Below are 144,179 nucleotides of genomic sequence, written 5' to 3'. Positions count from 1 at the left end.
GCTGAACTTAATTTGCATTTTCAGTATCTTAAGGACACACACAAAAAAAAAAAAGATAGTTGGAATGTCAAAATGCTAAATCAAGCTGGGTAGGACCTCTGTGGTTCATCCTCACTAGCCTGTGCTTTGGGTTTAATGGGGCATCTCATCTCTGAGCGCTGCCTATACCAGTTGGCAGCACCAGATGCTTGGCGGCCTTTTCCACAGTGCTTTCTCAGGGTGCTTGGTACTCAGGCTGTCAGGACAAAAGCTGATTCAGACCAGCTTGATGCTCAGGTATACTGAGAACTAAACCACGAGCAGATACCATCAGAACACATTTCACTTGTGACCTTTCACAGCCAATGAATTGAAGGGATTTTCCTTTGCTGTGGATCAAATTTAAAACTACTTCCCAGGAGTGAAAGGTCATCGCATGGAGTCATGATATCCAGTTAAATACAGCTAAATAGAACTCGTTAGCATCACAATGAATGGAGTTAGATATTACCTGGTCTAGAGCATGACTGAGTGGAGCAGAAGAGGGGGGAGAGCAAAGGAATAGATCCCCCATCACCCTTAATGAAGCACTATAATAGCAAAGGAAAAGCAAAGAGCAGAATTTGACTAACTCTGCCCTTTAAATCTGTTTCTTTTGGTCAGCAATATGACTGGTCTGAAAAGCATAGGAAGTGTTGAGTAAAGGATGTATTCTCCTCTCGCTGTGTTTGCATTTGTGGTAGTTACAGATCGATCAAAGTGGGAATATACTATTTACCACCTCCCGGTGGGTCTTTGATCTCCAGATACCGTCTGCACCGAGGAAAAAGGAAATCCAGCGATCACTTGTGTGAAATCAGATTCCCCCAGTGGGGCAAATTGCACCCCTAGGCACTATCTGATTGGCAGGAGGACCTCATATATTAGTGGATCCATGACATCTTTTGTCCTTCCAGGCCCTCTCCCTTCTGGGGAGTGCTTTTTGCTCTCCAGACCTTTTCTGGTGGCGGCTGTTTCGGTCTTCCTGTTTCTGGTTGACTTGAGGAAGGTTATTTTCTTCAGACTGACAGTGAAAATGCATGGCTGCAGGTTGAGGGGATGTGAAATAAGTAAATGAGTGCAGGGGAATTTGGGAAGTGCTTTGGGTTCTTTGGTGAAGAAGCTGTTCTGCAAATGCGGAGGATCTACACACAAAACAGCATCACCGTGCTGTGAAGTGAATAGCTCGTAGTCAATGATTTACCTTGGTGATCTGGCTTTTCTTCTTCTTCTTTTCCCTCCTTCATTTTCTTCCTGTTTGGCATGGTTGGGTCTTTGTATTCTGTTTCTCTATTTTCTGGGGGAGGGAAGGGTGGATGAGATCAAAGAGAAGGACCAGTTCCTTTGTTTGTTTTAAATGAAGCACTATTTGAATTCTCTCAATCCTTTTTGCAAGTGGTTTCTTTTGCTATATATATATATACATGCACTACGTTGACTTTTCTGTGCTTATTCAATAGTTAGTGTTCATAATGGCTAAGCAAGTTACCGTAATTAGTAGTGAAACTGAGGTGGTTATTTAGGGAGGTTTTTTGCTGTTTAATCCAGGAGGGCACATTAGGATTTCAGCTCAGTTTCCCATTGCAAGTTGGACTCTGGGACTGCCACATTCAACAAACCTTCCTCTTCTAGGTGCACGGTCTTGAGGACAGGCCTCTGTTCTTGATGTATGTATTTCAAGCCATAGACAAGCTGCCATTGTGCTCCCACAGATTGTGTCAGATTTGTTCTCTGGCTGGTTGAGCTGGACCCAAGCTGGGGAAAATATTAAAAGAAAAAGGGATTTTGAGTATGTTGTGTTTGCAGTGCCCTGCTAATAAAGGCTGTCCCAATCTTCCCTTCTCCCCCCTTAAGCTCCTGCTTTAAGCCAAGCTCTCCTGCTCCTTCTTAACACCACATCCATAAATCTGCTGCATTTTGGGAACTAAGACAGACACTTCCCTGAACAAAAACAATATATATTTTTTTTCAGGGCAGTTGAGTGTGTCAGTTAGTAACAGCCTTGCTCCCTGCCAAAACTACTGGACAGGTCATAGGCATGACACAGCATTGCCACCATCACCTTTTTAGGCACAATGGCTGCATTTGAGCCCTGGACCAAAATCACGCAGTTCCCAAGCTATAAAGCTGAGAAAAGCTGGGGACCTCCCCTCACCTCCAAGGGAAACTTTTTAATTTCTTGCCCCAAGGACTATGCCAATCGTCCCTGCAAGCTGCATGTTCTGACAGCCAAAAGCAAGCACACAGGACAAATGGGAAGAAACAGTATGGGAAAGGGGTCATTAATGAAAACTCATACATGCTGAATGAGGGATGAGCCACGGTGGGTCTAAATTAGTTTGTTAATGTACCCAAATAAACCAAAACTTGTTGCTAGCAATCCCTACAAAAGAATTCATAGTGATTCGGTGAAGAAATCTTAATGGAGGATGGTCCTGAGAGAGGCTGGAATACTTACTTTTTAAGAAGAAAAGTTGTGTTTTAATGACTTCCAATAAAACTGCCATCTGTATACTGGAAATACTTCAAAATTTCCACCCCTGCCTGAGGCAAGCTCCACTGGAGTTAGGTAGTACTGATTTACACCAGCTGAGGTCCCTGATTTTTTTTCGCTTAATTTTCTGTTTTTATTGGTGTTTTTTTTTTTTTTTTTTTTTTCCCCTTGGTTATAAAACTTTTACTAGCTAGAGGAGATCACATTCCATTCGGGAGCTCACTTTATGTTCTTCAGAGGAAATCATCACCTTGGTGCAGACAAGTTTCAGCATTTCTGTGCTGAGAAAGGGGGGGGGGAGGGGCGAGGGAAGGGAGCAGATTTATACTTTCTAAATGAAGCACTTCACGTGTATGGGGAAATGCCTCCAGCAGAAGCAAGGCTTCTGTAAGGAACATCTGGAAATAGAAATGTACATATTGCTTTCCTTTATCCTTCCAGAGCTGTAGGGAAATTCAGGCCCAGAAGACCACTGCCTGCTCCGTCTTGGAGCTCTCCCCATCATCTATGTGCTTTCCCACAGGTTTAATCTGCCAAACGTGGGCATTTCCCAGGCTAAGGTGACCTGAACACGTAACATGATACAGCGATCTGTCATCTTCAATAGGATAATCAGCCACCTCTCTCTACCCCCACTTTTAAATGAGGAAATGAGCTTCCTCCATCCCTACCGCCCCACCTCCCCCTTTTTAATGCGATACATCTTTTTGGATTTATAGAAATGCTGTGTACCTCTGAGCACTGCTGATGAGTGATTCTATCGGTTGGGTTTATCTTAGAATTATTCTGCACTTTTGTGGTTTCTAAGGCAACCACACTTTTTGAATGAACTGCAGAATAAATGAAGGTATCCCAAATATGTGACAGCTGAACCTACATGATATGCCTTTGCAATACTAAGTACATGCATGTACCACTTAAAACATCTAAGGCTAAGAGGTATCCTGAGCTCTTACAGAACCTGATTTACATCAGCCATGAGTCTGATTCTTGCTGACTTGAAGACAGTGCTTGGTATGGCAGGGTGGGTGAAGGCTGTGAAAGACAAAGCAGAACCTCAAGGATAACAGCCCAGTCCTTACCGATTTCAGCAGGTGCAGGCAGTTTCCAGGTGAAGAGAAGTAAAAGGAGAAATACTGAGAATTTTATCATGAGCTTTGCTCTCTGATTAAAGGGAGAAGGGTGTTTATTTCTGTGTGTTTTGTTTGTTTGTTTGTTTGTTTTTTAATATTTAAACTCATCAGCAGTCAAGGTACTGGAATTATGAACTTCTCAATCTTTTCCTCTGTTCCCTAGGGGTTTTCTCTCTGCAGAAACAAGACTTTCCGTGTAGGTTAAAGGTAGATTTTTTTATTCCAGTGCAGGTTAGTTCTGAACTACAGAAATCATGGGTCTTTTGTATTTAGTTGAGGAGAATATCACTATTAACAATACTGGAAGTGTCGTGGGAGCAAGAGGACTTCCCCTCCAACTGTCCATATCTGAACACTAAATAGCAGCCTCTGATCTCGGAGGAGGAGGGATGGATCGTGCTGCTGAATCAACTGAATGACTGGGAGGCTGGATGGTCTCAGGGACTTCTGGAACTACTGCTCTGAAAGCCCTACCCACGGCACGTTTCAGCCAGATGTGGCTGGAGGAATCGACTGCTCCTTCCAGGGAGAGGGCAGCTGGGAGTGAGCGGCAGCTTCCTGGGTGACTGACAGGAAAGAGACTTAGTGAAATGTGCCTTTCAGTTTTCTGCAGTTTTTTCCACCATCCTCTAATCAGCTTTGGTTTGGGGGGGGGGGGGGGGGTATTTTGACATTTCGATATTAACACTTACCTAATCCATCTGCATCTTCTTTCAGACCAAATAATTAAGGAGACCTTTCATAATGCTAGATATACAGTACAACAATGCAGCATAATATGTCCCCTCAACTATTGTGCACACCTCTTTGGAAGGAAAGCTTCTGATGCAGGCTTTCATCTATTTCGTTTTTATGTAGTTCAGCCCTGGCACCTCTACATACCCGCCCCTCCCCCAGAAAAAAAAAATATATATTTAATAGATTTTGCATTGCTCTTGCATTTCCATTTTTAGCAGATGCAGATGTGCTCGCTCTGATGGAACCTTTCATTTTGCTTAATGGGGAGAAGGATTTTTTGCACACACCAACTGAGCTGCAATTAAAATTATTACAAGAAATGGATCCAAGGAAGGTTCTTGTAAGTCTAGGCCCAAGATTCCCTGGCAACAGACATAAGTCAAAAAAAAATTGAGGACATTTCCTTCATAATACTCTCTTTCCCTAATACGTAATCTTTTGTTGGGCCTTTTTTCTCCACTCCCCCCAAACCCCCAGTACTCTCCCCAAGAGAGCAGGTAGATGTAACTGTAGGTATCCCTCAGAGCTTTCTGTTAGTGCCCTAAAAGCAGAACGGGACTGTTGAAAGATGTGCTTGAAACTTGCAATCACCAGTTCTCCTCTGAGTGGTCAAGCACTATTCTGCATTGATTTTTGTTTAGCCAAAATCAAGAGCAGAACCCAACAAAAGTCAGGGGTATAAGCTGTCTTCCTTCTGCCTTCACCACTGAGAGTTAAAATGTAGAAAATCATTCTGGTTTCCAAACCCAGCCATGTGAAATGCTCACTTTCCTTAATCTGAAGAGGTGAGCAATTTCTGAACATATTCTGTGACATACTTGTAGTGTTTTCATGAAAATCTGGGTAACCCTTGCTGAATGAGCCCGCCTGTAAAATTACTGCAATTTCCCAAGGCACCGGTATGGCACACAGTCCCCGGGCTGAACGCGGCTCAGTGCATTTTTAGCAACAATTGACATAATTTTCAGGTATCCAAAATGCCACAATATTGGAAATAGAAGTGCAGAGAGCGATCTGCTGAATTCTGCCAGGCAGTCATGAGAGTGGGTTTGGACCTCAAGTACAGACCAGAAAAACCTGCGTGCTGGGGAGCCTGGGAGGACTTGCCATTAGGGGATTTGCTCCCAGCCATCAGTGCTGCACTTCGTGCAGGCTAGGAAAATAATCCTTAATGGGTGGGCAGGAAGGGATCCATTTAACTCCTAGAACTCAGGGAAAGATGTTTTTAGGTGGGAGGTATATTTTAAAGGCCTCTGACCTGTTTTTCTAAGGGAGTAGTCACCAGCTTTCCTGAAATGTTTGGACAGCCGAAGGACTGAAAGCTCTGAAGAGCTTCCCTGTGCTGAGCAAATTCAGAGACGGCATTTCTTTGCACAAGTTTAACAGTGGGTGGTAAACACGGAAAAAGTATCTTCCCTCATTATTTCCTGACAAGCCGTACATGACACGTCATGTTGCGATGTCTGGTTCATGATTGCTGCTAGGTATTACTGCAAGAGGAACACCTGACCTGGGAATTTTTTTTTCCAGGTAATTAGCGGGTGGGGTTATCCACACCAGTGCAAGTATTTGGGGATTAGCTGCGAATCATTCAGCAAAATGGGAGCATTGCTTAGCAGGAACTCCAAATAGTTACTGCTGTGTGCAGTACATGATTCTGTGGCTTCTTCATTGCAACTACCCCAAGCTTCCTCTAAATCACCCTGACTTCCCTGGAAATGAAAGCCAACCCTTGCATAGGGACGTAGGATAAGCTCAGCATCTTGTTATAAAACATGGTGATATATGAATTTAAAGCTTAGAATTTCTCTTCATTTAGATAGTTGGAAGGGGAATGAAACTGATACCAGCATGATTATCAGAGCCTGTTTTCATGTCAAAACATCAATGGTATTTTTTTCTCCTATTATATGCGGGTCTAGGACTATTATATAGGGAGTTGTACCATTAAAACTAAATTCCCAGACGGAATTCCCTTCATATATGTTAATGTATTTGTGTGTGTGTATATAACTAAGGACAGATTTCAACCCAAAGTTGTGATTGCCTGGGATAAATTGTGGGTGATGTCAAAGGGCCTCTCCTGGAAAGTGTTGAGCAACTACTAAAAATAAAATGAATAACAATACTAAAAAGCCTTCATTCCTGTACAGCTGAGAACACTCAGCATTTTTCATGCCTGGCCTCTGTAGCAGTCGATACAAGGCTAGATGATAAAAGTTTGAGTGTAGCAGTGTGGTAATCTCTTTTAGAAATTTTTCTCATCGGTGAGATAAAATAGTTCTGCTGTTGCAGGGAGTGCAGCTAAAACCGATAGTATGTGCCAGTGTCAACTTCTATTAGGGGAAATGTCTTCCCAGGAGGTGCTGCTGGTGCTGTCTTTCCTGGAAACCCAGCAGGTTCTGATGTGCTCACCCTACAGCAGATGTTGCTAGAACAAATCCTGGGAGCAGAAACTTCCTATTCTCTCCAAGATTCTCTTCATTCAACTTTTGTAATGACCACGTCTCCTCTCAAACTCCTCCTCAAAGACCTAAACATGCTAAGCTTCTTAGATCTTTCCCATAGGTCTAGTTTTCAAACTCCTGTGCTATTTGCGTGGTTCCTTTCTGAACTCTTTGAGCTGTTGCCAGATACACAAGCAAACAAGTAGACATGGTATTGCTGTTGTGATCTTGGTGTGGCTCCTGGCAGAGCAGGATCACTTCCCCACCTCTAACTTGATACCTCCCTTCTCATGCACTCAGAAGACACGCTTGCCCTTTTAGCTACAGCTTTGCATTGAGAGCTCATGTTGAAGCTGTTATCTCCACTGAGTTTTTTTAGTCTTGCTCAGGGTCACTTTTTTCCAAGACAGAATCTTCCACCTTATAGCTGTAATCTGCCCTCTGGGTTCCCAGATGTATCACTTTGCATTCAGCTGTATTAAATGCAGCCAAATTGAATCACAATCATTTGACCAGGAGATTCGGCTCGCTCTGTAATAGTAACCAATCTTGGTGATGTCTGCTGAAACTTTATCAGCAAGAATTGTATATCATCACCCAGGCCGTTGGTAAAAATCTTTAAATGCCAAACCACTGGGGAATACTCTGTCATATTTTCCATGCATCTCTAAAAGTATCCTGCTGATTGGCATTTCCCCCTTAAAAAAATGTACCTGTCAGCTGGTTTCAAGATATATAGGATATATGTATTATGTGATTCCTTTTAACAGAAGTTTTTGAACTCAGAATTTCACCTGTAGTAGAGAAGATCAAGAATCCTGTGTTAAACTATCTTCGTCACCCTGCCCCATAATCCATCTACTGTTCCCTTTCTTCCTCCCCCAAAAATGTCTCCCAAACAAGTTTGCTCATTCCTAACCTGTGTCAAAAATATACTAATACATACACTGGTATGAGTTATGTTCTCAGCACTTCTTTGTCTTATTATTTTATCTATTATTTATTATTTTTATATCTATCTATCACTTATCTATTATTAAAATACTAAACAAAAAGTTTCATCATATTTGTGGGATCACTCTTGACCTAGCTTCTGTAGAATGCCTCATGTATCTGAAGTCTGACTTCTTGAGGAAATTTTCTTTAGCCAGATCTGGACACGCTCATTCCTCTCTGGTAACATTTGAAGTGATTAGCCTATTTGAACTAAATGTCCTGTTGAGACTAATGTTCCAGAGATGCTAATTATTAGTGAGTTTTGTAAACAAGTTCCAAACAAACAAACAAAACAAAAAAAAAAAAAGAGGAGAAGAAGGAGGCTTGCAGTAATGCCCCTTACTCAGCCAGGTCTACTAGATCCTAGAGACTTCATCTGAAAGAGGGTCTTGGGAAAGCTGGCTCTGTAAGTTCAGTGTCATGGCATTAATGGAAAAATATATCAGCTGGTTGCCTGTCTCTTAGAGTACTTCCATTTACCAATTTTAGACCAAGTTTAACTTTGGGGTTTATACCACTTCTCAATTAGTCACTGCAGTATTGTTAAGTGTATTGCATGTAGTTCATTACAAAAATGTCAGATTTTGGTAGATACCGTGTCCTGCCCTTATTTTCAGTGCAATGGTACTGGACTGTTAAGAAGGTGGCATCCTTCTCCTGTGCTTCACACACAGAAAAGACATAGCTGCAGACTGTTCCCACCTTTTTCAATAAATCTATTTATCTTTTCTTCCTTTTTTTTTTTCCTTTTTCTGACTGGGACTTGTGAAAGTCCTACGTGTGATGTAAAGTTTCTGTGTACCTAATAAGCTTTTCTTAAAAGGCTTATTTTCAACTCTTTAGACCACAGATATTTCAGGAATTCTGTTGGCTTCACTAAGTAGTTGACCACATATTTTAGCTTACAGGTATTATTTTACCTTATCCTGTTCCCATCCTTTGTATACAAGCTTTTTATCACTGATTATACATATACTTGCAACATATACCTTATACATACATATATTGACATTAATGAGGGCTTCAAGATCGCATATTTATTATAATAAATTATTACTATGACCCCAAAATGCTGCTCGCTGTTGTTTTCTTTAGTATCATGCAGCTGAAGGTGTCAACTATCATTCTGAATATGTTAATATTAAAAAAAAAAAAAAAAAAAAGGAAGAAATATGTATTTTCCTCAGTGATTTGGATGGAGATTGAGAATATGAATTTTGCCCGGAATATAAATAGCCAAGAGGTTTTCCATGTTTCCACCATGGCATTCTACTCATCAAATTTTGCTTTGTTATAGTATTCCTGAAGATCTCAGTGTCTTTTCTAAAAGTCCCTAAAACTGCAATAGTGCTCTGAAGGATATCACAGGAAAGTATTACTCCCAGTTTGCAAGAAGAGATTAAAGAAATTAAGCAGTAGTAGCTAGGCATCTTGATTTCTAGGACCTTATTTTAATTACTAGGCAACTTGGAGTCTCCAGATCATGCTCTTGGAGCATCCTGCTACAGGTGATATTTCTATGCTTGAAGGACGTTCACTACTTATGTGTATTGTGTTATTAAAACGCTAACATGATCTTAAGTTGGTATGTCATAAAAAGCACAGAAATTGCAGGTTATGTTTGATGTTTGTTGTGTTTGCTGTTTTCTATACGACATGGTGGCAGTGAGAGACTATCAATGGTGTACCTCGTTCAGCAACAGATTTGGAGTCCACACATGAGAGTAGTATATGTTCCAAAAAAGCCAATTTTTGAGAGAGACCCATCTTCCCACCTCAGTCTAACAACCATTGTCCACATGGTGACAGCTGAGAAGAAAAATGAATGTAAGAAATCAGAGCAAGAGAAACAGAAAGGGGTAATGCTGAAGATGATTCAGGAGGGAAAAGCAACCCCTCCATAGCTTGCATTTGCCCTCGCTAGCCTTGTGAATGGTGACTAAGTCAAGGTTACACGGAGATGTTAAAAAGATGAGACGCAACACAAGAGGAAGCAGTGGCAGGATGAAAGGTTTACTGAGATCAAATGAGAGAAATGAGGACTCTAAGGGTCAGTCCTCCCTCTTATGCTTGCAAGTTCGGGCATTGGCTGTGTGAGGAGCCACAGTTGACAAAGCAGGATCTGTTGAATGACATAGGGATGAAGGGCCTGATCCTTCACTCTTTTACACCAGCTTTGCATGCATATTACCCCAGTGACTTCAGTGCATAAAGCTGGGAGCAAAGGAGCAGCGAGTCCTCTGAACAAACTATGTAGGAGTACTTAACCCCTACTGGGTGGGTCACAAACCTGTGATTACATTATTGCTCCCCAAGGCCTAGGAATACTTTGGGAAGATTTTAAGAGCTCAGCATTTAACCATTTATTTAGCTTCAAAGAAAAGAAATAAAAGGTCCTATTTTTGCAAACATTTCCCAATAAAATGGGAATGCTAATGAGTTAGTGTTCACTGCAATCCCTGTAGATTTCCAAATGTTTTTTGCTGTCTGAAGAAACTGGGGAAAAATCAGCAAAGCTGTAATAGCAGAAAACATCCCAGGGAATATTTGGAAGCTGTGCAAAACTCCCACAGGGATAAGGGATGTAACCAATCCCGCAAAGCTGCATAATGATTACGTACAGCCAATGTGAGATTAAATCAATGCCCTCCAGTAAATTCTTTTTCCCTCTACAGACCCTGCACTAAAGTGATTATGGGTACCAAATGATGCCTCTCAAAACTGTATCCACAGCTTGGACAGGGGAGATTTAGAGGTGAAACGGCACGTTGAATTTAACATGACTGTTCTGCCTAGCTCTGCTCTCCATGTACATACTAAACAAGCAGCCAGTCCATTAGCAATATTCCAACCATTACAGCAGCCAAAGAAGATGAAAGGGTACATATAAGCAATATTATCACTAAGCAACTTCACTATTAGCTGTTTGGTTAATCATTATTTGGTTACACTGTGTAATGCAAGATGGTACCAAAACTTTTGAGGCGATGCTAATCAAAGCCAGAAGCATGAGCCAGCGTAATGATGCAACTGCACTGATTAGTCTTACCAAGAGCCTGGGCTTAGTCATAAAACGTAATGCTGTGCTGACATGGTCATGTTGTTTCTGGGCTCTGAACTGGTGTCCCTGCATGCTGAGAGGAAATGGCTGTTGATGGTGCTCTGAGCAAACTGGAAGATGTCTAAGAAAGCACAGGTTTGCACTGTGTGAGCAGACCCTTTGTAGCAGATTCTGTAGGGTCTTGCTCCCATCAGTCACAGCACATAAAGACTTCAGTGGTCATGAAAACTTGTCTTTAATGGGAAGGGAAGAGTAGGAATCTTACAAGACAATGATTGCCTTTAAGCATATTTCTGTTTTTGTAAACAATTGAAAACAATTTCATTTCATGAAGGTGCTCAGGCTATTCGCTGTGACTTGAAAAAGATCTAGCAAAGGTTATCTGCTCTGCTAAAGAGGGTTTTTTTTATCAAGTTTATTTTAACTAGAAATAAAATGTTCTTAAGAATAAAATTTGAAATTAAATACTGAACCTGTTATCCCCTGAGCAGAAAGTGTGCACAAACACAAGCTCTAACACAGAGTAATATACTGGAATAGAAGAAATTGTTTTAATTTATTTTCAAATGGTTTTGAGTTGAAACCACACCCTTGTGGTCCAAAAAATCTGTCTGAGAGCACCTCCAAAACAACAATGTGTGTGTGTGCGTGTGCATTAATGAATTTCTGTTCTGTGTGAAAGAAGACTGCACGTCTCAGCACTCTGAATAAGAACAGAGCATTCAACCCCTCTCCATAGCAAATTCAGCCTTCAACAAGTTAGTTCTTCCAGGGATGGCAGTGATGCAAAACTGCTTTGCAAATGTTTTTCTGGGTTTTGTTGCTAGGTGATGACTTGGAAAACTTTGCTATTCCTGCTGAGAGGTTTAAAAAAACAGCCCTCACATTAAGGAGTATAAAAAATAGGCCATCTTGCTCCGTAACTCCCATTTCCTAACTCCTGGAGTCTGCACCCTGTGTGCCTTCTCCACTCTCATGCCCCTCTCCCCCCTGCCTCCGATCTGCTTGCCAGAAATTGGAGGCCTGAAGAAACACTTCTATTACAGTGCAAGGAAGGAAGACAACATTAATCTTTCGATCCCTGACCAAACTAAGCAATTCTGCAAGTGTGCATTGATTTATACTTGCCATTTCTTTCTATTTCAATTTTACTGGGTTTTAATTTTATTAATCCAAACCTGAATCAACAGTTTCATCATTGATTAAATAGTTGTGGGCAGATTTTCCTATGGCAAGGAAAAAGAAACATTTGGGGACAACCTCAATGCAGTTTTTTGTATCCTGTACCTAGGTTGAATGCAAAATCCCTTGACAGCACCTCTGTCACCTGCAGGGCAGCAAGGAAGCCCCTTGGGCTGGTCTGATGCCTGGTAGTGTGTTGGTGACTGGGGAAAAGATCTAGAGGTGAAACTGTGAAATTAGGTAGGAGCTCAAACAGTGAATCCTTGGGGCATTTTCAAAGTAGTCCTGTTGGATGGGGGGGGGGGGGGAGGGCGTGTATTTATTTGATTCATTGTTGATTTTTTTTATTTTATTTGTATTTTTGTGTGTATCTATTGGGGCATTTTTGATATCGTATTGTCCAAGTTTCCAGAGATGCAATCTTGGATTAGCATGTGGCTAAATGTTTAGAAGCAATTAACCACTGCCGTTGTCCTAGAAAGGTATTTCTAAAATCAGGGATGAAAGCCTTGTAGTATAAACTGCATAGAGGAACAAACCTTTTTTTTAACGTATTGGGTCTGAACCAAAATATATATAGTGGCTAAAACTTACCATGGTCAGAAGCTTAAGGCAGAGGAGCAAACACCTGTTTCCAGCATCTAGAAAATAAGGATAACTTACATTTGTAACCTCAGTTTACAGTCTGGCTTATTTGGAGCTTAATTCTGTTTTGTCAGGTTGGCCAAGAAAGAAGACCCCAAATCTCATCTCCAGAGAAGTTCTTGGTATTTGACAGCATTGGATCTACTGAAACAGTAGCATTGCTTGAGCGTAACTGGCACTGTACAGCTCCATTGAAAGATATAAAGCCAAGAACCTCAGGCCCTAATCTTGCAAATCCTCATGTATTCTTTTAAAATTTATTCACATGAGAAGTTCCCTCGGCTTCAGAGACACCGTTTGTATTCATGACATTACACGTGTGAGAGTTTTTGAATGCTGAGGGTCCAAATCCAGGGGAACCAACAAGCCTCAATGTCTGACTTGCGTTTCCACTACTCAGTCCTAGAAGGTTTTTGGCGATTGTGGGTTTGGCTTTGCCACATGACTTGTTCTGTCTCCCTGTGCAGCCTCCACAGCAGATGCATGAGTGCTAGCAGTCATTTTAGCACCTCATTAGTTATGACGTGATGGCAGAAGTTATGTTCTATCACGTCCAGTAAGCAGTAAGTTGGACAAGGGGTGGGAAAGAGTAGCTTGCTTGCAGGTCCCAGGATGAGAGCAAATGACATGAACACTGGCTGAAGAAGTTGATGGATTTGTGGATGTTATTTTTTTTTTCTTTTTTTTCTTTTTTTTTTTTTTTTTTTTAACAAACTTAAATAAGCAAGAATGTGTGAATTAGCTCCTCTCCAACCTTCATTACACAGAGTGGATGGCAACTCTACTTTCAAAGATTGAGATGTATTTATTCTCTAATTATGCATTCATCACTATGAGAAAAATTATTAATTGCAGCATTGTTGTTCTGTGCAGAGTACTCCAAGAGAAGGGAGATGGATACCATGTACAGTGAAGGCTTTTTCTGGTTGCTGTTGTTTAATACCTACTCATTAGAGAGCTTTACACAAGATTTGTAGACCTCTTCAGCTGAGGCTACTGTTCTTCAAAGGCACCGGTCCAAAGTTAATTGTTTATTGTCAGAACAACTTAGAGTGGGTTTATTCCATCTTGTACATCTTCCGTTCCTTGGCTTTACTGATGTCAAGGCAGCTTCTCACCAGTGTCTGAACTTTGATTTCCTTTCATCACCTGTTTGCAAGCAAATGTTGTGGATCAGTCACAGGTTTATGTGATAACACTGAATTATTCTTTTAAGGTTGCTCTAGTCTGCTTGTTAGGTACTAATGTATTTTTAGTGTGTATTTAAAATATGTGTCTGCTTAATGGTCTGGAACAGTTTGGGAAGGGTAGTGCTTACCTCTGGGTTGGAAAAATTTTTCAGTAGCTTAAAAGAGAGGCAGTATCAACAAACACCTTCCTCCTCAACATCATTCAATCTCCGGTATTATAGGAAGAAACCATTCTGGGAGATGACTACCAAGAACCTGGAAAGTGAGTCTGTGTCAGCTGTGTGAGAAGGGAAAGGGGATTCTAGTCTGCTTTTAGGTGTTGTTTTTTAAAAATGAGAAAAACATGTTAGCTTAGTAAAATGAAGGCAATTGGTAACAGTGCAAATACCTAGAGGAAGTAGTTCATTCACACACCAGCACTGTGAAAGATGCCATACAAAGGACTGTTAGAGGAGGGTCGAGGAGGACTGTCGTGGGTGTCTACAAACACCCATTTCCCAGCCTGGTAGGTTTCTGCTGGGGTGAGGCAGCACAGCAGGAGTTGCAGTGCTCAGCACAAACATCTCTGCTAGCCTGTTTTTTCACGTGAGACTAAAGACTTATTCACGTGTGCAGTCTGCATCTGTGTGTCCCCTGCTAATGACTTTTGAACTCATTTCCTGATTTCATCTGAACTTGACAAGAACAGAAAGATCTCAAGGATCAGTAAGTTCCCACAGGTTTCAAAAGGTGTCCAATTAATCCTGAGGCAAGGATCCAAACTCTAGAAAATCAATATAGAAGGGGGTAACACATATAAATGCCCAATTATCTCAAATACTTCTGCTGGAATTTCATACTCAGACACCAAAGGCAATGATAAGAGGTAAATGCTTAGGAAACCAGGCTTCATCATCTTCATTAGACTGCAGAAATAATCGGAAAAGCTTGTTCAATTTTGGGTGGTTAAACAGCCATGGGAGAAATTTAGTTACTGAAAGAGCAGTAAGATGTGGGAAATGCATGGGGACAGTGGACGCTGGCTCAAGCAGAGCTATTGCTAGACCTGACATATTAAGAAGTCTACGCAATGAGATGTCCAAAACCAAATGACTTCATTGCCCTCAAATGGAGACGGTTACAAAGGAAGGTGCAACTGTCCAAATAGTTGAAAATTTGGACCCTTAGAACAAAAGCAAGTCTGGATAGCTGAGATAGCAGATGAGCTAATGATTGGTTTGGCTTTCATTATGACTGGTAACTTTGTCTTAAATGCCAGGAACAATCTATGGAAACTCCCTTTCAAGATGTATCTTGGATCAAACAAGTGATCTGTAGGCACTTAGTTGCTGTGATCAAATTGTCCAGGGACAGATAGCATAACAGCTATACGCTGTAGGAGTTTTCCAGCAAAGAAAATATAGGAATGACTGAAACCTGTTCAGAGATCGAGCACTTTGCCATGGATTTTAGCTGTGTGTACTCACGTTGGTCTGCAACAGAAACAGAACCTGACCATTTTCCAAATCCATGTTTCTGACAACTAGCCTGTAGCAGAGAGGAGCTCCACAGCAGCACAGTTGATCCAGAGAATCAAGGAAACACCAATACAAGCAGCGAGATAGAGATTTTTCCAGGGTTTCCATCAGAATGATCTGGTGCAGAGCTGTGCTCATAGCTGGGGAATGGCAAAACCATCTCAGGAAGCCTGCACTTTGGCTGAGGCAGTGATTCACCCAGTCCCTGCGTCAGCCAGCGCCAGGCAAGAAGTTTCATTAGTGCAGCAGAAGTAGCAAGCCATGGGGAGCAAGGTGAATTAGTTCAAGCCATGATAGTTTGGGTAAGAGGCTGCTGGATCTGCTCTGGGCAGCTTGGAGCAGGAGCAGAGCAGGGCCCAAAATAAAATAACATCATAAAAAACATCACCTCAGTAAGACACCTCTCAGTGCTGCTAGGGATGGCAATAGCACAAATATTATACAATGTCTTGAAAACGAGATGAGGTACTGCAGACAAAGCCTCCATTTCCTTTACAGGAATTAGATCATTGCTCAGGAGGTGCCACTGAAAGGGAACTTTGAGCACTGCCACTGCGACTCGAATGGAGTGTTGTCAATAGTGCTTGTATTTATGGTCAGGATTCACTCTGGACCTATTTTCTTTTAGTAAATAGTTTCCTCGTTCCAAAAATGAGGTTTCCATCACACCAAAGGTAATCACAGATAGGAAACAAATTTGTCAAGTCATTTTTTCAAATAGTTTCAGCAAAGGAAAGAATTGGAGTAAAATCGCTGATGCCGTTGGTGCAGGCTTTGTCACTGAGCTGGTTATTGAAGGAAGAGACCATGGATGAGATATTTCAAGGCTTATCCTTCAGCCTTTTTTTCTTACAATTACTCAAATTACCCCTTATTTTTTTACTGTGTCAAGAAGAGAGGACTATGTTGTCTTTGTTCGGCTCTTTTCCAAGCAGGTTTTGGTTCAGCAGCTAAACTGGGTAATAAGCTGCTTGCCCAGCCCTAGCAGGAGAGAACATGTCTCCATGCAGTGGTTCTCCAGACCTGCATATATGGAGAGGGAGCTCACTGGGGAGCTGGAGCAAGCATGGTGCTCCTGTCCCACAGTGCCAGGCAGGCCCAAGCTTGTGTGTGCCAATGGTATGGCCCTGTGCAGACTGGTTTGTTGGGAGACTAAGTGCAAACCTGCCCTACCTGAGCAAGCAAAGAAGTAGGTGCTCAGGGGAATGTGCCCAAAGGAGATGGGGGTTCATATTGCCATGAGTTGTCCGATGTGCAAGAATACCTCATTTTGCTGCTGATGGAGTGGGTATACTGTCACCAAAATGGCTCCAGAGACCCCAGGGGACTCCCTAAAGGGAGCCCCTCTTACTTTCGTGATGTGTGGTTGGAATTGGCTTGATCACAGTGGGAAAAACTGATGTTTAAAGGTGATCTGTGTTTAGGTGATGGGGATGAATCAAAGGATTCTGGGGGCAGTTATCAACAGGTAGAGAAAGATAGTGCTTAAAGAAAGAAGAAAATAAGTTCTAGTGTGGACATAGTGAATGGGATCCCTGCCATGTGACTGAGAGGAAATGGGGAAAAAAAAATCTGAGAGGTTTATATGGCACTAAAATAGCTTTGCTTTTTACCGTGACTGGTTAGGATGAGCTATGGATCATGGCACTGCCTTAGGCTCCATGGAGGTGGTGAATAAAGCTGGGGTGGAAGTGTTACCAGAGGTTGATCTGCCCACAGCTTCAAGCTGGTTCTCTCACAATGTTGTGAACTCAAAGAGTTCCCACCCACTGGCTCATACTGGCTGCACCCTCCTGTCCCATTCTGGTACTGGGGAAACAGCTGTCTGCAGGTCCATGTTGTGAGTTGGCTGGAGCATCTGATCTTCCTGGAAAATAACATGGTACAAAAGAATTTTTTTTTCAGCTGCTTCAGCTGTGTGATCCACTTCACAATGTTGTGGCAACACATCCGAAGGGGGATGGAGGCCAGAACAAGCAGCAGGGCGTGGGAATATTTGAGTTTGATATTGCCGTCAGGGGTAGGAGCCTGCCCTTAAATGTCACTACAATTTAGAGGAGGTAAGCACCAGTTTTCTTGAAGGGTCACTGTACAGAGTGGTGCAGACTTTGAGATCAAGCTGAAACAACAGTGGCTTCCAGCACAAACATGCCAGCACCAAAAATGTAGTGTCTGCAAGGAAAGGGGTGCAGTGGGGGCGTGGTGGCAGTCTGGGATGCTGCAGGCAGCACTCAACCAAAAGGTTTCAAAGAGGTTCAGAAAATAAGTTGGTGGCCTGTTTTTGTCCTGTGCTCTGACTCCTTAGGGATAACATTGTCTACCTAAACAAGAACATTTTTTGAAATGTAATCAAAATGACTCCAGAAGTTAGGGCTTTAAACAAAATGGGAATGTATTGAGGCTGACACTACAACCGTGGGAGTTGGTAACTCCAACGCGTTTACCTGTAACTACTGCCAGGATTTCGAAATTCGGTTGAGTCGAGAGGTGTTCATGAGGCAGGTAGTTTAGAAACACCTGAAGTTGGGTAGTTGTGCCTCAACACTGAATGCAAGCAGAAAGAAAAGCAAGTTTAAAACAACAACCTCCATTTTTTTCTTGGGGTCCCAGTGAGCAAAAAGGGAGGCGTTATGAAGACTTTGTTGCAGACCCTCCGCTCCTGGCACTGAAGGATTATAGCCCCACTTTTTTTTTTTTTTTTTTTTTACTTCACTATGAGAGAAAGGCAAGTTCACTGTAAGTTGAAAAGCAAACAACCAGGCAAGGAATTTCTATGTACAAAGCAGATGAGTGCTTCTGGCCCTTTTTGAGATACTGGGTTAGGTCTCCTTAACCACAGCTTGTTTTGTACCACGTATCACTCCACACGGGCCATTGTTGCCATGCACCTGTCTGTAATTTTGGAGGTTCATCTACCTCAGGCAAACTATATTTAAAAATTCAATGCTGATTAGAGGAAAAAAAGTTCAGGGGAAGGGATTTCCTAGTTCACAAATAAGAATGTGCAGTGGAGCACTCACTAAGTAAACAGAAAACATGGGCAGCTGAGAGAAATCAATTTAGCTGAACAAACAATGTTCCATGTAATGAACTACTAATTATCCTTTTATGCCATGTCAGTCTGAGTGATTACAGAGCTGTGCAGTTTAATTTGACGTTTGAGCATTGCCTTGCTCCATTAGCCTCATATAAAGCTACGACATGTTGAGAGGAATTAAAAAAAATAAAAAATAAGAAATAAAAGATGGTGGTGGGTTGTGGGGTAAGGGGGCTGTTTTTATCCAGAATGAAGTAAGCACCTGTAGCAGTCATAAGGAAAAAAAGCTTCTTCGTTTTTCCTTCTTGTGACTTCTTAAATTCCTGGTTGTGATGAAGGGGAAAGCACTTGGGAGCCACGAAGGACCATGTCTGGTGCTCACAGAAAACTTTCAGTGCGCTGATAATATCCCAGGTCTCTAGACCCTACATTAAACGATCACCATGGGCTAGAATAAATAAATTGCACAGATCAGACACACATACAGATCAAGGGGAAAGCAGATGGTAAACAATACAGCGTGGGAGCAAATATATTTTCCTGAATACTCTCTTTTTACTGGCGATTTGCACACAGTAGGTAAATCAAATCCCTAGGTGCTTGGGAAATCTCGTAGTTAATCTAGGACTGAAGGGACATGTATTATAAATGCTGCTTTATTATCATACTGTTTGTCTAACTGCCTATACTGATAACAGGATTAGAGGGTATTAACATATGGAGAAAGCTAAAGACAATTCGTTGGGATATACATTATGGCTATTAACTCTAGAGTACCAGTGCAATACCTGCAGTCTGATAGAGCTTCGTATTTTGGGCTAGATTCTTGTTTCACAGAAGATAAGTCAAGCCCAACGTCACTGAAGTTCTGGGGGAAATTTCCATGGGAAAGGTGTAGATGCAAAAAGGCCCATGCCTTTTCTCTAGGTAATGCACCAACACATGAAACAGCGTCACAAGGGACAAATATGACACAAATGTCTAATAATAATGTTTATGGCCTGGCATTCAATACTGACAGAGCCTCATTTAAGCACAAATTGAAAAGCAAATGTTTAAAAACTCTTTGCTGTAACTACCTGACATTTCTGATACGCACACCATTGAAATATGTGACATGACATACTCCAGGCTCACAGGGTACTTTTCTCACAGTATGAACACAGGTGATACATATTTAAAGAATATAATATTAATGGAATAATATTTCACTGATGTTTTGAAAAATGTATTTCTTTAAAATTTGATATTTAATCTCAAGGGTAATGAGTAACATCTTGAAAGAGAGAAGAAAAAAAAAGGAAAAGAAAAAGGAAGGTTTTCTTTTCTTTAAAAAAAAAAGAAAACTTCCCCAAACTGATAACTCAAAGATCCAGTCCACTATTTGGGCCCAGATGTAACTTGTATGAAGCCAGCTTGTCAGCAGGGGTGGGCTGATTTTGGTGACGAATTGCCCTTTTGTCAGCTAAGGGCGGGGCCTTGTGTCCCCTCTCTCACACTCGCTGTTGACACATGCCCTGTTCCTTTTGGCCATTTCCTAGGCTGTCCTTGTGGCCTCTGTGCTGTCCCCCTTTTCTTTTTAAGGACCTGTGGAAGACTTTCCTGCTGGATACCCTGAGGACTGCTTTTTTTGTCCACCACAGAAGTGGACACTTCCCTTGCCTAAAGGCTGTGGCCCCAGCACCCATCAGCATGGGATGCCCGCAGCAGGGGCAAGCTGCTGTTTGGGCACCTGTCTGCTGCAAACATAACCATCCTCGGCCTGTTCGTTAGTTGTTTTTTCACATAGGACTCAGCCATCACACCGGTTTTTTTTGTTTGTTTGTTCATTTTTGGTGATGATCCCCTTGGGCCAGGTTGAAGCTGAGCTGAATTTCGGCGCTGCTGCAAGGCACGATGAGCTGCAGGCTCTTACCCTGGGGCTGAACTGGCCCCTCTGTTCCTTCCTAATGCGCGTTGGACACATTGGGGCCTTTCTCTGCCGTGCATTTGTAACTCCCGTTGATGCTAATGGGGGTGACATGTGTCTATCCGGCGGAGAATAGACCCCATTGACTACAGCAGTTCCCCAGCCTTGAGCGATGCTCGTCACTTGATTAAGCCAAACTAATGAGGCACGACCGGGGCCAATGGGAATGTGTGGGACTCAGGCCTTGCAAAATCTGGTGAAAACCTGCAGCATTCACTGGGGGCTGGGTTTTGTTTTGCCAGGCAGAGCCTCAGGATGCCACGGGGCAGATGTGCGGTAACAGGTGCTGTCGTACAAATGAACCTTGTGGAGAGGGTTTGCCATCACCAGCAGCAGCACCCCCCAAATTGCCTTCTTCCAGCAGTAATTACATGTAAGAACGTTCTGTGTGCTCAGTCGTGTTTAAAGTAGTTTGATGTTGGCTTCTGCTCTGTGTCTTTCTACACTGAATCTTGAATTTAGCCCCATGGTTTCTCCTCAGGAGCACACATATGGGTGCACCTTTGGCTCTTTAGCAGACAGCCTGCAGGTGGAAAAATCAGGCAGCATCATTTTCTCTGACACTGGTTTGGGAAATGGGGAAGGTGGGAAGGAACAAAGTCCCTGAATGGAGTGCTTCTTGTTGCCTTGCCCCCTCTGCCAGAAGAGCCACATGAGGCACAGCGCCTTGGCTGCGCGCCTGTCCTTGCCACCAGCCACCAAGTGCCCGCTGTGCTCGTCAGTGCTGGAGAAGTGGGCAGGGCTGCGTGTCTCTGCAGTGTCCAGAGCCACTGCGTTAGTGGCAGGGCACAAGCCTGAAGTCCAGGGCAAGGCTACAAAGGCAGATCTAGATCTTCAGAGAAAACAGCTTTAAAAAAAACCTATGTTCTATTTTAGGACTTGCTGTTTTGGAGAGCCTGATGGAGAAGTTGCCTGTACTTTCCCCTGTACTTTACCTGCTCGTACGTTCCAGGTCAGGTTTGCATTTTTGTCATATTGCAATACTTGCCTTTATGTAAGTGCTGCTAAGAATAAAATTAGCAGTGGGAGAAAAACATCAGCTTGATGTCTAAATTTGGAAAACTTGATGAATAAATCTATTAACTTCATTGTGAGGAGAGGAAAGAATAGCAACCCTTTGTTTAAAGCAAAAATAAATATAAAATAAGAGCTGATGGCCCCTTCTGGTTTTCTGAGATGTTTTTTTTAAAGTTCTCTTGTCCCCCTTAAGAGTAGAGATATTACTTTGCTCTGATCTGTGGGACTCTGGTGTAAGAAGACATGGTCAGTTGGACCTGAGAGGCACTGTCAAGATTAACAAATGCCTTCAGATTTGCAAAGGACAGGAGCAAAGGGAGTAGGAGGGTTTGTCCTCTTGTGTAGGTGTCCTTGCAGAAAGCAAGGCTCCTGGCAGGTGTTCAACACCACCACTGTCTGCACTGGCATTGTCACGGTGAGCAGCACCCTGTCCCAGGACACTGATAATTGCAGATGTGGGAATCTTCAAGCTTTGCCCAGAGCTGCTATAGAGGACACAGCCATCTATCTGCACTTTGCAAGGCAGGTGCCTCCTTCTGCCTGCCCCAAGGTTTAGCACAAAGCAGCAACAGCCCCTGTCATAGCCCACAGTGTTTCAAGGCAAGCACAATTTTCCTTTGCCCAGCACCTGTGGCAGCTGCACCCATCACTTTTCTTATGAAGTATATCCAGAAAAAGTTACTTTACCTTTATAGGTAAATTAAAGATTATTTATTGAGCAATTGAGGTTAAAAGCAAAAGGTTAGAAATGAAAGATTTATTGCTGAAGTATTAAAGCATAGTCCTGGTCTAGCTTAAAACATGGATGACTTCAGATGAGTCATCTCGGCTGTTTTTATCTTGGGGTCCCTTATTTTTGTTCCAGCTGTCAGAGCTGCAAGTTCAGCTCTCAAGTTATGTGGAAGTGCTGCCTTCAATCTATCTCCTTCTTTCCTCTCATCTCTACTCCACTCTTTAAATCTTTCTGGACTAAGAAGCTGGCATATGATTGTGAATGTCCTGTTTAGATCTCCTTACCAAGTGGCAGTCTTGGGTACTTAATGACTATTTTACTTTCCTGTTTAATACTAAATTGGCTGGGCATGGGGGAGAGGCAGTGCATAAACCAGGCAAATACTGTTTATGTTCCTTCTGTAGCTGCTCTTTGGACACCTACGGGTCATTAATTCCTTTGTTCCCAGCCAACCTGCCAGCTGGTGGCTCTCCTGCCCAGTTTGAGCTGATCTCTTTATGTGGGCTGCTGACCTGTTCCCAATGAGCCCCACTACAGGATGTGCTCAGGAGAGATCAGGACCTTGGGACATTGCTAGCTTTCTGCTGAGACTGTGATTGATGGAAGTGATACAGTCACGATACAGAGGGCCAGGAGTTCCATCTTTCCTCCCACCTTACCTTCCACGTATTGTTGGTATTAAATGAAAGAGTAATATTGTCTGTTTGGTGGCACTCCTTGTGTATCTAAGGTGAAGCACGTGCTTAAGTACTTAGCTGGAGGTTATCACAGGGTCTTGCTGCCCAAAGTGCTATTTCCCCTGGGAGAGGCGATGCATTGGGCCAAGACAGCAGGTGGATGCCACTGCTGAAGAGCGGCTAAGAGCTAAGCTATGACTATAGATCCATCACGCAGAAGCCCAAAGTGTTACTGCAGCCTCCAAGAAACAGCCTCTAATGACAGAAAGCAAATCAGCATCATCTCATGACGCTGTTGTTCCTGTAGGTTATAAATTTAAAAGAAGGCAGGCCGAGGAACGGAGCATGGAAATCCCTGCTGATCAGGAGCAAGACTATTTTTCTCCTTTAAGAACATTTGCTCAGCTTTTTGGTTTCCAGTGTTTTCAGTTGCCATATCAACCTGAGAAATTTGCCTGGCAATTGACAGTGTATTTTTCAACAGAAGATTTAAAAATTTAGTTGCATCAGCTCCAGCATCTGATTTCTGGGATTTCACTTTATCTTATTTTGTTTTATTCTTGGTATTTGTTTTTCAAGACGCATCAGCGGGTGGCCAAGGATCCCCACACTACCTTTGACCAGACGCATCTCAGGTTCAGAAATCTGCGTGTAGAAGTTACGTGACAGGTCAAAATGTGGCAAAAGCAGGGTTAAAGCCTGTGGGTCACATCCTTCTCACGGGCCAGGCTGGGAAAGGCCACAAGAGTTGGCAGAAACACTCTGGCTTAAGCTAAGTGGCAATTTCAGGTTTTATGTTGCTCTGAGGAGGAGGCACAGTGGAGGGGAGGGAGGTTCCTCTTGGCTTTGCCATTAAACAGTGAGTTGTTTTTCTGGAGTCCATGTCTCCCCTCGTCTCCCTCCCAGCACCATCAGGGTGGGGAGCCTGCACCTGTGCCAATGGTAGTCCGTGACCTCTGTGTCCTGCTGTCCATCCATCCATGTCCTTTCTCCATCCCATCCCTGGCTGTTCATGGGTCACCGGTGTAAATGAGGAGTGAATCTGTGCAGCGCAGATGAACCTGCGGGGACTTTTCAATGGTGAATATACTGTTTGGTTTGTTGTGGGATTTTTTTTCTTTAAAAGGAATGAGAATGGAAAACAAGAAAGTCAAAAAGCCCTGAATCTTTATCTTTTCTAAGTGGAGACACCGCCACAGCAGGACATAATGGCTTGCTGTGGTGGTGGTTTGCCTGAGAGCCTGGAGATTTATGTAATGAGAAACACAATTCCTGCAAAGAACATTGTTAAACCTTTTCAAAATTTCAGCTATAAGCCATTTTATTGCTAATAATATGGCTAGATTCTCCTTTTGAAGAATCTGGGAATGTTTGACAAGAGGGGAAAATGGAGAGGACTTGAGGCACCATAATCTGTATTTTCCATTTACCTTGCTTGAAGCTTGAACAACACATGTGCCACAAATGATTTGTTTATTCCTAAGTGCCCCCAAGGAGCCCAGTCTCTATTCTCAGGCATATAATGGCTATTCAAATGAAAGCTTTAATAGATTGTTGCAGATCTGATATCAATGCAGTGAGAGAAAGAGATATGCAAATATTCAAAATTAAACAAACTAGCTCCTGCCCTTTGCCTTTTGAGGTGCAGTCTCAAATCTGGATCATGTCACCAATGCAATGAGTGTGTTAGACTCAGCTCTCTGGGGAGCTAGATCTTTTTTCTCTTTTTTCCAGCTTGTCTCACAAAACTGTCACATTGTTTGAAATATTTGCTGTCTGTAATACTCAAGACTGAGGAAAGCCCCAACCAGGGCTGAAACACATGATGTATTCTGAGTTGGGACTGTTGGTAGGAGAAGCTCCTGCTGTGCTGGTTTACTCTATGTCTTCTTAGACGAGGGCCTCTAACTTCAATGCCTTCCCTGGGCATTTCCCCACACTTGACAAACAATTCAGGAAGAGTGACAGTTGCTTTCCATGAATAGAGGTGTAGTTATTTGGGGGATACAGCCTAAACACAATTTGGTTTTGTCCACACTGGAAAACAAAACAGGGGCTCCACTGTTCTTGACATAGCCCCCATTCATCTTCCTCTTCTCACGATCTGTGCAAGAGCTGGGCCCAAAAACCACTTCAGAAATGTAAAAACGTCATCCACCTAGCCATTGAACCCATGCCAGCAGCTACTGTGTGCATTGAATAGCAGGTAAAACTAATAATTTTACATTAAAAATACCGTAAAAGTTTCCAGCGTCTTCTAGGCTCTTGTAAAACTGCTATTATCTTGTCCAACCCTCAGGGCTTTTCATACAATTATCAATTATGCTGTGTGGATTTTAAAAAAGGCAGTGTCTCAAACACAGGCCAGGCTGGGGATTGCCCAAGCAGCAGCAGTACTTTGGTGTGCTTGGCTGGCAGGAGGGCCTCGCTCACCCTGGCACAAACGTGGGCTCCTGGCTCAGGGACAGCAATCCTCAGAGCATCCCTGAGCCTCTCTTGTCCTCCTGTTTTCTGTGCTCTGATCACAGGAGCTTTGAAGCATGGCTTGCCCCTTGCTCCATCATTGCTGCAGGTGAACTGAATGGTCCCAGTAATAATGAGTGGGACTCAACCTTTTGGGATTTGTAGATTCCTAGAGATTCCCCATTTGGAGTAGGGCCATCCTTCTTAATACCACAAACCTATGGGCAATGGCTTGCTGTTCTCCACTTGTACACCATTAGAATTAATCCATGAATCTCCAGGCATCTAGAAAACCCAAGCTACAGTATGAGCAATTAGAAAAAAGAGCCCCATTCCTTCTCAGGAGGAAACAGGAAGAACCTTGCTTTGGTTGAAGTCTGTGGACAGTCTGCTGGTTGTAAAGGGACCAGAGTACGTCAGAGGTGACGTGGGAAGCTGGGTTTGTACTCCTGATGTATTGCTTCATTAATGTGAGCCAAGGCTGGGCACCTTGGGTTTTGGGGATGGAAGATCTGATGACGGCAGCTGAGGAAGAGGCCTTCAGGAAATAAAGTCTCAGCTTTAATTTAGCTAGCCATTTATTTCAGAACCAAGGAGGGAAAAGACCGATAGCCCAAATGATAGGGAAAAGATCTTTGCATGTAGATGTGAACAGTATCATACAGAAATGTTCCTCAAAACTATTTCCTGACAGTCATTGGAGCCATAACCAAATATCTGAATGTGGCTAGACAGTTGGTTTCTACTTGGAACTAAAGGTGATCTCTGAAAACCTTGGCTGTGTTTAAACACGAACTGGGCTGTAAGCTTCTTATGGGCTGTGGCTACAAAAAAAATAATAAATAAATAAAGGCTGACTCACAGTAGGAGAGGATTGGGTTGGCACATCCCAGTGGAACCCTCCCTGGTCTCTGACGGTGCCCAGCATCTTGCTTGAGATCCCAAGTACCAAGCGCTCCCTTAGAGTTCTCCTCGCAGCGTGGGTGGTAAATATTTCTGAAAGACTGGCTTAAGGGCTTTAGATGAGAGGTGTTTCTTTTGGCCTGTCAGTAGCAGAGAAGAAAGAAAATGGACTTCTCCGGAGTTTTTCCAAAATACATGCCTGATTCAGGCGCACCCAGTTTCCTCAGAAGTGTGAGTTCCTGATCCCAACAGATACTAATTCAGATTTCTGTAATACCATTGCCAACCCCATCATTTCTGCATAGAGCCCTCCCTGAGCAGCACATGGAAGCAGATTTGTATAAGAATTTTCCAATTAAACATTTTTCTAATTTGAAAATATTAATTAAAAACTGATACATCTTGAGGGAAACTCTTGGTTTTGGCATATCTCATTTTCAGTTTAAACCATCTTGACTTAGTCAGCATTTTATAATGAAAGATATTCTTTTTCAAATAAAAGCACATGATTCTATAGGAAAAATATATTAAGAAAAAAATAATATTTAAGCATGAAATAATTCAAAAATGCTTCATTAAGGTCCAAGCAGGCTCTAATCAATTTTTGTTTCTTTCAGATCGCTGGTTTCAGAAATTGAGATTACCATTTCTGGTCCTATTTAAGACTGAGGGAGAAATGTGAAATTCTGAAATCTTTTCAAGACTGGAAAACAGCTTTCTACTAAGTTCCCCTCAAATGAGATTGCAGAAATTCTTCTTTCTCCTTTTCTGGCTCTGTTACCATGCAATTCTCTTCATGCTTGTCTCCAAGACCAAATCTGAGCCAGCCTGAGATTTGTGCTGACGGTGAGTGCCTGCTTTTTTTTTTTCTTTAAATAAAACAATTTCCTAAGGCATTGAAGTAGGCCTGATAAAAAGCAGCTTTTAAAATTCATTTTAGTAAATAGTTTGAAACCAGACCATAAAGCCTCATAACTGTAGGTTTGCCCTTAATTGTACCTCACTGACAGCCCATTTTCCTTCTCCTTTGCAACCACTCTCCTTTATCTTTAATAGCAAAACATATTGTATGCTACTTTTGAAAGATTTGTGGGTTTTCGCACAAATTGAGCAAGATCTGTAGGTAAACAGTGTCACCTAGTGGATGGATGGCATCAACTTTTCCAAACTGTGGAAGAAGTTTGTGTGTTTTTTCCATTTTTTCCCAGAATTTCAAACTATATATAAAATTTCAAATTGGAAAAGGCCCTGTACTGAGAATTGGGATTGTTCCCAAAACGCTGCAAAACTAAACACGTGTAATGTGGTGGGCAGCTGTGGGCTGGTGTATATAAGTAATGTGCGTGGGCATGGATCCAGTCACATCAGTGGATACAAAAGGGAAGAACAGATTTTCCAGCTCAGTGCCTGAATAGTGAAAGGTTAAGGCAGCACAACGTGAATTTCTTATTTCCTGGATGTGTGAAGGTGTACCGAGTTTCACGGTGGTCTCCTGCACCCTTAGCTGCCTGTCTCCAAGCACAGAAAACAAGAGAATATCAGTAAGCGGCTTTATTGTATAATCAGACAAGGCTCCTCAGCAGTGAAAATAAAAACTCACAAAGTACTTGGGATGAGAGATTTAGAAGGGAGCATCTCAATGCTGGGGGGAAAGTATATGCACCATGGAAAAATTTCATCCTGAGAAGGAAGGATGATGACTACAGGGATGCGATGGTAGATATCTATGAGAAATGCTACCTAAAAGGAGCAGGAAATATGATAAGGCTAGAAGAGCCTTCTGAGTAGGAGGTAACATGACGGAAATTCAGGGCATGATAGTCTCAATCAAGGGTAAAATACCCTAGAAGGAAGGATACGCTCCTAAAAACTGGAGGAGACTGGATATACTGAAGCCCACTTATAGTACTTAGGTTTATGCTTTCCAACTAGTTTGCTGTCAGGATCCCTCATCTGGAGTCAAGGTGAATGCAGAGTGGGTGGAAAGAGAAAGGTTTGTGATGCCCTTTCACTACCTTCACCTTCTGCTGTCTGTAAGGCCGTCACTGCAGTTTGTGAGCAGGGAGCAAGGTTGGCTGTCTTAGCTGTATAGTCACAACCGCATGTGGCTTTTCTGAAAATCCCTTGAATGCTCTGCTTCTTTCCTCACTCCTTAATGTAGCTGCTGTCCTTACAGCTCCTCTCGCTGGGGCAGTGAGGGCACAGCGGTGAGGGACCGGGGAGGCAGCGAGGACCCTGTCAGTGGGAGCAGGGAGCTCATATGCTCTGGGCTGTTTGGACAGGATATTTTCTGAGAGAGGCTCTCTGCTGCCGTCACCCAGAGCAGGTAGCTGTAGACCCAGGTCTTACATTGATATGGATGTGGTTAAAGCAATTAGCCAGAGCTCTGTGAAGAATGTATAAGGCATGTTAGAATTGCAGTCAAAATGATCACTATCTAATTTTCATAGTTGGGGAAATCTGAACTCTAGCACTTAATTACCTTCCAAATAAAAAGAAAAAATATTGATTGATTTTTATGGCAGATTGTTCTGCTAAGTTTGTGTTTGGCCTCTGTTTTCTTCATTTTTGTCATGTATGAAATGAATATTCTGTCATTCTTCTCCAAAAGGGTGAAAGCGATTACCGTGAAAAGCCCAGGGAGCTCTGTATGCAGGCAAGCTCAAATATGCTGCAAGTTGGGACACTTTCTCACCTGAGTATACATTCTGTTTCCAAAACAAACACTGGTATAACTGTATTTACTCTGTTAGATGCAGTCTCCCTTCAAACTATTTCAGTTTTCCTTTTTGTACTAGTCTTCTTGGACCAGTTCCCACTGACTGAATCAGTGGAAGGCACTGTCTTCTGATGGTCCTCGCTGTGGACATCGGCTGGCATGGACATATCCCTTTGACTATTCTGTGCCTCAGTTTACTTCTCCATCAACATAAGCTCTACACTCGCTTTCCAGTGTGCTTTTATGCTGGGGATGTCAGAGCTCTTTTCTTAGCTGTCCTCCCTCAGATAGTCAAATAATTACTAAATCAGGTGTTTTTCATTTTCCCCTCTCATAGAGAAAGCAATACTAATTCTTTTGCTCATTAAAGTGTAAATGGAGAGGAAGCCTGTTGAGTTCAGTAATACTATGAAACGTAAAAGCAGCATGTGAGGTCAGTCTTCCAACATGAATTACGAGTGCAAACAAAAGTGACCAAAAAAGCCTGAATGGATCAAGAATCCCACTCTTGGGAATAGGTGAAGAATGGAAGAAATAGAAATAGCACCTGGAAAATGTTGCTCTTATCAAAACAGACCTCCTCCCCTGTAAATATCCCCTAACTCTAATATTAATCAAATAGAAAATCACGTATTCTATGGAATCCTCTTTTACCTTGTGAAAATGCTCATAGTAAAACCTGGACTTTATTTTTTTTTTTTTGATTATTGTTAAAAATAAAGAAAAATAAACTCTTGTTCCACCAGGAAATCATAGTTTCTTCGGCCAAGAACATCTAGTTTGAAGTCTGAGAAGAGCTGGCATATCTCCGTAACAGTGTGTAAGGACAGCCCAAACATCTTCACGTTCCCAGCCCAGATCCCTGCCGCCAGCAAGCCCATTGGATGCTCCTGCTTGGCCTCTGGCTGTGCTCGCTGCCGGATCTGTGTGTGATGATGGCACCACGCCGAGCCCAGGGTGGCCTGCCAGTTCCCGAGGGGATGCAGGTACTGTGTAAAGAGGGGGTTTCGTGGGCAGCCTGCCTAATGCTGTGAGGGGAACTGCTGCCTACCAAGTACCCTTCCCTCTGCAACAGTGACACACACGAGTGCTCCTGAGCCCCCTTTGGCATATGCGTATGTAAACAGGTCCAAATCGCAGAGAAGACTACTGTGCGGGCAAACACCGCTGCCAAAAAGGAAAATTGCATCGCTCAGGTAACTGAGGAACCTCTGGCAGCAAGGAAAGGTTGTAAGAGTATGATCATGTTAACATCCATCCCTCTGGCTGTCTGGGTGAACGATAAAGGTTGTAAACTTACATCCTCTGCCTGAATATTGAAAATGTGGCAGCTAATGCTGTAGTAAAAGAAGTAATATTTTATTCGTTTAAAAGATCAGCACACAGGAAAAGTGAAACACAAGACTTATAAGCTGTCTGCATCCCATCCTTCATGGTGGCTTCAGCCCCCAAGTAGTCACATTTCTGAGCACTGGGGAAATGTGAGGAGCTAATCATTTCCTCTGACTCAAAAGCATAACAGCAGACCAGAAAGCAAAGCAAAAAACATGCAGCATGTTTCTGAGTTTCCCTGTTTCAATCTGCTTCTCCGCATGTGTGAGGTTTTTTTCACCAGAATCATCATTCCTCGTGATTCAGCTTAGGGCTTTGAGTTGCCTGATTCTTGAGGACTTCAACAAATCTGAAGTCCTGGAAGTAGTCTGGAAGGAACTATGAAAGATTCCATGTTTCTTGGGCTCTCTTTGCTGCCCGTTCAGATTTTCCAGGAGTGCTATGAGATAAACTTTTTATTTCTACATCACCATTTCACATCCAGCCCCAGAGCAGCTCATACCTTTCAACGGGAAAATGTCTGGGAAAGAGCTGAAGGAAAGCTTTCACTTCAGATTTACTCCCTGCCCTCTGACTCTCCCCCTTCTGAAGAGGCAGCCCAGAGTTTCTGTACCAGCTTACCAGGGAGATGAAGGTCTCCATCAGGACTGGTCATTTCACTGTGTCCAGCCATCCCACTCTCTTTTCCAAGATGCTCCAGTCCAAGTTGATCAGAACCCAGCTACCAGAATTGATTCTTTCTCACCCTTCCCCAGGAGATGTTTCAGCCTCCACAACACAACTTCCAGCTGGGTTTCACCATGTTTGTGTCTCACCCTGGCAAAAGCTCCACACTTGCCATGCTCCTTTCACAGGGGCTGCAGAGAAGACCATGGGTGTGTGCTTGTATCATTTATGCTCTTTCATTATTACAACATAGGAGAGGGGAAGGGCCAGAAGGTCATTCAGTGGCATCTCCGAAATGTAGATCTCAGGATGTTCCCAGATGAAACAGCCGTGTGAGAACCCACCACTGCTGCTGGCTTTACTGGTTTAAGGCTGTCTGGGTGTAGACACTAATCTGCCCTCCTGTTTCCAGAGGCAGGCTACCAGTGTAGCACATCAGTAAGGCAACCAGGAGGAGGTGACACCTCTTCTGTACGTGTGGGACTTCAGTCTCCAATGGTTTCATTCCAGCACCTTTCCGCACTGTAAACGTGGTGGAGATTCTTGTTCGTGTTCTAAAGTCAGCATTAAATTGGATGTTTTAAGCTGAGGATATTTTCCCAGTTCTTGGAAAGGGTTAGACACAGCTCTGAGCTGGGCAAAGTGTGTGTTTGCCATCAAACTAAGCAGCTGTGTTCATCTTGTCTTGGATTTCTTTATATGAGACGGGCTGATTCACAAAAGGAAATGCTGAGGCCACACAGGTTGTCAAGTCTCTAGTCTAACCAGGTGTAATGACTGAGGTTTTGCAGGAAAGCTGCAGTTAAAGGAAAAAATAACAGATCGTGGGTCAAATCCATCCCTGATGCAACTCTACTGTCTTCCGTGAGAGTTACCCCTGGGTGAATCTGGGCCCACGTTCCTCACTCATGAAATAAAACAAGATCCCTTCTGCAGCATAATCAATTGGAAAAGGTAGAAGGAGGGAAAAAAAGAAAAAAAAAAAGCTTCCTTCTAACCCACATTAAAAATAATCACTTTTTGTTGCACAATGGGTCAGAGAAAACCAGTCCTCCTAGACACCAGAGCACAATTTCCTCAGCATGTCGTGGGGGGGGAAGGCATAACTGTGAGGGGTCTCTTTCATTTCTGCTCAGTTCTAAACAATATAAGGAAGAGGGGAAAGCATAAATATATGTATCTATATAGACAGATATTTGTGCTTCTTGGATTGATTATATCACCAGTGTGGGATCTGGAGGTCCATAGGAGGAATTTTACACAAAGAGTGATTTAGAAATGAGAATTATATTCCTTCTGTTGATTAGACCTGTTGTTTAAAAATAGTAAAATATATCTGTTATAAATGCCCGCTAGAGTTTTCACTGCTGTGTGGTGTTTTCTGTTTCAGCTTTTTCTTCCCTTTTGGCAGGTCTGTTGTGTACGTGAGCTCTACGGGAATGCAGAAAAGCCACCTGAGGGAGAAAATTGCTAATCACTAAAAATTACTAATCATTCTTTCACACTAAACAAATCCCACTGAGAGGTTTTTAGTTACACAAAGGTGGATTTTTTTTTCTTTCCTCTTTTCCCTTTTTCCTCCAGCTAATGATACAGAGGTGCAAAACGGAGGATATCACATCCTACTATGCATTAGCTGCGGCATTTTCACATGATAAGATCTAGGTCTGAGTCCAAAATAAAAGCACAATAGCCTGAAAATCTTCTAATGCACGGCACTAGCACTTTGCAACCAAAACGACAAGAAAAGGAATTCAGACAGTCACAGAATCATCTTTCCAAGGTTATTTGTATTCTAGTAGTGGTGAGGTCCCCTTGCTGAGACTGTGACCCTTGTGCAATTGCCCCCCTAAAAGAGTTTACAGCCTAAACAAATAAGGTAGAAGGTTGGAAGAAAAAGGCATAATTTGATCTGCAATTCTTACAGGACACTCGGGGAGTAAATGCCTGTCTCACGGTCACATTTGGACATCTGTAGTGGAACTAGATGCTAAACCTACTTCTTCTGAGTCCCCGTGTCCTAACCAGAGCAGTCATCTCCTTCCCAGTTCCACTCCTTTGGTCTTAGAAAGACTTTTGCTATAACATCCTCAGAAATATGAAGCTGTTCTTGAGTTAATCCCAGCATGGTTCAGGTTGACAGGGACGTGAGGTTGGAGGTCATCTTGTCCAAGCAAGACCACCCTTGCCCTGCACAAGCAAGGCCGCCTAGAGCCAGTTGCCCACAACCATGTCCAGATAGCATTAATCTTCCCAGTATACTTCAACAAATCCATTCCACCTAAAAGTGCTCATTTGCATTTGCTAATGATGCTCAGAACATTTCACAGGCTGAAGTTTCTCTTGTATTGGCATGAGACACTGGGTAGCAGCAGGTGCATGCCAGGTGAAAAGTTCGGATGCCAGTTTATGGCCCATTCTCTACACGGGCATCCTGCTCCGACAGCCCTCATGCGATGTGTCCAGCCAAGTGAACTACGTAGAAATTGTTGACAGCTGACAGCAGTGCTTCCTGGGGAGTTTCAAGAGATATATGCATTCCTGGATACCTGTCTGAAATTGTGGGGCAGAGAATTCACCATAAGGGAAAAAAATCAGTGGCATCCCTGTCCAAATTTAATTAAGGCATTAATATATATTAAACTTACATATCTATATGTACTTTTGTTTGTTTACCTCTACTTCAGACCTCACAGCACAATTAAGCACCTTCTGCTGATGAGAAAATGGCATGTTTTGTTTTCATTCCTTCAGCCTCTTTGGAAAATGCTGCAAGCTTTGGATTTTCCAGCAGGCGTGGGGTGGCCAGGATTTCCCCGGGCTCAGCCGCTACACCACGGCCCCGCAGGTGTGATCCCCCGGTGATGCAGCATTCCTGTTTCTCACTTGGGCAGAAAGAAAACCAAGGCAACAAAATCGCCTTGTTTTCAGTCCATCATCAACGAGTTCATTCTGCCATGCTCCACCACTTCAGAGGACCTGTTTAATTAATTTTGACACATTTCTTGCAGTTTGATTCTTTGGACCAAATTTAGGGCTTCTGTAAGTCAGCTGATCCCAGGTTCACAATACTTGAAAGAGATTTTTTTTTTCCACCCCTGTTCCCATTGTGTTTTTTTGTTGATGTTTCCTTTTTTCCCGTATCTTTGAACACAGTAGACATCATCTAAACTAAACCAAACAGAGGTGCAATATGTTTTCTGTCATTGCTGTAAACTGGTCTGAAGCTCATCTTTTTGTGTCAGCTCTGACTATTCAGGTTGCAAAACATGAGACCCTCTCCAGAGCATTTTTTATTGCACTCATAAAGAAATAATGCAAAACTAGGAACTGTTCCTAAAGAAAGGATATCACGAAGCATGAGCGATGTCTGGCTATGGGTCTGCTCCTAATCTCTTCCCTGGACAGAACAAAGTAGGACAGTGCTCTTAAAATACATCTATTTTATAACCAGATCCAGACTAGTTGCTGCTTTGCTACAGTGATGAGCAGTTATATTTAAATGCTGTCACTGACTTTAGGATTAACACCTCATGGGAAGCACCTGTGAGGAGCCAGCGCTGCTCAGTGCCATGGCCATCCTAGGAGTGCAGCCCCCGTGGGGGCCATGGGAGTGGGCACTGCCACTCGCTGTTCCTGCAGATTGCCTTGGTTTATGGCTTCTAAATCACTAACTAAATTGCCTTGAAATATTTTTCTCTAGAGAAAGCATGTTGGTATTTTCTGAAGCAGACCATGGCATTACTTAAATTTCATGTTTTGACGTAATATTTTTAAGCTCACATAATTCACTGAATTCCACCCAAATTAATAGTTTCAGTACTTCAGAAACATCATTTGTTGGTCAGTTTTAGCCTTCCTCGGAAAGACTTATTTTTTCTTTTTTCCTTTCCCCAGGGGTCAAGATGGGTTCCAATGGAGCCTCCATGAAGCATCCTTGGCATGAGAGGCCAGTGATGACAACAAGCTTTCTCCATCACAAAATGGAAGAGAGGGGGTCAAGGTGATCCTCTTCCCTGTGCTGAAGGATGATACACCTTGGGTAAAAGCCAAAAAAGGGAGATCTCCGTCAGTGTCTTCTGCCACGTGTTGACCTCTGCATCCCTCAGTGCTACTGAGATCTCCTGTGCACCCCACAGGCCTGAGGGAGATTGGTGGTGTGGCCGGAGAGATAAATCCCCTTCAGAGGAGCAGCATCTTTTGTTACAACATGGGTGATAAAATGAATTGTACAGCTGTTAAAGTACTTTTATACCATGATAACTGCAGCCACCCAAGGGTTTGTAAGCCAGAGCTACACAACATAACAAGAAAACCCAGCTATATTTAAGCTGGCATTGGACCACCACATGCACTAATCTCGCACAGTTGCAAGGGTGAAGAGTCAACAGCCATTTGCCATGAAGCTTTATAAACGCTGCTGACATCCTTGAGCTAAGAGTACATTGGGTCAATATACAAATTTATGTATCTCTCAATAAAACATACATTTGTGTGGCTTTTGGGTCAAACTTAAAGGGCAATTACCTCCGATAGGCACCAGCTGTTATTCTCCTGCAGACTTCTGGGACTCCAAAAGCACAGAGAGCCAGGAAGTCTGAATTTAAGAGAAGGAGGATTAAAGAAGATCCACAACAGTAAATAAGTGCTGCAAAGATACCATTTTGTGGTCAAGTCATGCCACTACCATTATCAACCAGCCATAGCTACTGGTATCAGTAGGAGACCACAGCATTGCCATCAGGTGAGTTAGTAGCAATTATAAGGTACTTATTTAATCTAAGGAAAATACAGTGCAGATTACTCACTGGCACCTGAAATGGCATAATTAATTGGAGCAATTTATTAAGACAAATAGAGGGTCATAGCTAAGCAGGGTGCTTACAGTTAATTTATAGTTAACTAGGGCACTCCTTTACTCTGCTCACATCCACCTAGCAGCTTTGTGAGAGGATTTCATCATGCTTTTGAGAAGTGCAGATGCTGGGTCTTCTCTCATGCTATGTGACCTTGCCACTGTTAATGTGTTAATTGCAGTAGGAAAAAGACTGTTTTCCCTTGCCCAGGTATGGTTTAAATGGTCTTTCTCAACTCAGTATTTCTTCAGCTAACTGTCTAACAATTAAAGCACAGTAAAAATATACCCTATTTCCTCATGTCTTGTTTTTGCTGAATCTTTCTTGTGTCCATAAGCAGGGCTGATCCTCAACTAGTTTATAAGAGATTTATCATGAAATCATACATTGTTTTCATAAAACTCGTACACAAGTCTATATGGGCTCTTTTATCATTGATAAAACCTAGAATGATTAGCAAACAGTCCCAGCTCAATTCAAAAGAGTTATTATAAACCAAGACAAAATATTTTCTTAGGGAATTTTGACAATTGAAGTTTAAGTGTATACGCAGATTCTGGCTCCTCATTGCACCACGCTACCTGCAAATTGGGTGTACCTTGAGCTGAGTCTTTTAATTGCTCTGTTAGAAATGACATGGGGGCTGCTACTGGTCTCTTTTCACAGAGGTCACCCTACAGTCCCCACTACCAAACCCTTATCATGTAAACCTAATGCAACTGTCTTAATTGTTACACTGGTTTTGCGAAGGGGGGGGAGCTGGGGGAATCCTGAAACCTTGTACATATCCGATTTGTATTTCTGCTCAATTTTGTTTATTGCCTCATCTTTGTAAGCTCATTTTATTGACTGTTTTTTTCTTATTAGATGTTCATACTAACTGGAATTGCAATGCACTGAAATCTCATAATGTTCTGGTTTTTTATACCACTGGTCACTCTGCCCTAACCCTAGATGTATGCGCTGAATAGCCACATTGTTCGTTTATAATGTCCTTGGCTTTTCTATAGCCTTGTCCCTGTGATATTTCTTGTGGACACAGTGGGCTGGATTGAAGACAGTGAAGTTAAAAGTGGTGATGTATGCAGCTATGTAACTGTGAGAAGAAATGTATTGATTCCACATACTTCCTTTTCTAACCTGCTGTAAGGTGTTTCATCATGCAGGACATCATGGAGATCTTATATTTATTACTTAACATACGTTGAAAGGTTTGACTTCTCTTTCTTGCTGGCTTTCTGAATGGAAAAAGCTGTTGTTAACATGTCTTGCGTGTCAGAGATCAGGCTGTTCATGACAGCTTATGAAGCTTTGAAAGTATATAGTAATAGAGAGGAATGGCAAACTGTTATATTAATGTAGCTGAAGCACAAAAAGTGAAACTATTGACCTTGCCAGCTTTGCATTTGGGGCAAATGTTACTGCAGTGAATAGAGTAACTTTAACTAGCCTTAAACAGAAGTTGTTTTTATTTTTTTTTCACATGTTTTGCTCTGGTCTAGATAAATGTGAATGCCTAAGAAGGGCTGGGCAAAAGACTAAAGGTAGATGCAATTTTGCAAATATCAGGATTATTGTGTGTGTGTGTGTGAAAACTTGTCTTTTGGACAAAGAGGCCAATAATGAAATAGAAGCAAAAATGATTTCTGTTGATTGGTAAATCACTTTAAAGCTTCTGTTACTCTAATTTCCTTTTCTAGAAAAATAACCTCTCAAAGCAGGCAAACAAAAAGCCTTTACCATCTCTCTTGTATGGCATGGCATCAGTTCACTGAATGGAACCAGTCGGTGTGGAATAGGTGCACATCCAGCACACCTTTAATACAAGGCAGCTCTTGACATCTTTGAGACAAAAGGTCCTGCAAGTTGCAGTGCCTGGTTCCTGGAATATGCAAAAGATACTGCAAAAACATATGGCAAGAGATATTAATGTGTTGTGAGGTACAGATGGGCTACAGGGAGAAGCAGATTGCTCAGCTGCTTTCCATTCTTTTCCCCTAAATCCAATATAAAAATCATCCTGGCAGGACAACGTATGGGAAGACAAGGCTTATCAAGGGATGCTGTCCAGGCTCAGGCATACTATCTGCCTGTCCAAGGCCCTGTTCCATGGAGGTGATTCCTGCCCCACAGCTCACTTGCACGGCCATTTCTCTGCATGCAGCATCACGTTTGCTTGTGCAGCTGCTGCCCCGGCAGTGGGTAAATACACCGGGAGCAGAGGTGCCAAGGCACTGTGCTCCAGCGTGGGTTTGTGTGGCTCGCATCACTCAGTGCCACCAAGAAAAACTGCCCTCTGCCCTTCCCACAAAGGAAAGCCCTCACATGGGAGCACAGCGCTGTCCCCCAGTCCCACACCGAGCCTGTTGAAGCAGCCTCCTTTCACCCTGCCGGTGCGCGGCTTCCTCGGGCACCGTGGAGCAGGGAGCGTGCTGGGGAAGCCCGTGCCGTGGCCATTAGTGCTGCACTGGCAGCAGCCTCTGCAGATAACGAGAAGCCCTTCTGCCTCGCTGCTATTAAACCGCTGCCTTTTCACGAGAGGAATCCTGAATTCTTCCTCAAACCTAAACAAAAAAGTGAGCCTTTTATTCGTTTCATCATTATCTAGGGCTGCCACATTCAAATGATTCTCCAGCAGTCCCTTCATTTCCGAGTGCACACGTTGAGAAGGGATTGGAAGCCTTTTGATTAAGAATAAGAGGTGATGACACTACAACCAGTGCAGGGTTGTCATCATTACCATGTACCTGCACTTCCACAGAGCTCTCGCTCTGGGTTGCCTCTGATATAAAGCTGCTGTACTCTGTGCCCTAATTGAATGGAACTATTTCATAAACACGCGTTCCCCGAATCCCAGAAAAGATCCTTTTAGAGGGGAAGATATGGGGAGGGTGGTGGGGAGGTGGGGAGCTAGATGGGCTCAGTTCCTGGCAGACCAATTTTGTCTGTGAGAGAGATTTCTTTGTTCCCTGCAAAACTGCTTGTCGTCTACAAGTGGATTTTTTTTCCCCTCTCCTCTTCTCTCCTCTCCCCCTCTTCTACAAGTCAAATGAATGATCTGACCACCCACTTTTAATCTTGTGATTTTCTGCTTTTGGCCTGGATTACAAGTCACCTATGGCCACCTCCAGTGCATAGCTGGCTGCAAGTTTACACAAGACACCTTAGGGAAAACATCCATTCCTCCCTGCCCTGTTTGTTGGCTGTTAGTGCCTGATACTTTACCGCTCTGACTTGGTCACAGTTACGACCTTTAGGTAAGAGGACAGGGAAGAGACCTGCCATCTACTCACCTGGATGCTCTCATCTCTCTCATGAGGTTGTATTCATGTGTATGTCCTAAACAGTGGGAGCAACACTCTGCAGATGGCTTGTTAAGCAGTGTCCCTGTTGTCAAGCACGCTCTGCTTGTGCTCTGGAATCTTCACTGAAGATTTACTGTTTTCCAGATTAACATTTAAATCCTGATTTTGACCCATATTCCTCTCCTGGCTATTTTCCTCTTCCCATGCAATATAACTGCAGCTGTAGTGGACAGTGGTGCTGTGACTGGGTCCCAGAGGTTGCAGGAGCTGTGCTGAGCTGGTTCTTCCTTGGAAACTGGTCCCCCAGTTGCAGTTCAATAGCTAGAATAATCCTCTGCTACCTGTGTATTTAAACGTGAAGGGCTTTTATTGTTAATCAGTCTTTTGCCAGAGCCCACATTTTAGTGAGAATACACTAAAACTGCTATATGAAGTTGTATTAATAGACAACAAAATTACAGCCAATTCCTGGCACTATTTCAATAGCTATGTATGAAATTTACTGCATAAGGGATGTTGAGTTAAAAGTGGTCAGAGGAGTTACTTTTATCTTGGCTTACATATAGCATTACATTTACACCTGAACACAGGGTGAATTATCATCCAGAGGAGTTGAGAAGGAATCTCTTTTCTCCAGGAATGGCAATTATATTTGATTAGGTACATGGGAGCTTTTTCCTCTCCTGGCCAAGGAGCCGAGGGCAGTGCTTTGAAGACACCCAGCCTCATGATCAAGGTGTAAAGCATAATGACAAATGTGAAGTTCCTGCAGGGTCAGAGTCAGCTACAATAGTTCAGGGGAGAGGGCATCGGACTGGGACTTAAGAGGCTTGACTCGACTGCCCTGTTCTTCCACTGGGCTGCAGGACAAATCACTTCCTTTCTGTGCCACAGTTTCCTTATCTGTGAAATGGCGGTAATGAGCCTTTCTTCTTCATTTCTCTTTGTAATCGCTCCAAGAGCTGCAGGTAAAACACGCCATACAAGCACTTGGTATTACTGTGTTTGATTTCTGGGATTTTTGTGTGTGATATCCTAATGCAAGGAGCTTCTTCAGATTTGCACACGTAAGCTCAAGGGCTGTGGTGTTTGTCATCCTGCTGTTAACAGCTCTTCCCTGAAATCATTTGGATGTGCAGGCAGTACTCTGCTTTTGTTTTTGTTAGGATATCTGCAGCCTGTAATCTTAGTGTAACAGGATTTGCTAGTCAAGCATAGCCCTCGAACAAAAGCACACAGAGGATGTGCCTTTTTAGATGCTCTCCTTTGCACAACGAACCCCCTGTCCCTTTGCCTCTGGTCTCTGCTGGTCCCCTGTCAAGAGGCCTCTATGCCTGTGGTCATCAAGAGTTTGCCAACATGATGAGGAGGGGGAGGAGGAAAAAAAAAATCCCCTTGACGTGTGTAGTAATCTAAGCTTCATTCCAAAGGTGTTTGCTTAAGCATTGCTAAGGGTTCCTCCTTCCCATCTCCGTCACTTTGCCCCTCAACGTGCTTTTGTTTCAAGATCGGAGGCTGCTGGAGAGGTGGGGGCATTCTGTGGCTGTGCCTGGTGTGATCTGGGGGCTCTTTGTTTGACAACACGTGCAGGGTCCTGCTCACCATCTCCCCTTGCTAATGAAACACATTGGGATGAAGAGTCCTGATCGTGAGGTGATAGCCCCCTGAGTGTCAGAGGAGGCGGGGTGAGCGTGATGCTCTTTAGTAGGGGTCATTTGAAGTGATAGATGCAGGAGGATGGTACGTTGGTTCCTGCTGAAATCTGAGAAGCTGCCTGTGTTGGGGAATGTCACCCAGCGCTCAGCAAATGCATTCAGATGAAAGCGCTGAAATCTTGGGTTTCAGGCCTAAGTGACCACTACAGGCACTAGTAGTTCCTGCCTGTGGAATAAACATTTACTGAACGCACTTCAGCATAATAACACTTTGTGCAGCAAGCAATCGCTCACCACCCTCTGCCTCTTCTCGCTGTTGTGACAATCCAAACGCTACTCAGACCACAAATATGTCACTCTCTCCTAGAAGTGCTTTACTAATAAATAGTTTAACTTCACTTCCCTTGACCAGAAGTCAGGGTGTGATACTTGTTTTCGTATTTGAGTTTACCATGCTGTTTTTCCCCTATCTGTTCCCTGAAGTTGGAGTGCAGGGCACTAATGGGAGATGCAGGATCTGCAGCCTTTCCTCTAACAAAGTACATAGCTAGTGCTTGGTGATACCAGTGACCTCCACTATAAAATCGTTTTGTCCAAGGCCATACGTTTCCTCCCCATCTCCACCTCTCCAGCTCATCTGCTGAGCATTATTAGAAGTTTGGCATAGTATCTGTGCAACGTAGATCGTTTATACACTGCTGTGAGATATCGTGCTGGTATAATGAGTTTTTTTAGTGGTAGATCAAATTTTTCCGAAGGGATTCTGGTCTGATGGTTCTGGTCAGAAAGAATCACCTGCACAGTGAGGACCGGAGCTGAGCCTCTTGACTCCTGGCCCAGTGCGTCACCTGCAGTGGCACACCATCACACTACAACATATTTATGCGAGAGGACTACTCACATTAAGGGGTGAAGGCATCTTCTTTGTGAAAGGGAAATTGCACCAGTAAAACATAGAAAAGCCTGGGTATTAGACAATATTATGACTTCAAGACTGTGAAGACTGCAAAAATGGAGAAGTGTATCTCTTGCATTTCTGCAGATGTTTCTGCAGTATAATTCTGGAATCAAATTTCTCCTCCTGTTTTCAGAATGTATTGAGCCAACCCTGAAATTAGGGATGTGTCAACTGGAAATTAGGAAGCATTTGACTTTGACACTAAAATTAATTAAACTGTTATTACATTGATCTTTCCAGCATCTGTTCCACTTGTATGCAGAAATGCTAGTGTGCGTTATGGGGCCATTTTACACTGGTGGAATTGGATGCTGTGATCAGCCATATGCTGATAAAATTATTCTTTTGTCAGCATGTCTGCCTGGAATTGCTTCAGGAGCTGGAAACATTCAAAGCAACAATGCTCAGTGCTGAGTGCTTAAGATCGTTGATGTGAAAGGGACTTTTAGTCTAGTTCCATACCCTATGTACACTTCATATATAGAGATTGGCAAACCTCTTCCTCTGTGAGCATCTAAACATGGGCTTTAAGATCACTTGTGTTTCAAGACCAAACTTTATTTACTGAATGGAGAATCCGTTCGTCTAGTCCAGTTGAGTCCAGCAGCTCTGTTGTCACTTTGGGGTGATTTGGTCAGGCTCCAGAGAAGTCAGGGTAGAAGAAAGCTTACATAAAAACATTTCTGACTAGGCAGGTCAAGTGGAAGGTAAAAGTAATTAGGCTGGTTTGTTGGACAGTCCTTGGTGCCTATGTGTGTTATGCTTGTGCAGCTCATAGATAGTAAGTACAGTCACAGGCACCAAATTCCATCAGGATATAAAAGGGTTGTGTGGCAAATAACAGTGCTTTGCCTTCCTCTGTGGTTTGTGTCCAGAATATGAGAGTCCCTATTTCACTAGGTATGAAGGATGTGAGATTTGTCAGATGCTGGGAGCCGAACTGGACAGAAGAAAAAAGAACCAGCCATTGTGGTAGTTTGTAGAGTAATGACAGAAGAACTATCTCAGTCCCGAGGCTCTCTGCGTTCCTCCCAGAGCGGTCAGCATTGCACATGGAGCTCTGCAGGGATTTAAAAATAATAATGATGTGGCACACTCCAAATCCATCCATGAGCAGAGCCTCATCTGATTGCCTGAGTATTGTCCATATCTGTAATTAGTCCCTAAATATGCACCTGAAACACAGCTGTTGCAAGCCTTTTTTTTAGGAAAATGGCCATTTAAAAATGGGTATTGTGTTGGAGAAATTTCTTTTCAGTAGTTTCTGTTTACAGTTGAAAGCAATTCACTTCAAGCCTTGAAAAGGATGTAATTATTTGCTTTTACAATTAAAGCCATAAAAAGGGCTAGCTATTGTTGCATGCTCCTTGAAAACATGCTATCGCTTTTGATGACTGTGATATTATTAATCAGTTAATTATCATCACTGGATTAAAATAAAAATGCCCAAGTAAACACAAACGCCTTCCCTGTAAAGAATTCATCTGAATGCTTCCGAGTGCGCTTGTGCATTGCCAAGCTCTTGTTATGGCTGCGCACAACCTCTGTACACAACTGCCACGCTCAGGCACGCAGCGTGCGCGGGCACAACCTGCAATGCTGAAAGGTTGGTGCTTTGTGACAATTCCATCAGATGTCAGCACAAGGTATTTGTCTGTCAGCAGTGGCCAGCTAAGTGATTAGCTGACACAGCTACTCATGGTATGGGTCACCGGCAAAACAGACAGGTTCAAAAATTCAAGACATTTGTTCCAATTCCTCCCAAATGTCTTGCCTACTTCATTCAGGTATCAGCTCAGTTGTCTTGTGCAGGCAAAATAACACATGTTGGCAATTAAATCAAGCTGTTTAAAAATAGCCAGTCTTTCTGCCCATGGTGGGCAGAAAGATTTTTATTTTTTTTTATTGAGGGGAATTTTTTTGGTCTTGCTAGGGCTGTATTTGCTGCCCCTGGCAGAGTGAAAAGGAAAGGCAGCCTCACCTTCCATGCTAAATACTACCTGTGTCCATGCTTGCACCAGTGCTACCTGAGAACTAAATTAATTGGCATCAATTTTTGTGTCCCATTTTCACACTCGCATGAGAACCTAGATCAGCCCATCAAGCTGGTATTAAGAGGCAGATATAGCTCTTTCTGTTTCCAGAGAAGCAGCTATCTAAATCCATGGGAGATTTGTTTTTATCAACCTGCCTTTCAGGCTTTTTCTTCCTATCCTTACTTGAGCAGGATTTGCATGAACTACAGCCAAGGGATAGTTTGGTGTTGTTTACTTTAAAAATAATAATAACAAATAAAAAGTAAATTGTAGTGTCCTAGCCCTATAGAAAGGAGTGTAAACGAGCATTATGATTGGGAGCTATAAGAAAACCTAATGCCCCAAAACAATAATAAGCAAGTACCAAAGATCTAAGGTCAAGGTAATGGCTTCACAAATGGACAGCCCATTCTTGTTACAGCTCAAAGAAAATGCTTATCTATTTTGTTGTTTTAATGAAAGCTGAATTTGTCACTGAGCTGGGAGGGTTAAAAGTTACCTTCCATTTAACATTTAATTTTTTTTTGAGCATTACCTCAATGATATGCGACATCAAAGTTTCATAAGGACCTGGTTTCTTGAATTGCCTCCTCTGCACTCATGCATGTGATTCTCTCTTGAAGTGGTAATGGCTGGTGATGAAAGCTGAGGGATGGGCGCAAGGTGATCCCGCTGGCCAAAAAAAGTTGCATAGATGGACGAAGCTGAAGAGCAGTTTTCATGAAATATAAAAGAGGCAGGTGTGACTGAAAGTCAGGGTATATATTTAGATGGAAGTGGATCATATCCTCTGTCTAGTTTCCATGGTGTCAAAGTCATATCTAAATCCTCATATCATAAAAAAATAAATGTAGACAGAAACATATTCTCTTAAATTTTCATTATGTGTCAGAAAGGTGGTAGGATTTGAAGATTTTGTCAACAGGAAAAACAGAGAAGTTTTCTTCTTTTGTAGGATTCAGCGCAAAAAAATATGCTAGTCAGCTGACCACAAATATGAATCTTGAGAGATTCAAGCCAAAGAACATTTTTTGCTATGTGTGTGAAGGACTTTACATGACCTACACAGGCTTAAAGCAGCACAAAAAAGGAAGGCCCATGTTCTGCTAATATTAAGGGTTTGACTTCAGCCTGAGAAAGAAAAGCCATTCAGAATCTGAAAGCAAAATGCTCTGCTGACAGTTGTCTGAAGAAGACATACCATTTTCTTGATGACGCATCATGTATGCTCCACTGTAGTAATTTAGTGGTCCCGTCCTGAAGACTGCGGACTCCTCAAAGTTACACGAGTCTGTGGGCAATAGCAACTCCACAATAACAAGCCACATCTCTGTATTCAGGTTAATTACTGCTGAAGTCTCAGTGAGCCAGATTATTTCCTGCCAGAAAGTGCTTGAGCTGCAGCAGAATGAATTCTGCTTGCATTTGCGTGAGTTTTAGTTTTCCATCCTAAATGCTGAAATTGAGGCAGAGAAGAAACTAAGCGATTTGCCAGAGATTGAACAGAAAGGGACAGAGTACATGGAGAAAGGCAAGTAGGGGGTTGTAACTCCTAAGATATATTCATCAGTTGGCAGATTGCTCTGGTTTACCAGCATGCACTGCAAGGAAAATTAGTTACGTAAATGAGATGTTTTTAAAAGGATTTTTTAAAGCATCTTCCTCAGCTGTTTTTTGGTAGAGGAAAGTACGGGATGTTAGCCAAAACTATATATTACTGTAATGGCCAAATGTTATTCAAGCATCATGACTAATAAGAGCAGAATTTATCCCCACACGTTTGTCCTGCAGTCTTCTAAAGCCCCAGTTCTGTGCTCTGCTCTATATACTACTCAATGCTGAACTTGGGGATACTCTCCACTGTTCAGAAAACAGGTAAGGTATATTGACATGAGAAGCTCCAAAGCTCATTAATTGCATTAATTAGCAAGGGCTAGAGTAGAGCCCTACATCTAACTCTCTTGCTGAATTCTTGCAAGAAAAATGTCCAGCCTTGAGTATATTTAAATTTTTACTGCCAAGTTAAACCCTTGCATGAAAAGAATCTTACAATGGAAATGCTGACAGGTCCTTAACTATAGTAGCAGTAGCAGACTCTGCCATAATAAAGATATTGCATGTTATCAATAATCCTCTTTTTGCCTGAATCCCTGTCTTTCTAAAGAGAAAGGGCTTACTGACTGGGCAAATTTATTTATAAATTTTGTCTTGGCACAAGAAGAACCACACTGACAATGCAGTGGAGATCTGGGAAGGCAGCTGGTCTGACTGCACGCAAGCAGCAAGCTGAGCGTCAAAGCAGGGCACTTAAATTTTCTCTCATTCCTCTAAAAGAGGGAGTGTGGGGAATTAAGGAAAAAAAAAAAAAGCTTCCTTTGAACAAGGCAGGGTCAGAGGATTTACAAAAGATTGAATAAACTGTCACAGTTGGCTCATTGAAGAGCTCTGGAGGTCTTTCACATACTGCTCACCATCGGACGGAGTCATCTGAACCGGGGCATGGGGGTATTTATGCTGTATGGAGGGAGGCCTACCACGACTGCCCCAGCTGATAAGGATGGGCCTTCCTGGGGGTTGATGATATTTTGCTTTGAATAAACTAATGGAGTGGTAAAGCTGGAAGGGAAAGCAATAATACCACAAGGAGAACACACACTTTTCTCCCCTCCATGTCGTTTACAAAGGGTGTTTTTATGTGAAGAGGCTGTGGTGGATTTCACATCTGTTCACTTACAAGTCTTACAGACAAGAAGATGGATTTATTTAATCAACAGCAGAAACTGTCAAAAAATTGAAGCCCTGTCCTTTCACACAGTACTCTTTTCACATTACTGATACTCCAGTAGGAGTTAGAGTCTTTCCTTTCAAACAACAGCAAATCAAGACGACAATGTTCCTTAATGTTCCCGCACACCTACAGCTGAGCAGTGCCAAATAATTGTCATATTTCCCCAGGCCATTGGCCCATTTCTAACTGGCCCATTTCAATGTGATAGAGAACAAAGCCACCTACATATTTATTAAATAGCTATTTTCCTGTAAGCACCAGGGCTTTGTGAAATTTTTCTCCCTCCTTCCTGCAGTCACTGTATGCATAGCATTGATACCATGCGTGTGCAGGCATGGTGCTGCTGTGTGCCATGAGTTACCACCTTAACTCTGCCTGTAGACATATTACAGTCCTTCACAACCTTTCAGTATACTGTCTCCTTCTGGTTAAAAGACAGTTGATAAGAGAAACTTTTCACTATTATTGATGGGGTTGACAAGCCGATATGGTAATGAAGTGTACATAGAAGGAAAAAAGGGATGTATTGAAATGGTATGCAGTCACTAATGTGGTTCTGCTAACTGTAAGATGGGTGTTTGGGTGGAGGTGAGGATGTGTGCTCTTAGCTTTGCTTTTCATTTTCTGTCAGCTGTGTTGCTATGCAAATCCCACAAGTGCTTCACAACAAAGTACTTTATGTATTAGTATACCTTGGGCAGGATTTTTTTTTTTAAGAGCTCCCTGTTGTCCTAGCAATGTTTGATTTCAGGCCAGGGATGAATGGTTTTGAAAATCCCACTCTGAACGTACATGGCTGTCCTCTATTACACAGATGTCAAATTTTCCTCTTCTTATACCCAAAGGCTAGAGTTTACTCAAAGCAGAACAGCAAGGATCACATTGCATTCGTCATAATAGCTTACAACACGCAACCAATAAGTAGGTCACTTATCTGAATGGGATACTGTATAAGTAACATGTTTGTCACAAGAGACTTAAGAGCGAGTCCCCTCTGGTGTGTATAATAGTCAGTCGGTCTGATCCAGTTCCCACAGATGTTTAAACTAGACCCTGGTTTAAATGGAGATGGATCAAGGGCTATGCATCATATATGAAATATGGATGTGTCTTTTTCCACAAGGGCTTACTGAAGTAACTGGCGATGTCACAAAAGGCCAAAATTGATTGTATTAGTTCACTTTCAATCTGCATGAGCCATTTGAATGAGCCAGGCATATTCTTCCAGAAAACGCAGGTTATGCAGGGGAGGGGGATAACACACATGGCAATGTTAGCTTGGGACAACGATGAACTGTTCAAATCCTGCAGGTGACCTGACTCTGACCCTTTTAGTGACTAAAGAGAGATGAACACTTCTTTTACATTTCTGTCTTCATTCTTGGCTTGCTTTGGCAGAGTGGCTCAAAGTTATGGGGAAGAAAAAAACAGAATCCCCAGCTAATGTAATGAAATACTGAAAATCTTACTGGAGAGGCTGTAATTTGGTCAACTGTCTGCTTTTGCTAATGGAGCACATGACTTCCAACAGCCCTAGCTTTGGAAAGGAGGCATGATTTGTGGCCCAGGAGCTGCTAAGCTTCCTTTTTGTGCTCTGTATTTCCACAGTACCAGAGAAAAATCTGCCTCCCTCTGTAGCGAAATTCCACCTAGGGAAGAGCATGACCCAAAGTGTTTAAGTTTAAACTTTGACATGGCTTATGTGAAAGATAACCTTTGACTTCAAGGACCCAGGAAAGTGCTCGCTGCAGGAGTCACCCAGCTGAAAGCCGAGCACCGAGTTTGCTCCCCTCTGGGTTTTGAAGACTGTGACTATAATTAGGAGGTGCCTTTGATGGAATCCACCAACACCTCCTCTCCCAGAGGACAGAAGTCAGGCTTGTGGCCAATGGGATATCAACTGTGAAAGCCAAGACTCCAACCGTATTGCACTGCAAAACCATAAAGAAGGGGACAGTGTCATTATGAATTTAAAACTATTTACAGTGATGACAATATGGCTCTGAAAGGGGATTGCTCTGCAGGAACAAAGTAGTCCTTCCACAGTTCTCATTACAAGAATTGCCTTGCTTTAGAGAACTTTTATTTAACAGTAAAGTACAGCATTTTCAAGTCATTTAAAAAAAGAAAGAGAAAAGAAAAGAAAAAAACAGCCCTCTGCCTTTTTTGATAATTGTATACATTCAAAGTCTGGCTGAGAGATCAAGGGCAGAAGATCTGAGCACTGAGCAGAACTGAACAAGGCCAGTCTGCCTGGCTATGCACTCTCTGCAACTATTCCCTTTTTGTTGTTGTTGCTTGGAGGACCAGGAGATGCCTGTAGATTTATTCCCCTTTTAACCAGGCATACTGGGTATCCAGGGTTATCTGATTTTAACCATGATATGATCTTATTATATGCTCTGTAGATATTTCGCTGACTGGATCTCACTCCTCACCTCATTGTAGCTCTCCCTTGCTAACAGCACAGGTTTATATACTTTTTTTTTTTTTTTGTCCTTGTTCTTTCCACAAAATTTCAACACTGAAAAATGCACTTATACCAACTCTTCTGCTTAAGATGTAAAATTAGTTGTGGTTTTCTTTCTCTTGTTGGGAATAAGCTACTTCACTTCAAGGAGCATCCTTTAAACCTGTGTGCAGGAACCCTGGGTACCATCACTACAAATACTGTGTATGATGTGCTGTATTACAGAACAGGAATGACTGACCAGGACCGTCGTTAGGTGGTAGATTTCCACATTAAAATGAATATTAGCAATTTCAGCCTCAATTGCTCTTCTTCTGAAAACAGTTAAAAGGCACTGAGAGCAATAAAATATTAATCATTGACAGTTTTAAGAAGGTAAAAGCATATCCCAAGGGGCATCTTGTGGTGCTACAGCCTTGCCTTATGCACAGTTTCCTACCTCTCACTTCCTTCCTCATTAAGTTGGCGTTGGGATAAAAGAGCAGAATGGGTCAGGAGGTCCTGTTCCAAGTAATTAGAGAGTTGCTTCTTTTATCTAAGTGTACTTTGTTAAAGTATATCAGTGTCAGCCAGGTTAATTGGAACTTTAATACATAATTGATGCTAATTTATGGCCTTTTTTTGTTCCAGGATGCTCATGTGGACCCCAAAGTCAGGATACAGTTTTCTTGTTATTAATTGTATACTGAAAACTAATATCCCATTGGGAGGAGACCCACAACTTATTATAGTTGCATAGCTTTTCTTCCCCTAAATCCCTTGGTTCACTAGCATTTCATGATTTTTTTAAAAAAGCTTCTACTTAGCATCAGCATAAAATAAATGTTTATTTCAGCTTTCTGTCATCTTTGCTGAGATCAATGGAAATGTTCCTCAATCACGCTGCTGTGACAAGGGTAGGACTCTGACTCTGTAGCTGATGCTATTGTTCCCACAAAATGTTTTCCCTCACTGAATTGACAAAATATCCATGAAGAAAGCAGCTATCTCTGCTTTTTAACGAATCTAAAGAGTGAAATCTGAGTTTCATTTCCAGGTGGTTACTATTGAGGAGGAAACAGAAAAGACAAATGTGGGCTGAGTACTGTGTACCTTTGAGGCACTTATTTTTTCCCTGTATGAGGTTTGCGCTTCCCTGAGAGTGAGGGTACAACAGAAAGGAGAATTTAAGGTAGTTGGAGTCATCTAAGGCACCCAGGAGCCTGAAACACTTCCTGCCATCCTATGATGAATGGGACGAGCAACAGAGGAGGTGCTGGACAGGGCCACAGCTCCTGTGGAAGAAAGATTACTGTTAAAGAAAATCACATGATGTATAGGCTGGCTAGTCCTTACATTCTTTTTTCTTATGGTCTGTACGTCTTGAATTCAGTGCCTATGGGCTTTCAGTGCTTGTTGCAGGCAAAATGTGAGGAATGCTCTCATCAATTTAGCTGAGATTTTCTTTTTAAAGTGTTCTTCTTGCACCAAAATATATCTATATTCAGGGTTTGCACAGAGAATATGATGTTTTCAGATGTCTCTGCTAAAACATATCCAAAAATAATGCTATTTCTTGGCTTAGTGATGGTCCCACAAGAGTTCTGGAAGTTCGTCTGCTCCTGTAAGCCACCCAACATTTGAACTGGTTAGATCTGATACTTGTACAACTGGTTCCTCCTTTAACTTGCTCCTCGGTTCATTTTGTTCTCTGAAACCCAGATGTGGCATAACATGATAACATACCTGTAGTGGGCAATGCTGGAACATGACACAACATGTGTCAAGTTTCTTTTGAACAGTTCTGAGCTCAGGTATCAGTCAAAAGGAGGTCATTTTAATTATCAATGATTAATTAATTAGATTATTGTTGGCAGATGAATCCAAAGATTATATAGCACTCTTAATCAGTGTCTGTAACATAGAAGAAAAATTAAGATTTTTTAAGTTAGATGAATGGAAAGAGTAGTGCTCAAAGTTTCAGCTCCTCATGTGACATTTGTGTAGTGTTTCAGAGGGCAGCAAGTGATGAGGTGGAACATCACCTATCGGTACGGCCTCGTGAACAGTGGGAAATAATTAGGTATCACTCTACGTTTTAGAAATTACTTCTTGTTTTAAATATATTCCTACCCTGTTTTGGTTTCTAGATGTCCAAACAGAACTATTTTTATTCATACTGCTATTTAGGGACAGGAGTGCCAGCCATACTTGCCCAGTTACGTTATGTGGACTCTCCTGCTGACTCTGCTGGCTGCTTTGGCTGGAGACCTGCAGGACAGAGTCCTGACCAAACCTAAGGCAGCACTGATCACAGAGGCAAGGCAGAGACATTAGGATGATGATGTTTTGGCAACAGAAAAATCCTTGTGGTCAGACAAGTCGTTTTTAATGATGCTTTGAGTTATCTGCAGCTCTGTTTGTTGGGGCTGTGTGGGCACTAATGGCACTTGCTGGCCCCAAGCAGCCACCCAGTGCCTCCTGCCACCTCTGCCCGTGGCCCAGGGACCACATTTCAACTCAATATCACATACACAACTCAAGCAGTCATGTGTCCTGGGTGCAGTGCAGGTCACCATGAGCTGGAGCGTGGGGATAACTTGGAGGTCAGCGCACAGCTCCCATCAGGAGCAGAGATACAGAGGTACCATTTAGCTCCAGCTGCTTTGAAGCAGTGAGGTGGGGTGGTCTCTTGGTAGCAAAACTGCATTTGGGACTGTCCATGCAGCAGAAATCACTAGCAGCTGTGGCAAAGATGGTTTGGCAAGTTCATCAGGCTCATTGCCTGGATGGCTTTGTGGGCCAGTGTTTAACATATCCACCTCCATCTCATGGTAACTGCTTGAACCAGCTTCCTTGCACCTGATGGATTTTGGGTGCCAGGCTCTACAAGGTAAATCTCTTCCTGAACCCTGGGGAGCTCTAGATAAGATACCATTTTGAGCAGTTCTGATAAATGACCTGAAGTTGCACGGTATCTTGCTATATAATGTTTCAAATGTGGCATAAACCGGGTATGCTCAGCAAATAAAAGGTGCAGTTTGGTTGGCTTTTTTGTTGTTGTTGTTTTTAAGTAATCATACGAGTATCTGGAAGCACCCTTTCCAAGGAGGGCTGAGGCTGAGACAAATAACTAAAATCTGAAGCAATCTCGAGGCTATAAAGATTGCATGAAAAATCTCCTCTGGCTTTTTCTCTCTGTATTCTTTCCTGTCCAAGGATTTCACGAGAGAGGCCTGAGTAGAATCGATTAACCTCACAGAAGCTCCGGCAAGACTTAATATTCTCAAAGGAAGATCACCAGGTTTCAGTTTGTGCCAGCACTTACTGTCCTGAGGTATTGAAGGCAGGAGAGCTGGAAGTGAACCTTGGTCTCCAGCAAAGGAACTAGTGAAATCTGCCAAGCGATTTGAATAGAAATTGATGTGGCAGTAATTTTTTTTTCTTTTTTTTTCTTTTTTTTTTTTTCCCCTCTGGAAGCTGCTCCTGTTTTCAGGGCCGAGCTCACCTCAGAAAGGAGGCTGGGGAATAATGCTTCACACGGCTGATTGTTACTGCTTTGGTGGCACAAAGTAAACAGAATGGGGAAGGCAGCAAGTGCATTAGGGCAGGGGAAATAAAGAAGCATTTCTAACCTCTCACAGCAATAGGCAGCAGGGCACATAATGAGCTCTGCTTCTCCAGTGTGAACTAAGGGAGGCTTTTCTTTCCCCACCTCCCTCCCGATGCCGTGTCTACCTGTGCCCCGTGGAGAGCAGTCAGCCGGGGTTAGCAGCAGATAACCCTGTCTCTTTAAGTGCAGGGTCTGTTTTGATGGTATTTTTATTTTTTTTAATTGGATTTGTTTGGCAGTTTTATTTTCTCTAAAGGGTGGCTGAGAAACCCATAGGCCATCAGCTTGTGTGGCATTGGCTGGGTTTTTTTTGGAAGTCGGGCCAGCACCATCCCTTATCTCTGCTGTTGCCACAGCATGCGGAGGGTCCGTTTTCTGCAGCACCGGGGTCACTGATGATATGGGTCTAGCAAAGTTAAATGCAAGAGGTTTGTGCTGGCAGAGGCTGAGCAGAAGAAGATTTCAGTGTCAAACCACAGACTGAGCTCTGCTGTGCTGTGAGGAGTTAGTAAGCGACATCTCACTTCACTTGATTCGTACCATTAGCAGCCAGCCCTGGTGAGCTTCATCAAGATCTCTGCAGACTGAGATTAGAGTCAGCTAAAACGCATGTGAGCTCTGGACAGGCACACCTCATTTCAAAGCTAGGACAGTGGCTGAACTGCCCCAGGTTGGGAAGAGTGGCTGGAGGAAGAGGGGTAGGCCTCATAGGCCCATAGGCCATTTTTTCGCCATTGACATCAGCTGGGTTATGCTCTGAAAAATCAAGAAATCTATATATTAAATGGCCAAATCACTCCAGAGAGGAAGAGCATGATGTGGAGGAGCTCCAGGGATGAGAGGATCTGCAAGCTCCCTGCTTGTTGTTGGGGATCCTCCCCTCACCTCACAACGTTGTCCATGTTGACCAGTTGCCATCCTTCCAAGGACCAGAGGGTGCGTCCTTGGGTGAGAAGCCAGTGGTGGAGTAAGCCCCTAAGGAAAACAAAGCCCCCATTTCCCTGTAAATGTCTGCAGTGTTTAAAAGCAAGTGACTTGTGAGCTGTCTGGCATACCCACAGGTTTGTGTCTGTACAGGCACGGGCTTGGCGTGACAGGCTGGTGGGGGGAATTTCCTTCCTCTCAGATGTTTCTCAGCTCTTGCTGACACTGGCTGTTTGTCCCTACTGCTTTTTGCACCATATTGACTTATTTTAATTAAAAGAACGATAATGAAATTACTATCAACTCATTAATCTCTTAAAGACAAAGGACATGCAAATAGTACCTTGAGGTTGCGTGCTTTTAACCAGCTCCAAAAATAAGCTTAATGATTTTTATTTTTTTTAGGAAGGGAATGTAGAAAACAGGGGTGGGGTGGAGGTGTCACATTAATAAACAGTTGATTCCAGCTGTGACTGAACAAAACTTGCTAATCAGAGCGCCCTCAGGAGGGCCAGCAAAACTGGGAAGCACCATGGCTTGTACCAGGAGAATAGCTCCTTCCGTAGCTCCATCACCCATTAGAAACATTCAAACAGAATGAAATACTCTCCCGCCTGCTCCCCAGCCCCAGGAGCAGCCCTTCCCAACCATCACTCTGCCTGTGGAGGTTCTTGCTGGCTTTTATGGAGGTTTTTATTTTTTATTTTTATTATTATTTTTTTTAACCTCGGAGGCAGTTAAGCTATGAGGCTGTGCTTGCCATGCATAGTGGTTGTTGTTCAGTGGGGGTTTTGGCTTCTTGACTTCTAAATCACTCCACTGTTGCAAACAAGTTGGGTCTTTTTTTTTTTCTTTTTTTTTCTTTTTTTCTTATTGTTTTGCTGGTCACAAGAGTCCAGTGGGTGTTTCTGCTCGAACTGCTCTTACCTGTTGCAGTGTATTCATGCTATCTAACAGGCACTGGTCATACTGATGATGTTCCAGACATCCAAAACTGCTTTGCCCTTTAGTAAGGGTAAACACTGGCTTTGTAACTCCAAAATATTCAGCTGCATCACCCCTACCAAGCCGTTTAAATTAAATCAGTAGAGATGTGCTTTATTTCAGATTTGCCTGTTTCTATTGTAAACATTGCTGTATCTGTTGTATACTGATGTTTTTTAAATAATATGAATGGGATTAGGGGTTCTTTGAGTCTCTGCTTCTAACACCTATGACTATATTCAACTCCAAAGTAAAATGTATCTAGAAGTTCCCAGGAAATACCTAGTGAAAGGCTGTATAAGCCTCATGCTTCCTAGAGATTTGCTAAGTTCCCAGAAGAGTTTGTAGCTGCTGTATTGTGAACCCACTGTTAAGGAGCAGGTTTGCATTTGACAAAATTCCCTGTAAATGCACCATTAATTCTACGTACCCAGCTGCAAAAAGGAAAGAAAACGCTTTCGGTGACCCTTCCTGAAACAGGAGCCCGTGGCGAGCTCTGAGCCTGGAGCGCCCTTTAGCGGAGTGAGGTGTGTAAGGCAGCCTGGTTTCTGCTCGGGCTTCGGCTGACTTCAAATCCCAGCAGGCTGGACACAGAGTATGAAACACAGCTACCTGACCCGTTTCCCCGCCGATGTAGAGCTGCTCACATAAATCCTGGTTTTCAGCAGCTTTGACAAGGATCTTAAATGAACTCTCTGTTAAAGATGGGGCCAAATGCTGACTCTCCCCACTTCGATCTGGTAACACAAAGACCAACCTTTCCTTCCTTTGCAATAGTCCGTTCAGCAAAAAGCTGGGTTCCTTTGTTGGTGTTAAGTCTGGACTTAAACCCCTCATCTGAGCTGGTTCTCCTGCTTGATTTGGAACGCAAGTGGCTCTTTCATGCTAAGCTCATAGAGCTGGGACTGCTGTTACTTGAAACAGCTCTTTCCTTCCTTGATCAAGTGGGTTACAAAAACAAATGTGCTCCGTTACCGTGTGCTTCTAGCCCAGGATAATGGAAGACTTCAAGACCCAAGTATTTATCTGTGAGGAGTAAAAGAGGCCACCCGAGGAGGTGACAGGTGGAAGGGAAGGAATTGTCTCTGCTCTCTGCTGGGTGTGAATTGCCATGTCACTACAAAGACATGCCGTAGGCCTCTTACATCTCAAGTGCTGAGCGTGTGACTTGGCTTGGGTCACCTTCTCTCTCCCCACTTGCTGCAGTGGCCGTGTCTCGGGCATTTGGAGCACTGCATCCTATGGTCTCTCTTGCCCTTCTTGACCCCACGGTCAGACTGAGCTGACTTCTCTGGAAGTAGGACAGGATGTAGGATGGTAATGTCAATGAGCAGTCCTCGGAAATAGATTGACCATCTCTGGCATGTGACCTCTGCTTACACAAGTCCGTGCTTTGGGAGTGGAGGCTGACTCAAGCCTCTCCTGCTTGCCACGGAAGCCTGTGGTGAGGTGGGGCAGATGGCAAGTTTGTACTCTAGTCTATTCCCAACGACTTGTGTGTGTTGGCAAGTCCTTGAGTTGATGGCACAGCCTTTATTGTCTATACATCTGAATATTGGGAAAATACTATTACAAGAGCTCTCAGCTTCCAGCACATTTTACGAAAGACAAGTTGCACGTGGTAGCACATTTGTCAAATGTGCAGAAAATCAGTAGCAAGCCTGATTGGTGACTTTGAAGGTTAGGGAGGTGGCAGGAGAAAGAAGAGGTTAAGATCTTGACAACATTGCAACTTTCAATAAGCTTATTTTGTTTAATTCCATGGTTTTGAACATGTGTTCTATCAACTCCTCCTGAGCATTTAAATTCCAATTCCCAGTGACACCAAGGGGAACGTTATTAACACAGGATGGTGGGAGGTGTGTTCGCAAATCCATTTATCAGATAATGGGATTAACATGCATACCTACCACTGCTTTTAAAAACTTACTTCTAAATCTACATATGCCGTGATTATAGCAGCCACATTACAGCATAACAAATGAAAGTGCTGGATAAGCATTTTGAAGGCCTTTGCTCCTGATTCCGATAATACGGCAGCAGCCTGAAATGGGGGGGGAGCTCTCGTGTTTCCGAGTCAATTGGAGAACGTGAGCTCCTGAACTGCTGATAAAGTGAAGCAAAGGCAGAGGAGATTGCTGCATTTGAAGCAGAAAAGTGTGACGCTGAACCACTGAAGGACACTGGCCTGGCTGTAATGGCATCTGCTTTGTTTCCAGTGGCAGTGGGAGACAAAATGGGCCCAGGGAGCAAAGGGGAAAGATGCAGATGATTTATAGGATCACACCTAAACTTCACAGTTAACTTCTGCTGTGTTCTATATAGGTCTGGCCATGCCACACCCTACATCTGCTCATGTGCACTGGTGTATTATGACTTTTCTATTTTTATTTCTTATCCTACCCAAATTCTATATCCTTTTTTTTTCTCCTGTAGTCATTATAGTTAAATGCTTTTTCAATGTGCAAATTGTGGCTTGATGTGATTTTTTATGAAAAGTCTCATCTCTTCTTTGAGTTTAGAATGTGATACACCACTGCTTTTTTACTATTACGAGCATTTTTCTTTTATTGTTAAATAAAAACACAGGAAAATGCACCAGGGACAGTTTTCTATGAAAATTAAACCAATGCACTATTTATATGGGAACATGTACCTTACTTAGCATGAACTTCTGTTTTGATGTAGCCAACAGCAAAGGTTATTCAAAAAATATTTCCACAGGCAAATATAGTTGAACCCAAAGTTAAGCATCTTCTCACTGTTTCAAAAATTCCTTTGAAGGGGAAAAGAGCATGGCTTTTTAGAGAAAAAAATTGCAAGTTTCTCTTCATCTTTGTTGGTATAGACGTGAACAAAACTCCTCAAGCTGACACCACTGAACTCTCTTTGTTTGTTTCATTCTTGCAAAGCAGAGATAAAGGAGCAGTTTCAGTATGCAAAGATCATCCCATCATTTGCAGAATGAGCTTGTCTCTAAGAGGGTCTGCTTCCATAAAAGCTTGGCTTTGGCAACAAAGTCTTGCTAAAAATCCCCCTCCCCTGTACAACCTGCTGCTGCTCCTTTCTCCCTTGCTGCAGTTTGTACGCCAGGCGCTTCTGCTGGGAATTTAGGCAGGGCAGGTATGGGTTGGGGAGACACGTCTTACACTGACTCTGCTGCTGAAGTCAACACATCCAGCATACTCTAATTTTAATGCTCTTACAGTGCGTGTGCTAATGTCCACCTACTGAAGAACATGTACAAATTTAAAGATTAGCAATAGTACAGCAAAGAATATTGTGAGCTAGGCTATGGAGTTTTGTGGAGGAAAAGGATTAGTAGATATTGCTAAAAGCTGCTACAGAAAAAGAAGTGCTGAGATTTTTAATACCCTAGGGTATTAAGTTTTTTTCTTTATTTTTCTAAAATTCTGCATCAAGGTATTTTGGATCCATAGAGAGGATTTACACACACACATCATCTCTCAATGAAATCTGGAAGCCAGCAGAAACTCTGGGCATCTTTCGACAAACTATGTCCAAACTTAGTGGTTCATCTTGTCATACAAGTCCAGGGTGTGAGCTGGGCCATGGCTCCATTAGGATTCACTCTTCTGTTTTGACTCTTGGCCTTAAAATGTCAGGCTAGACTGAATCTCTGTGAGTCTAATACACATTTTTCACTTTGGCTGAAGTAGAACATAAAAGATTAGAAACCATTTACCTTCTTTTGTAGCTACAAGGAGAAAATTGGAAAGGATCAGCCTGGCATCGGTATGGGTTCTGTTTTTATGTCAAGCACTCACCTTAGCTATGGCACTCGCAGTGTGTCATATTGTTTCCCTTTCATAACTCTTCAGGAATCTCTACCTTTAAAAAGTATTTTAGTAATGGCACTGTAACGGCATAACTATTAGAGTACACTGAGTCGCTGCTGTCCATGTTGATGTTGTCCATGTTGATGTTGTTCATGTTGATGAGACCTTCACTACTGACTCATCCTCATGAAAAAGAACTGAGCTGTCCATAAGAACTGAAAAGGAAAACTTATGTGGAAAAATCCTTGTTTGTGGTGTTGTGGTTTGTTGTTTTGTGGCGGTGGTGGTGTTTTTTTCAGTTGAAGCTAGACTTTTTGAAATATGACATAATATATGTTCTTAGATGAGTGGCTGGGCCCAGTTAGATAAATAATGCAGCAGTAAGTAGAGAATAAAACAGAATAGCTCAGTTGGAAGGGATCTTCAGGTATCATCTAGTCCAACTATTGGTGGAGGTGGCAATAGATGACTAGACAGGGACAGCAATAATGGTCTGCTTTGCTGGCTTGGCTCTTCACATCCCGCCAGTGAGGCATGGATGGGTGCTCATAATGAGCCTCAGAGGCTAGCACGATGCTGCTGGCATTACGACTGTGTCTACAGGGAAACCCAACCTATACATCTAGACCTTTGTCCCACTCTCAGCAAAGAATGACTGCTCAATTTTTGTTGTTCCTGCTGGGAGAGCCCAGGTAGCAATGTGGTACGTTCCCAGACCCAGCAACGTGCTGCTGGACACTGTCCTCCTTGCATCCTCTGTGTGCCTGGACAATAAGGCCTGCAGAGACAGCCCCTGTGCAAGTGAAAGGGAGGGTTACCAACTGCTTGTGTTATGGTGGCACGGAGCAAAATGAGCAAAAGATTTTCCTTAAATCCCCTTGGGCCCTGCTTGCGTGGTCGGGACATGCCAGCTTGCACATGTCCTTTGCTGGAGGAGGACTGTAAGCAGCATTCAGAACACGAGAAACTCAAGGTGGACATGACAGGAGCAAATGAGAGTAAAATATAAATGCAGGGACCTTATATCCTTATATGCCATTACGTAGTCACTTCTTCCTTTTCTTCTTGCCACCACTTTTCTTTTTTGTGATTACACTGTGACTCCCTCCCAAAGGGAAACGAGAACTTTTACTCCCTGGGCATCGACCCTATTCCTAGTTTTGTTTCTTTTTCCTCCGGTCATATTTTGCTGCCAGTCTGTGCGTTCCAGTCGTTTTACCTTACACAGACTTTTTTTTTCCCACTAGATGGTGCTTGAATATCTCCTCACTGCACAGCCCTGCTGCTGCAGCTCTTCTGTGGCTGTCATTTGTTGTCAGGCAGGTTCACCTCTGGGCTTTGGGAGCAGAAGCACCTCGCAGTGCAGGTGCTCTTGACCTGCATCATTTGCATCGTGCTTGCTATGCCTTACCACTAACAGTACATTTCTTTTCCTCCCCTGAAAACATCAGCAGCAAATGGCAACAAAATATTGCTTAGTAGAAAGCTGGAGACCCCACGAGCTAACCCCTGGTTAAAAGGGTTCTTGAAATCGCAAACTTGTTTGCAGAGCACCATCATGACATACATGTAACACAGCAATTTGTATGTCTTTGAGTGCTTTTACTTTGGAAGTTTGCAATGTAGCTGTTCCTGCATAAGCTTCAGGTTGTAGAGGTTGGGAAAGAAACTTCCAAAACCAGGCTGGGCTCTGTTCAGGTGCAATGCCACTGGACAGCAGACTGCCTGAATCCACAGGCCTCTTGTGATAACAGCACTGGGGGGAAGAAGCGGTGCCTGATATTTTTATTGTCCATAAATGTGAAAAGAAAAAAAAAAAAATCAGCTATAAGCCTACTGGATATTTTTCTGAGTTTTTAAGGCTGTTTATGTACCCTGCACAGCCTTAACATATGCTAATTTTGACTGCGTTTATACTGCATATTTGTATTTCCATGAGGGAAATCTTAAAGCTGTCTGAAAAGGGAAAAGAGTTTCTATTAGCAAGGGAGGAGGGAATTACTAACTGCAAAAGGAATTCAGTGCTCAGGGAAGTACAGCTTAAAGTGAAGCGACTGATTTTCCCATACATGGGCCTCTCTACATCTCTCAGGGAATAATAAATAAATCTTTTCAAACAAGCTCACACAAGTAACGAATGTGTCTGCATGCTTCACACATAGGTAAAATCTGAGAACTTGTTTATTTAAGTGAAATGATCATCTCCTAAGAATTGTTTCCCTTGTACAATTGAAAAAAACTGCAATTTGTTTAAAGTTATATTAAATCTATGATTTAATACTAAGGGAAATGGATGCTTCTGTGATTTTGAACAATTCTAACTGTATTGAATAATTGAAGCTCTAGCTGCTAGGCAATTCATCAGCCTTAAAATTCAATGCTCCTCAAGCTGAATTCCACTGATTGTCATTAAACTCTAGAGAAGCGTTTCCCCTTCTCCTGAACAGGAGATTTGAAAACTTGATGTTGATATTGCAGCCAAGTGAAGATTTCTGCCAAAAATGCATTGGACATCCTTGAAAGACCAGGCACGTCTGCCAGTTTGACAAGCTGCTCACCTCTGAGCCTCCTCCAGGCACCAGCACAGCTCAATGCAGGCGTCAGTTTTCTGACTCCCCTTGCAACGTACTTACTTGTGATTGAGCCCCAAACCATCAGCCCATCGTGCACTGTCCTCCCCAGCAAAGGGCGTTCTCATGAATGGCTCCTATCACATTAGCTCCCCAACTGTACTGATTACAGGGATAAATAATGTATGCTGGAACTACCCAAAGAGATGGGTGAGCTTTACAGAGCCTGCCCCTGTCGCACACTTCAGTCACAAAAGGCATTGCCTTTTTTTTTTTTTTTTCCCTCTTGTTCTCTCATTATTTTGAAGGTATGTTTGGTTTTAAAAGTTAATGCCAACATTGTTTGCCTGACAGGCAGCTGATTGGCTATTGTTCCTTTAAATCTGGAGGATTTAAACTACTTCTCTTTAACTATTCTGGAAAAAATATAACTTTGCCATTGGACTCAAAGACATAATAGCAGTGAGAAAAACCAGTGTTGCAGGAGGGCTGCTTTTGAAATGATCTGTGGCTGCAATGGAAAAAGAGGTTGACTGGTAATGTAATGGCCCACCTGATGTTTCAATCATGCTGTTACAGCTGGTTTGTCAAGGGCACCTGAAGAGTCAGCTATTGTGCCAGAAAAGCGAGGGAAAAGTTATCTTGCAAATGCTCAGAAACAAACATATCAACATTTCAGGGTTGTCCTCCCAGTGCTGCTTCACATTTCCAGGACTCAGTTCTGAAGGGAAAAGTACCTGGGCAATATTGCTCGACTTTGGTGTTTTCAAAGGCATCTCATTGGGTTAGGTATCAGATCAAGACTGAGGATGCTCATATATGAGTTATGCGTCTCAAAGTCTTGTCCAAAAGCCAGGGAGGCAAACATTTCCGGGACTCAAGTCAAAAAAAGTCCGAGGTTTGTCCAAATGGACATGAGAAATCTATCATGTAGCCAGAACACATCCCTGCAGAGCACAGGAGCTGTCAAACAGACATCCCTAATCCGACTATTTCAAGCGTTCTCACACTCCTGTTTTTTCTTCCTATTTGTATGCACAGAGGGGGGCAGAGAAGAGTGTTTCTGTTTTTCAAATGAGGCTGGAGCAAGAGCAGAAGAGCGTGCCTAGTGCTCTCAAATCCTTTTTTTATCTTCCTCTATTTTTCCTCCTGTCTGCCTGCACTAGTAATACCCACAGGGATTTGCACCTCTGTGCTGGAGCAGGGGAAGTCCTCAAAGCATAAGGCTGTGGGGCACACAGTTTCAGAGGCTACCACAAATATAACTTCCAGGCTCTGGGGAGCACAGATTGGAGATATGGATTTGAAGAGTGAGAAGGTGGGGAGCAATTTGGCCTTGGGGATAAGGATCCAGCTCCAGGACTAAAGCAGTGCTAAGGATGAATATAGCAGCCAGGGAGTGCCTTTTGCAAAGCTCATAACCAAAGCAATTTAGCAGATTCTTGGGAGGTGGGCTGTGTTTCTTCAGTGACTCCCAGCTCCTCTGGAGGGGAGGTCTGCAGCTTGCAGTCAGCGCATTGCGTTGTCAGCCGCCTTCACACCCTGCCCTCCCACACTGAACAGTGACTTCTTGAACCCTCTAATGCTCCTGTTTTCAAATATATTTCCTTTTTATTTTCCCCAGAGATAAATCTCTTTTGTCACTTCACTGCAGGCTATGCTGTAAGGTTGTTTTCTTTTCTTTTTCTTTTTTTTTTTTTTTTTGCCTGCTATTCTCTGTAAGTGCTGGTGTGTAGCTGAGCTGTCACAAGAACAAATCGGCAAAATAATTGTCTTTGATGGGCTATTCACATCATGTAACTTCCAGTGGCTGGCACAGACATCTAAACTAGCCAAAAAAACTGCTCTGAATCACAGAAATCCTTTGATTTTTGAATATGTTGTAGGTCTGAGTGTTACTTCCCCATCTGATCTTGTCCTCAAGGTCCCACTTCTATCCCCAGTTTGGAGGTAGCCTTCTCATTGCCACCATGTCCAGCCTGGAATATTAACTGAATCTGTGAAAGATGCAGAAGAAATCATGCCACTGTCTCAAAAGAAGTCTCCACCTGCCCACTGCCCACAGCCCTGCAGAGTGGCTCCTGTTCACATACAGGGATGGGGTTAGGGATCTGATTTGCAGGTGGGGCTGGCTTGGCCCACTGCTGACTCTTTACTGCCCATGCTGCTTGGATGGGCCGTGGGTGCAGCTTCCAGCTCAGCACTGCAAAGCTAGGCAGAACTGGTAATACTGGGGAAGATGAGAGAAAATGCACTTCTCTCACACAGATGTCTTATTTAGGCACGCAAAAATTAGGCTAGCTGATTACATGCTGGCTTGCAATTTGCCCTGTTCTCCCCTTGCTTTGATCTTTGATGGCATAAGAACTAAATTTTATGAAGTGCGTTTAAGTATCTAACTATGCAATTAGGAAATGAAACTTCAAAATCCCACTAATTGCCTGTCTGCACCATTAGCCATTTAAATAGTTCAAAAATCTATCCCCTCAGTACTTGACCCTGTTTCACAGAGCAACTTACTTCCACTTGGGCACCCAGCCAGGCACTCTGGGTGTGAAATCAAATGGGTAACATGGTGCAGGGGATTCTGCCTTTTAAAAAAACAGGGGGTGTTTCCCCTACAGCCTCTGAGCTTCTTTCTTCTCCCATCTCATCCACAGCCACAGTGTCCTCGCTCTTCCTGTTACAGTCAGACTATTACAATATCCAACTATACTGCCTAAAAATGCCATCAGATGGCAAGGCAGGCTCCCTCGATGTGTCCCTGGTGCTTACTTAGTCTCCTTCCCAACAGATTCAAGAAAGTCATCAGCCTCAGACAAGGTTTGAAAGGTTCTAAATTAGCAATTTTGTTTAGATAACATAACTGTTGTGTTCATAGTATATATTGATGAAGAGAGAATTGTACCCAAGATGCATATATGAAGATATGTAATTTCAGAGTAGCTCAACATTTCTGTAGTTAATATCATGTATACAGAGAAGTAAAGATTTGTGATGTTCTTAAGTAGACTTTAGTACTAGAAAACTGCATGCTACTAGCTAATCATCATTCTTATTAAAAGTCTGTCTTAGTGCAGAATACAGCTTATGAGCTTTAAAGCTTACACTAATCAAGACTCAAGATCAACCACTGATGTAGGTCACCGATGGCTCAGCTGATATGTAGCTGCTCCTCACCAGTGTTAACACTTAAACATTTATATTGATGAAATAAAAAGTTCGAATTCTGTGATCTGAAATAAAGGAATAATTACATTTTGCGTATTAGGAAATCAGTCACCATTTGCACGAATACGTAGATAAAAGGACAGAAAATTAAACAGGTTCAGTGATAATTCATCTAAGTTATTATCACTTATAGAAAGTATTAGAGCTCCCATGTGAAAGTCTTAACTGCTGTAAAACTGTTATTTTAACCACAATTATTGATTTATACAGCACAAGTACATAGAGACATGTAGTCACTGAGCTGTGGGCTATTGAGAAGAAATCTTTCAAAATCTCATTTATTTATGCTGTTCAGAGATGGTCCAAAATGTTTATGGAACAAGGACCTGGCCCCACATCTCAAGAGTGTCCTAGCTCCTATATGATGTAAACCAGTCTTTCTTCCTGTCCCAGTGATTATTTTATTCGTTCACTGGAAAACTGTGTCAGCAGGCAGGCTGCATCCCACAAGATCGTGTTGCCCAAGAGTCAGAGCTTTCTTCTAGAATAGAAGTGATGCAAATTCAGGCCTGGCTTTCACTCCTGGCTCAGGTTCCTCTCTTCACTTGGTTTCTAAGGATAACTCCTCCTAAGTGCTTAACATGCTTAGAGGAGAGATCTGGGATTGAGACGTGGAAATGAGTAAGAAGGAAATTGGAGTAAGTGAAGCAACTCTACAGTAACTATGCATCCTTCTGTGAGCTACTGAGCTAATTAATATTTGGGTTGGTTTCCAGGGAATGCAACTGCCCTGTTCTTCTGGGTTCTTTGTATTATGAAAACTGTTGTCTTAGAAGTTTACAAATTTTTACTTGTGTTAGTTACCATTAATAGTTGATATTTATACCTTAGTTCTCCTTCTGCTTGCACTGGTGTAACCAAGGAGTGGTTCTGTGAAAGCAGATCCAGAGAGGATGCAGACCAGCATAGCACTGCCGATTTTTAAGAGTGGCATAGTTCATAGTAACCATGGATCTGCCCTGTAGAATTATACCAATGTAAAGCATTGCAATTCAGTTCTTGAATTCAACAACTTTATTGACATGTAAAAACTTAAAAATGGAGAAAAGTATCCCATAGTTGTGAGGTCTAGGACTACTTAGCACAAGTATAAAAGGAGAATATTGCAGAAATAATATTGAGAGTTTGTTAAAGCTTGGGACGTCATTCTCAATTTCTCCATGGATTACTTGGGCATGTATTTTAATACCATCTTCTCTCTAGCTTAAGTAACATTGAAGTCATGAGCCAAAGTAGCAAAAGCAAGAAAGTTCACAGTTAATGGTGACATTGTCCTTAACTTGCCCTGAGCTGGAAATGTGCCTTCATGACACAGCAGAGTACTCTAAGGACACAACAGCAATCTTAACTCGTGTTTTGCCTTTGGCAGTGTAGAGCACAAGTGTATGTGTAAAATAACTTAAATACCTTGGTTTTATTTGAAAAGCAGGACCAGTGAACAAATGGCTGAAGTGGGCTGTTAGAGAGGTCCAGTTTCGACACCTCATTTCCTTACTTAGCAACACTAGCCTGGACTTTCATTTATGCAATGAATTTGGCCAGGGATGAAGAATTGTATGAAGACTTGATCTGCCATTCATTGTGCTTACCAGCAATGGTTTTCCATGAAGTGCAGTGAATACTGGGTTAGATCCAAAACTAATTAATTTTCCAATAGCTTGTTCTAGAAGTTATTTTTAGTTTATCCTGACCTACCTGCATTGTCATTTTGTTAAGAGCACTCTGATAAAGTAATTCAATTGGATGTACCACTACACAGCAGAATTCGTAAAGCAACATCTTGTGTAACACAAGAGACATAACAAGAGATACCAGTTAGGAGCTATTGTTTTCATCTGTTCATTGTATGAGATTCTGGGTAACATGAAACAACCATATCTCATGAGTTGAAACAATCCATTAATGTGAAAACAAGCATTCACCAAGCATGGTAAATCTTAATTCTTGCTTTTAGCTGCCTCTGCTATAAGGGCACTTTTATATCTTTGAGAAATTTCTTCCATTTCCGAGCCCTCACACCAGGAGGTTTGTGAAGCAGTGGATACCTGAAATTCTTCATCCATGGAAAGCAAACTTTTTTTTCTTTTTTTTTTTCCAGCTCCATTACTGAAACTGGATGCAGTTGTTTAAGTTGTTTAGAGATAGCATTTTCTTTTTTTTGATAGAACTTGATCTGTTGCTGATACCAATACAGAAAGTCAAAACTCAAGTTTCAAGGTTGAAATTTTGGCCTTACTCCTTTTAACAATTTGTTTAGGCTATGATCAGACTGGATAAACGTAAGTCACTAGCAGATTTCCTTTGAATCCATCTGCAAGGATTTAAGAAAAAAAAATTGCACTTGTCAACATGGTCTTCTGACAGAAAATAACATCTATGTCAAGGAGGCATGAGCCCTGAATTCAGGGGCTCCAGTTTATATTGTGGTACCAACAATGGCAATCTAAATTGATGATTTCTGTTCAATCAGCAGTGGAAATAACAGAGCCTGAAGTCAAGTATCTCCTTGAAGTTATGCATTATAACAAATTGGCACCTTAAATCTGCACTGAGGCCTCTTAACATAAAGCTGAATGTCTTGACAAGCTTATGTCCACATTAATAACAAATCCTGGTGACACAACCCCTTTAAGAACAGCAATAACAGCTGAAGCCTATTTAGTGGAAGCAATCTGCTTTGTTTTGTTTCAGGCAGAATATTTGGAAAAATCTTTCTATTTTATTCTGCTCACTCTCACATTATCAAAATTCCTAAGAAGAGTATGGTTCAGTCAATATTATTTTAACTAACTTGTTATTATATCTCGTTAGTCATTTTAAGAGCTGTCTATTTGCCTAGGGTAGTCTGTGCATTTTTATTTTATTTTTATTCTGAAAGACTGCAGTCATCATCTGTCTGTTTATGTGAATGATTAAAGTCTTCAAAGGCCTTGATGGATTTTTTACTCTTTTACTCCAATTGCATTCCAAATTTGCAAATTCAGACAAACGTATGTCAATTTGTTAAAACAAAGGCAATTATTAAACAGTAAATAAAATAAACTCAACTTGGCTTATATAATAATGACACATTAATGACCCAAGTAGTTTGAGTAGTATAAACAAGGGACGGATAGCAAGTGAGGAAGGCCGTAACATCCCTGAAATAGCTCCATCCTCGATTATAACTATTGTGTGGACTGGCTACTTTGTAGAAATTTTTGAGGAACTCTGGTCTCCACAGGCTTTGAAACTGAGGCGGTATTTGAGCATAAATAGTGTTCAGGCACCAGAAACAAAGAACAGGAAGAATTTAAAATGGTCTCTTGTAAACAGAATGACTGGAAGTTTAACAACATTTAAAATGGCTGGAAGAGTCTCCTGAATTATTTCAGACTTCTCAGTGTAAATGATTATGCCCTGTTTGTACAGTTTATGACAGACAAGGACAGAAATTCATCACCTCAGTCCCCAGGTGTCCTTGAGCCTGTTGATGCCATTGAGATTCATATTAGCTCTTCTGTGTGCTGCTGAGCACCACGAACCAGAGACGTGCACTGCTGGTGAGATGGCCCTCCGAGAATGATCAGCGAATGTCAAACTCAGAGCCAATATCTCTTTGGGTTTTGCTTTCCCCCAAAGCTGGAATATCGTGTCACATTCTTTCGTTCAGATGCTGAATGCAGCCAAGCAGTAGTCAATGATGCAGAAAGTGGTCTGGCTGCCCATGACATTTTTTAAGTTCTCAGAAATGATCAGAAAGCTCCTTGGATGTTGCTGAGGCATGCAATTGGACATCAATACTTTTTCAAAAATACATGAGACTGGCATTTTTTTACCCAATTCTTCACTGTGCTTTAAACCGAAAAAAGATCTCTTTATAACAAGTATCTGAAAATGTATCTTGAGAAATGATGATAATGCTGATTAGTACAGCTTATTGTACAATATTTATGCTTTACAATTACTGACCACTCTTCTCTGAAATAGTTCAGCTTGCCTTTGGTTATATTTTCCTGCCACATTGAATTTTTCCCTGTGGCAGGTGCAGAACAAAACAGTGAGCAGTAATGCACTTCTTGGGGAAAAGGCAAGTAACTGTATAATTTAGTCAGTAGTGTATTTCTACTTACAATTATTGCTAATTAAAAAGAAAAATTCAGTGCAAATTGCATGACAGCACTGTGTAAGATGGGTGCAGAGATAAAACACAAATACAACCTGTGTCGTGCATGCTGACAAATGAAGTGTAAAATGCTATTGTTTGTTTATTGACTGCCTGAGCATGTGATGAGCGATTATCTTTACCTCACTAGGTAGCCCAAGGTTTCCAGTGGTATCAGTCTTCCTGTTTGTGATTCATTTGTGCAAACAGTGGAAAGCTGAGCACATAACCATGAAGGCAATTACCGGATTACTTCTCTGCACCTTAATAATGGTGTTGTTTCCCTGTCCCCTTTCCAACCTCAGGGCTGCCTGTCAGGTAGCTGAGGGTGGGATGTTACCCAGCTCCCTCCAGCCTGAACACAAGGGGACAGGTCGTGCTTGTAGACCCCATGAATCGCTACTTCCCTGCAGCAACATTTTTCTAATGAGCTCCCAGGGAGTGGGAATAGAAACCGGATTCACCACAGTGCATCCAGGGCTGCCAAGGGGCGGGAGCAACCTGTCCGCCTCCAAGGCAGGGGCTGCATTCATGTATGCGTCAAGAGGCTGTTGGAGGGTTGTTTTTAGGGTGTGACATCTTTTTTCTGCTTCCTGTGCAGAGGCACGGGGAAGTCGCAGGGGGTGAGTGAGGCTTCACACCAGCGAGATTGCACCGCAGCTACAACGGCAACCTGAGGCTCTGAAAAAGTAGTCTGGGCCTGCTCTAGGCTCTCCTGAGCACCCCCTCAATGGCACACTGATTTTGATCTGTAGTATTTTATTCTTTATGCTTCTGGCTATCTGATACTCCACAAAGCACGGCCTGCCTGCAAACCAAGCTGGAAGAACTCTGGAAGAGAAACAAAGCTCGCAGTGAGACCTGTGGAAAGGTTAATCCATTCAGTGGGTTAACACGAAGGTGAAGTAGTGACTAGACAGCAGCTTGTAAATATTTACATAAATAAGACATCTGATAGTACAGGACTGTTTAGATTTTAAAGATAGATTCCTAAACCCCACAGAGTCAAATTCAGATCAAAGTTTTGCCTCTGTATTTAACGAAGTGGTGATTGGCCACTGGAACAGCTTTGGAAAGGAGGGCTGGACTCCTCCTCATTTGAAGTGATTAAGTAAAGAATTGGTTCTTTTTTCATGTTAAAGAATTAAAATATCTAGTTTCACCACAAAGTAAGGTCTGCAAGTGGAAAGTACTGAGTGACACTGCTGGGCCTGCGGCAGGGAGGAGGTTAGGCTGAGGCCTGCCTGGCCTGTGAAACTACAGTATCACCCACTGCTAAAATAAGGGCTCTAAAATTAACTTAGTGATTCCCCAGCAGCTCTTGAAGGGAGCACTGAAAAGTGAACTGTGGAAACATCATGAAAACATTATGACAAAACACGAAACCCCAATCTCCAAGCTCAGCAGGCCATGGAGGACCCTGACAAGAAGACTGGAACAGAACATTTTCCTACAACCTGCAAAAACAACCTGTTGCTTCTTGGTCTGTGCGCAGTACCTCAGAGAGCACCTGTGTGTTGCAGATCTGCAATAAAATACCTGTGATTTTAAGAGTTTATTCTGTATGGTCTTAGTCAAGAGTTGCTAACTTTTGTCAGAACCAGAGAAATTGAATTCCACTGGCCATTTGAACAAAATGGAGAGTTGTAAGCAAACAGACAACAATATAATAAGGTAATATTTTGGAGCCACGTTGTGACTTCTGTGGGAACACCTTGCATTTCCTTTAATCAAGGTGTTAGGAGGATAGGGACTAGGTCACCTTTCACAAAACACTGTTGCTGCAGCCACCTCACTACCCTGTGGACTCAAGATGAACAAAAAATTTGAACAAATACAACCAACTAGTTGACTAGCTTTCTTCTGGAGCTTGGTTTAGGTATTAAAATACTTGCACCCCTTTCGCTTTGGTCCTGAATGCTCCTAGTTTACCTAGTTCCTGCATGTGGCTGAGTGCCTGTAGTAGCACCACTGGAGCTTGAGGATGACAGAAGGAGATTCACTTCCATGGATGTTAGATGTGATCTCCCATGAGACTGCCTCTCTCTATCTCCACAGCATTTATTTCTCTTTCCCCTTCCAGTTCAAGCATTATTGTTTAGCCTCTATCAAAAATGAAAAGACTGATGAATTTTTCTCCAGTAAATATGGATCTTTTAGGGTTTTATTTATTATTATTGTTTCTTTTACTTTTTTACATTGCTCTTAACCTAGTAGCATCATTTTACCACAACAGAAATGTATACACTACAGCTGCAGCCTTAGCTATTTGATCTTATACAGTACAGTGTATCCACATACCAATTTGTAACACGTCCTAAGTCTTGTGGAATTACCCCCATGTGTAGAATTACATGTGTGTCATATTTATTTAATGATAGATTTGCTAACACAGCACCTTACAAATAGAATTGCAGACTGCATTGCAATCAATCACTATACACAAACTTCTAGCAAACGGGATAGGATATCTGCCCAGATCATTTCTAGTCAGACAGCTGGGAGTAGTTTTAACTATGCACATCTGTGTGTGTTTAGTCATCTTTTTAATGTAGCTAATAATCTCGTTTATAAGACTTTTTGGACACACATTAAATGCTCTTCTGTCTCCAATGTGCACTACTAAATGAAGACTGATGTCTTCTCTAGACTTGGAACAAAACTGATGGAAATTTGGTGGGTTCTCAGAAGTCTGAGCCTCTATGTAATTAGGTAAAAAATTCAGTTTCCAGCTAGAGCTGAATTTCTTCTGAGCCTTTGTGTGCATGTCCTTGGAGATGGATTTAGAGAGGTTTCAGCTTAAAAAGGCGGTGTTGAGGTTACCACCTTCTGGCAATGCCTTTCTGGGATGCTTGTAGCTGCAGTTAAGTATAGCAGGCTCTGACCTGCTGTCAGACTGGAGTGTATTCTGCTCACCCTCACATCACATATGCCTTGGGGCACATTCCTAAGAGAGAGAATCCTTTTCCTCTATGGTATGTTCAGATAAAACAGCCCCTGGTGGAGGAATCATGTCTGGAAACCCAAGGGACTGAATTTTATACCCTTACTGTGACTTTACTGGCTTACCTAGACTTCTTCCTGGATGACCACCATTCTTAAATCCATTCAAAATATGTAAGTATACCTTTGTCTCCATGAACTTTAAAGAGTTTCCTTGGTTGGAAAACCATTTTATTTAATTTGTGTTTTTAATAGTCACTTGGAATCTGGGAGTACTTGACATATAAAAACAACTGTTTTTTCCATCATGAAATATATTTTAATCCATTGCAGAACTATATCTTGAATGTTTTGGATTTAAGTGGCAGAAACATGTCCTAAAAGTTGAGGTAACCAAAAGAAATCTGCTGTGCTTTAAGACACTGATATAAAATATGACATTGTCAAATAAATTAATGATTCAGTATATAATCAATGACTGACACAGGATTAATTCTGGCCACCACTGGAGTCATCCTTCACCATAACTAATATTAATGTCCTTTCTTCACAGTTCTGGATGAAAAATAAAATGAGTATAAAAAATGACAGTGTTTCTTCAGCTTTAGAGGTAACTTTCATATTGTCATTACAATCTCCAACTGTCATAAATCAAACAAGATGTGCATCAGTTCATTTCTGTGTACACTTCTTGCTTTATGGTTAAAAGACTTTATTTTTCAGAACTGCCAGGACAGAAAACTTTAGCTACTCAATTATTTGAGAGCTTTTCTGTTATAGGAGATACTAACAGAAACTGTTGCTCAGCTGTATACCATTATTGTCACTCTAAAGGGCACTGGCAACTGAAAAATATCTGACAAATTGACAACTTGACAGGGACACGAGATGGTGAATTAATCTACCTTGGCAGGCGGCTGTTGGTGAATATTTAAATAGGTTAACAGTCAACATTAAAGCCCTGAAACCAAATACGGGCTGGCATGAGAAGAGAACAGGTAAATCTGATATCTAAATTATACTCTTAATAGTGTTCTTTAACCTCAGAATGAAAATCAGATTCTCAAATCTGAACTAAAAGAGTTATTAATCTTTCCTTACGTATTCTTTGCTGAGCAATAGTTCTTCTTTTAAGTGGGATTTTTTTCCTTTAATTTATGTGTGCTTTCATATAGGCAAATTCCAACTTCCTTATACAACTAAAAGATACATGGGTTCAAATAGAAAGATAGGTAAGTTCAAGAAAGAAAAATCCACTTAATCTATTAAGAATAAATAAACCATATTTGAATTGGTTTTGATAAAAATTTGAATGTGCTCATAGGTCCCTCTGTTTCTCTGATCATTATCCCGAAATGTCATGAGAAATGTGTGCTGTCTGACAACATATGACTGACAGACATAGTGGTTTTACAGCCTAGATTTGTATTCCTGAGGGCTGCATAAATCTAATACCTAGCTGGAAATACAACAAAATGAGAAAAAGTGAAGAAGGAACATAAGGGATCTTAGCAACTGTGTGGATGATCTAACCACAACTGTTAACTGCTGTACTTTCTGGGTCACCTGCAATATCTTTTTTGGCAATAAACAGAAGGGCTAACTCAGCTGGCACCACATACCTTTACCTTGCAGAGTATCGTTGAAAATGCACAAGTTGGGCAGTGCACTTTGTCATATCAGTTTCAGGTACTTTCAGGTGGCATTTCTCCAAAGGGATGATACAGTTCAATAACAATGGTTTTAGCCATCTGTGTGCTCTGTAATAAATTCTTTGACTATCCCAGAATCCTGTTTATCTCAAGAAATGCTCCAGGGCATTGAAAACTGTTTTCTATGGATAACTCAAATTCAGGTTAATAATAAGGGTTGGTGCTGGTCAAATCAATTTTCATTGTGAAAATGTAAGAGTGGTTCTTGTGGGAATCTCTTCTGGGTCCAATACTAATCAGTATTTTCATTAAGTATTCAGATTAGGGAATACTGTGTTACTGTACTGCAGATGCTACCAAGGTGGGAGGCATTCTGAAGGTGAGCAGAACTCAAAACATCAGTAAACTAGATAAATAGTCTGGGTAGTGCTAAAAAAAGCAATCAATGACAAAGTGGGAATTAGTCAAGAATAATAAATTGCATGAATATTAGATATAAAGTGGCTGCAGGGGAAAAAATGTTCAAAAATGTCATAGTGGGGCATACATTGACCAGTACTCAACAGTGTAATAGTTATGGAAAAAAAAATCTTGTTATGTCTTATACAAATGTATCCAAGATAAGTGAAATGATTTTTTCCATTCTGTGCAGCACAGATAAGGCCTCAGTTAAAGTATCAGCTTTGTTTGGTACTTGGCAATTTGGAAAGGAGGTGGCCAGCTGGTAAGTCCAGATGCGAGCAGGTGTGGGGCTGGAAGACCTGTGCCCATTTTATTTTCTAGAATACAGTTGCTTAACTCAAAACTGATTTCAGTGATGTTGAATGTATTTTTGTGGAATAATCACAAAATGAACAAACAGAGCAAAACAAAAGGAAATTGTTATTTTAAAACCATGAAATGCTATTGTTGTGTTTGCTATTGCTCCTCATCTAATAATATATGTTTGAGTACTGTATGCTGAGTTGTTCCCTTACATTTCAGCATGGGACTGTAGTATCAGCAATGAAATCTATAGAGTATCAAGTGGCTAGTAAGTTCATTATTTAAAAGTCTGTACTGTTAACCATAATCCCATATTAGACTTGAAGCCTCCATATAATTAATACAAGTAATCCTGCCACCTGATCCATCATTATCATCATGATGCTACAGTCCCAGTTGTGAAACCAAGAAGCCTGATTTGTGTGGAAAGTGCAATAGCAGTAATTAAATTAATCTGTGTTACTGGAAAAGAAGATCAACACCTGAGTTCTTATTAACATTGTCAGGCACCAAGTTTTTGACCACCTGTGTTCTTTTAGCCTCTGACCAGATAATATTAAATATCACAACACTAAAGGTTAGTTATGCAAGGCAAAAGAACACTTAGTTAATCTGTGTGGATTCCACAGAAAGAATTACTATAAATATACATTTCGATTTGTAAATACACTTACAGTGATTTGTGTTGGTTTTTCTTCCAGATATATTTTAGCAAACATATTCATGGGTAGGCATGATAGTAAATAAATAAATAAATTAAATAATTAATTAATTGAAACAAACCCAGAGAATATTTGCAGGACCCTTACTCACCATTTTATAAATGTGTATATTCTTTGCTTAAGAACTATATATATATATATGTTTTAGCAAGCAAGAAAAAGAACGGACAATATATCAAATGTAAAACAGCTCTTTCTTTCAGTAATTTCAAAGAATAACTTGGGTAATATCTACAGAGAAGGGATAAGCCTCCAGTGGCCTAACACTGTTCCCACTCAAGTTAATGCAAACTCAGTCATTTATTTCAGCCAGACAATCTCACAGCTATTTTAGCAATTAGGTTCATGTAATGAATTAATTGCATAAAATTATAAGCAATTGGTAGACAAATACAAAGAAATTAAATTAACTGGTTAAATTATATGCTGTGAACCACTTATCTGTAATACTTAGCTTTTGGTAGTGTGAAGTATTTCAAATAAATGATACAATTCAATAAAAGGGACTTTTTCATTGAAATTAAAAAAAAAATGCCATAAGGTTATTTAATTGATATGTGAATGATTTTATGAAGTTTTTGGTGTATTTTTATGAAGCTTGTAAAATCCTAAACATCTTCTGGAAATACATCACAAAACACACAATTATCAGTGCTCTCTCCCTTGCTCTTCTGAGTCTAGTATTTAAGCCTGTCCAGGATCATGTCCCTTCTGGTTATTTTCACTGAGCCAGTGAATCATCCCTCATCATAACAGTGCCACCAACCCTACAGTAAAATCAGAAACAAGGTCACGTTGCTCACAGAGAATTTACTGCTCTAAAGCTAGAATTGGTCCTTACAAATTAGTTTGTTTATAGTTATCTTCGGTATCTTCTAGCTACATTGAACTATGGATTGTAGGCACATCCTCAGCCCGCCTCTACAGATATTACTAAAAATTGGTATTCAAGTAAGGATACAGTCAAAAATGTTTAAAGACCTCTAGATTTTTTTTCCAATAGCTAATTCAGCAGGGTGAAGCTCAACATCTCACAAGATTGGGCCCAAATATAGCAATAGCATCAGTAAAGTACCTTTGTTGTGATCAAACATACAGTACCATAAAGAAGCTGACAGAAAGCTACATATGATCCCAAACCAGACCTCTCATTCTATGACAACATTATCAACTAAAAACTTATGCTTTCAAAAAGAGACAGGAGATTAGGAAAGGAAAATAAAAATATGCAGGGAAATCACCAAATATGGGAGACTTATAGAATTACAGCTGCAGCAGACCTAGATGGAGAAAGTGAGATAGCAGAAAAAGGATTAGGATTAGCATTGCTTATGCACTTATATAACATTTGTTCTAAATTTGATTACAGTCCTCAGTAAAATGAGAACTCAGTATTCATCATGCACAGCACAACATTTCACATGTTGAGATCATCATTTACATTTGCAAAAATAATTAGGAATCATCTGTAAAATGTTCTAATTATATTAATCAGCCAATGTTTTGCTGTACTTTGAAGACATTAAGCATTGTAAGAACTTCAGATGTAGCAGCCATATGTTTCTTTGTCTCATATGGCTGCAGGAACATCATCTGTCATGTTCACAGCCATTTTTTATTTTGTTGGCTTCAGAGATTGCAAACATCCCTGCATGATAGTTACATTACTGCACCCTATTTCAAAACCAGAATATCAGAAATGGATTTTTGAAAGTAAACTCAAATTATGAGTACCCAGTTTCAGATTTACAAAGCTTCAGTTTAAGAAGAACTAAACGCTTCCTGTGATTTTATTCATTGCTGTGGTTAGTTCTGAAATTTGACTCTGAAATTATAGGCAGGGTTTTGAAACTCTGAGCCTACGTGACTTTCTTGTAGCTCAGCCAGAAGTGCAGTCTGGTGGTCTTGTGGTATCTGTAGTATCATAATCTGTCATTAGACTATATATATACTTTAAAACCAGCTTGTTATATGAAATACAACTTGTGCTAAAAACTGTCTTTTAATTACTCCATCCTAAATGCCAGAAAAGTCCCATTCCCCAAGAACAGCGTGCCACACTTCAGGATGTTGACATCAAAATAAAGAGGAGGAAAACAAAAAATAAACAAAAAAAAATACACCCCACCTTAGAACAGTTGCTATTCAGTGTACATCAGTGCTAACCTAAAGTAAATTACAAGGGCCTGGGGGTGAGGATAGCATGCCTGAAGTGCACAAACCAGCATGGGGTGCAGCAAGGGCCAGGGGCTCCTGGGTGGTAGTGGAGGGTCCCCAGAATAACAGGGCAGGACTATACTGGCCGGGTGCATCCCACTGCATCCTATGGCGTGTCATTAGGGAAGGATGTACAGCCCCAGACTGAGCTGAAATGAAGTCTCCAGGCCCATGGGCAGGATGGGGAGAGGCTCTAGGGGTGCTGCTGAGGTACAAGTAGGTCTATTAGCACCCTCAGGACCCTGAGGGGGTGAGAGAGGTGTACAGCTGTTTGGAGATGGTATGGCATTGCATGGCATTGCTGGTGATGCACCTACACCTCTACCAGCTAGTGGTATGATTCATTTACAACTTCTGAAGTGCCAAAAACTTTACTGTAAACATTGTACTGAAAGGAAGAAGTATTTTTGCCAGCTTATTTTCTCCGTTAAATGCTGTTGATAAATGCTTTTGCTGTATAAAATGCATCTCTTTTAGAAAAATCTGCTTTTACAGCTGTGCTAATGAACAGTATCTAGTGTTGACTAAGTGCAAGCTAGCGACTTTTTCTTGAGCTGTGAGACCTTCTCATACCCACTGATATAACTGAAACTTGTGTTCATGGCCAATGTTGGCAAAGATCTTGTATTTTGTCCTTTAAAGCCCAAGGTGACTGTATCAGTTTTAGATGAGGCACTGAAATTTTCTTTACCACTCAAAGCCGTCTCTGCCTTGTTTGCTGAGGCATTTGCTTAACTCCAGACCCACTGGAGCCCTGTGCTTTTGTCATAGATGTGCCTGAGAGGGTGAGTAACCATTATTTTTTAAGGTTACACAAAGCAGGTACAGAGTTAGAGTCACTATCCACCAGCTTAATCTCCCACACTCCTGAGAAAGGGATAAATTCACCTGTTTCAGGGAATATCCCGTCACTTGCCATTGATGCATATGCTGAAATGGTGGTGAGTTGGTGGAAACCACTGAATGAAGGCACTCCCAAATTGTTTTGCCTTTATCCTTGGATGAGGTGAGAGAAGATTCTTGAAGAGGAACCTGTGTAATCACAGCCCATTGTGGCTGGAAGTGTTAAGATCTATAGGCACCCAAGTCAGGTTTTCAGTACTCAGGTTGGCTCCAACCCAGCCAACAGCACAGCAAGAAATACCTTGAGGAATATCTACTTTGAAATTTGAGTGTAGTGTAGGAACATCTGAGCTAGTTTTGTATGAGCTAACTCAAACACTAGAAAAGCTGAGCCCTGGAAACATAAAAACTGTAGTATAGGTGTACCCTTAGTTACGACAAGCTTACTTCATATCTAAATCCCAGTGAGATTTAGGAAAAAAAAAAAAATCTCTTTCCCACTTATGTGACTTGTACAGTTTGCACCAGAAGGTGCTCTCAGAAAACCCCCATCAAATTCAGTAGATTGAACAGTCCTCAAGGACACGGGAAACACAGATGTTCAACCTCTACATGAGGGTGTTTGAAATCCCATATCCCACTACCCAGAGAATGTCATTAGCAGATTTTACACTGTTTTGCATTAAGCTGTTAAGGTGAGAAAGAGTGTCTAGAGCCATAAACAGAATTTATCTGTACTTTTCCCATAAGATCTCAAGCTGCTTTTCAAAGTACCGTACCTAGGTGTGTCAGTGTTTGTATTACAGTAGTCACGGTGGTGTCCTAGGAGAGTAGTGTCAAGAGACCTATACACTCCTAACTGCACCTAAGCATTTCTATTTTATTTATTTATTATTTATTTAATTTTAGGAATTCAATCATTTATTACTTACCTAGTGGTCTTAATTGAGATGCTACAAAGCAGGGAAAAAACATTCCTGGTAAAAGACATTATTAGATGAGTGTTTGCTAAGAAATCCCAACAGTGAGATGCATTTTTTTCTGCCTGGCAAGTTTTTACAAGGGCTAACCATGATGCAATATATGGATGTGTCCAATAATCACTTGATCATATAAATTACAAAAGTAAATTCTTGTAAGAGGATGAGTATACAAATGAAGTAGTTGGAAAAGTGTTTTTTAGGGGACAGGGAAAGAATTTTAAATTTGCTTAGACTTGTTTCTGGAGAGCATCTGAGGTCTTGGCAGAATAAAAGGTCTGAAGCATGTTTTTGTTATTAAAAAGGTTTTATCTAACTGTTCCAGACAGGAGAGTTCTGTTAATTCCCATTCACTCACAATACATTCATTTCTTCAATTTTCCTTTATGTTAATTATATAAAATTAAGCAAAGAGCACACTTAAAGTATTCAGCAGAAGCTGAAGACTTGTAAACAGAGCTTTCAAGTGAAAAGAAAAGGCAATAATAGAAAGATGAGGTTTTACATTAGGATCCAGTTAGTAATTCAGAGAATGTATAGCAAGAAGAAATAACAAAATAATGCACTTTTGTTTAGATCTAGTAACAGTCTTGGAAACATCACCTTTTAGCATGTACATCCTGTAATTTGATCTGATCTTATCTCTTGCAGGGTACAAAAAAGAATAACAAATCACACACAAGGTTTGCCTTTAAAAAGTTCAGCTCATTTTTTAAGACATTTTTACTTTTCTCCTGAAGACTGGTTGCTCTAGGCTAGAATTCACATGTGTTTAGATGAAGGGCCTTGTGACTGAAAGTAAGCCACTGATTATCTATATATAATTGGTGCTTCAGCCAATGAGTGAATGTCTGTGGAATAAAGATGCCTAGAAGAAACTCTGTGTTCCTTAGACACCGCTTTTTCTCTACAGATTAGAAACAAAATGGGCATTTTTCTAGTTAGCGTATATTTTTAATTCATAGCATAGTTACTGAAGTAAATAACGCATAGATTAAAATACTCATTTAAAGAAATGACAAAATAATAAAAAATCAAAATAACAAGTGATAGGAATTCTCCACCAGGAAAATAGTGAATTCTGAGGACCTGTTACTTGTCCTTTGCGACACAGACCTGCATCCCTGTTCCTGTCCTCTTAGTGCTTTTGTTTCTACATTTGTTTGCTTTCTGTTTGGCCCCATAGGACACAGGTGCTCCCTGGCTGCATTGCAAAACCTGGGCTGCCTTCCTGCCACACGACCCAGTGCTCCAGAGCACACTGGCCTATTTGCTAACGTGTGCTTCATTTGCATTGCAGCAGCAACCTGGGTTGTGGCTGGTGCATCCAGGGATGTGGCAGGGGAAAGGGTTCAGCTACAGAGAGAGCTCTTTCAAGTTTTTAAAGGCAGGATTGCTGGAGGCCATTCACCTTCTGGCATCAGTGCTGCACATCACTGCATGACCTTACATACTGTATGGAGCCGTACAGCATGCCAACACTTCACCAGCTCCCACTGAAGAATAGCCCCCAAACACCACTCAAGAATAATGGAAATATATGAATGCACAAGAGCAAGCCCAGGGAGTAAGGTTCATGCTTGCATGTTCAGGAAATGGTTCTGTGGTTTCCAATGTTTAATTTTATAAACCTAGATGTAGTGCCATTGATTACGTAAGAATTAATCATGCACATATAATTAAAAGCTTACTGGACCTAATATTTGTGTGTGCTTCTATATTTGTGTACACATTTTTATATCAGACAACATTTGTGTCCTCATCTTGCTAAACAAACATCTGAAATCATTGCTCGTGTGGATATTTAACTGGAAATCTTGGAGTCTAATCAAGAAAGCCTTAGCAATGGTTTAAACCTAATCTTCAAATCTGAAGGTGATGTTTTCTTCTGCAGTTGCTTTTTTTTTGGTAGAAGACAGCTGTGTGAATTCAGGTGAGACTTCAGGGTAACATTTTAAAGTGGGGTGTCCGATATGGGAACCTTTTTACTTAAAGACAGTTGACCTTTGATTTCAAAAGTACTAGAATGTTATTGGTGCATCAATATCTAAGTTGGCTTTTCTGCTTCCCTTTTTTTCTCCTGAAAACTACCTTTCAAGGGTGATATGAAACTTCATAAATGTCTAGCACAGGCTTTGGAACAATTTAAAAGGTGCAAAGTTTCACTAGCAAGAATGCTAGGCAAGGATACTCTTCTAATGGAATTTTGCCATATATTGGAAAGAAATGGGGTCAGAGTCTTCTGTGGCACACAGCAAAATAACTTCATCCTATCCACATACTTTCATCCACTAAAATATATATTTTTGAAGTGAAAAATATAGACCACAAAGTTCAAACCATTCATAAATTGCTTTCAGGTTTTGTCTAGTGCAATAGTACTATTACAGCAACGTGGAACAGGAAGCACAAAGTAGCTTTACGTAATGCAACCGTGAGCAGTGGAAATACAGGCTTGAAGAAAGTGCAACTCAAATTTAAATTTGGCAGGGACACAGCAGCAAATACACTTACACTTCAGAGAAATGGCTTGCAATTTTTAGAGTCTTGTGGTCAGGATGCTGTTTTATACCTTATCAGCAAGGAGGAGCAGGAGAACAGTGAGTGTATCAGCCAAGCTTTGGCTGGAGGCCATCCTCCAGGCAGTGTGCCACAGCTATGAAATCACTGTTATTTTAGACTTCGCATTAGATGAATAGGGTAGTGCAAGCTGTTTGAAATTCAGCTTTGATGTATTTAAATGTTTTGAAATAAAGGCTAGCATTTAATATGGAGTTTTGCTAACATTAGCTTTCATAAGTGCCTCATAAAAACAGTCTTATTCCCTACTGTTTAAGGGCATTTCTCTAATTAAATGCAGGTGCTTAAACGATAAGCATTCACCACAAGATTCAGTTGTTCAGACGTTATATCATCCATCTTATAGGGTGAATTATATCCTAAATTTCAAACTGTACACTAAATACTTCATAAGCTCTATGACAGATATGATTGTGATTTGTTGCTATCTAACGTAATTAGCTGGAAGCAAATGGGGATGGCAGGAATGGTATCCTGATCCGCATACTCAGCAAGACTTTAAGTCAGTGTCAAATTTGTCGCCGACTTTAGTGGCAACAGTATTTGGTCACAAATACCCAGGTCTTTACTGCTTAAAGTAATCTCCTTTAATTCTTAGCATGTTGGCCTAGAGGCTGCAGGCCTGTGTCGGTGTACGGAAGCATTTGAGGCCGAACACGGTTTTGTTTTTACAAGTGGTTGCTCTTTCGGAGCAAAATGGAAGCTATGGAAGAGATCACTGCCTGGCAGCAACACCTTTCACCACCCAATTTTAACCAAAGAGTGGTTTAGCACAGTACTGCCAGGATCACAAAAAGAGAGAGGAAAGTGCCAAATCCTTCCAGCACACGTAGCTCGCTTTGAGATACCAACACACCACGTGCTAGCTTCTTAAATCACCCATCATCAGGCAGAGATTACATAAACACACAACCCCTTTCCAAAACCTTTATTTTACATCACGCGCTTATTTTTTTTACAAGAAAACAAAGACAAAAATGACGAAGCTGCCGAGTATTTTTCACACTTCGCTACAAACACGGAGGCTTGGGGCTCGGGGCCTGCCGCCCCTTCCTCCCCGCCTGCCTCCCCTCAGCGCTCTCCCTAACGCGTCACTTCCCGAGGGCGGGCCGCAGCGCCGCCAGCCGCCGGGGCTCAGCGGCGGCCCTGAGATGGCGGCCGCGGGGCAGCGGCAGCAGCAACGGCGGCGGCTCGGGGCGCCGGGGGGGCTGCGTCGCTCCTAATCGGCGTCGGGCCCCCGTGCCATGGGGACGAGCCGCGGCGGGCGGCTGGCCTGAGGCGGCGACAGCGGAGGGAGCGGTGACAGCCCAGCGGGGGGCCCCGCCGCGGGGGCCGCGACCCGCGCCGCCGGGGATGTGGCGGTGGGTCCGGCAGCAGCTGGTAGGTGCCGGGGAGCCGTGAGGAGAGGTCGGGGGGTCGTGAGGAGAGGCCGGGCTGGGGGCGGCAGCAGCGGCGGGCATGAGGGAGGGGGTTCTGGTCCTGCCGGGATGGGGACGGGGGGCTGCAGGGTGGAGCTGCGGGCTCCCTCACTGCTGCTTATAGTTTTTAACGTGCTCATCGTTTTTAACAAGATCACGGGCTTTTGGGGAGGTTTTAGTTTTTTTTTTTTGTGGTGTTCTTCTTTATTGTTATTTTTTTCCATTGAAACCGCGCTGGCGCTGAGGAAAGCGGGTTTCTTTACCTGGGGTCCCTTTCGGGAGGGTTCCCCCAAACTTCTTTTCGCGGAAGAATGACGGGGCCTTCTGCTGCACCGATACTTTCCTCGCTTCCTCCTTCACGTTGCGAAATCGTTAGAGGCTTGCTTTCCACCTGCCGGGCCGGCGTCGCACTTCTCCTACCTGAGAGCCGGGCAGCCTCACCGCTGTGGGTGTGCAAGTCTTGGAAAGAGACGAGAAACGGAGCAGAACGTGACAGAAGAGGCTTTGCAGGGGGAAAGCCCTCCAGAGCGGCTGCTTAAGGCTTGGAAAGTGACAAGAAATGGAGCAAAACGTGACAGAACAGGCTTTTCAAGGGGGAAAACCCTCGAAAGCAGCTGCGGTCAGAGGCTGCCTCCCTTCAGATGGGTGCCGCTCGGCGTGCGGGTGCTGTGTCGTGCCAGGGCAGAACCGTGCAGCCGTGGCTGTAACGCCTGCAATGCTGTGGCAGGGAGATGCATCGCGGTTGGCAGTTGTGATCGAAGTGCTGGCTGGCTTCCTGCCCCTCTCTTGTATTTCCTCACGGAGAGAAATTATGGCTAAAAGCTCCATTTACAAACTTGTTTTTATATATTTGTTAGAGTTGCTTTACGTCAAAGGCATTGCCCAAGTTTGTCCAAAAACTTACATTAGTTAGGCTCTTATATTTTAGTGGCTAAGATATTTGTCTCATTAGTGATTAATTTAATTTGTTACATCACTTTTTATAAAAATTGATTTTTTTTCCATTCTTCCCCTCTCTCCGCTACCATGGTCCAAAGCAAAGCCAAAAGCTTTTGAGTACATTCACTGAGGGTTTTAAAATTACTTTATAGTCCTTTAAAAAGCACAGCACTGTTACAGAGCTATGTCTGAAGCACAGAACTTGTGCTGACGGTCTCAGTGCCAGCTTGAGAGTGCTCTCTGGGTTGGTGTGACACCAAGATTTATTGACCTGGAAATTAATTACTCCATCTGAGCTCTGACAGCACTTTTCTGTTCTGTTACGATTGTGCACATGCTCTTCTGAATAAAGCTTGTTTGGCATAATATAGCTGTCATTTTTTCGCCATGAAGGTGGCTTGAGGTTTTTGAGCATTGTTGTTAAAGCAGCAGTATGTTGTCTTCTGTAGGCTTGAGACTAGGAGGACTGCATCCATGCTTGGAATCCATGTGTCAAGCGTGCTTGCTTTTCTTTCTGTTAGTACACTGACCAGGTTTCCAGAAATATGTTTGCCCTTAAGAGAAACTAAAAATTGAGTGTAGCAAGATGAGCAATACTGTTGGCAGTCAGAGGGTTTTCTTCATCTAAAGGAGACTGTTTGATGGGAAAATAACTGCTTAAAACTTGCGCTGGTTTTCACAGGAAAGGGTTAGTGTTGTAGAAGGAAGGGATAATAAGTCGAGATGCTTGAACAAGGGTTTAAATACTGTACAGAGAAAAAAATGATTGAGAATATACAGGTTGGCTGTTTTCCTTTCTATAAGTCTCGCTGTTTGATGTTAATTCCTTGTTTGTTTCACAGCCCATTAAGTTGAAAGATGGCCTAAGATAGGTATCACAGTGCATGTTTCTTCTGAGGGATGCTCAGACACTTCATCCCTGTGTATAATCATTGGTTTAACATACATCCCACACGCTTGCTGCTTTGTATGACTGTGATGTTTACTTTCTATTAAGAAAGAATGTCAAAAAGCTGAGAACCTGGGGAAAGATGCTGAGAAAATGATTGGTGCAAGTGGGAAGAGTGGGATGACAGAAATAGGATTGTTTGTAGTGTGGATGGCTATGGAGCTTAAGGAATACTCAGACTATTTGAATCGAAGGATGGAAAATCTGTGTCTGATTTTTTTCTGACAGAGAGAAGAATGTGTGGGATTGGATTTCTTTAGAGCGTGTATTTCTACCTGCATTAGATGTGGCAACAGGTTTTGAAAAGTGTTCCTTTCCGGATGGGAGGATCGGAACCAAGTGTGTATGTGGGAGTCATCTAAGTTGGATGTTGTAGTAACACAAAAGAAAAACGTTGGTGGGAAGAAGCGTTGGAAAGTAGCAAGGGACTGGTATTTTGCTGAAGGTGGTTTTAGGTAGTTATTAAGTACTCTCTGTATGAAACTAATGAATCTTCTGCAACTTCTTGTTTAAGAGGACAGTATTTCATATACTAATTAATGAAATGGTCCTGAATACCTGTGTGCTTGAAAACTTGTGTTCTCGTGAGTTGTAAAAGGGGGCAGGGAAAATGAAGCAGGTAGTCTTAGAAGTAAGTAATGAGAGGACCTAGTATGCAATTCAAATTATTTCAGCTATGTTCTTTAAGTGTACTTCAGTCTGTGGAGATGTATGCATGCCTGTATTGCTGCATAAAGGAGTGACTGTACCTCTGAGAACAGGAGATGTGCTGGGAACATAAGACTCTCTTCATCTTCATTATTGTCTTACCAGTCTAAAACAATTTTCTGAGGTGGTATTTGTCCTTCCAGTGATTTGCTGTATAACAAAGCTTGGTGGCAGTAATACTATCACTCAGTCTTCAATGCCTGTGTGGGTCTTGCTTACAAATTTTCAGGATTTTTGGTAGCTTCACCATTAGTCTGCTCTGTTTCCTCAGTAACAATTAACTACCCACCACCACCCACAGATTATCAGATTTTGTTCATCAAATGCCATCCCATAGTAAGTAAAACATCTAGTAAGCCATCAACAATGTACTACTTTATAGCTAATATAACATTATATTACGATACCGTTATCTAGTTAAGAGTTGGAAATACTTAGGTTTTAGTCATTAAAAACGTAGAAATAAATGCAGCATAATTAATTTCTTTTAAAAAAGAGTAAAATGTCCTGATGCATTTGAAAGATGAGCTTTAGGCAGGAAAGATGCGTGAGTTCCAGCCGTGTTACCTTGAGACCTCAGGCAGACAGTGGGCATGTGGATTTGCTGCAGGTTGCATAACATGACAGGCACAGCCAACTCCGCTTGGAAAAAGCAGCCAAGTAAACAGCAGTTGATAGGAAGAAGTTGATAGGAAGTTGATTGTTAATATTCAGGAATAGGACATTTTTTCTTGCATTTCCAAATCTGATACGCTAGACTACATTACAGCTCTGTGTACGGCAAGCTCAGCTCCCTTGGTCAAGTTTGTGTGGTGCTGCCGCAAAACAGAAGTAGCAAGAGGCGGCTGCAATGCTCAGTGACTTTCTGTACCACTTTGTTGGGTAGACTTACGGCACTGTCTGCACTGTGTTAATGTCCTGGCGGTGTGCATGGAGTGTAAGAGCTGTTGCAGCGGCATGAACAGAAAGTGATGACAATTTTAATTGTCTGGCAAGGAGATCTCCAAAACTTGCGATTGAATAGCCACGTGTATATGAACCTAGCTGCGTAATTTTGATCTGTTAGTCCTGTTGAGTGAGTAAGGGTCTGTGGATTTCCCTTCTGGTTGCTATCCTGTGGAGTTTGAGCCTCGCGATATATTACGGAAGAGTGCGATGATGTGCAACAGACATTGCATGAGAAAAACCTGAGGTGCCTGCATGGTTCCTCTTCTGTAAAGGGCAGTGTGAGAGAAACAGGCTTCCGCTGTGTTTGGCAGAGTGTTTTCTTCCTGCGATTTGTGAACCTGAATGCTGTTGTGCAGTGGCAACATTCACATTATGCATTCAGACAAATGCCGCTTTGATATTTGACAAGAAGTCAAAGATAAAATATGGATTAATTCCATAGGATCAGCACTTTTGAACTGGAAAACGTAGTTACCAGGCTTTTATTTCAAGGCTTATGGGAGGATTCAAATTGAAAGGGGCCTCGGGAGGTGATCTGGTCCAAAAGTTCTGCCCAGCCTGCGCTGAGAGATGATCGCAGGGAATGTTTTTGTCTGTTTTGTGTTGGTTGCCTTTTGTTTGTGTTTGTTTTGGTCTTGTTTCATTTTGTTTGTCCCCTAAGGACAATATCAATAGGAGCTTTCTTGTTCATCCCCTAGATGGGCTCTAATGAAAACTTTCTTTTACTGGTAAGGGAAATGTCCTTGAATAGACTAGTGCTAGAGGCCTGTATGTCTGGGATTTTTTTTCCCCTTTCCTTCCAGATATTAGGATCCGTTAAGGTGTTCTGAGAAGAGCAGATGGTATTCCGTAATAACTTGTGGTTATCTGCATTCTGAGTGAGATGGACAGCACTTGATATCGGTTCTGTGCTGGTGTGTGTATTACGATAGCTTGATCATTTTAAGAAATTGAACCAAAGAAGGTGTTTGAGTGTACGGTGGGTTTTGTTTGTTTTGTTTTTGCTGCTGTTGTTTTGTTTTTGTTGTTGTTTATTTTGGGTTTTGTTTTAAGAATTGCCTGTGGTTTTTGACATATTTTAGTTGCAACTCCGTAGCAATTATAGAATATAAAAAGAAAAAAAAATAATAATGCACGTATATTTCATTAAAAGCATTGAGACTTGTGCTCTTCACTAGTGAGCTGTTTTTTCCTTACTGTGTTGTTGTGTCCTCTGTTGTCATGACTGCATTTGCCACTATTTCATGGGGGAAAAGGTATCTACAACATACCACTAAAAAAAAATCCTTTAATTTCTAGCATGAAGTCTTGTAAGCCAGCAGTTAAAAGCAGCAACAAAATAGATCTGACAAAATGCCTCTGTGAATGCAAGGTCATCTCTTCCAGCAAAACACAGGTGACATATTTGCTGCTAGACTTTTTTTTTTATACAAATCCCTTTTCAACTGCCTACTGTTTAAAAGAAAAAAAAAAAAACACAACAGCGATAGTACAGATGGTGGTAGAAAAGATGAAAAGTAGGACCAACAGCTACACCGTGATTTAAGAAATCTTGCAATTACTGGGCCTCCCACGTACTGTGCCTTAAGAGGATTTTTTCTTCTTGTTTACTTTGAGAGTAAAAATAAGTATGGGAAAGGAGCACTTCCCTTCAAATGGGAAAGGAGAGGTAATGATACAGACAACAGGAAGCTGTTTGTTTGCATTTTGAAATATTTTACCTGGAAAAGTTTTAAATGTTATATACCAAAATCTATTTTTTGTCATATGTTATATTTTGTTGCTCCTTTATTATCCCCATGCACCTTTTTGTTCTAGTTTTGTGTGTAGCTGTGCTGACATTTGCAGATATTTAAACGTCTGTTTGGAAAAAGAATTGTGGCAAAATACAAAGGCAGCTTATGATTTAGCAGGCTTTAGGGATAAAGTTGTTTGCAGGCATGTCTGAGAGCAGTGCATTAAACTGATACTTAGGTCATAAATCATATTTGAAAAGGAATTAAAACTCAAAATGGTATTTGATAAAAGGAATGGAGTAGACTCAAATCTGTAATGCTTCCAGAGCAGACTCTATCAAAGCATGTTGAAAGGAAGAGCTAGACAGTTCTACCTATGAAGTAAATTCTCTTCCCATGAAATTTGGTGAGCAACAACCATCAGAGCAATTGTCAGGACAATTTTGACACACATTTTGAAGAAGCCTTAAGGTTTGTTATCTAGAGGCAGTTTTTTTGAGAAGAAATTTCATGGTTTTTTCATATTGAAGGAAAATAGGAATTGGACTTACAGTGCAGGAGCTGACAAGCGTAAGTAACTATTGCCTACTGGCACTCATCTAAATATTGAACAGGGTCCTTTCCAATATATGGGATAATGCTTGTGTGAGTAGCCCAGAACAGGAACCCTTCCTGCTTCTAAAACATAGTTTTGTTAGCGACTCTTCAAAACAGTGGGTAACCAGCATTTCTTTTTAAGATAATAGTGCATGTACTGTCCAAGCAAGTGAAGAGATCCTTGATTCTTCTGTATTTGTCCTATCATGGAATTGACCAGTGTTGTTTTTGTATATGGTGAAATTGCTAACTGCAAGATTGAAACCGCATTCTAATTTTAGGCGGAAAATGAAGTTCGTAATCTGACTCAGAGTTAATTGTCTTATTTTATTGGAGAAACTTTTTTCCTTGCCTTTCAATATTATGAATCCAGTGACTGTGAAAAAAGGATACAATTAGATTTATTGCTTTTTTTTTTTTTTAATGATACTATGGTTATTCAAGGTATATGAAGGATTTTTGTGTTGAATGTTTCATTTACTGTAGTGGTTCTGTATCTCTTAGTGTGATTTAGCTTGCTGGCTAACTGCTATTTCTGTGTGATGGAGTATTGCAGAGTTGTAGCACTTCGCACGTTCCAAGCACTTAATATATTTTGAGCTGTATCCTTAAAAGCAGCTTGAGTCAATTGAGTTCTGAGATCTCAATTGTCTCTTTATTTTTATTACTATTATTTATTCTTTTAATAAAATAAGATGTCCTATAGTAGCCTTTAATGGGTATCCAAACACACCCTTCATGTTAGGAAATCTTGCCTACTATCATTTGTATGTGTCTGGGTAGACAATAGTATTGCGAATGAGTATGACAAATTGCTTTAGCCCGCAGAATAAATCAGTGTTATTTCTGAAATTAAAATTGTGTAGTTGGAGCTTCAAAGGCATGTTCATTTCCACATCTTTAGAACGATGGGCTGCTTTGGGAATCGTGGCAAAAGACCAAAGGTTTTGGACCACAGGTACCACCAAGCCTCAACTTCTCTCAGACCTCTGACCACCATAATGCAATTTTTTTTTTTTTGGTTGGTTGGCTGGTTAAAAATAAGCAGAGGGCCCTGAATAGCCTTGCAGAGTAATTTGGAAACCACTGACCATTTCCTGGAGATCGAGACTTGCTTCTTAAAATGGAAATAGTCGCTAAATTTCTTTCTCTTTTAAATGCACTTTTATTGTAACGTCTTTTGTTTTCTGTTATAGATTGCTTTGCAATGTCTATGTTTGATTCTTGCCAGAAATCTATGCAGCCATTTTCCTCTCCTTTACTGATTTCCTAATTCATGGCTTATTACTAGCACATTTTCCTCTCTGCAACAGTATAGACAAGCCTTTTTTTTTTTTTTTTTTAAACTTGCCACTCAATCCAAGTGGCACAGGATGTGCAGTTAAAGGATATTGATAAAGTTGGATGTGTGACACCCCACAAATACACATTTGGGGGGGGGGGGGTGTTAATGTCAGAGGAAACTCATTGAGTTAGTTTTGCCTGAACTGGCATTGCTAGTCCTATAATTTTTTCTTGGTCTGGAATTTGACTGACAAAGTGACATTTTGCCAAAATAAAGTAAGAATGGTCTGAGCTGTATGTAACCAGGACTTTGTGCCCAGCACCAGTATGGCTTTTCTAAACACTAGTTTGTTTTTGTTTTTTAACTCTCCGAAAGGGATGTTTCTTGCTCCATGATATCTCAGCAAGAATGTTTCTTGCTTTCATTTCTTGTTTCCTACATTGTTTTCACAAAATAATGTAGTCTGGCTATAGATATTTTATAAAGTTACAAAAGGAGTTGTTATCAGGTATGCTAAACAACTGTAGACATCGTAAGCAGGAAGAGGAAGTGGCATGAGTGGTGCATGACTTTTAATACTCTTTTCTGTCTTTTTTGGAGTAGTATTTAACAGAGTAGGAACAAATTGCATGGGACTATGGAAACCTCAGGGTGCTTCAGGTGATTCACTACTTCTGCTGTTAGAGGAGTGTTTAAAATTGCCGTGTGAGGCTGTTCCTTCCTTCATGCTAGCCTTTGCTATGACAAATTTGGTTTGACTACTGCCCAGCTGCATGACTGAAAGAATTGTTGGCTTACTGTTTCGAGTACAAATTTACACAGACTTCTGAAAATGTGCATGGAGTGTGAATAGATGGTATTATCTGTCAAAGGTAAATTATTCCATGTATATTAAAAAAAAAAAATCCAAAGCAAGAAAATCCATTTCCTCAAAGCACCTTTAATCAAACTCTATCTTGGCAACAGTGTAATAAGAAGCTTTTGGGCTGTCTGCCAGGAAATGTTGTGGGTTTTCTGCAGCCATGGTTAGTCAGTCACCTTCCTAGGGAAAAGGTTTCCTGAGACAGACTTCTGTGATGTTTATTAGTATTATTAACTAGTACGGGTTGTCCAAAGGGCATCTGGGGGAGCTACTACTTTCCTTATCGGTGTTCAGTGTGGTTTCTGAAAGGAGGAAGAGCCTCTAATTGAGACTTCCTTCTTTCGAGTGGAACCCTTTCAACCCTTTCACTGAAAACTGGTTACGTAGTAGTTCTTCTAGCAAATACAGTTTTCCTCTTGCTGTAAAAGATGTGAATGATCAAGAAACACAAGGAGATTATGGTAATATACTAGCTGTAGATAAATCATTAGCAAAAATTGCTCGTCAGGTGACTTGTAACTATCGAAGCATGTATTGCAGAGCTTGAAACAGCAATTGATTTATTTTATGTTGGTCTCTTATGTCACTCATCCGAGCTGAAGGATCTGCAGTTTTCTGCTAGGGAGGGTATAAAGGCATGCTATCCTAAGTTAAGCTTTTGTAGTTGTGATATTTAAGAAATAAGTGTGCATTAGAGTATATTTTACCAAGTTGACTGAGAAGGGTTTTTTTTTTTTTAACTTTGCTTATGCTTGCAGGTGTTGGGATGGCAGTCTCTTCCTTTGCAGAGTTCTTTCTGGTAGTGTTTCTTCTCATTTGCGTAATCTACTTGTTTCTACAGTTACTTAATTTCTTGTTCGTGCTACTAATGCTTCAGCAGCAGCAACATAAAACTCTTCTTCCACATTGCACCTTTACATCGTATCAGCCAAGCTATTGGCATGACCATGCATTTGATTGTTTTGGGGGATTGATCCAGTTAAAACCAAAACCAATTGGGAACACGGTGGGTTTTCGGTTGGGTCAGTTTTTCAGTCCTCTTTACCATAGGGCTGCACAGGCACAACGGGAAGGTGGAGTCGAGATGTAGGAAGCAGAGGGGAGGCAGCTGTCGAAGCCTGTTTCTTTCATCAAAGAAATAGCATGAAATCACAGTCAGAAATTTCCCCTCAGTTCCCAAGGATGTTTTCTATGCTTTAAAGGTACTTAATTTATTACTCAGAGGATGCCTTTTTCTAACTTGCAGAACACTGAGAAAATCACTACTGAAGTATTCAGTAAGAATGCCTTTGACTTTGGTTAGAGACATTGCAAATTTATATTATTTTTTTTTAAAAAAGCATGAATCACATTTTTCCTCTTTTTCTAAAAAAAGATTTTGGATTTTTGCTTTATAAATCAGCTTGACTCAGACATCTTTGTGTTATATGTAAGTTATGTTCATTTAAGCTGTTTTCAAAAAACAAACATATCAAGCTTATCTGGGTGCAAGATTTCTATTAGGCTGGTGTGTACTGAAGATTTAATATGAGAGTTGTATTCCAGTGGTAGATAATGCATGGTTTAAGTTTACTTTAAAAAAAAAAAAAACCTGAGTGGCTCAACGTCAACCAATAAATCTAGATTTAAGTTGCAGCATGAAGGAGAGGACAAGTCAAATAGATTTTTGTTTTTATTTTAAAGTCACTTAATCTTATGGTCAAAATTGATTTTTATTTAAAGTTTTTATTACAGATTTCTGTAATACACCTGATTAAGAAGCCTTAAACATCACGTTTTGTAATAAACTCTCTTTTATTTGTTACAAAGTCAGTGGTCTATGCCCTTAAGTAGAAATCACTTCACTAGATAAATGCAGGAAAAGTAACTTCTATTGGAAAGGTATCAGTGACAACTATGATTTTTTATTTTTTTTAAAGACTCAAAACTTGATTTAAGGATTCCCTGCTCATGCTATTTAGCTGCAGAAATCCTTTGACAAGGGCATGTTACCCTAGTTTTTGAAGCTGAATTTAATAATGTTATTAGAAAGAGCGAAAGAAGCTTCTTATAAGTGAAATTAGAAAACTGGGCTTTCTGCATCTCTTTGCTGGCTTGCATACAGATACTATCCCAGATCCATTTGATGGGCAGAAATTTGGAGTACAAGTCAGTTTTGTGGCAGGAGCAGGATGTGTGACAAGCCACATAGTAATAGACAAGTTAGAGGAATTTCACTTGAACAATTAAATTCTTAACAGAAAAGTTACAGGAATTTCACTTGAACAATTAAATTCTGCACAGAAGTTGAATTTTCTTTGAAGAGATGTGTAATTAAAATTTCTCTGGAAGAGAAATTCTCACTAGATAATTACATAATGAGAGGGTTGTTGAGTGGGTAATTTCAAATCATTTTTCATAGTTATGGAAATAAAAATTAGGAAATCTGTGTTCTCTTCCCAGCTCTGACACCTGTTTCCTGCTGTGGCTGTGGTCGAGCCACTAAGGTTGTCGTGGGTGCGTCCTTTTCCAGCCATAGCTCTGGCACTTGAAGAGGTTTCTGTCCACAGCCTGCCTTACTTCTGCATTGTCATCGCTATAGATCTGATTGAGCAGCTTCTGCTCTGTGATAAACGTCAGCAAAACAGAGTTAGACCTGTATGAATTGCAATTGCAAAACTCATAGGGCTTGAGGTTTTGATTTGGAAAATGCATTCCTCACCTTTAACCAGTTGAGTTCAGAAGCCGTGTTCTCTGAGAAGAGTGCTCCTTCAGTTAGGCTTGAGTTGTTTTGAGGTCCTTACTCCTCATAATAAAAATATTAGAAAACTCATAAACTTTCAGGTGCTCAGATAGCGGCCTAAAAGGTGTATAAATACCATGGAAAAATTCAGCAATACCCAGGTCACTCTGAAATTTTTCATTTGTTCTAATGACTCTAAGTAGCGCAGAGGTTATCATTTATCACCATCAGAAGACTGCCTGTTGCTTTCTTTGCTCTTTCTGTTTTCCCCCTGCTTCACATTTGTCTGTTCTGAAATGGATTATTTTTTTTTGCAGGCTGTAGAATATGACTTTCCAAAGTGAGACTATCTGGCATTTTGTGAGTGCCAGACATTTTCTGAGATAGAAGAGAAGCTGTGTGCCTAGTCCTGATTAAGCACAGCTTTTTTCTTACTTGTAAAACAATTTTTTTTGTGGCATCTTCTGTATTGATTTAGAAATAATGTCACTAAAGTCATATCCAAACTGCTTCTGTTACAAACATTGTTATCTCAAATTCTGTCAGCATTCAACACGTACTTTTTTATCTTGCTTTCATGTTTATATTCGTTTTCTCAAAGTTGCGAACAGCTCCTTCCTTTTGTTTTTGGCATCCTGTATACTTTTCCAGTCCTTTCCCCTATCTACTGTTTTGTTTTCCTGCCACGCTCTTATCTTTAAACAAGAGCGTGTGACTAGAGCAGCCTTCCACCGCTTGTCATATAAACTTTATTCTCCTTCAAATCCCTTTGAAAAAATCTCCCTTCCTTTTTTCCTCCCATCTTCCTTCTGGACCTCTTTCTTTCTGAAGCGGAATGTTTTGGTATTAATAGTGACAGATACAATAACTTGCGTGTTTGAGAGGATTTTTTAATCCTTTACTTTAAAATGTAAATGTGAACATACCTCATGTCGTGTGTTAGTGAACTTCAGGAGTTAAAGAAAATTCATGGTTATGCTGACCATTTTTTATGTAGTTCAGTTTGCTCAATCTTCATCACCCTCCATAGTTAATTGGTACAGAAGTGTCTTGTGTTGGATACTCTGGAATTCCAGATTTTGTTTGAAATGAAGCAAGGTCTGGGCCTGGTTTCACAAGTGGAGCAATGCAACTGCAAAGGTTCCTCGCTTCCAGCACTGGAACTTGTAATGCCCTTTCTACCTGTTCCATCACTTGTCCTTTCACTTGCCATGGAAGGACAAGGGGACTCTGTGTAGATGGCGCAAATCGTATTTGTCAGTTCAGAGATAAGTAGTGTCTGACTCCGGTGCTGAAATTCATGACTTCCCACACAGTCCTTGGAGGGAACAACTTAACAGTAACAAGTTTAATTGCTAGTTTGCAACACGCCTTAAAGCTTTTTATTTTTTATTTTAGTCGTTTTCTTGGCCTGTTATCTGAATTATGTTGTACTGTCTGCTTTGTCTTTTGCCATCACCTGCTTCTCCAGGTCAGAACGTAAGAGCTGGAGAAGGCTCTGAGTCATGTAGCCCCAGGGCAGGCTCGAGTAAAGATAGGCTGGAGCGACCTAGATGTAAGGCCTTATGTTACGGAGACATCGCAGCTTTCCCCCATGACTTATTTTGGGCTTTAATTATTCCTTTCCATCAGAAAGGAAACCATTGTTTTTTCCCAATAAGATTCTGTACCTGAAGTAAGAAGGCAACTTAAGGCTGCTTCTTTTCTTCCTTGTCCTTCAGATAACTCCTCAGTGGAAGTTGTCTATATATTGGAACATGTGCTAGCATATGCTGAGTTTCCTTTGCTGTAGACTAGCTGGTCCTAATCGTTTGCTCTTTGCCTGTTAGACTGTTAGCCTTGTGTTGTACATCATGTTTTCAGGTATACGTCATGTTGCATTATGCGCCATGTTTCAATTTAATATATGCATTCTCCTTCAGCTCACATAGGCAATTGATGAAAATACTGAACACTAGCCCTGAAACAGGGCTTTGGTTCCAAGAGACCTCACTGAGGTCTCCTGTTTTGACAGAAAGATATTGTGAAGTATTTCTGAGTATACTTTATTTTAATGTGTTTGCTTGCACTGTTGCTAACGTATGAATTGGTGGTAGAGTTGATTTTGAGGTTAGACAAACTGCTTGTTCTTGGAGATTGGATTTCTTTGGGAAAAATACTGTTGTCTGGTCAGATGTGTATATTTTTTTGATCTGGTGAGAACCTTTACAAAATCCAGTTATTGCAGCATAGTAATATGACTTGTTTGTTTTGACCTTTTGCTTTTCTTGTGTTCTGTTAGGTTTATTATGAGCACAGCCATGAAGATTTTTATAACTTACATGTTTTCATCTCCATTTCTGCTGCTTTTCTCCTTTAAGTTTCATGGGGCTTTCTTGAGTCTTACGATTTTTTTTCTTCTTCCAGAATGAATACACAACCTCGAATTTGAGATTTTTTTTCATCAGTTTTTGAAAATTCTCTGGGTACAGCAGACTTTAATTTATGAGTTAATTTTCTTTGCCATTCAAAAGCCACTATTGTAAAGCTGCTACTTGACAGTTGGATATCATTTTTGAGCACAAAGTTAACAGTTTTTTTAAAATAACCCTGTGGTTATTAAAGTAGTTGTTCTTGATCATCATGTTATTATTATTATTCTGTATTTTAGGGTTTTGACCCACCGCATCAAAGCGATACACGAACTATTTATATAGCAAATCGTTTTCCTCAGCATGGCCATTATGTTCCTCAGAAATTTGCAGACAACAGAATCATATCATCCAAGGTAAGGGAAAATACTTGATACATGAGAAGTTGCATAGCAAATGTGCATGTTTGTATTATGTCCAATGGTGCATATACAATCTTCAAAACGAAACAAGCACTTTTTTTTTTTGAGGAAAAACCTATGTTATCTCCTACTTTCTATGTTGTTTTTCTCCTGCTCTCATCCCACCCCTTGCTCCTCAGCAGCTAAATATAGAATGATGAAGCATTTCAGACAGGCCTTCTGAAGGAAAGTAGGCTTTAAACTAGCCTTGCCCATGTCTGGATGTGATTTTAAAGGATGAAGCTAGTTGTTGGGATTTATAAAATAGCTGAATTATAAGCAAGGAATTATAAGCAAGACCTCCTCAAGTGGTCTTGGATTGGAATCAACAGAACTTATGGTGGGGTTATGTTTTGTCACTGGAGTATAGGACAGAAAGTTATAGCTACAAGAATTAATTTCTTCTCTGATACCCTGGCTGCAAGAAGCCAAATGACTCCAGGTGCTCCTATGCAAGTTGATAGGAGAACAAATAAAACTTTGACTGTAAAGGCAGTGCAGTTGGTCCTCACGCTTTCCTGCTAGCTGCACTTCACCCACTCATCCTTGCATACACGCCCACGAGATTAAAGACAGCTGTTCTGTGTGGGAGAAGGGCAAGACCAGAATGAGGTTTGGGGAGGGGAGATGGAAAATGAGAAATTAATAGAGTTTGATGGGAGAAAAACCAAATTTCACTGAAAAACTGTTCAGTGTATTGTAATTACTCTTCTCTCTCTCTTTTTTTCCCCCTTCAGTATACAGTGTGGAATTTTGTTCCAAAAAACTTATTTGAGCAGTTCAGAAGAGTAGCCAACTTTTATTTTCTGATCATATTTTTGGTTCAGGTAAGTGAGTAATACTCAGTATAGCTATAGAAATTAAGATGGAAATTGCAATTTGTGTAGTGAATTCTGGCACTGATTTTCTGTTTTATGAATTTAACTTCTCTGCTTACATATTCTATAAGTGCTATATAGTTCTAACTTAGTTTAAGAGAACATATTGCCCATTCTGTCTTCATGTTTAGGAATATTGCCTTTGTCCTTCCTGTTGTGTTGCCTCAGACTGTTTGGTGTATCATAGCACATGGAAGATGGGAGCATGCTGGAGATGTAACAGAAGTGCTACTTACTGTTACCATGGATGGTGTTGCGTTTTTAAAGCTTTTGTTTCTTCCTAGTGCAAATTTACCTATTTAATTCGATTTTAGTCACATTTCTTTCGATTGTTAGTTTAGATTGAAATAATATGTAAATGCAATGCACGTGAACAAATATGGATCTAAAGGCAGAACTGCTATTCAGTGTAATCGTGTTCTTCTCTCAATTCGTGACTCAAGTGAATTTGTATGGGGGATGTCATGTGTATATGCCTGTGTCCTTGGAAACCTAATAGGAAAAAAGCTGTAGTCATTTTTGTTCTTCTTTGTTGTTCTTCCATTGAATGGAATTTTGTTTTTATTCAAATCCCATCTGGAATTTCATTATTAAGTATATATATATTTTTTTCTTCTTACAAGGCAGATGTGCCTTTAAAAATTTGTCACATGACAGAGTAGATTCCATGATGAATCTCTTGTGACCAAGATGCAGTGTCTGTTATTACCATTTTATTCCACTGGCGATAACAGGGTTGTGGCAAGTTATTATTGTGTGATTAAATGTATAGCACAATCCAGTCCACATTGTACACGTCACATATGCATGCCAGAAACATGGTGGCAGACTGCATTTTGGTTGCGTGATGCTCCACACGAGGTGAATGGTGGATACACATCCATCCATGCAGCAGGCAAAAGTTCGTGGTGTTCTGGTGAAATAGGTGAAATGAGCAGGCTGCCATGATGATTCCACTGGCAGAAATCTTGTTCCACTTTAACATATGGGCCTCTCTTGAGAAAGGAGGAGATACTGTAGATGGCAGAAATGCTGTGGTTAGGCCTGTCCAGCCAGAAATCGGGTGTTCCTGGCAAGGGTTGTCTTGGACAACATACCGCCAAGCTGAAATTACAATGCTGCAGTTGAAGAACACACAATATTGCAAGCAAAGTCTGATTTTTGTTGTATTTTCTAAATTGTCTGCGTTTCAGTGGGAAAAAAATAGATCATGCGTGTGTTGCAATGTGTCATCTGTTTTCTCTGTGAGGTTCTTGGTTCTTAACAGAGTAAACTTCACGTGTAATTTCTTTTTTCTTCTTTAATGGTTCTCAAAGCAATGCCATAAGTCTCAGGTAAAGTGAACCAAATCAGTGTCTGTGGTTTTGAATAGCTCTCTCATGTATATTTTCTTTTCAGCACTTGACTGTGTTGTCTTTTTCCTGCAGCAGGGGAGATCCACCAGCATCCCACTCCCTCCCACACACACATACAGCATTTTAGTGTATACACTGCACTTTTGGCATGACAGCAATGGTAGCACAAATTGTAAAATGTGCATGTTGGAGGAACCAGAAAGGAGCAGTCTAAGAAAGGGGGGTTTCTCTAATAACTGAACTGTTGGAAATGAGTGTTTGTTAACGTTCATCTTCACTTCTAAAGTGGTTGTTGTTATACTCTATACTGCTGTTGAGCAGTTGTTTGTATAGAGTATTGAAAGAGCTTCACAAAATGTAATTTCATTGATTTGTAATACACTTTTAAATTTATTTTTGTAGGGTGAAAACATACCTTTTAGTAAGAAGTTTTAAAATTGGCACATTCATTAGAAATGTGATTGTCTGTTCTATGCCCCAGAACCTTTGTACCATTACTGACATCTATTTAGGTGTCAGGAACTGAGTTTTGTTCCACAAATACTGGAGAATGTGCAGTAAAATTCCTCACAGCTTTTAATTTAGAAAACATTTTTCATGTTGTTTCATTGGTGTTGGTGCTTTTTGTTCTTTTGTTTTTGTTTTTTTTGGGGGGGGAGCGTTGGAAAGTAAAATTGTAAAATCAAATTGCAGCTAATTTTCACATTTTCTTCTCTTTTAGCTCATGATAGATACCCCTACCAGTCCTATTACCAGTGGATTGCCATTATTCTTTGTCATAACTGTGACAGCCATAAAACAGGTAAAGGGGAAAAGATCTTGTAGCAGGAATCTTGTAGTTAAGTAAGTTAGACAAGTCTGACCAAGATAGTGTTTAGAAATAAAAAATAAAGTGACATCTTCAGAAACAGTTTGTGTATTTAATGCTCCTTGTTAGACACTTGATCTTTTTACTTAGTTGTCAAGCACTTGGTGACTCACTGCAGTACCCTTAAATGGACAGTGAATGACTGTCAGACAGCGTTTTTGTCTCAGCTTTACATGTCACTTGTTATAAGACCTTTTTTGAAAGCTCCTCACTTGTTCCTTTGGCATACCTCGCTACATATTAAAAATAATCCCCCTACATAACACTGAGAAAGGAGCTTGGGTAGATGATGCAATGATGCAATCCATGTTTGTCAGTAGTTAAAAGGCAAATTTTGCCCCAGGGGGTATGTTTCATGGCATGAAATATGCATTAACTATAATCCTGTACCAGGTAAAAGATCAAATTTGAGAAGCTTCTGGTTTTGTTTTCTTCTTCTTCAGTTGCATAAAACATTTTGGAGTATTTTATAGCACATGAAATAAGAAAAATCTTTTAAGTATAAGTGTAATAGGAATCTTCTTTAAGCACTGTAGTAGATCTTGCTAAGACCTACGGACCCTAGAAGGATAATGTTAAAAAAAGGATCTTCTGTTTTCTTTAAGCCCTTAAAGTGAGAGGACAGAGAGAGAGAAACAAGCACATAAATAAAGTGGTGATGTGGGTAGAAACTACGATCTTTTATGCAGGCAAGTAGTTTTCAGGAACTGGCCCCTTCAAAGGGTTTGACAGTGTTGGCTGGGGAAGATATGCAGTCATAGCAACTGAAAATTAAGCAGGAGACTTTTATGGAGCTACAGCTTGAATTTCAATTTGCCTTCTGCACCAGTAAGACCCCAAAACACCCAGAAATAGGGCAAAAGTAAAAAATAGCTCTAGCTGTCAGCCAGATAGAATGTTGTTTGGGGCAGAGAGGATCTTTGGGGCAGTAGAAATCTTTGAATTACCATTCCATTTGTTGCTGTGCATTTTATATCTGTGGAGTTCCCTAACCCTATTCAATTGTTATTATCACCCCCCAGAAATGTGTTCAAGAACTGCCATCATAAGTAGGCAATAGAAAATATCCCTTAGAGCTGTATGAACTGAAACAGAATGTACGAGTAGGATGCAAGTATTAGATTTTTTTGAGGTGGGCTATTGTAAGTCTAAAATAGTAGAAGATAATCTATTGCCTTATTGTCTCCTGACGTCAAGTCTTGCATTGGGAAATTTAAGGGCTCTCCCATCAACAGCAAAGAACAAAGATTCTGGCATTCCTACTAGAAAATTCAAATCAAATGAGTTGTCGAGCATTATGAGTTTTTCTGACTAAGATCTATCTGCAAGGGCTATCAGAACCACCTAAACTGATCTAATAGGTTCTTGTGTTTATTCTACCTGCTGCAAAGTAGGCAAACAGTATTCACAAGCTGTTATCTTGGAAAGGCAATTCAGTGTGCTCTTTCCAACAGGCTGCCCTTGAACAAGGAAGAAATATAAATCTTCGGTTGGAATGCAGAGGGAAAATACCCAGTGTGTTCTCCAAACTAGTTCTCATTTTCTCTGAAACCAAAAGTGGTATAGGAAGAAGTGTTTAGGGGAAAAAACACTTTCGAAAGCTTTGGGAGGCTGGTTTGATACAAAGTTATAGATAATTGTCTCCGCAAAGATAAAAAGGGAAACCAGAAGTAGTAATTGTATCTGGGTTTGAGAAGTTTAGCAATGAAGGGAAGAACTCTCCCAGAAGGCCAATTAACATGGTACCCCTAGCAAACCTTGGAACTCAGACGTATTTTAATCCCAGCCAAGGAGATGGAACTTCTTATCAGAAGTGCAATTCCACCTAGGTCAGAAGAAGGACGTAAAGACTGCAAAGTGATGCAACTCATGCTGTGTCATTTTGTTGAACTTGCTAGCTAAAGCACTTTCTTCCTCATGCCTCTGAAGATGCATACACAGTCCTCAGAGAAGTAAAAAAAAAAAAAAAAAAAAAAAAAAGTGGGGGGGGCAAACTAAAATAAATAAAAATAAAAGTTTGCTTTTCTTTAGTATTTTCTAAGGAACTTTAAGGAACTTGGTCCATTTCAGTAAGTTCATAAATATTTAGCAAACAGGCTGATCAGACACATGGATGTTTATATGCTTGCCAGGTGAATGAGAAACCACTACTTTGCAGATTTTGATTAAATATACAAATAAAATAAGAATTAAAAACCTGGTAATGTAATTTACAGGCCTGTTGTAATTTTCTCCTTGTCTCAAGTACATTGATGCTGGTATATTAGCAGGAATTAAGAATACAATCTCAGGGATTTTTATGTTTTCCATTTGTACAGTTAAGCAACGTTTCTTGTGTTCCTGTATCTTTCTTTTAATAGTTTTTTTGCAACATTTGGAAGTGAGGATAAGGAACTCTCTCTTAAAAATGTCGCAGTAGGTAAATTGTGGAGGAATTAGATGGACTATAGTAAGCTGGCTATTAAGAATTCCCTGGTGTGAGATGTCACCCTTGTGTTGCAGGTAATAGGTGTCAGATGGAGAAAGAGCTGAAATCTGTACTTTCTAAAGAAGGTAGATTTCAGTTCTTTGCCAAATGCCCATATTGCTCAGCTGCTCAGATTTATGAGACAAATGCCCCAAGGTTACTGGATTTTAGTTAAATTCATGTTTTCTTCTGTCAGTCACCTTTAACAAGGAGCTGTAGGTGCTGACTCTTTCCCAATCAGTATGAAAAACATCAAGAGTTGTAGGGATTTTCAGGATTCTGATTCCCCAGTATTTCTGTGCAGCTGCTATTACTACACGCTTTTTAATTGTTTAAAGCATTTGGCATGTACAAAAATGCCATTTTTTGTGTTTGTAGGCCTAGATAGTTCTGTACATACTGTCCCCATTTGTGAGTGACAGTGTAGATGCATGAAGTTAGGACTGCAGAACTATGTTTTAACATACGAAATTCATCAAATAACATCCTTCCAAAACTCTAGTCAAGGCTCAGAGTTCTCAAAACTGCATCGTTATCAAAACCTTTTGTGTTATGACAGTCATACAATGTCTGTAGCGTAATAGGATGAGTTGGGATTATGCCTGCTGTTTCAGAGGGCTCTCTTCTGCCTGCAAACTTCCAGGAAAGCAGTTTTCACTCTTTTTCACGTTTTATATACATACAGAAAAGCATTTTAGGAAATGTCTCTAATATCGCAAATCAGTTGTATGAGTCTTGCCAGGATTAAAGACTTTGCACCATCTCTTATATCCTCCGTGATTTTGCCAGAAACTCATAAATGTTAAGGTATTGTAAGAATCATCGTGTAGTTCTTAGGGAGTGATAGTTTACAGTAGTGCTGAAGAGTCATTTGATTCTGTGTAAAAAAGTAAGTTTATGAATCAGCTGTCAGAAAATGTTTTTTCTATACTAAAAAAGCTTTTCCTAATTCCTTGCTGACAGCTTACGTGCTCTCTCTATAAGCCTGCTTTGGTTATTTGAGTTGAATGCACACATGCACTCATCTCTTACTTATTTATCTTGCCTATGTTTAGTGAGCAAGAGGCAGAATATAAAGCTGTTCAGTAATACTTGCTTAAATTCTCATATATAAGCACTGTTCTTTTTTTTTTTTTTCAGAAAGATATAGTACAGCTGAACTGCCTGCATAAACTGATCTGTTTCTTGTGCTCACTGTTATGGCTTTCCAAACAATACCTAGACTTGGGGATCAGCAATCATGTTATTGGTGATCACATTATTAGATTAATTAAGAAAAGTATTAATTTCTTAGGAAAACAGGAGAGGAAAGATACTTCTGAGTTCACGTTTCTGAACATCACATATGTGCATGGGATAAAGGGTGCTTAAAGAGGTGCCAAGTATGTGGTAAAGAAAAGCTCCTTAATTTCCCTATTAAAATTCGGTTCTTGCAATGGTGTGTGAATGGTGTATACAAAATCAAGCAATCTTAAGATTTCATGGATCTGCAATGGCAGTAACTGTGCTTGAAAAATTGTAATGGTGTGTCATGAGGAAGTAATTTTAGTTTTTCCTCAAATTTTACTTTACATCTTCCAAAAGAGAGGAGGGGAGGGGATCCATAAGAGGGACTGTGAGTGACTCTTACCTGTTTTGGGGTAATTTAATCCATGTAGATCTGAGTGCTTTTTTTTTTTATCTCATCTGCAAAAATGTCTGTTTTATCAGAGCATGGAACTGTTAAGTTTCTTTGGCACTTCTGCTACTTTGCTTGCCTTTACCTACTTGGACAAATTTAGTAGAAATCAAGTGTTTGACACCGTGGTTAACACTGAAATGAAGAGAAATTCATAAGTGCATTAAGGCCACACAGCAAGCATTTTGAAGGACTTTTACTTAAAAACGATTATGCATTATAGGCTTCTTGCTTGGAAAGTAAATTTGTATGTGTTTTCCACAGGGTTATGAAGACTGGCTACGGCATAAAGCAGACAATGAAGTAAACGGTGCTCCAGTTTATGTTGTTCGAAGTGGTGGACTTGTAAAAACTAGATCTAAAAACATTCGGGTATGTGCCTAGAGAGAAATGGAAAATTGTGTTTTGGAAAAAAAAAGCTAAAGATCTTGTTTCATTACTAATCATTGTGGCCTGTTTCATGATGATGCAATAATAAAGCTGAAATTAATTCTTCTCTTTTAAAACCCGTTGTATACTTCTCATTTGTGTTCATTTCATTAGGTTGGGGACATTGTGAGAGTAGCCAAAGATGAGACTTTTCCTGTTGATCTGGTGCTTCTATCTTCTGATCGAGTGGACGGTTCGTGCCATGTTACTACAGCAAGTTTGGATGGCGAGACAAATCTTAAGGTCTGAGTTACTGATACGAAATAGAATGTAGTTAGTGATGCCATTTTTATTTCAGCCTGGTGGATACCTCCCTCTGATTTCTGTATAATAAAGTTAATGGATGCTGTTTTACAGACACATGTTGCAGTCCCAGAAACAGCAGTGTTACAGTCTGTTGCCAACCTGGACAAACTTGTAGCTGTTATAGAATGTCAGCAGCCAGAAGCAGATCTATACAGGTACCACTTATTTTGGACCCCTTGGAAAATATTTGTTAATGAAGTGTTTAATATTAGGAATTATATGGATTTTGCTGGGATTAAATAGCTTCAGACATCTGCTTATATTTCAGGTTTTAATAATGAATGTAAGCATTTATACCTATGTATTTACTGTAAATTGCAAGTGACAAGCTAAATTTGAGTATTTCAATATGAAATCAGAACGTATAGCATAATGTTTACCTTTTATATTTTAATCATAATGCTTATGCTCCTTTCTGTTCTAACCAGTAAACTTCTGAAATTCTTAAACTTAAGTATCCAGTGAACAGTTTGAAGAAAGTAAGTTCTATATGATTCTGCCAGGAGATTTCTGTCCTAAAAAGCACTCTCATTCATACGGAATTTTGTGTACATATGTTGGTCACATTTATTTTGCTTATGCTCAAGAAAAGATTTGAACTCCACTCACCAGTCTTATTGATAAAGACTGGTTGTTTTGTATTTGAGAAATTTTAATGACTTTTTTTTTTTTGTTAATTGAGAGGGTTTGGGGGGTTGGTTTTTTTATTTTATTTTTATACTTTTGAGACTTTATGTAGATATTTCTGACATGTGGCCATCTTTCACAGATTTGTTGGAAGAATAACTATAAGTCAACAAATTGAGGAAATAGTACGGTAAGTAAAATTTTGTAAGATTAGAGTAATGTTAAGAACTGCTGGTGGTAATTAAACTGTGACCATCAGAAAAGAGTCACTGTTGAATAAACAAAAATACACATTTCGTATCACAATGTTATATGCTGTACTTTTATTTTCAGAGCAGTTTTTACAGTTAGGTGAGCTGATGAAGTAAATGTGTTATTGTGGTGATAGATGTGAGGAGAAAAAAATCTAAAATTTCAGACTTCTGCATTAGGATCCAGAACTTGTGTTATATTGTCTGTCCATCTAGGTTTTTACCTTTCTTTCTCTGGTATGAATGTCTTTTGAACCTGGTAGACAATTTCAGTTTGACAGAGAGATAGAAGAAGAGAGGTAAAACAGCCAAACCTAAAATAGCACTTCTGGTGCATTGTGAGCTTGACAGGAGTTTGGCCTACTGGCTCTTCAAATAACTTGCAGCTCTCTCTGAACCAGCTATTTAGTACATGTAACTAACCACTAATTATGGGATATTGAACACAGTGGTGGGAAGATGTTGTGGTGACCAAAGGAGCTTTGAAAGGAAACTGAGAGCTCTGTGGAGATGTGTGGGTGATGTGTAGAAAAGGAGTAAGAGGATTGAAGACAGAGCAAAATGAGGGTGGTGTTGGAGTTACTGCAGTGGGGAGTTACTGGGGACTTTGAACCTCTTTGTATATGATGTCATAAATTACACAGAATATGGAACAACTCATTTTTAAATTCTGATATGTCTGTTTCTTTTTAGACCTCTTGGGCCTGAAAGTCTCTTACTTCGTGGAGCAAGATTAAAAAACACTAAAGAAATATTTGGTTTGTAAAAACTTAAATATTTAAAAAGTGTTCTCTTCTTCAAATGTGTTGATGAACTGAAGTTTAGTTCTACTTGCACAGAAGAAATTGTGATAATCTTGCTGACAGTGACCTGAGGGGATATGATTATAGATGAAAGTAATGCTATTATGCCAAAGAATCTCTAAGGATAGAAAGTTCCAGCTCTACTCTGTGAAAATATTTGAAGTGGTTTGATAAAGGAGTAACGTGACTTTAATGGTTAAGTGACTGATGTTGCTGTTACACTGTTCAAGACTTTCTCCTGAGATTTACTATTCTGATTTCCATAAAATACATATTGAAAAGTCATAATAATGCACAGCATTTTAATAGGTGCTAAAATTATTGCAATAGTACTGTTTTACTATAGGAGAATACTGCAAATAATTACAAAATACCATCTCATTACTGTACTGAAGTAAACACAAAAGTGATAGCACCTCTTGATTTTTAAATTACATATCTTAAACAAAGTGAAAAAATCCATGAATTGTATATATGCAGAAAATAATGTATAACTCCTTTTCCTCCTTCATTCCCAGGTGTTGCAGTGTATACAGGTATGGAGACAAAGATGGCATTAAATTACAAGAGTAAATCTCAGAAACGGTCAGCAGTAGAAAAGTATGTTTATTTTCTCATATCTTTCTTGCTTGTAGAAATGTTGCTTAGTCTTCCCTCATAAATTTTAGAATCCTGACGATCTCATTGTTGGTTTGTAGGCAAGGGAAGAGAGGGTAATTGCTTTGCCTTCATTAGAGAGCTATAAATATAAAATAATTTTTGTGGTATTGTATCCTTTATTGTTTCTTTCAGTAATGTATACAAGGTTGAAATACCTAAGGTTAAGAAGGTTTAAAGCAAGAAAAGTTAGTTTGGGAGGTTTGTTTTGTTTTTCTGAGATGCAGAGATCATTTAATTGTAGGTGAAATGCTGTCTTGAACTAAGTGCTGGAAGCACTTCTCACAGCAATTTTTCACAGCAGTTGCAGCCTCTGCTGTCTCTGCATCACTATTGTAAGACCGCATCATGTCTTTAAAGAGGATGGACTGAATTCTTAATCACATACAAGTCTTTGTCCTGAATACTAGTATCTGATACAACAGGAAGATAACTTTGTTTCATTTATCTGCCTAGGCTATATCCTTTAAAAAATGTTTTACAATGAACAAGTTGCAGGCTCAGTTTTTAAAAACTTTGCTTGTTGTAGATTTGTGGTAGATGTTACTGTAGTAAAAATTTATATGTTGAACTCAACAAATTATTTTGAAAGGAAAAGAAGTTTTGATATGTTGTCTTTCTTCTAGTTATTTAAAAAAAAAAAAAAAAAAGAAAATCTGAGTGCCTTCAGCTATTCTTTTACAAACATGAAATTCATTATATTTCTAAAGCCAGATAAAAACAGATCTATAGGGTGCACCAGAAAAATTGTCATCAAAGCTAGGGGCGGAAATGATTGTAACATTCCAGAATATAAACTTGTTTGAAAGGTCACCCTGGTGTAGCACATTCTGGGTTAAATAATCAGATGGACAAAGAAGTGCTCTTCTAACTGAGGAAAAAAGCTGCAGCCTTGGATTTCCACAGTGCTTGTTTTGTACTGCCTTCACAGCCTCACTAGATAGTCAGGGAAGAAGGGAATGGCTGGAAGAAGGATAAGTCAACCCCCAGAATTTTGGACAGCAGGTGTGACACAAATCAGCTGTGGGTGTATCCTTGCATCTTAATCTAGTCTTCCTGTTGGCTATATGTAGAGTGTGTATTAGTCAGATGTAGGATTTCTTTTCACTCCTCCTGCTTGTTTGTCATACAGAAACTTTGGATCCTTTTGAAACACTGGATAGTTTTTTTTAATTAAAAAAAAAAAATCAATATGTTTATAGTGTGTCAATAAATGAAGCAAAATAAACTGAAATTCATCTTTTTGGCCTTGTTCCAGGTCTATGAATTCCTTTTTGATTATTTATCTAATAATCCTCCTCTTTGAAGCCATTCTGAGTACTATTTTAAAGTATGCATGGCAGGCTGAAGAAAAGTGGGATGAGCCTTGGTATAATGGAAAAACAGAGCATGAAAGGAACAGCAGTAAGGTAATGTAGTTCTACCTAGTTTCATATCTGAGGAACTTTCAACTACTGAATACTGAATGAAGTATTTATTATGTCTCTGTTCTTAGACATAGGTGTTAACTACCACATGATCCGCTTGTAAGCGTGTGTGGTATTGTCTCAGTATTTTTGAAAGAGCATTCATTGTACGTAGCCTCGCCCTTGCATAGAAAAATTTTAACTCTGTTACTGGTGGACTACTTCTTTAATGAAAAATCCAAGCTTTTAAAAATTTTGTGTTTTGTTAGAACATACTTCTGATGTTTAGTGTTCTGGTTGCAGTTACTGTTCTTTTGGGTGCCGTTTGTTCATTCCTTAAATGAAAATAGGAGGAAGATGGCTGTTCCTGTGTATGTTCTGTTGCGGTGGTTTCACAGTTGAGTCATTTTGGATGTTCTGTGATGCTGAAATTGTTCAGACAATTTCGTAAGGCTCTAATTTTGCTCAGGCTCCTTCTTGCCTTCTCACTTTTATGTAGCAATTGAAAGGATACGTTGAAGTGTTCCTTAAATATGCAGTTCTAAGAAGCATGATTGTTTTTTTATTAATTTTTTAGTTTTGTTCTGTAATCATTCTGTATTTTCCTTTACTGTGTTTAATTTCTGATTTCTGTGTGAGTCTGCTTTCTTCCAAAGCAGTTCAGGAGCTGGCTGGAGCTAATTCTAACAAGTAGAGGGTATTTTTAAAGCACAAAAGAGTTAGAAATCCAATTTCCACATGTGATGTGGTGTCAGATGTTTAATATTCCCTCTGTCTCCCAGGGAGTTGAGAATTGAATCTGTTCACTAGTTGCTTTATATGCTTAAAGGTCCAAATCCTAACTTAGAAGAGTTCTGTTCTGCTTCACAAGCAGAGTGAAACTTATGTTTAGTACATTATTGTTTGGAAAAGAAAAAAAGAAGTAATTGGAGAATATTTTGGATTCCAGGACAGTTAAGAGTTTACTGGCATTCCTTTGTAACAGACAATTTTCTCAGAAGTGTGTAATGTAAACTTCGTAGTCTAACTGGAAAAATATCTTTGTCTCAATGCCATGTTTTATTTAAAATGGTTAGTTCAGGTTTTTGATAGCTGTATTGATAACTTTTCAGTGCATTCTAAAATAATCTTACCTAAAAATATCACTACTAAAAAGCACTAAATGAATTCACAAACTTTCAGATTGTTTAGTCACTTTTCTTTTTAGTACCTCCATCCACTTAAAGGACTTTCAACTGTTGAAGTAGTCAGTCAAGTAAATCTTTTTTGCTCTTAATTTAAGAAGCCTTTTCAGTTCAGAAGACATAATGGGATAAGTGTTTATGCAATCTTTTCATCCCATTTGCCTTCAAGAGCATACAGAGCCATCTATCCTTCTGCAATTTCACTCTTTTACCATGTCTTTTTTCTCTCTCTTGCTTATTGTATTCTTCCACAATCTTACATTTCTCAGTATGCTTGCTAACTTTAGTCATTATCACTTCTAAGTATATCTTGTCTTACGTGAATTACTGTTCTCAGTAGTTATTTATCTTTTATGTTTTAGTTTTTAAGATCTCAAAAAACTCAGGAGGTTCTGTGACTTAGGAGATCCCTTAATCATTGGTACTGACTCCTAATAAGTAATTATAGCTACACTTCATAATTAGAAGAACAGACATTATTTACCTTAGTAAACTGTTGACTACTTTATACTCACTATCTCCAAATTGTTCTCCTGCACAATATTATTGTTAAAGTTAAAAGGATTTGTCCCTGTTTCTCTAGTCTCTGTTTTCTGTTCCATTATTCAAGTGGTGATAGGAGGCTTTCAAATGTACAATTTAACTAGTTTGTTGTGCAAATGAGAAAGAGGGACCTTCAAGGAGACTGCAATGTTGCATTTAAAGTTTAAGTTTAAAGTTATCATACCTAAGAAAGAGAAAACTCTATCTTATTACACAGCTGTTTGCTTGAAGTATATATATTGAATGCAGGGATTTGGAGAGGCATAAAGGAAATCTGTGCCACCAAAATCCACTCAGTCTCTTCCCTGTCATGTAGTCTAGATCACCCACGTCACTCGGGAATGCCAGTAAACAGAAATCTATGTCACTCTGCTGTTGTAAACCAATAGTGAATAATTGCATATTTGTCTACGATAGTACAGAATGTCAGTTGTTTGGGTCTTGTCTTCACCATTTATGGTTTCTTAGAAAAGCCTGTGAACAGTGCCGTTTGATGGAACATGATAGTTGTTCGGTCCCAGCTCCTTCAAGAGAGCTGTTTGGGTTTAGAATCACCACTACAGTTAATGTTAATTGGCAGCCCTCTTGATGTTCAGTAGAAAGGACAAAAAATGATGAACTTGAGAACTGAAACTGCCTAAGGCAGTCTTGCACCAGTCTGAAGGGCAACCTGCTGGGGCAACCTCTAAATGTCTGCATTGTCAATGCATTTGTTGTATCTCTCATTTAAGCTCGGGAACTTGGTCTCCTCTGGCTCTGGTTATTTGTCATTTTTCATACACTTGAAACATACCTAATCAACCATGTTTCACCTGATAACTGCAGTAATCTTTATATTTTCTTTTTTCTCTCATAGATTCTGAGATTTATTTCAGATTTCCTTGCTTTTCTGGTACTTTACAATTTTATTATACCTATTTCACTTTATGTGACTGTTGAGATGCAGAAATTTCTTGGGTCTTTTTTTATTGGCTGGGATCTTGACCTCTATCATGAAGAAACAAACCAGAGAGCGCAAGTAAATACTTCAGACCTCAACGAGGAATTGGGACAGGTATATCTTCTTTTTAACTTCTATTTAATTTAACTTCCATTTTCTACTTCTCTTTTGATAATAAAATTCATTATTATAGACTTTTTATTAATAGTGCATTAATACCTGATTAATTTGAAAATAATATATCAGATTTTATGGCAGAAATTTAAATTCTTACATAATCAAACAACTGCAGCAAGTATATGCAACTGCACGTCTGTTTTTTTTTTTTGTTTGTATTTTATAAAAGGTAGAGTATGTGTTTACAGACAAAACCGGTACATTAACTGAAAATGAGATGCAGTTTCGGGAGTGCTCCATTAATGGCATAAAGTACCAGGAGGTCAATGGTAAACTAACTCCAGAGGGGTTTTCTGAAGATTCTCCAGATGGAAATATGCATAGTTTGGTAAGACTCCTCCCTGCCTCCTCTCCTAACTCTCCCCTCATTAGGCATCCTAGGTAGAAAGGATCTAATACTAGCATTAAATGTAATAATCTTAAAATAAAATAAAAATCTGAATTTCAGTATGGTTTGAAGCTATTAAGTGTTACTAAACACCTCATATTTATTAAGTAGGTGGAGATGTGATTATTTGACAAGGAATACTTAACAGATTTTTAATTCTAAGCATCTTTTTTTCTGAAATATGTTCAAAATTGGGTTGATATCTAAATGTTACAAATAATCCTTTTTCCTTTCCTATAGATGAAAGAGGAAGAACTCTTCTTGAAAGCAGTTTGTCTTTGTCATACAGTACAGATCAATGCAGATCAAACAGATGGTGCTGATGGTCCCTGGCATGCCAATGGAATAGCATCCCCTTTGGAGTATTATGCTTCTTCACCAGATGAGAAAGCTTTAGTTGAAGCAGCAAGCCGGTGAGGATTAATGCCAAAGTTATGTACTGAAAAAATTGCCTACTAGGGCAGGCAGTTTTTTACTCAAAGCAAACTTAAAAATTTCTCAGAGAAGCTCTAACGCCCAAGAGCTGTTACTGTTCATTTATTATGAAAACATACAAAAATAAAATGCATAAAAACTTAGGGATATTGTAATGTATGATTAGAAATGTTTATGGGAAATCCTTGAGAAATTAACGTGGACAGAGTATGTTGCTGTTAAAGTACTGTATAAAGAGAACACAAACGTGTATCTCCTTTTTTTTTTTTTTTCCATTCAGCAACCAAGAGGCATTATATGTAAATTTCTACGGTGCAAAGTAAATGTCTATTTTCTTCTTTTAGGGTTGGAGTAGTATTTACTGGAACTAGTGGGGACAGCATGGAAGTAAAAAGTCTTGGAAAACCAGAAAGGTAATCTTTAAAAAATAAATAAATAAATTTTAAAATCCTTTTTTCTTTTAAAGAAAGTAACAACGGTAAAGATAAATGTAATGTTCTTGACTTAATCCTCTCTCTTGATAAGAAAACCTTGCCTTTCCCCAGCATACTGTCTTTAATGCTTTTCCCTTAATTGTCTTCAAGACAGGTTGCATCTTATTCCTTACGAATTGAAATTGAGATGCAAGAATTTTGTGTTACTCTACACAGTTACTCTGTGTAGTTCTATAACAGTCTGCATCTTTGCCCATTCCACAAAACTGGGACTCTACTAGAGCTTAATAAATAAAGAAGTATTAGGTTGTTTATTCAACTCTAATAATGTGCTTTCAGCTCTAGAAATTCTTAGAATCAGCTGTGCTGGCAAGTCTAACGTGCATAATCCAATTGCATCTTTAAGCTTTCCCCAGATTAGTAGAAATATTATTGATAATTGTATATCTGCGGTATGTCATAACATCTTTTATCTGTATGATCTGTGTCAGTAGCCAGTACTTCCGAGTTTACTTCCTACAATTAATTTTCTAAACTAGTTTTAATGTAACAAAAAAAAATAGGCCAGTTATCAGGGAAAATGCACTCTTTGACTGTGTAGTTTGTTTGAGTGTTAGAAAGAAAATGTGATTTTCAAAGTTACATTTGGAGTAATGATAAAAGTATAAAGAAATACGTAGGAGATGATTGTACTCTCCAGATGCAAAGCCTAGTATTCAGGAAACAAAATTCCTATTGGTAGAACCTTTTATCTTTCTAGAATATAATTATATACACGAAGTAATGAAAACCAATCAATTGCAGAAATGCAGATAACAGTGATTGTTGCTCAACTGTGAGTATTATTTGTAAAGTTCCTATATAAAATGACACGCTGGGAAAAGCTCCATGGATACTGTCTATTTACGGTTGTAGGTAATAAGCAATTGTGTGTAAAAATGGATTTCTATAAATGTTTTCTTTCCTATCTCTCTCCTATTAAAACAAAGGTATAGGTTGCTTCATGTCTTGGAGTTCGATCCAAATCGCAGACGAATGAGTGTCATTGTAGAGAGTCCCTCAGGTAAGTGATCAGAAATTAACACAAGCTGCAATCAAGAACTTCTTAAATAGTATGTGTTCTTAATTTCTACTCTATTTTACTTTTTAGGAGAAAAGCTTTTATTCACAAAGGGAGCAGAATCTTCTATTCTTCCTCGTAGTAAGAGTGGAGAAATAGACAAAACAAGGGTACACGTGGATGAATTTGCTTTGGTAAGTGCAGACATGCCACCCAGCTGATTGGAAGAAAATTCTTCTGGTACAGATTCTGTGACTTGAACAAATTGCAAGTGACATGTTGTTAGACCAGAATCTAGTCTGCTCTGAATGTAGTCTTTTATTTTCTCACAGAAAGGACTAAGAACTCTGTGTGTAGCCTATAGAAAATTCACACCGGAAGAATACCAGGAAATTGGAAAACGCCTTCATGAGGCCAGGACTGCTTTACAACAACGGGAAGAAAGATTAGCAGATGTATTCAACTTCATAGAAAGGGATCTGGAATTACTTGGAGCTACAGGAGTAGAAGACAAGTATGCAATGGAGTTTCTGCTAACTACATTCAAAAACATAGCAAACTTAGGATTTGTAACTGCGTTATGATGTGTGCTGCAAAAAATTGTCCTGCCAATGCCAGAAGTTCTGTGCTGCATTTGTTTAGTGTTTACACCATTCTTTTTGGATTGAGGAACACTGAAAACATGTAGTACAAACTGATTTTGTCATTATAAGAATTAAAAAATGAACTTCATTAGGAGACATTTAATGTATATGAAATAAAGTTAGAATAATTTGAGTAAATGTTAAGCATAGTACCTAATTCCTTGGGAAAACTTTGATGTGTAGTTACTTTACAAAGTATACACTGTGCAAGCAGAATGTCTTCATTCAGAGGGTGTATTGTATGTTGGGATGTACAGATGGAGAACTTAGTTTTTCATGCACTACGTTAGATAGTAATCGTTACAGACTGTTCTAAACCTTCTCAAATGCAGTAACAGTGCTTAATTTAAATTAAGATATGCTTATTACAATTTTTTTTTAACACTTAGAAATATTGAAATTCAAGTTTTGTTTTATGAAGGCCTTCATTATATTGCTTGTAAGAGAACGTCATCTACTAGACTATAGTTTTCCGATGATACATATTTTCAAAATGTGGTCTTAAATCATCATGACATTAATGTTACAGTGTGAGTTCCTTTTTATAAAGTGTTCGATTGGTTATTTAAGATTTTCTTGTTTCTAGACTGCAGGAGAAAGTCCAAGAAACTATAGAAGCACTCAGATTGGCTGGTATCAAAGTGTGGGTTCTCACTGGAGATAAGCACGAAACGGCTGTTAGTGTCAGTTTATCATGTGGACACTTTCATAGAACCATGAACATCCTTGAACTTGTGCAGCACAAATCAGACAGTACATGCGCAGAGCAACTGAGGCAGCTAGCCAGGAGGTAAAATACCTGAGATGTCATTATCTCCGTGATGGTCTTAACTTCGTTTTCTTTGATTTTCAAATTTTATGGCAATCACTTTCTGCCTAACACATGAAAATGCTTTTTTTTTCTTACCGCTATTTTTTTCCCTTTTATAATAGACTTAAAGAAGCAGTCTGTCTAAAAGGTTAACGTCTGTTTATTGTATGGGCAATTGCATAGTTTGTAACAAAATTTAACCAATTGAAAATCAACGCTTTTGTCCCTGAATAGAATAAAGGAAGACCATGTTATCCAGCATGGCCTGGTTGTGGATGGGACCAGCCTCTCTCTTGCACTCAGGGAACATGAAAAACTGTTCATGGAAGTTTGTAAAAACTGTTCTGCAGTGTTGTGCTGTCGCATGGCACCCCTTCAGAAAGCAAAGGTAAGGTTATAGTCAACTTTGTCCTGTAAGTACTTTTATAATGCTGTCTTAGAAGCAAGGATTTCTGGAGATGGTTTGTTTCTGGTTGCCTTTTGTGTGACTTTTGAATCCTTCTTCAATTCAGTTGGAGTAGTTAGCTCGAGAGTTTTGACATGTCGTTGTGAAAATTTGCAAATGGATGGAGAAGAGAGTCAAACTGTCATGGTGGAGTGGAATGAGAAAGCTACTGCTTTACAGAACACTCAAGAGGCTGATTAAAAAATCAGCTTTCTGCATAACCTGTACAGTTTTGCGTTGCCTGTTCCGTTGCAAACTAAAGACTAAATGAAAGATTCGTGAGGCTGTACAGAAAAAATACACTGCTCTGTAGATTAAAAATAAAAAATGAACCAAGTTTGAGGAGGAAGTAGAAGGGAAGGGAAGCTGAGGCCTAGTCTTCAGGAGAAGTTTGCCTTGATGCTCTCTTCTTCTAAGACCATTTTTATTTCACACGTAATTAATTTTACTCAAATACAGATCAGACAAAATTCAAACTCAGTTTTTGTGATTTTTCTTTCATTCCAGAAAGCAAAGCTCTAAATAGATACAATATTCCTTCTTTCCTTTTGAAATGTTCTCTCTTCACATTAAGTTTCTCTTCCTTCTTGACTAATATTCAGTCGTACCTCAATTGTGGTATTTTTAAATATGTTATACTTTTAGCTTAGCTGAATGTTTTAGAGGATTTTTCTATGTATTTCCAGTAATACTAAACCTCTGAAAGGCCAGCATTGCCCAATTTGTTTTTTCACCTTCCAGAAAAATAAAGAAAAAAGGCAGCTTTTTACCTTAAAGCACTAGGAAACCCTTGTGTGAGATGCTAGATGTGCAAAAAAGAGCAGGTTGTTTTACTGTAGAAAGACTGTCTGATTCTAAAAGATTCTGCCTTTTTTTTTCCAGGTAGTGCGACTGTTAAAAACATCTCCAGAAAAACCTATAACATTAGCGATTGGTGATGGTGCTAATGATGTGAGCATGATACAAGAAGCACATGTTGGCATAGGTAAATTACTTCTGTCAGAAGAGATAAAGGCAAATAAGATGAAAATTTTAGTAGACAATTTGATGATGAAGTGTGTTTATAAACAGATAAAATTCTAATGCTTCTACCCCTGTGAATAATCAGGCATTAATCTGAGTCATCTGTTGTAGCAGAGATTTGGTGAAATTTGAAATGCAAGGCTGTTTGTTCTTCAGTCTTAGATTTTTGTGTAGTCTACCGATAATCAGAAGTCATGCTTAAATGTTGTCTTAAGAACAGCAGAGATTCTCTTAGACAGAATCTCGGAAGTACTCTGCTTCAGATGTTGGAAGTGGATATATCTTATTCAGGTCATTGTCAGTTCCTAAGTTCCTGTGTAAACTTTACATTCAAGTCTTTCTTTGCTCAATGCTTCCGATGTTTGCACCATGTCTGTATCATTGTAGAATTGCTATTTGTGTCTAGGTTGCCTTTGTGTTAAAGGCTTTCATTACGTTTCTTGAGAGGCTGTTACTGATTCTCAGTTAACTTCTCTGTTTATTTGCTTTCTGTTATCTAGTCTGGACCTTCTTTAAACTTTTCTGCTCAGTTGTATAACTCAATACAAAATTTTACTTTATTTTCGATATATATAACTGAATTAATACCTGTCACCAAAAAAAAATTGTTTTGGTGTTTCCTTTAACAAATACCATCCAACAAAGTTATTAATGCTGAAGGTTCTTAAATAAGAGCTTGGTACAACAGACTGTTCAGTCTGTGGCTGTTTTGATTAAAAATGTACAAGTAATATTTAGTTGCGGCAGTGATTTTTAAGACCATGGGTATAGCTTGTCTGAGGAGGTTACAGGCCAATAGCAGATGATACTTTATTATATGGCTAATTTGTCAACTAAGTGAAGCTTATTTTAATAAAATTATCCAAGTTTCTATTCTAATTCATAGCGTGTTAGATATTACATCTACTTTGGTCAGAGCTATCATATCTTTGCTGTGGAGGGTGACAGGGAACCTTTAGAATACTTTTTTCAAAAATGATCAGTGCATTTGAGTGTCTGATTTCCAGGAATCCGGAGACTTTTTTTTTTCGTGTAAGAGAGCATTTTGCGTTCTCTGTATATACTTACCCTAATCTTAATAATGGATTTTAAATTAATTTGATTTGTGATTCAGCTGTGAGAAGTGAAATGCTCTGTCCATTGTATTAAGTAAATTGCTTAGGTAAGAACAGCACGTCTTTCACTCAGCTGTTAAATATCTATCATGTGTTATTTCCAGAAAGTACTGTAAGAAAAACCTCTCTAAAATAAAACATATTATGTAAATAGATAATTAATAATAGCTTTATAAAGGTTTGCTTCTTTTTATTGCAAAGTTTGAGAAGTTTCTCGGTTTTGTTTGTATGTTATTATTTGTCTTATTTTTTTTCTTAAGTATAGTTGATGGATTTTTTTTCTAATTGGATCATCATTAAACAAGTATTTCCCCTAGGTTATGTCAAGAATAATGCCTTAGTTTGACACTTTTTCAAATCTATAATTATGTTGAAGTGTAGAGTAACAGAACTATGGCTTTAGATGTAGGTTAGATATATGCAAATGTATGTTGTTTTTTTAAATAACAACAATTAATTTTGATCTTGTTTAACCTGTCTTTTGTTTTTGTTTCCCAAATATTACAGGAATCATGGGCAAGGAAGGAAGACAAGCTGTAAGAAATAGTGACTATGCAATAGCACGGTTTAAATTCCTCTCCAAGTTGCTTTTTGTTCACGGACACTTTTACTATATTAGAATAGCAACCCTTGTACAGTACTTTTTTTATAAGGTAAGTGTTCACAGTGTGTGACAGTGAAGTTCATAGAAAACTGTGTATCTGTTTCCCAGCAAGAAATTTGTTTTAGGTTTAACGTTTTTGTTGGGAACAGATGAAATTACCCCATTCAAAAGTGTTTTCTGTTGTTGGTGTTTCTACAACGAAATGCAGGTTTTTAACTGTGAAATTCCTTAGTATTTCCACTAGAAGTAGGTTTTAAATTTCATGTTAAAGTACAACCTTTACGTTTACTGATTTTTAAAATGAACTAAATCCATAATTTTCAAAGGTAAAAAGAAAGCAGGAAATAGATGAGGGAGGGAAGGGCCTGCAGAGAAAGCATGTGGGGAGAGAACATGGTCTTTGCCTGCAGGCTCACCTTAAGAAAATTTAACAGTCCCAGCCTTGACTTAAAAAATCTTGAGGTGAAACAGTCCAAGGAAAGTATGCACCAGCAACCAAGTTATCTCTGGATGCCTGTTAGGGTTTTATAGACTTGGAGCAGCAGGGAACATAAGCAAAATGTTGGAGGGAAGAGTTGCTGTTTGGAAGCCTGGGAGCTCAGTCCTGGGCTAGAGTGCTTAAAACTCAAGGCTAATAGATTTTTTTTTTTTTGTGTGTGTGTGTGTGTGCTGATCATCAGACATAAGTAAAAAAACAAAACAAAAACCCCACCTCACTATCAGACTAGCTATTATAGCTATTAGGAAAAATTTCTTTGCCATAAGGGTGGTCAAATATTGAAACAGGCTCCCTAGTGAGGTGGTGAACACCCCAGGCCTGTCAGTGTTCAAGAGGCATTTGGGTAATGCCCTTAATAATGTGCTTTAACTTTTGGTTAGCCCTGAAGTGGTCAGGCAGTTGGACTTGATGATCCTTGTAGGTCCCTCCCAGCTGAACTATTCTATTCTAATTTAAATTTATCTGGAATTCTAGGGTTGGCCACCAAGCCACATTTTGTCTTCTAAACACGTATTTTTACTAGCTTGCAGGAGTTAGCAATTTCTTTTTGGGACTGTAAGGCATATACTGAAGCATTAATTGTTTCATTTACTTCTTGTTTTTCAGAATGTGTGCTTTATTACACCACAATTTTTATATCAGTTCTTCTGTTTGTTTTCACAACAAGTAAGTATAGGATGCCTTATAGCTTGTTCAATGTGTGTGAGAATCTCGGGTAAAGAGCAAAAAAAAATGGGAGAACTATGAAATATTCTTTCCTCATCAAAAGCAAGTGTATTTAGTGATTTTTTTTTTTTCAACTTAGTACTGCTGATGAATGAATCTCTTATTGTTAGGAATTCATATGAATGAAAAGAAAGTTGCACATGTAAGATTTTTTTACTGAGCTCTCTGTAAGAGCTTTTTGTTCAGTTTGGATGCAAAGATGCTGTCAAAATGGTGTATCATTTGTTAAATGGCTGTTGTTTCTTTTCCTCCAGAGAAATTATAAATCATTAGTGAAGTTCAGGATATTTTGGCCTGTATCTTTCAAGTTTGCTTGACTAACTGCTGGGCTTCTGTTTCCCATACTTAAATATAATTGCATATATGATTATATATAATCCTATTTTTGATTGAATAACCTTTTTTATTCACCTGTTTTCTGTAGGAGCAGAAAAGAGTTCTTTGCTTCAATGTAAACTTAAATTTGGTGCTGTTGACTCTAAAAATCACATATATACCATAATGCAACTCTCTTGTAGCAGTTTTACGTACTTTGAGAGTACTTTAAGAGGTTTCTAAGTTTTAAAGTTCTTCTGTATGGTTTTCTTCTGATACTGGAAAATTAATTGTTTCATGGAAAAGGTAGACTACGCAGGAGCACCACAGATCTAAAATTCAACAAATATCTAGATTCATTTTTTGCTGTTTGACAGCTTGATGTTACTAGATCATGACGTAAATACAGCCTTTTTCTACGTGGTAAATTTATGTGATTAAATGATTTGTTTCTGCTGTTGATTTTAATAAATATGAACGACTCTTTTCTTGATATTTCTCAAAATAATTTTTATTTCCATTTTCAGACACTCTATGACAGTGTGTACCTGACCTTGTACAATATTTGTTTCACTTCCTTGCCTGTCCTCATCTACAGTCTTTTTGAACAGCATGTGCATCCGCATGTATTACAGAGTAAACCTGTGCTCTATCGGTATGTATATCCTACATACATCACAACAGCAGCATACCATTTAGAACAGTGATATCTGTAGAAGTCTGAACTTGCTACTATGCATTCCTTTTATCTGTAATTTATGCAATTTTCAATAATTATCCTCAAGAGAGGAAGTACTGCAGCTACAGTTTTCATCCCAAAAGTTAATCAAAATTAGTATTTTAAAGAGAAGTATCTTTTTATGTTAGTCATGTTAAAGCTGGAAGAGTTGAATACTTGGTCAACTTATATGATTGACAGCCTTCTCCTGCATTGCATGGAGAAGGTGAAAAACACTCAAACATGGAAAATGAAAAACTAAGATACAGTAGTTAAGGAATCACTGCAAAAAATGCTTTTCTAAGAGGGGAGTTGTTTTCCTGTGGAATTAGATAGTCCTCCCAGTGGTAGAATGTTGCACTGCATACCGCTTATTGGAGAAAAAAGTACGTATTTTTGTGAAAAAGAGATGTCTCTTAGATGTACCTCTTTTCATGAAGGTCTTCTAGACAGGATAATGGGCAAGTATCAGATCTGGCTATTTCTTCTCTTGCAATTCCACATGTAAGGAGAAGAATTCTAGTTTGTGCTAGTTCGAATTTGACCCATAAGACAAAATTTATGTTGATGATCCCTGTATACGCAGAGTCCTCTCAGAGTTCTTTTTGCTCATAATTTACATAATTTTTTTTCATATGTTGGCATTCATTAAGCATATCTTGGTGCAGTTGAAAGTTACATTTATTCAATGCAGTAGCAGTCATGTAATGTGAATAGCTGATGGGTTATATAAAGACAATCTGAAATCCAAAATCTTTATTTCTGCAGAGACATCAGTAAAAATGCTCATCTAGGGTATAAACCATTTCTTTACTGGACGATCTTGGGCTTCTTTCATGCATTAATTTTCTTTTATGGCTCGTATCTTCTAATGGGAGAAGACACTTCACTGCTGGGAAATGGCCAGGTAAAATGTCATGAGAATTGTTCCCCGATTGTATTTTTTGGTGATATTTCGTAATGTTTTTTTTATTCAAAATCCTTTTGTCAGAAAAAAATCTAAGATGTTTTTGATTTTATCAACTTTATAAATACTAAAGATGCTTTACCATTCATCATGCATGCTCTCAAGAGTTAGTTTCCCCACTTTATGAAATACAAGACTTGTCAGAAAACGTATGTCCACGAAGAACGGTTCTTTCAGTTAGTCATCTTAATTTTTTTTTCTGTTAATGTCATAATTATTCTGTAAAGCAGAACTTACGTTTATTCATTCAAAACTAGTTTTGAGTAGAACTAATTTGCAGCATCAATGTTTTCTCTTGAGGATCTGTTATAGAATTTGGCAACTTTCAGACTTAAGCCTGTTTAAAAGCTTCTTCTGAAAATGAATTGTTTAATTAGAATTTTTAATAAATAAGTGCTAAAAGCTCCTTTTAAGTTATACTTTTTAGTTGAATAAATATTTTAAAGACAATAACTTAATGAAATCATCAAATACTGATTTGAACTCGTGTTTTAATGATGTCAAAGTTGAGAGAAAAAGTCATATTAAAAAAAAAAAAAAAACAACAAAAACCACTTTAGATTAAACCATTAGAATCATTAAGGTTGGAAAGCCTTTACAAATCTGTTTTCTCGTTAGACCAGTTCAGAACAACCCGATTCTTGGTTACTCATAAAACTGTTAGGGATAGTGATCCAAAAGACATTTGCATCACTCCTTGTGCTGTTTTTACTACTGACATGAGGTGTGTGCTTATTTTCATGTAGCCCTTGGTAGAGTTGCAAGTTATGACACTTGGTCTAAAAATAGCATTATGTTGTTTTCACACTGGTCTGTTGATGATAGCTTGTGCCCATTCCCTTAGCAAGTTTAGCAGGAAAAAGGGTTTCCGTGTAATGATGAACAGGCAATGGTCAAAAATTGGACTGAGTGACTAAAATCAGAGAGCATGTGAATGGGTCATTAGCATCCTTGCAGAGAGAGGAGCAGTAAAAGGGGGAATGAAGCAGCTGTCTGGAGTACCTATTTCATCATGAGATTCTATATAAGAACCTTAATGTGGTTGTGCTTCAGACTAAAATGTCTTTGAGGGGTGGATGTCCTCTGCTGTCATCTGTTACAAGCTGTGTGACTTTGAAATACTTGCGAGTTGGTAAAGGACCTTCAGTATTTTTCTGATCAAGTCATTTTGTGCTATGAGTCAGTGCCTTTCTGAGCATCTGTCTTAGTTGTGAAGACACCTTACTTCAAAATTGCTTAGTGAACATCTATGAAGCAGAAAGATACTTTTTAACATCGTATATAGTAATAATTGTTTAGTTTAGGGAACAGATTATATTCTGTAAAACTAAACTAAGTGCAGTCTTTATGGAGAAGGTTCTCTTATTGTTTCTTGTACAAACTAATCTCTCTACTGAATGAGAATCCTTGAAGTACAGCTTTCACATGCACTTTAGTTTTTCACATTTTCTGTGATGTGACCCAAAAAGAAGTCTTAGTATGTATTTGGAGATACTCTACTTTCTGTGGGCTTGCTAAAAGATGTTTATTTGAACTGGTAGAATTGGGTGTTGCATAAAATAAGTTGCAAGTATGTGCCTGAAAAAGCCAAGAGTTAAGGGAAGAGAAACTTGTATACTGCTGAAGTGCTTTCTTGTAACAGTCCTCGAGAAGTGATCCCTTTACAAAAAAGTGTGATACGATACAATGTCGGGACGAGGCAGTGAACCAGCAATTAGCCTTATTTTTTCGTTCTGAGTTCCAAGTTTGGAGCAAAGCAGAATAGAACAGTACATAATTTTTTAATGATGGTGGTTTGTTAGGCTTACATCAACACATTGTGCAACAACTTGATCTTTTAGTTCTTTTTTCTCCCCCCTTTTTCATGCTGTGCATGTCGTCAGCTATTGAAACCTAACAGGCAAATGGTAAGAGCGTAGAAGAGGAGGAGATACAAAATATTGTATCTGTTACTTCACAGGATTAAAGGATGCAGCATCCACAGTGTAAATGTGTTCAAAAATAAAATGGTGGCAAGAATCTGTTCATGTTTTTCATTCTAACTCCGTGACCGTTTTAGAACAGTGTTAACAAAGACACTTTCTTTCAGAGGTCACTCTGAAGCAGTAGTCTAATTTTATTTCAAGATTATTATTGCAGCAATTAATAGCAAGAATGCTGTTAAATGCTTCATATTTACTTTTTACACCAAAAGTAGGCTTCACAAGATGCATTTTAACAAAGATTTGTAAAATTGTCTGTAAATCCAGACTTACAGCTGCCTTAACTTTTCACCCATGTATAAAGATGAGAAAAGCAGTTGTGAGATCTCTGATAAGGTTGTTGGGATTTTTTTTATTTTTATTTTTTGTCAGAGCTCTGTAACAAGGACTACAACTGTGCACAACCCTTTTCATGCCCCTGTGCTGTACTAACCAGTCCAGTCTAGGATGACTTTGCCTGTCTGCATGTAGTCCCTTTGTCCTTGCTTGCTTAGTTTGTTGCTGGTAAATATTGAGGTGAGGGTTTGTTCATTTTTAGTATGGTAGTGATTGGAAAATAAATAAATGAAAAAGCAGTCTTTGGTTTCAGTATTGAGACTGCTTGCAAAAGCAGAGTAGTAGTTGGACGTGTATAGAATGGCGTGTGTCTGAGTAGCATGTGGGTAGAGAGATTACAAACTCACATCCCCGCTTGGTGTCAGAGCTGAGATGTTGTAGAACTTGTTCAGAGTTTTGATAGTCTAACTTACGTGGGCAAGAGAATACAAAAGTGACTGATGCAGCGTTTTAGAATTTAAGCTTAATTTTGTGTTCACTAGCCTTGAAACAAAGTGTCTTTTCCTTATCATTTTCCTTGAAAAATATAATGGCACCATTATTTTTGAATTGTAAAATTGTGCTTGGGAAAAATGTGAACTTACAGGTGATGCTGCATGTTGAAAACTGTCTGAAAATGTTAAAACTGTAAGTGTTTAGCACTTATGTTAAAGTGAATACCTTCTACCTGGTATTTGTTTTTGTTCAGATGCTTACATTTAATTGATCAATTTGGTATCTTCATTTTCCTATCATTTCATGTAATTATTTTGAGCTTTCTTCATCGTTTACGTAGCCTTTATGGTGACTTGTTTTGAACCAGGAAGGAAGATGACTTGTAGATTGTTAATTTTGCTCCTATCATAAGCTATATTTTTTCTAGTAGTTTGTGTTGTATCCTTCTTGCTTTTTCATGATGCAGGCTTTGTCCACAGATTTGTTTCATTAGTATAGCAGACTTCAGAAACTTCTAACTTACCATGAATGCTTTGGCTGATCTTTTTTATTATTATTATTAATTTATTTTTGCCTTGCAATTTTCTTAGATGTTTGGAAACTGGACATTTGGTACTTTGGTCTTCACCGTTATGGTTATAACTGTTACGATGAAGGTACGTTACCATAATCTAAGTGTTTGGATATATAGGCAACTATGTAATTGAACGATAATTTAAAATAGTTTTAAAAGTTATATGGAAGTAACTGATTCTTAAGAATTCCAGATAAGAGATTATTATTTTTTGTTTCAAAGGCGCTCAAGATGTTTTTGTGTTACAATAATATTTAGTTGTAACACAAGTGCAGTTCACAAGCATGGTCAAATGACTTCAGACCAGTATTTGTCATTTTCTGTGAAGTGTGACGGGAATAGGGAAGTTTATTGAAGTTATCTTTGTTTCAGATGGCACTAGAAACTCACTTCTGGACATGGATAAACCATTTTGTTACTTGGGGATCCATTGTATTTTATTTCATATTCTCCTTATTTTATGGGGGAATTATCTGGTGAGTTATTTTTTCTTCCTTTCTATAGCACATGTGATAAATGAAGTCATGAAAGAACACAGATATTATGTTTTACCATGTTGCTATGAATTTTGTGACAGGTGTTGAAAAATATATTTCTAAGCTTACTGAGGCTATTTACCTTTGGCGATTCTTTTAGAAATGGGAGCCATGTTGCTAAACTGTGATGTGCTCAAGGACAGGGATTACTTGTCTCTGACAGCCTGTGATTATAAAGGCATTTCTGTTTTTGAAAAGTACATAGGGTTCCCAAAAGATTCTGTGTAGAAGGCAAATGCAACAGAAATGAGAATGCTGGTAAATCAGTAAAGTGATACATTTTTGCTTGTGTTTGGGGGACTTGGAGCTGTAGGACACTGAGTGATATGCTGCAACATAGTTTAAAACAGATCATTTTCCTCTGAAGTTCTGTACCCTCCTTCCTCAGTATTTCTTTGTAGGCCAGGTCCAGGAGATTGCTAATGTTCTTGGACAGCAAACAGTTGTACCTCTGTATCCTAAGAGACTTGTTGCTTGACATATATAAGGATACACTTGAGCTTGCCTGTGCTTTACTTCTGTTTCTAGAAGTTCCTTTTAATAATTGCCACTTCTTTTAACTTCTCAGGCCATTTTTACATACCCAGGATATGTACTTTGTATTTGTTCAACTGTTGTCAAGTGGTTCTGCTTGGTTTGCCATAATCCTCATAGTAGTTGCTTGTTTGTTTCTTGATGTTGTGAAGAAAGTTCTGTACCGACATCTACAACCAACGAGTACTGAAAAAGCTCAGGTAATGTTATGCTTTTATATCCAGCTTCATCAATATGTGAAGGAATGCGTTTGTTAAAATCTGTCTTGTAAACTAATTACTTTCCTGTGTTATTTTGTTGTCCTCTTATACTGCTGTCATGTTTAATGTATAAATGAGTGTTCTCATTTCAAAAGATAAATTTTAATTGAGAATTACAAAAATGAGAGCACCATTTTACAAGGAAATGACAACTGTGCTTAAGTAATTGATAATATTAACAATAGTAGACTTATTTATAGAGGGGTCATTCAGTCTTTTTTGCATCTCAGCTTGCAACTGTATAAGAGGATCATATATACCTGCTTTAAAATAGTAACTAACCTTATGTTTGTCTAGATATTAGAAGCTTTCTTCAACTGTAATTAATACTGAATAGTTCTTAAAATGTTGATGAAAACAGTTTTAAATATTACTTCAGTAGGACTTGTTTTAATTAGTATTTCTTAAATCTTGTTCGTATTATACATATGCCATGTATATGATTGCTGATTATGTAATTAAAGGTAATTACCAGTGTGGTATTTTTGTAAATTCATAGATGAGGCCTAAAGAGACACTGTGATAGTAGAATCTTCCTCTTGCCTGAAACAGGCCACAAAATCTTCAAATCATTCTTTTTGAAATTAAGCTCTCTTTTAGTTAAACGTCTCATCTGTATTTGAGTGTTTTTACTTCTTAGTGTACAGTATAGTACGGTACAGAGAAGTCATCTTGACCCACAATTCTCATAGTTACCCTCTCTGGTTTTATTTTTCAGCACTTTATCTTTGTATACCCTTTCTGATAAACTGTAAGTTCTTCCATTAATGACTTTTTTGTTTTATTTACAGTTAGGTTTCTGATCAAGTTAATTGTTCTCTGACCGAGATTGAACTTGAATCTTTTGGAGGAGGAAAAAAAAAATACCAACAACTTGTTTTCCATCACTTCCATAATCTGTACCACTCCTCAATGTCTTAATTTTTGTATATCACCACAGGACACAATATTTCAGCACTGCTTACATCAGTGCCAAGTATGGAAATTATGAGTTCCTCAGCTGTATTCAGTTTACTAAATAATACAGGTCAATAACCTGTTATCTACTGCATCTTTCTTATCTGCAAGAGCTTGTTTTCTTCCAGGTCATTGCCAAGAGGTCAGATAGCAGTAAAAAAGACAGTAAATAGAAAAACATCCAGTTGACGAAGATAGCCCATATACAGTTCTCTTCTGAAAACTGTTGGCAGTTTTTAGTCTGTTTAATGTGTGCCATATTGATTTTTGTGGTGTCCTAGTTGCTTAATCCAAATTTTATTGAGCTATGTACACAGAACTCTTAACCACATTACATCAATATTGTTACCTTTAGTATTTAATCTTTAAATTACTTTAATGTATGTGCCTGTTCATTTACTTGAATTATATTACCCTTCTAATTTGTGTTTAAAAACATCCATGTGAGACATTCTCCTGCTGACAAACCTGTAGCTAGCCAAGATATCTATTAATCCCTTTTCAGAATTGGAATACTAGCTGCATTTTCCACTCTTGGAATTTAATAGCTGAAATCCAAGCTTTAATCCGAGTGGTTGTTCTTAAAAAAGCACTAGCTTTTAGAAGACTGCTCAGATAGACCTGCTAAGACTCCTGATTGCATGTTTGATTTAAGAGGACTTCTATGGTTACTTACTTTGCTTCTTTTTTTTCCCCTTAAGAACTTACAGCAATATTTATTGAACATTTCCATTTCTTTTCTTTACATCAACTATTTCTGTTTGTCAGTGTATCAGTATGGTTGTTGAGGTTTCTCATGTCCCTAAAAAAAAAAGCACTTGCATTAACACAGCAAAAGCCCTCTTTTTTTTTTTTTTTTCCTCCTCTAGCCTTTGCCATATATTTCTTATTTCATTCTCTTACTTTCAAAAAGATCAGGTTCAGTTTGTTTCAATTACAGTTGTTTTTATCAAGGACACAGTCAGGCTTCTTACCTTTAAGAAATAATCTCGATGGACTTTTAACACATTTCTTGTGGCTATAGCTTAATTCATAGCTATGGTAATTTTGTTTTGTGCACAACTTGATTTTCCTTTTTCTCATTCTGCTTTGCCATTTGACATTGTCAACACCAAGGTCTGTGTTTACTAAAGCACTGCCTTTTTCTGAAAACAACTAGCTCCCGACACTGCAAAGTTTAAGTATTTAAAATGTGATTTGACCAAAAATTTTTCAACAGACAGCTGGTGGTTTCTCTGCATGCATCTGATAGCAAAATCACAGTTAAAAATGTATTTCCAAAAAGAAGTCACCTGTTTGTTGCTTTTTTGAGGTTTATTCTGTTGAGATTTTCCCCATTTTAATGTGACAGTTGGCCCTACAGAATTCATAAGCTATTCTTGTAGTGAAGAAGTAGATGTAAGTGATTATATGAAAAAGTGACCAACTTATTTTCCACACTTACTTTCAGGAAGTAACAGAATGCTTCTTTCATTATTATACCTCATTAGATGTATTTAAAATTTGTGGTGAATATTTTTCTTTCAGTTTCAAAGCAGAGGAAATGACTCAAGCTTTCTGATAGAATGAGTTTGGAGAACACTTGTGTCCTAAAGCACCCTCTGCGCAACTGAATTATTTTTAATTATTCATTTTTAATTGTATGACTAAAGTAGTGTATTTGCATGTTGAGGGAAGAAAAGTTTAGTTTACAGTTCCTAAGTTTTTATTAGAGCAAGACAAATTGGTACATGAACTAATATTTACAGTTACTGATGTTTAAATTCATAGCTATTTATATTACTTCTTCCCTCCATTATTTAGATTGTAAAATGTTCCCCTGAAAGCTGTGAGTGAAACTAACATGGCTTTCTTGACTGAAAATGCTTGTTCCAATTATTTTAATCTTTCAGAAACTAAGAGCACACTATTTGTGTGAATTACGCACCTTAGTGCTCTGAATTGACCCAATCTATAGGTGTCTACATTACTCTATTGAGTACGTAAGCAACTTAATTTTAAATCCTTTAATTGGTGTAAGGTCATAGTATCAACAGTCACGGTTAAATGTTACGCTTAGATAACTTACTCCCAAGAGAGCAATTAAATTTAACCAGTATAAGGGAGAACCACTTTAGAAAGTGTTAAACTTTAAATGTAATTTTTCTATGTTCTACGGTGACTTTAAGGAAAAAAATAAAAATCAGTGTCTTCCATGGGCTAGCATGAGTTGACTTCTGTCGCAGGATGAGCTTGGTTAGATCTACCTTTCCCTTTTAGGGTGCCAGTGTCTTTTTTTGTTGTTGTTTGTTTTGGTTTAGGGTTTGTTTTGTTTTGTTTTTCTCCTGTGTTCCTAGCTTTCTTGCCGAGCTTGAAGAGAATACATCATATTATGTTTGACTTTGGTCTTCTGCCTTTGGTCTGTTACCCTGGTCTGGGTAATTTCTGACTATAGTTCTGTTCTTTCCCAACTATGGCAAGTTGGAGGACTTGAGCAGTAAGGAAAATCTGAATCAAAATATAAGTCTTGTGGTAAATACCAGTCACAGCACTGTTGCGGAGACAAGGTAATACAGAATAAAGATGTCAGGTAAAGTATAGACGTGTAAGCATATAGGCCTTTGTCCTTAGTGTGAAAGCTGAGGTGCACTCAGGTATGGTCCTCCCAAACAATAACTGGCCGTGATGATCCAGGAACTGTCTTAAAGGTACCAGGCTTGTGTTTCTGTATATAACGTGCATTCCACTTTTATAACAATGTCTTGTCCTGTGTCTTTCTCTTAGAAAATTACTGCTGCTACTGACTGACATGTATGTTCCATCCCTTCTCTGTCCAATTGTAGATGTACTCCAACAGAGTTGCTTTAAGTGACGAGTTCATCGCACTGCAGCCATTGTCCAGGGCAAGGAATCAGCTGAGCAAAATTAGGTAGAGTAGGAGGGACAGTTCCTCGTCAACTCTTATGCATGCTGAAGGTGAACTAACTCAGTGCTGAGAGAGATGGGAAGAGGCATGAATGTTAGCGGGTTGAGAGAGCAATACCTATAGTGCAGATACATTAAGTTTGGTATATTTCTTGGCTTTGCTCTGTGTTTTTGAGCCAAACGCTTCTCCTAAGTAGCATGTTGGACGTGCTTTGTTTTTAGGAAAAAAATATCCCTAGCATGATGCTCAACTTTTGGAATAGACCTAGCTCTTCTTGCATCCATTTTTAAATAATTATAGTTTCTAGCATGGTTATAATGCTTTTAATTTATTCATGATCAAAATTAATAGTGCTTTTTGCATGTTGGATAATTTGAGTTTCATCAGGCCGTGACAGGAAGGTCCATATATTTCAAGCAGCAGTTATTGCGAGTTGTTTGCCCATTTTAATTTGCTTTCACTTGTGTTGAAAGTGCAGAAAATGTTTTAAATTTGGGTGCATATGTACACTTGTGCAGCTAAGGCTTTTTGTGTTTGTTTTGTGTATCTATGAAGTGAGTGTTGTTTATTTTGACTTTTACAGATACATATTCTCAAATAACTTTTATACAAAGTTCTAGAAAATTATACAAGAAAAGATAAGCGTACATGTGTAGCAGAGTTCAGTACATGAAACGCTATCAAATAATGATTCTCATTTGTAACACTAAAACATTCTTATGCATCAATAATGTCTTAACCTGTTTGATGTATTATCCCACCCTTATCTACATCTATATTATATGGTAAGACATAATGCAGAGAACTGATTTCTTTTACATAATTTGCAGGTAATTGTTGTCCAAAAGCATGAGAATGGATGCTAGGAGAACCAAGCAACCCATTGTTGGGGGGTTTGAGACACTAATTTACATTTCTTTAAATAAGGGAAAGTAGAAGAGATGAAGTTGTCATTGGAAGTGGTTAGAGTATTTTTAAATCAGTTAATTGAAACAATAAAAGCCCTATTAAAGGGGAATCAAAAAGAAAAAGCTTTATATTTTATCTGAGAGTGGACTATATATTTGCAGGGAGAAATCTGAAGTGGCTATTCTGCTCAGATGGCTTATTAACAGGTGTTAGCTGTTATTTGTCACACTGTGAAAACACATCAGGAATTCTGCAATTTATATTGCCAAACGCCCCAGGGAGGCATTGTTTTTTAAAATTTAGCACTTACTAGCTTTAAAGCAGAGGCAAAAACTGCAGTACAGCTACCTCTTCAATTTAGTGAACTTAGGACTTGGCTTTCTCTAGTTCTTTATTAGTCTTCAGATGAAGTTCAGAAGCTACTCTGTGGATCCTTACCTAAAGCAGTGAAAGGGGAAAATTGGTAATAGGGGTTTTGTGTTACTTGTTAAATACGTATTAAAAGCCTCAAAAGCAATATAGTTCCAGGTTTAACTGACCTATGCAGTGTTCTGAGAATGTGCTTAGTGTTCTGTTGATATACCAAAGCACAATACCTTTATGAATGCAAATTAAAATATGTGATGTTATAATCAAATTTTATGGGGATGTCCAAAAAAGTTCAAGTTTATAAAACATTTGTGGTGTACACAGAGTTGAGAGCTTGGGGTCTTCTAAATGTCCCTGTGATTTCTATAAGGCAGAAATGCACTCTTGTGCATGCCTGTTAAACTCTTACCTCTGAACTATAATGTCATTTTGTAGCTTGGCATGAAAAGGAAATACGACAGCACAGGTCAGGTGCAGGCTTTATGCTTACCCAGAGACGGATGACTGAATACTTGAAAAAATTCCTTTTTCTTTCCTCTATAGCTGTCTCTAGTTAGTGGAACATGTCAAATTCTATCTTGGGCTATTAACTGGGCCCCATTGTATCTCATTTCTATTTTTTCTTTGTAAACAAAGTTTTGCGTGTGAGGTTTGTGTGTATATGTTTAATGTCTCTGCTTCATAAGAACTGTCAGAAATCTTAATCTGCATGCAAGACGTGTTGCTCAGATACATGTTCTAATTCTAATCACAGATTAAATTAACTATGTTTATAGAGGCTTTTACATTTTGACAGTGTATTACAATTGTGCACAGTGTCAGGGAAACAAAAAACACAGACAAGATTTTTATTTACAGGGAAGGCCGTTAGTGCATAACATATCTGGGACTCTTAAACTGGAGCGTTTACCTTAGCATGAGACCCTGTTCTTTCTTCATCTGCCCTCCCATGATTCTGTTGTTGGCTTGTTTTCCTTTCATCTCTGTAGAAATCTGCTTTCTTTACTTGTCTCCATAACTTCTGGCCCTGTCTTTACGGCCTTCATTACTTGTCTGTATTTTTTCCTCTAGTTGCTGTTACATAGGATTCCTCTCCTAATAGCTATCATATGTGATCTAGACCAGCTGTGTAGAAGTCAGAGCAGAGAGTTTTCTGTTCCTTTTGTACATTCCTTACAGAAACCACATAACTTCCAAAAAGACTATGCAAGTGTACAGTAATGAAATATATCAGAACACCATAATTTGCTAAACTTTGAACAAACTTTGTCTTCCTTTACAGGTTTGTATAGTGTGTTAGCATAGTGTGGTGCTGGTCTGTGAGCTAATCCACAGAACCTATCATAGGAAGAGGGAATCAGTGAGAGAGTAGACTTTTCATATTGATTTTCAGTAACAAAAGTGCACATATGTACTTACCAGAAGATACTTTTTTTCTAATTATTTTGAAATAATTGAAAAAAATTGGCATTTGTAGGGTTACTTGAAGAAATGAAGAGTAGAAAATCTAGAAAAATGTTGAAAATATAAGTTCCAATGAAGTTGTTAGATGTCAGTACTCTTATTCTTTTAAAATTCTAAAGCTTTCTATTTGTCATGTTGGTATACAGTATGTTATGGATTAAAAAACAGAAGTGATCTTTAGAAAAGGGAGTTAAGTTGCAACTTAATTGTGGATTAGCAATAGCTATATCATATACTTTCTTAAATGTCCATATGCCATCAGACACGTTGGTAGTTAGCACCTGGGCTCAGGAAAATACCCTGCAATATTCTTACCTTGATGTGCATGGTTAAATATATTTCCTGTTCAGCAAGGTCCCAACTGCATATTTCAGTGTGATTAAATGTTTAGTTGAAATGTCTGTTGTGTTGCATATCGAACACCTTGTAGTAAGATGAACAAATTGAAATGATCCTTGCTGTTGGAAAAGGAGAACTAAACCTCAGTCTGAAAATTTGAAATAGATTTCAGATTTATTTTTTCCCCTTCTGCAGTCTGTGGTGCACAAAAAGACCAAACTTTTCTAATATTTGTGCGCTGATAAACCATGTGTTTTACCAATTAACTTGAAAAAATTGCCTCTTCCATGTAAATGTGCCCTGTTCTCAAGAACAGATCTGTAAAATGAAGGTTCATGTGGTAACTGTTTTAAAGCAATGCAAGCATGGCGCTTTATAAGATCTGTTGCTTTTCTGTCCTTCTAGATGGAAGAAGATAAGGGTTCAGTCAGCTCAGCATGTGACTTTGCTGAAAGCAAGCACAGAGGGGAGGACAATAGGCAACTGCTAGATCCATCTAGCCTACAGGACAGTTCTTACGTTCACTAGGTAGTACTCCCACTCTACCCTACTGTTTGTGTATATATATATTTATAAATATCATTTTATAGACAGTCATGGAGCCATCTCCAAGATGCAAGTTTTCTCGTAGATACCAGAAATGTGGGTATCACAGTATGTGGGTCTGATTTTCTTTATCAAACTAAATCACTCTTTTTAATTCAGCATTTCTACTGTGTTTTTCATTTATTACATGAAATGATCTGTTATAATATCCATTTTGTTATGGTGATCCAATATCTTACCTTATGAAAAGACTCTGTCTGCAGCCCAAATATGAATAACATCAGATATTTCTCTGTATGTATTGATTTTGTAAGCATTGGCTCACCTCCCTTTTATCTCTTGAGGATATGTTTCAAGTCTTTGGAGATGATTATGCTCTGCTGCCTTACCATGCCATATTTTACTTTGATATAGACCTATGATTGTAACTGTCTGCCACAGAGAGAAAAGTGGGAAGAGCTCTTTAGCATAATATAAATATCATCCTTCCATACAGTGGGCATAGATATTAAAACCCACATTCTCCAGGCAGTGATACCCAACATATGTACACATAAAATAGAGTTTATGTTGTGTCCTTAATGCATGTCCAATATTACTTTGCACTTAGATGTGAATTTGATAGAACATAAATGTTTTGTGCAGGCTTACGTAAGGTCAGATCTATTATTTTTTTAAAAGGATAATATGAACTTCTCCATAAATCATGGTTCAAGTATGATCCTAGTTTTTAGTTAGCCTCTACTTGAGAGGAACGAAGGAGATTCTACTGCAGAGGAGTGACCATGCCTCCAAAACCAGAACCGAAGGTTCCCTCCTTGAGAGCTAGTTTGCATGACTCCTGGTTCCTCTTTATGCCAGTCTTTTAATAACATCAAGGACTGCTCTGTGTCAGGACTTTTGAAATCTTAAGTGGAGGAATGTTCAGAGTTTGTTTTGCTGTTAACACAACAGTGAAGATCACTGTATATGTGGCAGGGAGCTTGCTTTCTGACCTCCTGCTAGGAATTCCTTCTGCTCTGTGTAATTTCTTTTCTAATACTCTGTCAGCACAATAAGAAATTGCCGTGAAGGTTGTACTTGCTTTCACTGCAATGCTGTAAATTATGCTGTTCCTCGTCATGGTATCTTCTGTGACAGCACAGTTGTGAACTGTACTTGGATTTCCAAAAGTCTCCTGTTTCTTTTGGCTGCTTCTTCATTCTAGAAAAGGAGTTGTTCTGTTAGGAAGCTGTAATCTGTCCAAGTTGCCTGGGTTTTAGGGGATTAGGAAGGAATGTGTCTGCTCGTAGTCGATGTCTGCTCAGAGAAACTGTTCTGAGAAACTCTGAAGTGTTAGTACTGGGCAAGAATGGGTGGCATGGAAGAAATTGGGTTTGGAAACCAAAGTCTTTCAGACAACAGTCATTTACTTTCAGTCACATGGTGAAAAGTCGGGGAACATTCTTAAAACTGAGCTGTGCCCTGCTATAGGTTAAGATGCCTTTTCATGGGTTTCCTCATTCACAGGTGTCTGAGAGTGAGGTGAGAATAAAAGGTGCTTAAAATTAGCCTGCATGTTTAGCAGTTGTTTGACAGGATGCTGTCATGTAGAGTTTTTAAGTAAAATCAGAAAGAATCCCCACACTCTGCTTACTTCCTTTTGGAAAGAATGCTGAAATCAGTTTTGGATATTCTCTGTCCAAAAGTGCTAAATTTCAGTTGTATTTCAGTTGTGTTGCAGTTGACTAGTGTTCAAAAATAATAGAGGAGTACAGCAATAGGTGGCATTTAACTTTATTCAATGCATCTCTGTGTAACTTTCATTTTGTTTGGGTCCTTTTCTCATATGCTAAGAATGAACAATAGAAAGTTTGTTATACTAATGCTGAATTGCTCTTTGTACTGACATAAGCTTGACTAAACCTTTTTAGCATCTGTCTGATTTGTAACTAGAGAAGATTTTCACAAAATTAGGAATTTACTTTTGTTCCTTGCAAAGCCAAGGATGTGTGTACCTATGGTTGTGATAGGACCTAAACTAATATCGGAAGTTGCGTTCTACACTTCTTGAGGAATAATGAATACTTACAATCACATTGCTGCACTTTATTCTGTAGCCTTGATTTGAAGCTTTCTCTTGATAGATTTTGCTTAAAAAATACACCTGCAGATTGTATAAGTTGTTGTACCTCTACTGAGGTTAATCAAGGCTGGACAGTTTAAACTGCATGAGGCTCTGCTCCAGAAATTCATTATAGCTATAATACAGAAAATTGCTAACCAGTTTATTTTTATCATTAAGCAGAAATGGTGTTATACAATTTCCATGTGCTCAGCAAGGCTGTGTTTTAAACCTTGGGAACATCAAATGTTAATGTTTATAGGCCTTGGGAAGGGAAATGGTGAACATCATTGTAGTTCTTCTGTAAGACTGAAAAATATTCAACACATTAACTTCAAGAAAACCTGCCTTTCCTAAGTTATTTCTGATAACATCTTTATTGCTAGAATTTGCAAATACTAATTTTATTTTATCTTTTTTATATTTCATCCTTCCAGCTTACTGAGACAAGTTCAGGTATCAACTGCTTGGACTCCATGTGCTGCTTCTCAGATGGGGAAACAGCATGCACATCTGTTAGAAGAATGCTGGAACGACTAATGGGAAGATGTAGTCCAACCCGGGTCAACAGGTGTGGAATTTCTCTCAATAGCCTTTGCTGCAGACGATTCTCCTATAAACTGGAACCTGATGAGCCTGCAGCTATAGCTGTCTAGCAAACCAGCTGCAGGTTTTGTTTATTTAAGTAGGAAATGCAACACTTTATTGTACTTTATTCATCCTCCAAGCTAAGTTTCTTGCTTCTTTTTGAGTGCTTTCTTTTGGGATGGGGAGGGGGAAAAATGGTTTTCAAAAAATTTCTGTTAAAATGTTTAGTTTGGCTTAGTACAAGTTCTTGCATTGTATCTATCATAATTTCTCTTGATTTTTTTTTTGTACATTCTTCTCTTTAGATAATCAAGCCTCGCTGCTGCTTTTATTCTCCTGTTTTATGATTTTTTGCCTTCACGAATCAGGAGTTGTTTGTAAAGTCGAAAGACTTTTCCCCTTGGTTCTTGATGTACAACCTCCAAATATTTACCTTGGAGCTTGAATTACTCCTGAAGATATAGAAAAGGCTCACACCCCCTCCTTGAATATAACTTTATTGTTATAAGGAAAGTCTTTAATCTTGCAGCCATTGATTGATATGGAGATGAAATATTTTTGTAGTATAACTTTTATAATCTATTTCTAAAATCAGTGTAATTGACAGAACAGAGCCATCAGGTTCTAAGAATTTTAAACGTTTTTTCAGTTCTAGAAGGTATATTGTCAAAATCATGTGTGCCATTCCAAAGTATGTGCTAAATAAATCTTTTCATTCACAAACCACATGTGAAACAAACCTCAGTGGGATAAAAGCATGTTAGAGTAATCAGATACTTCTGAGGAACGACACCATTCTTGCAGTGAGCTAAACTGTGGGGGGAAAAAGCTCTTACTAAATCTGCTCATGTGCCATCTCCCCATTTCCAAATAGAGAGGGCTGTCTAACAAACATGGAAATATTTGGGGGTAGAAATAAAAATGGTCTTTTGTACATCGTAATCTCAATCCCTGAATGATATCATGGTCCTTCATTGGTCAAAAGGCAAACCTGAAAAAGTTGCATTTCACGCGTTTTCAAGGAAACTCATTTTGTATTTGACACTGTCCCTTTTCGTTAAAGGTCATGATATCATTCGTTCAGTATGAAATCTTGTGTGGGTAATTTTCACTGACAAGCTTTGTCAGTTCTGATTTTGCCTTTAGGTATTGACATGATATGTAGTACATCCCTGTTTTGAACTCTTGTGTTGAACGCCGTGTCTGTGGTTTCAGTTGGTTTCTCTCATTTGGCTTGCTTATGAAATTTACTCAGCATTTCTACAGATCTAGGGTATGATTATGCAAAATGTTTCATTCCATATGAAAAATGAACTGTTACGATGAATAAGTACATTTTTAATTAAATTCTTGCTGTATAGAAGGCGGGCATGATGTGTAAAATAAACAATTTAATAGAATTCTTAATCTACAAGATGAGCATTTAATTGGTCAAAAATCAACATTTTGGTGGTATTTGCTCTAAGGTCTTGTGGCTTTTTTGTTATTTTGTCTGGGGTTTTTTTGGTGTTTTTTCACCACTTTTCTGTAAAACTGTGCTTTCCAAATGAAACACTTCTCGTGCTATTTATTTCATTTATTGTTATCTAATTAGAGCAGATTTTTTGGTTAACATTTCCTTTAGTAATGTGTAGTTTTACAAGGTAGGTATTCTATGTTTCTGCAATGTATTTACACTTTTATGATTTCCTTTTTTCACGCAGTTTGATTTTCTTTAACTTAAAAATATTTATTGAAGATGAATCATATTTGACAGAATATTAAGCATTTTTTGAAGATTGCTTTTTCTCAGGTTTCGTGTCTGTTTACCTCGTGATTTTCAAATGAAGTTACACCTAGGTAAATAACTTCAGAATTGTTAGAACATTGAAGTTAGTATTATGTTTAATGATTATGCAAAACTATAGTGGTGCTGCACTAGGGCTTGAAGCTCTGTAGCTTTTGCGTTTGCCTCTGGTTGAAATTTGAACCACTTTTTCATTTCACTTAACTTTCTGTACAGTAGAACTGCAAAGAAAACTTGTCGTTTCAGTCTTTTCTCCAGTGACTTCAGTTGCATCCACACAGCAACGTCACTTAAAACCTAGTCTAAAAGTCAAGACTGTTTACATTCTTCCCTTACGCTTGCCTTATAATATGTGAAAGTCTGTTTATTTCTTAATGTACTAATTGGTTTGATCACATACGGCAGCTATAAGTTGAGAAATCGTGAAGGTACAATTAAAAAAGCTATTTGGTGATTTAAAAATGCTTGTAAATTTTCTTGAGCTGCTTTCATTGTACTTAATAGCTGATGTCTTAGATCACACAGTCACAAACAAGACAGTCTCTTGCATACTTACGCTGTATATAGCAGCTTCATATTCAACCAGGAGACAGCAGCAAATTGTAAGCATGCTGTGGAATGATGAGCAGTATTTTAAATAATATTGATGTAGATAGGTTGTGTTGTATTTTGTGCTCCTGATACTCTGTCAAATATGATAACTGAACATGAAATCAAATATGGTATCAAATTTTGATAGAAACGTTGATGAATCAAAGCTGTGCAAATGCTTGGAGTAGAGGGCTACAGGAATTCAGTACTTACTGCTTGTAAAACGTATTCAAGAAGTATTTTCTATAGTTCCATTCACCAGTTAGAATATAAAATGTGTGGTGTAGTATGATGAAATGCATTTTTGTCTGTCTGTTCCATTAAATTGTCTGTCAGTTTGTCAGTCACTAAAATTGGATCACATACATTCTTGTACAGTAGGGCTCATTAATGTGTTGTTGGCTGTGCCATTAGTAGTACTCGTATCAAGGCACTGCATGTAACAGTTCTAAAGAAACAGCAGATTTCTGACAGAGGCAAATTTGGAGGATAAGTTTGTTATACTTGGATTTCTTGCATTCCAACCCTTTATTTTTTAGCTTTTCACATACAGTCCTATAATGTTGTTCAACCAGTAACAGTGGCCCCTCTGCAGTGTTTCTTTTCCAAAAGCAGTAATCTGTCCTTAAGAGAGAGACATTGCAAGATCACTTCTGAATCAAGACTCATGACATGTTAGATAATTTTCCCGATGTCTTAAAATTTAACTTAAATTTAACAGTAAGGGTTGAAATAAACTCATGGCTGCAGATAAGGTTTTGCCCACCTGTAACTTGAGACAGCACGGGCATTTAATGTTAGAACAGCAATCTACTGGCATGCTGTGGTTAGCTGTGCTTACCACAAGGCTTTACTAGAATGACCTTAGGCAATCAAACCGTAGCGTTCACAGTGCCTGAATTTACGTGTGCAACATTTGAGGTTTTTGTTTTTCTTTTTTTTCTTGAGGCACAGTACTAAAACTAGTTGGAAAGCTGGCCTATAAACCTCTGGTCATTTCAGTTTAAAGCAGTGAAAATATCTGTAGCTGAGAGAAACTTTACCTTTCTGGCAAGCATGGAATTTTTAATTACATAGTTGGCTATATTAACTATAGTGTACTTTCAAAGGTTTAAATGAATTGAAGTTTTTTTTACATAAAACTTAATAGATTAGTCTCTTAAAGAGCTACATTTGCCTAATCTCCTAACATTTTTATCTTTGCTTTCATAGACTTTGCTCCTTGCCTCTAGATTATAAATTCCCAGTCAGCCAAACTTTTCTTTTATTGTTACTTTAGATCATGGAGTTCATCGGATCCCTTCTATGCCAACGACAGAAGCATCTTGACTCTCTCCACAATGGACTCACCCACTTGTTAACAGGGACATTTGTAAATGCCTTGTGGAAGCCATGTGGTGCTCACATACCTATAGTAGGTTCTGAAGTGAGTTCAATGCTGCATCCCTGCCCTAGACAGGACTATAGCATGACTTAAAGACAAACTGTGGCTTGTCTTGTGGCCTAGCATAACAGTCATCTGGACTGTAATTGCTTCCAGTAGTTTTTCTAATCATATCCAAAAGTTGCTAAATAATTTTTGTAAGGAATACATTTACCTCTGACCGTTTAATCTTTTTTTGTTACCATATTAGCAGATTGGAATCTTGTATTTGATATTTGAGACATTGATATAGCACAGCGTCAAAATCTTTCTTCTCCCAAATCCAAATGGTTCAATAGAACTGAATTTGCAAAATGAAATTTTATTAAAGTTTCATTTTTCATGATGACCCCTCACTTTACACACACACACTCACGCACTCATTTTGAACCTGTTTCTTACAGATGCTGTCTTAACGGTTTGCAAATCAATCTTGTTATTTCCATGGGTGGTTACTATAGTGTATAAACACTCAGTACTTTTGAGAGTGAAATACAATTCAAGTATTTATGCTGGTGTATGAATGGCAATATATTAGTCATCACTGAAGAGCAGTTAGATTACAAATCAGTAATTTGGAATTGTAAGGGGTGTAACAGTTCACTTTTCTTGAAGTACAATTCAGAAGCCAGTCATCTTTTCTAATGCTCTGTGTTTTGTTATAACAATTCAGGAACTTGACATGGAAAATTGGGAAAGAAATTGTGGATTGTGCAGGTGTCTCACTAGCATAAATTTTTTGAATGAGTAATCCTTTTAACGTTGGGGAATCTTTGCATGTTTTCTTTTTCATGTATTTATATTTGGTCATGTTGTACTTCAAAGATGCAATTAATGCTTAATTATCTTCATATATCTAAAGGATCTGAGACATTGGTGGCAATGTTTTGGTACCTAAGTATGCCAATAAAAACAGATTGCACAGATGCAACTTTGAATGGTACATCGTTCAGGTACTTTTTTTTTTCCTCCCCTCTTCTCTCACCAGTGTGTGTCTGGGTGTTTGGGGCTGCGTAGCAACATCTGCTTCTTCATTTTGCTAAGATGGCTAAGCTTACTAATTTTAAACGTGGGAGATAAGATGGACATGCTGCCACTAGGGATATAATAGAGCATTGTCTTAGGTAGTCTTCAGGTAGAGGCCAGTAAAAATGCTGCTGCTTCTGGATGGTTGTTTGGGAATCCAGTTTGGAGTCAGTCTCTGACACTGAAGTCCCATTAATACTGTAAAAATCTTCATCAGACAGCAAAAGATTAAATATATATATATATATATATATATATATTCTTTGTGGAGTAAACTGTAAATTGAACAGACTGTAAATAGCACCTGTAGCTAAGCTAGTGTCTATGCAAATGTCTTAAGATTCAGTTAAGCCTAAGATCTGGGCAAAAACAGCATTAGCTGCTTTTACCCTGTCTGCACGAGTTTTTGCTGTTAGCTTAAGTGCTGTATCCCAAGCAAATTGTGTGGTGAAGACATCTTGATGTGACAGCCTAGTGGGGCCAGGGAGGGCTGTAATCCCTCTTGTTAAGATCATCCCAAATTCTCCCAAGTTCAACGCGCTGCAGGTGAGGTCCAGCTCTCCTTGTATCATGTTTTGGATGTTCCTCACCTATCAACAGGTCTGCTATTAATTGTTCTTGTTCATGGCTTTAACTGGTGTTATTTCAGTTCTCATGGAACTTTATTTTTGCATTAAGGACTGGCAGCTTCATTCTAAACTGAAGGCTGCAGATACTGCTGGATTTTCAAGATTTCATTGTTAAAGGCAATGTTTTTGTAGTAAATTGTCATTGCAGCCTTGTTTTTGAAAATTGTAATGACTTGAACATGCAAGATATGAGCTGACATTAGATCAAGATCAGTTCACAAATAGAAGCCATAAAATAAGTTATGAAACAAGGAAAGAAATAGCAAATTTTCCTTTTAAATAAGTATTTAATTTAGTGTTCATAGTTCATACCAGGATATTTGTATCATGCCTTTGAATGCCTAAGTGTAGTGCTTGAAGCGTTCAGCTGTGTACTAGATCCCTACATTGAATGAAGGAAATAAGAATGTTTTAGAATATTTTAACAGATCTCTGCTGTTTAGCTGTATCCTTTATGTCTGAACCACCATGTTTAACTTCTCAGAAGTACTTGTTTGTCCGTGTCAGCTATAGCATCCACTCGGTTTGTCTGACCATCTTAGGCCTCATTACCTCATCAGTATGTGTGGTTAGTGTATCGTGTATTGAAATATAAACTGTGGTTAACTTTGTACAGAAAAAGTCAGAGGCTTTGATAAACAACCCCACTCCAAGCATTTAGATTGGTTTAAGCTTTGTACATAAATAGATTTTGGCTTTTACCATACAAATATGTTGATTATATTTGCTCAAAAGAAGCACAGCCCTGTATTTGAAGAATAATTTACGTTCATTATGTGTTTCTTTAAAACCTTCCAACTCCTCTTCTCCCTTTCCCCCCTACTTTCCCTTTTCCCAGTGTTTGTAAGGTTACCGAAGAAACATGCATTTAAACAATTCAGGAAGAACTTAAGAATCCATCTGTCCACCAAGGTATATTTTTCTATTTGCAGTAAATCTAAATCAGTAATTTCTCATTTAATGAGTGTAGAGTTGGTTCACACAAGACCACATTTTTCTTGGTCTGAAAACTGTTTTGGATGGAGGAAGTGACCATGTTTTTGTAAGTACATCACAGATCATTTGAAATTGCTTTTACTCAAAGATGAAATATTCTGTATATTTCTTTGACAGTTAAAATGTATGAAACAGTCACTGTGCATTGAGTACAGTGTAGAATTCTTAGCAAATAAGTTTAAAAAAGTGGAACTTACTTAGTTTAATGATAGAACTCATCTCTCTAATTTAGAATTAACGGGTGAGGAAGAATTGGCCATAGAGGAGAAACTGTAGAATTATCTCTTGGCCTTGAAATCCATAACATATGGCAGGAAAGCCTACAGTAGACAGTCCAGTAAAGCAAGAATGATATTTGTCACCTTACTATGCAGTGTCTTTGAAGGAGCACCTTCTCCATATGCCACCCTGAGAGAACTGATTTGAGTTCTCAGCAGATTTTTTTTTCCTGTTCTGTAAAAGTGGGGGTTCTGTTGTTTAAAAAAAAACATAGTTTTAGTTACCAGACTTATGCGTTATAAAGAGTGCAGTGAAAAGATGGAAAAAAAAAATATTCTGTGTTTTTTAAGTCTGTGGGGGAAGGGGGTACCAAAAAATGCAAGAGAGGAAATGCTGAGAACTTTGGCTTTACAGTTTCATAATGATTTGTTTTCTAATGCAAAAGATTATTTAAAAGAAAAGATTATGCAACTTAGAATGAATATTAGGCAACTATAATTTCTTACCGAGAACCTTTAGTAATACTTTCAAACACTTTTTTTTTTAATGACTAACTTCTATATTGGAGAAAAAAATAATCATTTTCTAGTGTTAGAAATGTCTCAAAGCTGTTCAGTCAGTACTTATGTTATTTTTAAGTTTCATCTGACACTTCTAGACTTATAAATATTAGTGATGTTGGTGAAATTCAGGGTCCAAAAGTGCATAATCGTGCTTAACCATTTTTTAGACTATGTTAGTCTCCTGCTGTAGAATAACTGATAGCTATGACACCATCTTAACTATACCTGCTGCTGCATTGTTACACAAAACACTTTTTTTAAAAAAAAAAGGAGATTCATTCCTAGAGCTGAGTGAACCGTTTGTCAGGGAAACATAGACTAATTTTAGATTTTTCCTAAATTATCTCCTATTTAGACTTTGTTCTTTACAGCTATTTTTTTTTCCTGTGAGTCTTTATTGTCAGTTGTTCTGTATGTTCTTTGCTTCTGTTGTTTGCTTCCAGTGGCATGATTTGTCTGGTTTCTGCACTGTACTTGAATGACTTAATTTATAAACAGGAGGAGGAAAGATTGGCTGCGCATGGCTGTATCAGCTCTTGCCATCGATCATCTTAGACATGCATTTGCATCAGTATTTGCAAGGCTTCTGCTTTCCACAGATTTTTCTACTGCTCCTAGAGATGCCAGAAATAACTTAGAGAGACCCTGTCTGCTGCCCAAGCTTCTGTGGCTTTCGTTAAAAGGAATATTCTCATCACTTTGAAGTATTCGCCTTGCTCTAGTTGTTGCCATGTTATGTTGTTTTACAGTAAGTATATAAAATTGTCATCGTTGTAGATACGACTTCTTTGTTGCTTTTTTTTTCTGGTTTGTATAAGTGCATGGACAAGAATAAAAATCTGAGGGGCCATGGGCAAAAGATGTCTATGTAATGTTAAATGGGAAGAGATGAAAAATACTGTAGCTTAGACCATAAAGTGTGACTTGCCTGAAAAAAAGCCCTACAATACACCTAAATGTGCTATGGTGTATATTAATTTTTCCTCAGCAGATTTAAAGGGAATTGTTTGTTTATGAGCAAAGTCCAGTCATTCTTATCCTTTGTGCATTTTGGCAATGAGTTAAAAGATAACTATTTTCCTCTTTCTCAACTGTGTGGATTAAAAATGAGGATCGTTTTCAGGTACAAATAAGATATCATTTGCTAACTACAGCAAAGAATAGATTTTTAAAATTTCCAGTTATGGTGCCATTGGAGACTTCAGTTCTTAGGCACAATTTAAAATAACGAGTTGGCTAGACTCCTGTTCTGTTATGGGAGTAAGATAAATTCTTTTTTTTTTAAGAAAAAAAACTTGAATTTTAGCTTTGTGAGGAGCATTTGATGGTACACTTTTAACAATGTTGATCCTTAATTTTAGGCAAATAAGGGGCATTGACAGCTGGAAACTAGCAATAATTAGTACAAAGATTTTGGGACCTCTGAC

The 144,179-nt window shown here is 39.5% G+C and overlaps 1 protein-coding gene across 7 annotated transcripts; it reads left to right on the top strand.

Annotated features, from left to right (window-relative positions):
- The first annotated feature begins 82,074 nt into the window (after nucleotides 1-82,074).
- ATP11B (ATPase phospholipid transporting 11B (putative)) lies at nucleotides 82,075-140,257 on the top strand. Of its 7 annotated transcripts, none has more exons than XM_035557210.2 (31): nucleotides 82,075-82,332; nucleotides 95,767-95,883; nucleotides 96,666-96,755; nucleotides 98,883-98,963; nucleotides 103,439-103,546; nucleotides 103,718-103,846; nucleotides 103,961-104,064; nucleotides 104,679-104,726; nucleotides 105,481-105,545; nucleotides 106,109-106,190; nucleotides 107,506-107,656; nucleotides 110,237-110,434; nucleotides 110,667-110,825; nucleotides 111,126-111,298; nucleotides 111,665-111,733; nucleotides 112,744-112,817; nucleotides 112,905-113,008; nucleotides 113,147-113,328; nucleotides 114,045-114,248; nucleotides 114,504-114,657; nucleotides 115,597-115,699; nucleotides 117,360-117,505; nucleotides 118,562-118,621; nucleotides 119,524-119,651; nucleotides 120,483-120,621; nucleotides 124,025-124,090; nucleotides 124,381-124,484; nucleotides 125,113-125,278; nucleotides 129,118-129,203; nucleotides 135,369-135,502; nucleotides 139,176-140,257. In XM_035557210.2, the coding sequence occupies exons 1-30, from the start codon at nucleotides 82,306-82,308 to the stop codon at nucleotides 135,469-135,471; spliced, it is 3,420 nt and encodes a 1,139-aa protein (XP_035413103.1). In that variant the 5' UTR covers nucleotides 82,075-82,305; the 3' UTR covers nucleotides 135,472-135,502; nucleotides 139,176-140,257. The 7 variants fall into 7 exon arrangements, with proteins under 7 accessions (XP_035413103.1, XP_035413105.1, XP_035413106.1 ...); XM_035557212.2 differs by lacking the exon at nucleotides 139,176-140,257 and adding an exon at nucleotides 135,825-136,933; XM_035557213.2 differs by lacking the exon at nucleotides 139,176-140,257 and adding an exon at nucleotides 132,687-132,809.
- The last annotated feature ends 3,922 nt before the right edge of the window (nucleotides 140,258-144,179 follow it).

The sequence above is a fragment of the Cygnus atratus genome, chromosome 9, assembly GCF_013377495.2.
Source record: "Cygnus atratus isolate AKBS03 ecotype Queensland, Australia chromosome 9, CAtr_DNAZoo_HiC_assembly, whole genome shotgun sequence".
NCBI lineage: Eukaryota > Metazoa > Chordata > Aves > Anseriformes > Anatidae > Cygnus > Cygnus atratus.
This window is presented reverse-complemented; position numbering and strand designations above follow the sequence as displayed.

What these genes read in the sequence shown, in the direction of transcription:
- ATP11B (XM_035557208.2), top strand. Translation starts at nt 82,306, where the DNA reads ATGTGGCGGTGGGTCCGGCAGCAGCTG. An exon ending in ACGTGGATGAATTTGCTTTG is followed by an intron (nt 113,009 to 113,146) that starts GTAAGTGCAGAC and finishes ATTTTCTCACAG; the next exon opens with AAAGGACTAAGAACTCTGTG. An exon ending in TTATAACTGTTACGATGAAG is followed by an intron (nt 124,091 to 124,380) that starts GTACGTTACCAT and finishes TCTTTGTTTCAG; the next exon opens with ATGGCACTAGAAACTCACTT.